This window comes from Nelumbo lutea, chromosome 1 (assembly GCF_056320005.1).
Source record: "Nelumbo lutea isolate HS-2025 chromosome 1, American lotus-T2T, whole genome shotgun sequence".
NCBI classification, from domain to species: Eukaryota; Viridiplantae; Streptophyta; class Magnoliopsida; order Proteales; family Nelumbonaceae; genus Nelumbo; species Nelumbo lutea.
The window spans coordinates 125,309,804-125,453,982 of NC_142684.1; the positions used below are offsets into that span (position 1 = coordinate 125,309,804).

At 37.5% G+C, this 144,179-nt stretch overlaps 5 protein-coding genes and 1 long non-coding RNA gene across 12 annotated transcripts; 3 read left to right on the forward strand and 3 right to left on the reverse strand.

The window, feature by feature from the left end:
- Window positions 1-2,283: 2,283 nt before the first annotated feature.
- On the reverse strand, window positions 2,284-3,818 carry LOC148877361 (LOB domain-containing protein 38-like). The gene is made up of 2 exons (XM_088985597.1): window positions 3,313-3,818; window positions 2,284-3,126 (listed from the first exon to the last, which is right to left on the reverse strand). The coding sequence occupies exons 1-2, from the start codon at window positions 3,494-3,496 to the stop codon at window positions 2,594-2,596; spliced, it is 717 nt and encodes a 238-aa protein (XP_088841723.1). The 5' UTR covers window positions 3,497-3,818; the 3' UTR covers window positions 2,284-2,593.
- A 17,784-nt stretch (window positions 3,819-21,602) lies between these two features.
- Window positions 21,603-29,845, forward strand: LOC148877362 (uncharacterized). 5 transcript variants are annotated; one of them, XM_088985628.1, is made up of 8 exons: window positions 21,717-22,003; window positions 23,540-23,595; window positions 24,324-24,561; window positions 24,737-24,927; window positions 25,158-25,393; window positions 27,443-27,686; window positions 27,867-27,974; window positions 29,610-29,845. In XM_088985628.1, the coding sequence occupies exons 1-8, from the start codon at window positions 21,823-21,825 to the stop codon at window positions 29,730-29,732; spliced, it is 1,377 nt and encodes a 458-aa protein (XP_088841754.1). In that variant the 5' UTR covers window positions 21,717-21,822; the 3' UTR covers window positions 29,733-29,845. The 5 variants fall into 5 exon arrangements, 3 of the variants coding, with proteins under 3 accessions (XP_088841742.1, XP_088841754.1, XP_088841733.1); XR_016113157.1 differs by having other exon boundaries at window positions 21,789-22,059; window positions 23,364-23,595; window positions 27,901-27,974; XM_088985607.1 differs by having other exon boundaries at window positions 21,789-22,059; window positions 23,364-23,595.
- Window positions 29,846-32,084: 2,239 nt separating this feature from the next.
- LOC148877363 (uncharacterized) lies at window positions 32,085-48,188 on the reverse strand. Of its 2 annotated transcripts, none has more exons than XM_088985662.1 (7): window positions 47,840-48,188; window positions 47,565-47,708; window positions 44,977-45,075; window positions 44,766-44,842; window positions 41,885-41,993; window positions 40,795-41,123; window positions 32,085-32,374 (listed from the first exon to the last, which is right to left on the reverse strand). In XM_088985662.1, the coding sequence occupies exons 1-7, from the start codon at window positions 47,907-47,909 to the stop codon at window positions 32,282-32,284; spliced, it is 921 nt and encodes a 306-aa protein (XP_088841788.1). In that variant the 5' UTR covers window positions 47,910-48,188; the 3' UTR covers window positions 32,085-32,281. The 2 variants fall into 2 exon arrangements, with proteins under 2 accessions (XP_088841788.1, XP_088841798.1); XM_088985672.1 differs by having other exon boundaries at window positions 40,795-40,964; window positions 47,840-48,127.
- Window positions 48,189-61,784: 13,596 nt separating this feature from the next.
- LOC148877364 (uncharacterized) lies at window positions 61,785-62,620 on the reverse strand. Its single transcript, XR_016105317.1, has 3 exons — window positions 62,273-62,620; window positions 62,100-62,132; window positions 61,785-62,009 (listed from the first exon to the last, which is right to left on the reverse strand). It is a non-coding gene; the product is annotated as an uncharacterized LOC148877364 (long non-coding RNA).
- A 17,793-nt stretch (window positions 62,621-80,413) lies between these two features.
- Window positions 80,414-115,071, forward strand: LOC148877365 (casein kinase II subunit alpha-like). Of its 2 annotated transcripts, XM_088985692.1 has the most exons (10): window positions 80,414-81,101; window positions 81,200-81,329; window positions 93,055-93,249; window positions 96,330-96,487; window positions 103,918-104,008; window positions 104,860-104,925; window positions 113,859-113,941; window positions 114,045-114,108; window positions 114,207-114,275; window positions 114,585-115,071. In XM_088985692.1, exons 1-10 carry the CDS (start codon window positions 80,752-80,754, stop codon window positions 114,642-114,644), a joined length of 1,266 nt encoding a protein of 421 aa, XP_088841818.1. In that variant the 5' UTR covers window positions 80,414-80,751; the 3' UTR covers window positions 114,645-115,071. The 2 variants fall into 2 exon arrangements, with proteins under 2 accessions (XP_088841818.1, XP_088841823.1); XM_088985697.1 differs by lacking the exon at window positions 104,860-104,925 and having other exon boundaries at window positions 80,481-81,101.
- A 14,338-nt stretch (window positions 115,072-129,409) lies between these two features.
- Window positions 129,410-131,552, forward strand: LOC148877366 (putative N-acetyltransferase HLS1). Its single transcript, XM_088964862.1, has 3 exons — window positions 129,410-129,816; window positions 130,013-130,197; window positions 130,423-131,552. Exons 1-3 carry the CDS (start codon window positions 129,643-129,645, stop codon window positions 131,273-131,275), a joined length of 1,212 nt encoding a protein of 403 aa, XP_088820988.1. The 5' UTR covers window positions 129,410-129,642; the 3' UTR covers window positions 131,276-131,552.
- The last annotated feature ends 12,627 nt before the right edge of the window (window positions 131,553-144,179 follow it).

Below are 144,179 nucleotides of genomic sequence, written 5' to 3' on the forward strand. Positions count from 1 at the left end.
TGTCGTTGTTACCTAAATTCAATGCAACTAGTTTACACTAATAAGAAAAAAAAAAGAAAGAGAGCGGTGGTGGAATCCGCGTCGAGATCGAGAGAGAGAGAGCTGAACATCAATTATATATTTTTACAATTAAATTGAAAATTAGTATTTTTTTTTTATTTTTACTATATATTGGTTTGTTTTTTTATATAATACGCACATCAATTATTCCCATTTGTTGTTAGTTACATTAATCTCATTTTTATGTTAAAATCAAATTAAATATACACATACTGACGACATACATGAATTTAAAAAAAGGGGGGGACGGACGACAAAAGACAAGGAGATCCTAATTTCACGTAAACTTTTGGCTTTGTTGCCTTCCCTCTCTCGGCCGGTCAAATATCTTGGACCCCCTTAATCCTTGGGTATACAACTTTGTAAGTATGATGTATTTCGCTCCCTGTCCCTATCTCACTATCGCCATCTTTATCTACGCACGCAAGGGTAAATATATCTTCTTATGAATCTTGATGATGAGCCCACTGTATCTGCGATAAGTTTAGTTGATCCCTTCAAGCTAGAAGCAACAAAAGTCCAACTGATGCCCCCCCCAACCCAACCCTAAAATGTACAATGATCAGTTCTTCGCTTAAACTGCATCAAAGAAAAGTAAAACCATCAGACGGCTTGTGTTGTGTGTGTAGCGTGTACGTGTGAGCCGGGCATTGAATAAGAATTTTTTTTTTGTGTACATTGTACAAGCACAGCACAAAACGGAAGAGGGTTGTTTAGGATTTTAAGCTCAGTTCAGAAGGAGTACAAATGTAAATACTTAGGATGCAAAACCTTTTCAAACTGAGCTTAGGTGATAAACCATGAAAGCCCTCGATAGTCTATACTCATATCATGTCTGTATTTGTATGTACGATAGATACAAGATATACAGTTGCTCTCCTCCTCTTTTTCGATAAAATAATAAATAAAACAGATAAGATAAAAGAGAAAGGGGAAGAAACAAAAGAGAGGTGAGATGCGGGGTGGTGGGATGGGATGGGCAGAGAGCAAGTGGGAGAAGGTTCCGTGGGGCCCACGCCAAATGCGGCGAGGCGAGGCGAGGCGCGGCGCAATGGAAAGAACCAACCGATGGATTGGGTTGAGGGATGGATGAGGCCATGACCATGAGTCCATGAGGGTTGCCTTTTATTTTATTTTTCTTGCTTTATTATATTTATATTATTCTATACATACATATAAATATAATAACCTTTTTAACCGTACTTGTTTGTTTAATAACAATTAAAAGATAGGAATATTTTAATTTTACCTCATTTATTGCTGTTCCCAAGTCATCTTCTTCCTACTGCTTTTGAATTCCAATTCCATTCAGGGGGAGGAGTTGGTGGTTTTCATTGTTTTTACATTAAAATAACAGAAACAAGAGGTGGTGACGTGGATCGTACCCCATACTCCATCCATCCCAAACGGAGAAGAGAGAGATGCGCAACTCCATTTCATCATCAAGTGATTGAAAAACAGAAATAAACGTAGAAAGTCTCTCTCGAACTTGAGAAGGAAAAATAAAAGATGCGAAAACGCCGAAATCCACGCTGACATGCGCCGCACTCCGACGATTCTCTCTTCTGTTAAAAGTATATATAAAGGAGAATGAGAACGGGGGTTTGGATTTTGCATTACTGTGGGTTCCACCCACTACCCATCAATCCACCATCCACCACCACCACTTCCTCGTCAGTCGTCCCCGTTCTCCATCCGCACCAGGCACCAGGCTGTAGATTGTGTCATTTGTATCCTTACGATTATGCATCTTCAATTCTTCATGTATGAAGTATGATCGATGAAGCCCCCCTAGTCAACTCATACTTTCCTCTCTAAGTCTCTACTCTCTGCCCAGCAACTATCAATGAGCTTAGCTTATTATCATGTGACAAAATTTCCTCCGGCACCACAGTTCAGAAATTCATCTTTATCATTTTTAGGCTCCATTTTAAGGAATACAAATATAAATATGTAGAACATAAATCTTTATGTTTTATATTTGTATTTATATTCTCAACTTAATTTAGAAAGAGTATAAATGCAAATATATAAATATATATTAAAACCACGGTAACAAGTTTGGCCACGCTTAACGTGTTTCCGTCCCTTTTTCTTCTCCCACCACTTTGAAAATTCCGTTTAGTTGCAGAGAGAGAGAGAGAGAGCATGGCCTCGAAATAAAAATGGACCTAGTACATTTTCTTTTTTCTTTATATAATTTAAAGAGAGCAGAAAAAAGAATTATCATCATCGTCTGATCATCATCATCATGATCATCGTTATTATTACTATTATTATTTATTAACGCCACATCTCACCACAAGAAAGGATAATAGAAGAGGGATGACCGGCAGACTCATCTTTCCCTCCGTCACAAGAGAAATCCTTTGCCGGATAATTACAAAACCTCGCCGGATTTCAAAACCGGGACTTCAAAATTAAAAGAAAAAAAGGAAAACAAAAAAGTTACATCGAACATCGACGAGTTCAAAGTAGGTAAGTTTCGACGAGACTCCCCCCGCAAATTTGACAATTTTCCGTCTCTCTCTCCTCAAAGGAACAAATTCAGAAGCTTTGGCTCGCCGCTTCTCATCTGATCCCCGGCAGCAGCTCCGCTGTCGAAGCTCGTCGTTACCGATTCTTCCGAATTCATGGATGGACTCCCTGGACGACGCTTCTCCACCATCTCCATCACCATCCCTCCCACTCCTCGTCCTCCGGCTGCCACTCTCTTCGGGAATCCCGGCACCAAAGACAGATCGAGATTGCCAGGTTGTAGGTTGAGCCCCGCCACCTCATCGAAGCCCCTCCGCTTCGATGACGTCCTCGATCGGGAATACAGATCTTGCCGCTGCTGCTTCTTGATGTTGGTACACGCAACTTCCACCTCAGAAGTTTCGTCGGAGTCGTGGGATAGGATTCCGGCCACAACATCCGTCATGGGACGCAAAGTGCCGCCTCGAAGGACAGTCTCAACCGCCGTCTGGCAGACGTGCCAGTTCCCAGTCCAAAGAAGCCCCACGGCTCCGTTTACGGGATTGACAGTACGGCCGCATGCCTCGTATAGGAGTGACTGGAAGAGAGCTGGAATTTCAAACATGCATTTAACGATTCATCAGATAAAACCATAAAGGGTAAGGCAGAATAAAACCAAACTCAAGCCCGATCTAGAAAAGAAGAGAAGTTGTAGGGAACGAAAATTTGAACAAAACTTTCCTAAATGATAATTCTACGCTTCTTTTTGCATAATCCTATTTTCTTAACTATTACCAGGTCGCTGGTTTTCCGGGACAGCGGTTATGAAGGACATGAGACCGGCACGGCCAAAAAACTTGGCAACAAAAACAGTAGCATGACCCTGTGCCTCAGGACTCTCAATCCATTGAAGGCAGGGACGGAGAATGCAAGACTCGCTGCATCCCTTTCGAAGAACTCGACAGCCATTGCAACTCATCTCTTCTTGATGTCAGGATCATGAACCAAAGCGACAACCTCGGATTTTGGTTGGCAAGGAGAGAGATGAGGTTTAAGAGGTTTCTTGGTAACCAGGCAAAGAAGAAGGATGGAGTAGGAGGAGGGGATGAGAAAGAAGAAATTAAGGGGAGATGAAAAAGGAAGGATTGAAAGTTAGAAGGCGGTGGGAGGGAGTTGGGGGAGGTGGATTTATATGTATCCGGACTCGAGGTGGAGCCTCGTCTTTTCAAGTTAAAGACTAACCATAGTGGTTGGTTAGCTTTGCTCTTGGGTCGTCTTGGCCCTGCCTCTTTTGGGAATGGGAGGGATTAGGGAGAGTGTGGGTATATATACTTGGTATTTTCATTACCAAAGTTTTATTTTATTACTTTCCTCCTATTTTTTATTAAATATTAAAATAAGAGAAAAAGAAAGAAACGAGAGTTGTATGTGTGTGCGTGCGTGGAGAAGTGCGGACTGCGGAGTTAGGTTCCAAACTCCTTGGCGCGAGCGGCTCCGTGTTTCCGCGAATGCTTGTCCTCCGCCGTTGGATTCCTTCCTCCTGAAAATATGAATGCGTGGATATTATCAATAGGCTGCAGCTTTCTTACTCCTCTCCCACTTAACTTTATAAAGTTGTCCCTTTTTTTAATACCCTTCTTCTTTTTCCTACATCCTCAACACAACACAACCCCCGCACATGACATGGCCTGATCGCATCCATTCTTTCTCGTATTTGAGATGCCGTGGTAGTGTTAGTCTTTCCCTCTTCTTGCTAAGCTAAGGGCTCCCCACTTCCCCAGTCCCGTCCGTATATTTTCTTTTTATCGGCTAAATATTATAAAAAGCTAAAGCAAAAAAGTTTGCCCATCGCCCATTACATCCCAATCCCATCTGTCAAGATATAGGGATGTCCTATTCTTAATTATCACCGTAACACGCCCATATTTTTGGATATTTTCGTCGGTCGGATGTGTATGAGTGATTATTTGTAACTGTATGTATGATAGATACTATGACTGAACTTTTTTGCATATCTATACTTTTTTTTTGTCTTTTTCTTGGACTATACAACGGGGTAGTCCATCCCCCATCCTAAATCTCCCTCAGTAGGAGAGTTTGGCATATGATGCATATTTATATCTAACCATTTATTCCAAAGCTATAATACATGAATTGGGATTTATTCCTCACAATGACGAACATCTCACATTAATAAATATATATGAAAAATGTTTCCAAATGTACCTCTGAGATGTGTGTCAGCGAGACGCCATGCGTGAGGAGACATTACGTAAACGTGGCAAATATATGTTCATATTAACCATCCCTTAAATATTACGGATACGGAGTGGATTGAATTGGGTATCCGTACAACATGGATGAGGATTGAGGGGGTTGTTGAAGTTGAACCGGTGACTCAGTGAGAGAGAGAGAGAGAGATTTATGCATTATGCTCAACCGCGACGGGTGAAGTTAAGGAAATGAAGCATCCATACCCATGAGCCATGACATATCCGGATGGTGGAATTCCTCATTTAAATTTCAAAGTGTTAGTGGTTGGCCGATGGCTCTACTACATATGTAGTTCCCCCACACAAAGTCCTTTTCCCTTACAATTTACTTGTCTTTTGTATGCAAGTGGATATTCCCCAGAGCAGCAGGGGGGATGTGGTACAATGTGCGTGTGACGAGCACATCCGTGCATAATGCATCCCCGCGACTAAAACAAATCAACAGAATAGGGTCACATTGGATAAATATTTAAACAATAGGTTTATCCACGATTTGAAATGGTGGATAAATATGGATCCACATCCACCCCCAATCTCATCCAATATCATCTTCATCCGATTTGATTTGATTTAAACAATAGATTGATACATACTTATTGCATTCTTAAGGGTATCAGTAAAAACAATATAATTTTACTGATGTAGAGATTGCTTTTATTTCAAAAACAAATTGATATTGCAAAATAATACTCCGTAAAATCAGTTTGAATGTTGTGCTTTTGTTGGTGTCAGAAAAGATTCAAATTTTACACAAGTTGTTTTAGGGGTTGTTTGGCATCATTGTTGTTTCCTGGAGCAACGGTGTCACATCAGCGCCACACTAGAAAAAGAGATGCTCCACGAAATAAGCATTTGTGAGAAACTGTACAGTGCTTCAAGCCATGTCTCAAAAATCGGGAAGCTACGAGTTGGAGCAATGTCAAAGTTGGTGTTTCTTAGAGCTGCAGCTTGTTTCTGCCAATAAGGCAGTGATGCGGTACCAATGCTGAAAAAGTTTCCTAGAATAATTATACCAAACAGAAAAAGTTTTTGTTGCTCCAGGAAGTGTCTCACCTAGCAGCAATGATTCCAAATAAAAATAAAGGCACGGTGCCTCTGATGTGTGGCTTGGAGCACCGTTTTCTCATAAAACGGTGCGTTGCTGCCAGGTAGGATGTTTCCTAGAACAACAACTTTTTCTATTTGATACCATTGCTCCATGAAACATTTTCATCACTGATACCCATTATCCAGTGTCACATCAATGTCACATCATTGCCATATTGGCAGCAACGAGTTGAAACTCTAGGAAACGCCAAAATTGATGTTGCTCCAAGCCATGGCTTGAAACATTATTTTTTATGAAAAAACAATTCCAAACAAATGTCCATTTCCCGAAGTACCATTTTTCCCGATGTGACACCATTGCTCCAAGAAACGGTAACAATGCCAAACAGCCCTTTAATTTATTTTATTTCATGATGTATAATTATCATAATCATTTTTAATTTATTTTATTAATAAATATATAATACTTTAATGTTTTTAACTTAATTTTTTATAAATATTGTCGAAGAGAAAACATGGACAGTACGAGTACATTCTTACGTGATGGTGGTGGTGGTGGTATTAATCAGATAAGCGTCAGGTCAAGTTATGGTCGTTCTTCAGAGACTCCAACATCTATCACATTAATTTGTATTAATAGTTACTAAGTGATTAAAACAAATGGAAATATACTGTAGCACCTTATCCAATAGAATAAGCGACAAAATAACAGCAAGGAGAAGATTGCTCTTATCTTGAATTCTAAATAATCCCGCAACTTCTAGATGGTAGAGGCCCTAGTCCAATGGTCCCAGTTTGAGACAAGTTATATGTTGCTGGGAAATGATTATTTTTATGCAATACTTTTATACATAATCATTTATTTTTTTATTTTTTTTTTATAAAAAAAAAGTTACTTAATTATTTATTTGAAAATATTTTTATGCATGAAGATATCAATATTGTTGGATTATTCTGGATCCTAGTTCCAGCTCTTATTAGATCAGTGAAATCTACATTGGAATACCAAGTAGTTAGATCTTTGGTCAAACCAACCATTGTCTAAAGTCCTTAATTCTAACTAATTTTTGCTTTTGTTGAATAACATACTGTTTTTGAGGGAGAGGCATTAGTCTGAAGTTGCCCTATTTCTAGGATTAATAATCTCAAAAATTGGAATTACGCATATAAGACCTCTCTCAATTCTCAACATAAGAGTTCAAAGATTCTCTCCAAGTCTTCCATGGGATGGGATACTTAGACCCTCCTCCACCTTTGAGACTAATTAAGGAATAGGGCAACTCCATTTCTTTTCTTTCATAAGAGTTCAAAGATTCTCACCCTTATAATTAACTCCATTTCTTTTCTTTCATGATTTGTTTTTTTTGTCTTCGTATCACTGATTTTCTCTTTGACATCGAGTCAAATGTGGTTAGACGGTGTTTGGCATAATGCCGTTGTCTCGGAAAACGACTCTACATTGGGGTTACGTTGGAAAAAACGGTGCATCAAGAAACCCTAACGCCATATTTCATTTCGTTATTTGTATGGTCCCTATCCTTTCTCAGCCATCGGGGTGGTCTTGCTGTGTTCCCGCAACATGGCTCAGGCCTGCTCCTCCATCAATGACAACATGAGTGTCTCTTTCATAGTGATGGAGCTGCTCCTCCATCAAAGATGGACGACGTCTGATGCGTGAGCTTACTGGAAAGGATCTCCAGCAGTGTCAAACTTGCCAGCACCGTGCGTTCGGACCGGCTAGAATTTCCCACTGCTCAGGCCGTCGAGTTAAAGAATTTCCCAATTTCTACAACTCTTTTACAGATTTGTTTTTTCTTGAACTTTTATCCACTTTCTGTATTTTTTGTTTTCTAAATTCTTCATGGTAGTTTGCATCTTTTTGCTATTATTCTGTGATTTTTTGTAATTTTTTTTATAATTTTCTTCCAATTTGTTGTTGCTTTCTTGCCATTTTCACCCATAATGTAGGCGATTTTGAACCCTTGGATGCAAGAGAATATAAAGCGATGTGAAGTATTGGATAATGGGGACTAATGCTGAAAAACGGTTATAAAGCATTAGTACCAAACAAATAGTAATGCCATTTTCAGAGAAAACTTCTTATGTGGCAGCATCGATGTCAAACAGAAAAAATATAGTTTTTTTTTCAAAAAACGGCACAACAGATCCTCATCCATACACCACTATTTTCTTATTTTCTTAGAGAACTGCTCTGAGGAAATGGCATGGATGCCAAACACCAAACTACTTCTGTTGCTATTGATAGCGGCAACATCCATTTGTAATTTAACTAAAATTACAATGTTTTTTTTTTTTTTCTTTTCTTTTCTTTTGAAAGCCAAAATTGCAATATATTCACGACAAGAAATTAAAGAACTCCTTTTCCATATTGCCACCAGTTTTTCCATCACAAGATTCACAACCAAACAGCTGCTTCAGTGAGAAAGCGATATTGTTGTATAATCAGGTACATTTATCAAAGATATATTCACATGCGAGGACCACATCCGGCTCCGCTCCAATGGATACGCATTGACAAGTCAAAATACAATAAAGGAGCTCCGTTGTTGTTTGGTCTTCCTTACCAAACTATAATAATCAGATGTGGGGTCTTTGTAATACGCATATTTTATGCATGCATAGCATTCTAAATAGACGTTGCCAATTTAGTTTTGCAAATTTGTAGAAAAATATCGTTTTCAATGCTAGGAGTGATCATCAATAAAATCAATCGAATTGAAAATTTTAGTTAACTAAATCGATCAATTTGATAATTTTGAAAGATTAAATGTATCAGTTCGATTTTGATTAACCAATATATAAAAGAAAGAAAAAATAGCATTAACCAAATCGACTAGTGTATATATAATGCATTATAAATAATATATAATATATTATTCATTATTTAGTGTAGTTTACCTTCTGATGGTTTGTTATTTTATAGTTGTGTTGTTGTTGGCCGTTTGTATTTGGGGGGTATTCTTTTTTTGGATTTTGGGAGGGGGGAAAGTTGGTCAATGGGATTTTGGTTCCTATTGGCCAAGAATCTTATGTTCATTCTTCAGATTTATGTAGAGACTAGAGAAAATTTATTTTCTTGGGTATCATTTACCCGAGTAAGAGATACCCATCTCCTAGGTGGGTAAATAACTTTCCCACCTAGGTGGAAAGTTGCCAATACTTGAATTAGACAAAAATGCACCTTTCAATAATAGATTTTTATGGTTAAAATGGTCATTATCTTGTTTGCCTACGAAATAAAAGAACATGGTAAAATACACTTACCCAAATAATTGTATTTACCCCGGATAAATAACTTACAAAAAAACAAACAGGGCCTTGCTATTTTAGTGTTTTGTTGCGTTTAATGAAATCACCTTCTCTACTCCAAGCAAAAACACGAAAATAGTCAACTTCATACATAGCATAGGTTAGATTTGCTTTGGCTTTTGGTAAATTAAAATAGGTTAGGTTAGGTTAGATGGAATATCGAAAGAGACGGCAACTTACGCCATTCTCCAACATTCAGAACGAAAGTGACCGTCTTTCCTTAGTTACACTTCTGTGGGCCATGGCATCTCTCCTCTCTAAGGGAGGATTGTAGGAGTTTTAATAATCCCGTTCTTTGCTCAATGCTCCTTCCTTCACACTAGCAGAGTAGCATGATTTGCTTGTACAATTCAGTGCATCTACACTTCTTTTGAACCTGATTTTGTACATGACTCTATTTTGTAAAAGACCTCCCAAATTAAATAGATGCTTTGTTCAGAATATATATATATATATATATATATCGAAACGAGCCCAAAAAAGGGGAATTGTTACAGTAGCGTGACGGAAGGGAGGCACGATGTTGTCGTGTGTGGAGAGGGAAGTCAGCTCCATTATGCTGAGTTGGGAACCGCTGCAATTCCATCGGTCTGTGGGAGCCTCACATACCACCTGTATAACACATACGAGACACACTCGTATAATCGGAAACCTGTTAGAATGTACAGCGCATTTAACTTATCATGCACTTGCATTTGGTGTGTGACAGATAGGGGTGGATTCAACCCGAGTCAAGTCGAATAGTATGACGCTTGACCTTGCCTCGCCTAGGAAGTATAAGGCTTTAGTTCGGTTCGAGCTAAAATCTTGAGCTCGAGCTTGGTTTGAGTCATAACCTTGTAAGTTTGAGTTCGATTTGAGAAAAATATTTTATAAAAATTAAAAATTATATATAAAAAATATTATTTGATATTTAAAAAAATAAGAATTACATGATTTTTATTATATATATTATATTTGATATATATATATTCAAGTCGGTTCACGAGTCTCACGAACCGAGTTCTTTTAGGCTTGAGCTCGGCTCGCTTTTAATCGAGCCTGTAATCTCGGTTGAAACCGAGCTGAGCCGAGCCCAAGTAGCTCGTGAAGAGCTGGGCTCGTGGCGACCCCTAGTGACAGATCACAGATGCCTCTCTTTATTCTTTTAAATATGGTGGATGGATGGCAAATTCCTTAATTTTTAAAGCAAATGGCCATGGTTTAGGCCTCTTAATTTACATTTCTAGAAAACACGTGTAATAAAGTAATATATACAATAACGAACCTTTAATTAATATAAATAAAGAAATGGATTGATGGTAACTAAGCAATATATGTAAATAAAAGGTTATAGATTCAAGTCTTATCATAAGCATATTGAAATTTCGATTATTTAATGATGCAAGTGGTTTTATGAAACTAAAACCGGTTTATTGGTTTTCCAAATAAACCATTTAGTCAACTGATTTTAACTTGCTTTTTAGAAAGGGAAAATTCCCGATTAGTACCCTGTACTTTAGGCCTATTGCCACTTTTGTCCCCAAACTTTAAAATGCGATAATTCAGTACCCAAACTTTTAAAAAATGACAATCCAATATCTACCGTTAACTAGTTGTTAACCAGTCGTTAAGTGATATTTGAAAAAGACACAAACACCCTTCAAGTGTTATTTAATTTATCAACCATCTAAACATTGACAAAAAGTTAACGGTCTCAAATCTTTGCCTTTTTCCATTCAAGAAAGTTGGGGTCACGTTTGAATGGGCATTCTGGTGACCCCAACTTTTCTGAATAGAAAAAGCAAGAATTTGAGACTATTAATTTCTTGTCAATGTTTGGATGGTTGATAAACAAAATTAGATAATACTCGAAGGGCATTTATATCTTTTTCAAATGCTACTTAATAACTAGTTAACAACAGGTACTGGATTGTCATATTTTGAAAGTTTGGATATTGAATTATCGCATTTTAAAGTTTGGAGACCAAAATAGCACTAGGCCCAAAATACAGAGTACTAACTAATCACTTCAAAGATTAATGGGGGCATTGGGTCTTCCTCTTATCTCTTAATTAAGAATCTTGGTGGATATTAACTCTACCGGTCAAACTTCTAAAAGCACCGGTGCTAATTCATGTTCACGAAACAAGGAGGAGAATTAGATGGATAGCTTGGAAATTTGTTACTAATGTCATTTTAAATTGAATTTTGACGTGCCACTCCCTGGGGCTAGTGGTGGACGTGATGTTATAAGAAATGCTCGTGAAGTTCTTTGTTATGCTTCATATGTGCATCTGATTATTAATAAATTAATCACTTAGGTTGTGTTTGGTTGCAATGCAAATAAATTTGCATTGATGCAAAATCATAGTAGTGAAATGATTTAAGTGTAAAATTTGGCTTATTTCTATATTTTTTAAAACTGGACTGAACCGGAAAAATTAGGAACCGGTCACCTGACCGGTTTCGTTCCCCTAAAATCGCTTTTTTCCTCAAAACCGTTGATTTTGGTTAGTAAACCGCTGAACTGGCCGGTTAATCGTTCAAACGATTTTGACCATTTTTCAATTTTTTTAATTTTTTATTTTTTTGTCAGAACGGGTCGGACCGTTCGAACCAGTAACCGGACCCCTGACCGATTCAGCTTTAAAAACCATGCCTATTTTTGTTTAAAATTTTAACTTATTTTGTTTGGCTGCATTATAAAGGAAGTAAATCAAGACATAAAGTAGAATTAAGTAAAATCCAAAATAAAATTAAACAAAAAATTATGCATTTTTTTATATTTGCACTCCTATGCATTTATACTAATGCAAATAAATTTGCATCGCAACCGAACAGAGAGGATTTGATCCCATTCCTTTTTGGAGGGGTTCTAAGTGACCATCTCGACAACTAGATCTTCAGCACAAATGGGTGGTCTAATCCAATGCATTTCTTTTTATTGGAGTTTAAGCCTTTTGTGCCAAACGAGGTCAAGCCATTTTTGGAGGCAATTTCGAGTCATCATCTGAACTATTAATTTATAGCCAAAAACAATTAGGGAAAATTTCGCATCCTGTACTTTGCATCTAATGCCACTTTGGTTCCTAAACTTTAAAATGTCACAATTCACTACCCAAACTTTCAAAATGTGTCAATTTAGTATCTATCATTAACTAGCCCATTAACTAGTCGTTAAGTGCATGCAAATGCCATTCATGTATTAACTAATTTTCTTTATCAATTATCCAAACGTTGATAAAAAAATGAACAGTCTCAAATCTTTGCCTTTTCTATTCAAGAAAGTTGGGGTTACCAAAATGCCCACTAAGACATGACCCCAACTTTCTTGAATAAAAGAGACAAGGATTTGGAACTGTTCATTTTTTGTCAGTATTTGGATGATTGATAAAAAGAATTAGACGATACTCAAAAGACATTTGTGTCTTTTCAAATACCACTTAATGGTTGATTAATGATAGATACTGGATTGACACGTTTTAAAAGTTCAGGTATTAAATTGTCACGTTTTAAAGTTTAGGAAATGAGTGGCACTAGGCCCAAAATCAAGAATTTTTCCAAACAATTAAGACAAACTAAAAGGGAATTAATATAATTGTTAAAGCGATTGTTATTTTGCCAGCTTTCATTAATATGTTTGTTTAGGTTAGGGGTTCAAGAGTGTGCCAAACAATTACATTTCGACAAAGACGCAACAGAGTGTGCCCCCATCACTTCAACCAGAAGGAAACTCCATCGTTTAGAAGATTGCTCGAGGTGACCCCCTCCCCCCCCCCCCTTTCTCTCTCTGATTTCAGAGATTTTACTCTCGAGATCTCTCAAGGTTGTTTTTATTTCCGTTTGTTTTTTATTTTTCTTCCCTATTCTGTATTTTTCCCCTCTCTGTTTTTCCCTCCTTGTGTTTTCTCCCTTTCCTCTCTCTCTCCTGTGATCTATGCTTCCCCTCGTCTGTGTCCTTCCCCTCTCTCTCTCTTGAGATCTTTGTTTCTCTTGAGATTTCTCTAGATCTCTCGAGGATCACCCCCTTCTTTCTCTGATTCTCCCATCTTCTTTGTGTTTCTTTATTTGCTTTCTTTCTGCGGGCTTTCTGACATCCTAGATGACCAAGCTAGTACTAGATGGCTGAGTTCGTGCTCCGACATCCTAGATATCGAAGATAGTGCTGGATGGCTAAGTTCATGCTCCGACATCCTGGATGGCCGAGATGGTGCTCTAAAATAGTTTTCTCTCTACTTTTGTGTTTCTCTGGCGTCCTAGATGGCTGAGTTCGTACTCCAATGCCCTAGATGGCATCGGATTTTTAGATGACTGTTACAGTTTTCTAACATTGTGAATAGATTGTCCGTTCCTTGGCATTGTGGATGGACATTATAGTTTGTACCAAAGCAAAACAACAAGAAGAAGAAAGAAGAAAAGGCAAGAAGGAAGGAAGAAGAAAGTGGAGAGAAAACTTTTCTTTCTCGCAGTCCAAAGGGTTACAATAATAGAGTTTATATACAGAGCATCGGCCAATAACAGAATGCCAGCTTAAATAGTGAAAGACAAAAGAAAGAAAAAGAATAAACGAATGACTTAAGAGTAAGTAACTCTACATCCCCTTCTCAAGTTGGAGTTTGGTGGATATCAAGCAAACCCAACTTGGACATGAAGTTGCTGAGTTTAGGACCAGAAAGTGGCTTTGCAAAAACATCAGCTACTTGGTGATGAGTGGAGATGTGTTGAGGATTGATAAAGCCTTGCTTAAACTCCTCTCTAACTAAGTGGCAATCAATGTCCAGGTGTTTTGTTCTTTCATGAAACACTGGATTGGCAGTGATGTGTAGAGTAGTTTGATTGTCACACCAAAGAGGAATTTGAAGTTTTAATTGGATGCCAAAATCCTTGAGAACATAGGAGATCCATTGAAGTTCACAAACTGTTGCTACTAAATTCCTATATTCTGCTTCTACTGATGATCTTGAGACTGTTGTTTGCTTCTTTGTCTTCCAAGAAATGAGAGCTAACCCCAAAGAAATGCAAAACCCTATTAAGGATTTTCTGGTTTCAGAACAGGAGGCCCAGTCTACATCACTGAAAGCTTCCAAGTGAAGAGAATTGTCTACTAGATAAAAAAGGCCTTTTGAAGGACAACTTTTTAGATATCTAAGCAAGTGTATTGCAGCTTCCCAGTGTGACTGACATGGAGAGTTTGCGAACTGACTTAGCTGTTGTACAGAGTAGCTAATGTCTGGCTTGCTGATATTCAAATACAATAAACGTCCAACAAGCCTTCTATATCTTTCTGGTTCTGATAGTGGGGTGCCTTTGTTTGCACACAGCTTTTGACCTTTGGGGAAAGGTGTTTTAGTTGGCTTAGCACCAAGGAGTCCAGCATTTGTTAGAATGTCAAGAATGTACTTCCTTTGGTTAAGAACAGTACCTGAAGAACTCCTAGCAATCTCCAAACCCAAAAAATACTTGGCGTAGCCAAGATCTTTGATAGTGAATAGCTTATCCAAGTACTGTTTGACTGAAATGATATCTACTTCTGAGGTACCTGTTAAAAGCACATCATCTACATACACTAACAATGCAATGAAGGAATCAAATGAGTGCCTAACAAATAAATAGTGATCATGAGCTGATTGATGGAAACAAAAAGTCTTAATTTTGTAACTAAATTCAGCATTCCATTGTCTTGAGACTTGTTTAAGCCCATAGAGTGATCTCTTCAGTTTGCAGACTTGACCCTTGGCAGTCTTATAATACCCTTCTGAAGGTTGCATGTAGACTTCCTCATCCAAATACCCATGCGAAAATGCATTATTGATATCCAATTGATGGATAGGCCATGATTTAGATGTTGCAATTGCAAGAAAAAATCTTGCAGTTACTATTTTGGCCACAGGAGAGAAGCTATCAAAATAGTCAATCCCTTCCACCTGGTGAAAGCCTTTGGCTACCAGCCTGCCTTTGTATCTATCCACACTGCCATCCAGATTCAACTTCAATTTATATACCCATTTGGAACCAATGGCCCCTTTTCCTTCTGGTAAATTAGTGAGTTCCCAAGTTTCATTCTTCTCTAATGCTTCTAATTCCGCATTCATTGCTTTAGTCCATTCAGCATTAGTACTGGCTTGATTATAAGAAATTGGTTCTTGAATATTTGACACATTAGCTAAAAGGGATAAATATGATGCAGAAAATGAAGGTGATTGAACAAAGGGATATGTTGGAGGTGTGTGAGGTGATGATGCATGAACCTGTGACTGATTGAGGATTCTGTCAGTAGTTCTAACACTGCTACAAGCCAAGTTAGTAACATAGTCTGTAAGCCAAGCTGGTTTCATTTTGACTCTAGTACTCTGTCTGATAGGGGGTAGGTTGTTTGCAATAACTGGGACTGTAGTTTCAGGAAGTAAATCACAAAGTGGACCAGTGGTTTCTATTGTCGGTTCAGAGGTTGGTGAATCCAAAAAATCAGGTGTTTCATTGGGCTCCCCTATTGATGGTATGGGTGATGATGCATCTGGTGTAGGGGTTGGTAAAAAATCTGAAATATCATCTGGAGAAGGTAGTGGTAAAACAAATGATGGATTTTTATCACCATAAACTGAATTGGTTCTGAAAGGGAAGATTTGCTAATAGAATTTTATGTCTCTTGACACATAAACTTCATGTTTTTCCAAATCATAGGCCTTATAGGCCTTATAGGCCTTTTGGCCAGGACTATACCCAATGAATATACACTTAAATGCTCTATGATCAACTTTGTTTTTATGAGGTAATGTATTTGTCACATAGCATAAGCAACCAAAGCATCTTAAATTGGTATAATCCGGTGGTTTATGAAATAGGACTTCAAATGGAGATTTTCAGGCTAACACTGATGAGGGTAGTCTGTTTATAATATGAATAGCCATAAGGATGGAATGTCCCCAGAATTTTTTTGACAAGCAAGATTGGAACATAAGATCTATTGCCACTTGCAAGAGATGCTTGTGTTTCCTTTCAACAATTACATTCTGTTGAAGTGTATAAGGACATGTCTTTTGATGTAACACTCCTTTGCTAGAAAGAAAGGATTGAAAGTCATGGTTTGTAAACTCTATTCCATTGTTAGACCTTATGGTTTTGATAGTTTTATCAAATTGGGCCTTAACCATGTTAAAAAATTGAGTTAAAATGGCAAGTGTTTGGGTTTTGTGTGACATCAGAAATGTCGAAGTTGCTCTGGAACAGTCATCCACAATTGTTAAAACATATGTGGCTCCAGTAATTGAAGGCTCTTTGTATGGTCCCCAAGTGTCCAAATGGATTAATTCAAAGGGTTGTTGGGTAGTGATACTGCTGGTTGGAAAAGGTAGCCTTTGTTGCTTAGACAAGTGACAAATTTCACACTCAACCTCATTTTGTAAATTCAAGCATTTAAGAAAATCAATATGCTTTAAAACATTCATTGAAGCATGTCCCAAACGACCATGCCAAAGAGAGATTTTTGAAGTAACCATACTTTCATTTCTAGAAACGGCAGCATTACAAGGTAAAAAGGTATCATTGAAATTCAAAAACTTGTCACTGTTTGGCTCTGTATTACATTTGAATTTTCTAAAACAAGAGTTGTCCAGGATGTATAAGCTTCCTAGTAATTTCCCTACTGCCAGAATCCTTTTAGTCTGCATGTCCTGTAGCAGACAATGGCTAGGTAAGAATGTGAACTTTATTTGGGCAAACTCAGCAAGTTTATTTATTGATAAGAGATTGGATTTAAAACTAGAATGTGTAATGCATCTTTCAAACAAATATCAGTTGACAAATGAATATTTCCAATGCTATGAACAAATTTAATGGATCTGTCTGGTAGGCAAACAGGTAGTGGATGTTTAGTGGGTCTACGCTTATCAAAAAGGGATTTATTTCCACACATGTGGTTTGAAGCCCCTGTGTCAATTATCCAAGTAATCGCCTTCAGTAAGTCAATAGTACTCAATGCAAAACTTAAAGCACATTCAGTATTGAAGGAATTACCTACATAGTTGTCCAGGTTAGCAAAGTTGACATGGTTGCCTTCCATAGTCATCTTCCCCTTCATCAGCTTCAAGATTTCTTGTTGCACCATATTTGCCAAATCCATTTTCTTATCAGTTTTCCCATCAACCTTCTCTTCAATTCCAAAATCAAAAAGAGTTTCCACCATGTTGGCCATTGTTTTGTTTCCTGTTTTTTTTTTTTTTTTTTTTTGCTGCTCCTTGAACTCCTTATACCATTCTAGGTATCCATGGAGCCTGAAGCAAGTCTCCTTCACATTGCAATGATCACAATACTTGTTGTCCTTATCCTTCCTTCCCATGTCTGTCTTCTTATTATTTCCCCTATTAGTTACATCCCTTTTGTAGGACTGATTGGTGTTTTGGGTTTTGGCAAATAACCCAATAGAGTCTATGTTTTCATTAAAAGTTATGTGTACTTCTCTCTGTTTTTCAACTCTGAGAATCAAGGAATAAGCATGGTTCACAGAGGGTAAGGATTCCATTACAAGGATTTGACTCCTTATATTATCATAACAGTCACTTAAACCCATCAGAAATTGCATTAATCTATTGAATGAATGCAAATCGGCAACTGCTTTAGCAAAACCGCAGGTACAAGGTGGAATAGGCATTAAACAGGTTAGCTCATCCCACAGCCTTTTAAGCCTAGTGTAATACTTAGCTACTGATTCATTCCCTTGAGATATTGAACTTATATCTCTTTGGATTTAATACAACAAAGGCCCATTGCTTTCACCAAATCTTTCAACAATTTCATCCCAGAGTTCCTTCGTTGTAGTAATATAAAGAAAGGCATCTACTATTTCTTTTGAGATTGAGTTAAGGATCCAGGAAGTTACCATGTAGTTCACCCTTGTCCATAGCTCAAACTCTGTTGTTCCTTCATATGGCTGAGCAATCCTCCCATCCATTAAACCCAGCTTCAGTTTCGCACCTAGAGCTATCTTCATAGATCTGCTCCAAGTGAGGTAGTTGTTCCAGTTAATGGTGTTATAACTAGCATCATTCCAGGATGATCCGAACTGTGCAAGAAGAAAGGGTCTCCGTTCGAGTTGTAGGCTAACTCTCTTGTAATCTATGCAACAGCTCCAGGGCCAGTCGTATTTCGACCATTACGAGTAACAGAGGTATCAACTTCTTCTTCCATAGTGTTGATAGGAAAACACTCAAAAAGAAAGAGTAGGCACCAGATCTCGTCGCTTTAATACCATGTACCAAAGCAAAACAACAAGAAGAAGAAAGTAAGAAGAAAAGGCAAGAAGGAAGGAAGAAGAAAGTGGAGAGAAAACTATTCTTTCTCGCAGTCCAAAGGGTTACAGTAACAGAATTTATATACAGAGCATCGACCAATAACAGAAGGCCAGCTTAAATAGTAAAAGACAAAAGAAAAAAAAAAAAGAATTAACGAATGACTTAAGAGTAAGTAACTCTACATAGTTCTCCGGCGTTATTTGGAATACATCTTGTAGTCGGTGGTTCTTCGATGTGTTCTGTGGCAGTTACGGATGATGCTGTCTTTTGCAGTTTTTGGCGTGATTGGAAATTACATTTCATAGCTCGTGGCTTTGTAACCTCCTCTTGGTCAATTTTCAGTTTGATCGGTAACTCTTCTTGTCAGTTTGCTCGTCAGTTTTTGAAAATTTCTTGTGAAGTTTTGACTCTGTTGGAAGTTGGCCCTCTTTTATTCGTATTTCTTCTTATGTAGTGCTTACAAGAATTTCTCATGATGTTTAGGATTTGTTACAATCCGTTTGGGTTTTTTTCTTTTTTTTTTTTGTGTTTGCTGCTCATGGATTATTGTATTTGAATTTTTGAGAAAAAAAAATATGCCAAACTGCCAACGAACTTCACTTCCTGTTCATGGGCCCACACATGCATTTTCTGAAACAACGTAGTTATAGTCTATAGTCTACACTGTGCCTGAAAACGGAACATGCCCTTATGGGCCTATGTAGCTGAATGGGCTCAATGGCCAAGTCTGCCATGGGCTTTGAGCCCTTGAGCCTTCAGCTAAAAGAGCGCATTCTCCAACAGCCAAAGGGATGGGCCCAGTCTGTTATACTGTTACACGTCAACTCCAACTCCATGATTAAGTGGGTATTGGCTTAGGGTTGTACCAACGAGTATTGTTGATTGGAATCTAAATCCACCGGTGAGAAGAGCCCTCGCATATCACCACCATCTTCCTAAAGCCTTAATGAATCATAAACCATAATTTAAATATAATAATCCAATTGGGATATGCTCTTCACAGAGTGCATCCCACAGCCACTTTACAGAAAAACGGAATCTGTTCCTCACATACATATTCATTGTGCACTGATAACATTGTCCATGAATAATAACTTATAAGTATGGAAGATGTTCTCAATGTATAGTAGGATGTGCGTGTAAAATTGGTGTAAGACGCCCTGTGTGGAGCAGATCTGATCTCTTTGCAGTCACATCCCATCTAATATTAGGAGAATGATAATACAAAAGTAGGAGAGATATTCTGAATATATTATGGGAGGTGCATGAGGAGCAGATCCAAATTCATAATAATCATGATCAATTTTATATCCAAAAAATGTGATGATGATGATGACAACAACCATGTTGATGATAAAGAAAATATTGTTAATAAAGATATATTAATATATTAATTAGATCGCTGTCATTGTTTAATAAATATATAAATAAATAAATAATTTTTTTATAAGATGCTAAATAACTACGCTATTATTTAAAAAAATTCCTTGCAACTAATTAAAATTGACTTTGTCACAATTCACAAAGTGAATTAATTCTGCTGGCAATCACTATTTGTGGAGTTCTTCAAACATATTAATTTCTAAATAAATTAACATTTAAGTGTAGTTAATTGTGGATTGTCAATATAGACGTGGCAATTGGGTTGGGTGGGTCGGGTTTGGGTTGAGTCAAGATCCTTCGGGTTGATTTAGGGTCGGGTTGTTTTTGGGTTGGATTGTCAAATAGTAGACCCGTGGGTCAATTTGGTTTATCCCAAAAAATAACTGAAATTTAAAAAAATAAAGAAAGACTACATAAAATTTGTCAAAATTAAAAGAAGTAACCTTAAAATTCCAAATATAAAACAAAAAACTTGAACATTTAACAATTTAAAGAGTAAAGATTAAATAGAAAAAATTAAAGAGCGGAAACTTCTAACAATGAATAAATAATCCCAATTAAACTTGACAATCAGGTCAAGGGGTTGACCCATGACCCAATCCAGTTTTTTCCAGGTTGGGTCGGGTCGGGTCATTCTCACATTCAAGTAGTTAAATATGAGACCCTAACCCTGTTTTTTTGGATTGAGTTGGATCAACTTTTTACCAGGTCTAACTGTCAACCAAATGAGTTTCATCAGAAATTAAAATTATCAGTTATATTAAGATTCTAAACAATGATTCATGCTTCTACTAAGACTACAACAATAAATCATACTGCATAATTTTTTCCTTATACTGATTAATTCAACCTAAAGTGTGGACAAGCATATACTGAAATTTAATTAATTATAATGAGAGCGATGGGAATCAAACACTAGATCATCACTTGATCAAACGGGTCTCTCAATAAGCTTATAGTCTCTAAGGCTAATAATAAAGATGATAGGCAGTATTTGTAAGCATCAAAATCATCACCAAAACTGGTCCCCTAACCTTGAGCTTGAGCTTTGCGGACAATTGCATCACTTAGGCGTGGCAGACAGGAATTCCTGCTTTCCCTGGGCCTAACCATCCATCCTCCTGAAATAAGGCTAACAAGAATAATGTTGAATTTTCAAAGCAGGCAACTTTGGACCAAACTGAATATTCACCCTCCCGCATAAAACAAACACTCAAATCGTGGTCACCATGCAGAAGCCTGCAAAGTCTTCAAGATTCCCATTGGTGGGCCTTCACTTACAAACTATGTTCCGAAAATGAAGAAAAAAAACACAACAGATCCATCGAGATTAATTATATTAAAGCATTCTTGTTTTTTCTCTCCCCCTAGCTATTTCACATTTTCTTGGAGATAGAAACATCTCACATCTGAGCGTAGCTCACAAGCAAACAACTTAATTGGTCCAGCCCCCCCAACCCCTTCAACTTTTTTCTCTGCAGGTGCTCTCAGTAATCATTTTAATTGGTCCATCTTCTCATGAAATCAATTTCATTTTGTATGATGATCAACATACGTATATATAATATATATATATATATATAATATGGGTTTCTATTAATTAATTCCATGATGAATCATTTTCATTTATATAAAGCTTATCAGCCTAAAAATAATTAGCTAGTTCAACTTAGAGATCATGATTTGGAATTTGGAAATTGGAAATGCATGCGTGTAATTAATTTTTTTTATTTTTTTAAAGAGAATCTCTTTTTATCAGGGCAAAGACAAGGGATAAAAACGTACAGGAGGAATGAAAGAGAAGGAACGAAAGGTCCCTTCTTTTGGGTGTCAATAATATATGGCTTGGGGGCCTTGGGTTGTCAACAAACTTCATTAATCTGAAAGTGACTGGACTGTGGAGTCCCCTAAAGCCTTAAGAGGAATCTCTTCATTTAATTCCATTACATATATCCAGTTTTAATTTCTCTGCTTGCCAGTTGCCGCGCTTCCCAGAGCTGTGCATGCTTTTAGTAAATAAAATGGCTCAACACGGCCCAAGACTTGTAGTGCCCATAGACCTGAAGAAGAAGCCCTGGGAACAGAAACTGCCCCTTCATAATCGATGGCACCCTGATATACCAGCAGTTGCCGATGTGAAGGCTGGAGAGCTGTTTCGAGTTGAAATGGTAGATTTCAGTGGAGGTGGCATCACTCATTCATTTTCTGCCCATGACATTAAACATGCTGATCTTTCAATTGTAAGCAGCTTTCTTTTCGTTTTCTATATATATTATTTGCATGCTTCAACATTAATTACTTCTTAATTGAATCCATACATACATAGATCGATAGATATAGCCATGTTTGTCATCTTCATCCAGGCATTTCATGATGAATTGCGCCAATGCAAGAGAAAATCATCTGCCACTTTGGATTATCTCATGGATGAACCAGATTTGGGCAATTCTAGATACAAAATATATTTTGTATTTATACCCCTTCCAAACTGAACCAAATTAGGACAATTCTAGATACAAAATATGTTTTTCAGTACTGCTACTTTGAAATGTAGCTTAACATGTTGCAAAATCTTTATAGCTCGATGAGAATTTCACAGTTAATAGAGAACTTCACAATGACATAATCCCTTTTTAAATATAAATCTTCATTTTGTCCCACTTTATAAATTTTTAATGGTCTTTCTGGTTATATTTATTATACTCAAGTACTCAACCCCCTCCCATATACAAACCAATAAAAATTTATGAGAAGTTCAAATCCAAAAATCCAAAAATGATTATATCATAATAATCGAATAAAGACGTCCATAAGTAATTCTTAAGAGAAGCCCCGCTGTACTCCCTCTACTATTTTCCTTTCCAACTTTGCAGTGATTTTCATATCTTTCTAGTGGGGGGATTAGGATCAGGAAAGACTTTCTAATTTTTTTTCCCAAATCCCATGTTGGGATTTTTTTTTTCTTGAAACAAAACTATTATGATATTATCCAATGCTAGTCCCATCGCTCTGGGAACTTGGGAGAGAACCGGATCACGGATAACCTCCACCTCCAGCAATTTACAAATTACAACAAACTGGTTGCTCTCAGACCCGAACCCAAGTACCCATGGGTTTTTCCATTTGATGATAAATAACTAAATATAGCCTATTATCCTTTTTCTCCAGATATTTTGTTCTCCGTTCTTCCAAATTCATGAATACCCGATTGCTGCTTTCCCCATGAAATTAACCCAATTTAGTTCAATAGCATTCAGCTATGACACAATGCAGAAAGAAATTTTTTTTTCATTTTAGTGCAACTGTGGAAGGCGAAAGATGCTGCTACTAGTACTAGGGGGGACCACGTTGACAAAAATGTACCTCCACATTTGTGGGCTACTTTTTTTGCATGCATTTGTCAAACTACTTGTATGGAAGCTATTCCTCCATCATCTTTCAGTAAAGTAATCGATGGGGGTACGCTTGATTAGACTGTATCTACGTAGACATTTACCATATGCTCTCCCAAAAATAAATTGACTACTTTATGATCTCCCTCCAGTACTGGTTCAGCAATGCCTCCTCCCACTCCAAGAATACTAGTCCCCATAGACCTCAGGAAGAAGCCATGGGAGCAGAAGCTACCACTCCATAACCGTTGGCACCCACTGATACCCGCAGTTGCTGATGTTAGGGTAGGTGATATCTTCAGAATTGAGACGCTAGACTGGACTGGAGGTGCCATCACAGATAATGCATCCGCAATAGATGTGAAAACCATTGACCTCTCAATTGTAAGTACTGTTCTTCTTAGAATCCTACTCCTGAGTTTGAAATTAGATGCTAGAAACCACAGTTAAAACCCGCCAAGTTGCATGAGGTTCATCTTGCTGTGGGGCCTGAGGAGGGACAGATATATACACATACAGAGAAGCTATTTCCAAGACTTAAACCCTAGTCGCCTAAGTACGATCAATGGAGCAACCCAATCTTTACGCCAAGGCCCACCCTCTAACGTTATGGCATCGTACAGCTATAAAAATTACTTGGCATCAGGAGATCACGATCACCAACTCCTGAGATTCCTTATTATTCTGGAGAATCTTGGCAAGTTAAATAACCAACAAGAGTGGGATAGACCCTCTTTTCTTTATCTTCTTTAAGCAGAGCATTGCTATCATAGGAAAACCACAAATTTGAAGTTTTGCATGAACTTCGCCCTCGAGTATGATCAAATGCAAAGGCATTAAGATAACCACTTAGTCAGCACAAACTGCCATAACAATGATTAGAGAGATATGGTCGGCTAAGAAAAGGTCACAGCTGGTAACAGGTACAAATTATACAAGCATGTACCCAACAAGAAATAAACAAAAATTTTAGTTTTGATGTCAGTTCAGGAAAAACATCTTTAGTGAACCATTCCCATATATGGTTTTCTTCAAAAAAGCTTCAGATGAGGAAAAACATCTTTTCTACGGTCGACATACTAGTGATTACAATCCATTTCAATGTTTCCTAGGTGCATTATCTCAGCGGTCCCATAAAAGTTTCAGATAAAGATGGCATTCCAGCCAAGCCAGGTGATCTTCTTGCGGTTGAAATCTGTAATTTGGGCCCTCTTACTGGAGATGAATGGGGTTATACAGCAACATTTGACAGAGAAAATGGAGGTGGTTTTCTGACAGATCATTTCCCTTGTGCAACCAAAGCAATTTGGTATTTTGAGGGAATATATGCTTATTCTCCTCAGATACCAGGTAACTCTACTTATTTCCATTTCCTTCTTTTACTAGCTTCTTTCCAGTTTGCCACATAGAGAACAAATGTAAGAAGTTTTCAAACTATTTCTATAACCCAATAAAATAGACAGAATCTCCAGCATATAGGATTATTACCATGTTTCATATTTCACCCAACATGCATACTTGGCAGGTGTACGATTTCCAGGTTTAACTCACCCTGGAATAATTGGAACTGCTCCATCAATGGAACTCCTAAGCATATGGAATGAAAGAGAGAAACAACTAGAAGAAAATGGTCCCCAATCTCTGAAGTTGTGTGAGGTCCTGCACTCACGACCACTGGCAAACCTACCAACATCCAAAGGTTGTCTTCTTGGAAAGGTATAATGCACTGATCCAACTGATAATTTATATGCTATTAAGAGAAAAGGAATTTGTCACTTCCTATCTAGTTATCTTCTTCAATAACTTATTCCTCCACTTCCACTTGCAAATTAGGCACTCCACAGATGGGCTTACAGATCCACAAAATGCATGCATATTGGTTGAAAAATAAAAGAAGAGAAACAAAACAAGAAAAAAGTATTCTGACTAGTCATAGCTATTTGTAGATCCAAGAAGGAACTCCAGAATGGGAAAAGATTGCAAGAGAGGGTGCACGGACAATCCCAGGAAGAGAAAATGGAGGAAATTGTGACATCAAGAATCTCAGTAAGGGTTCAAAGATATATCTTCCAGTATTTGTAGATGGAGCAAATTTCAGTACGGGTGACATGCACTTCTCCCAGGGCGATGGAGAAGTCTCCTTCTGTGGAGCAATAGAGATGAGTGGATTTCTAGAGCTCAAGTACTTTAACATCTTTGTGCCATATTCTAAACTAAGTGCTTGGAAGTTCTGCCCTTTGAAAACTCTTGAAATGTTTCAAAAAGTTTTATTGGTAAGTTGTTTCAAAGGATTGTTACCACATATGGAAAGCATAAATGAAACTCAGATAAGTTTTCAACTTTTAACAGGTATCTACCTAGATACTATGAAATGGGATGCTAGCAAAGATTCACTCTTAAAACACACACACACACGCACACACACCTTATCTGACATTCTGACTCATATCTTAAGTCTTAACCATATCTAGGCTTTTACCAAAAAGAAAAACATATCTAGGTAACATATCTTAACCTGAACCAAGCAAATTTGTACACCGTAACCTCACATCTCAAAGAGACATGGAGTGTGACAACCATAAAAAAATTGCACAATTTTCTATAAATGGCAGGGGATGAAATGGAGGTAAACCGGATCAGGCACTAAAACAAAGGATAGAGCCTTTAATGCAGAAATAAAGCATAGACTTCAAAGACAGCATAGAGAAGTGGCAGATCAGAAATCAGCACCATGCTCATCATTAAAGGTTTTGGTTGGGACACCATGATTTAGAAAATGAAGACATATGAGTTGTATAGCAGAAATGAAAGTCACAGCTTCCATGGGCATGCCTCTTCTCCAATTTACTACTCAATCACCATAAACCTTGTACTCATTCCAACTGATGGATCAAATCATGCATTAGGCTTTGATTTTGAAAATTTTCAAGAAAAAAGTAACAGAATCAACCTTAAAGACAAGGGAACGAATCAAGGAGATGGATCAGTAGACAGTGAGTTTCTAATATGTTTATTATGTTAATTATTTTGTAACAACAAGGAAGCTATATGCCTTATACCTGGATACACCTTTTATATACAGAGCCTAAAGGAAAAGGACTAACATACCCCAACCAATAACCATAAAGAACAGAGAGATATGACTCTGATGATCAGCTATGATACCGAGGTACCTATACAAGGGTGCTGGATTGTATTGAACACTTCAATTTTTAATGTAAATTTTGTATCTGATTCTGTGTCCTTACTGTATCTGGGTACCATAGACTATATAAGTTGGAATATTAGCACCAAGGCGCATTGACAAGCATATCTTATTTTTCATAGAGGATGCAGATTGAAGTTTATCACCCTCGTTCAGTCTATTGGACCTTAAAGAAAAAGCAGGTTTCATGAAGTTTAAGTGACTCTTAACCCTACATGGGGTGTGTGTGGATGTGTGTGTGTGTGTGTGTGTGTGTTTGAGAGAGAGAGTATTATGTAAATAAAACCTAAGATGCATGTCCAATACATTTCCAGCTATGCCCAACAAAATCCATACTACATAAACCATAGAAAGGATTGCATTAGAAATAGAAATACCTTATCATCAAAAGGTGCCAAGTACAATTATCAAGCATATTTTCCACACAAACCAAATAGAAGACTCCAAAAAGAAACCCCCCCCCCTAAATATATTTGTATGAGATCTTCTAAGAGTTCTCTCCCTTCCAAAATACTCAGAATTCATTCACTTAAAGAATATGCTTCTACACTTGTGAGATGTACAAATCATATATGAAATATTGATATGAAGATAGTGGGTGACACTTATTCTTTCATTAATTTCTTTCAAGAATCTGTTCTGCACAAATTAGATTTTAACAATTCTTGTTCTTCATGTTTCTTCATTTGCAAGCTGAATGAATCAATAATCATATGCCAAATATTAATATGAAGACATTAAGGTGATTCTTGCTGTTTCATTATTTGAAGTTATTGGGTCATTTCAAGAATTTTTTGTGCTCAATAAAACTTCTAAGAATGTCTTTTTGGGGTACTTATGTCTATCATTCAACAGATAAATAGGTTATCTTAAATTGTTTTTTCGCAATGAGGATATGTTTTATCTTTCATTTTGATGAATATGATCAATAAATGGGGCTCCTGGTTACTATAAATACAAATTTCCATCTACATATTCTTTATTCTGCTTTCAAAGCCAATTCAAAGTAAATTTTCTTATTATCAGGTGTGAAATCATAAGGGGAGGGATGAAAGAGTACCTAACACCAATGGGTCCCACTCCTCTTCATGTGAACCCAATCTTTGAAATAGGCCCAGTCGAGCCAAGGTTCTCAGAATGGCTGGTTTTTGAAGGCATCAGTGTTGATGAGAGTGGGAGGCAACATTACCTTGACGCAAGTGTTGCATACAAGCGTGCAGTGCTCAATGCCATTGACTATCTCAACAAATTTGGATACTCCAAAGAGCAGGTCTAAATCCCCCCTCAAGATCAAAATTATTAAATAAAAGATAAAATAGGACGATAACACACAAAGAAATTACAGGAAAAAATAATTAACTCTTATGGGAACTTTGATAAATAACTCTTATTGGTGGCCACCAACACACACAAGTACAGAATGACTTGCTAATATGTTGATGAGTATCAGGTCTATCTTTTGCTATCGTGTTGTCCTTGTGAAGGAAGGATATCAGGAATAGTTGATTCTCCAAACGCTGTTGCAACTCTTGCAATTCCAACTGCTATATTTGACCAGGTAGCCAAACTATTGCCACCATTTAAAATTGTTAAATATTTATGGATGGAAAGTTTCTGTGTTTAACCGATAAGATATCCATTCACAGTAATGATTTAAATGCAGTGTATGTATCTCTGCCTGACATTTAAAAGTGATTTTCCATACTCCATGGGCATTTTCTTTATAAGTAACCATTGTCATGGATAAATTCTTTCTCCAGTAATCAAGTATTATAGCATTTAGCAAGGAACTTTCTTTGGTGGGTAATGAGTAAATTTCATTAATAATTTTAAAAATCCAGTAGTACAACAAAGAGTTGAAAAGAAGATCAACCCTCTAAATACCACAGGTCCGACAAAAGAAGGATTTAGGAAAGACATTAATGCCTCACAATCTCTTCTAACTCCGTCTTGGTATCATGTCTTTGCATCTTATTAGGTTCTTTCGATACAAAAACCCAATCCATGATAAAAGAGAAAATGACCCCACACATCCTTGGGACCAGCCTCAACTTGTCTTGTAATTTTGCCAAGAATCTAAGCAATCAAGACTGATTTATGAAGTGTTGGTCTGGTTTTAGAAGCCTTCAAAGAGTTGTACAGGATAAGCTGCCACTTTTCCTTCGAGATTCCAACACTTTTTTTCTTCATTTTCTCTCTTAATTCCACATCCTTTTACTCCCTCCGATCCTAGTAGGGAGTATTTAACAGGAAAGAACTGTCTTCAAACCTCATCAATAGTTTTTTTTTAATAGTGGGGGTTATGAGTCCTACCTATAGACAAGAGAGTAGCCACCTAAAATCTCATGCTTCTAGGTGTAGGTTACTGGGATAGGACCATTAGGTTATATGCTAGATCTAGGAAATGCAATAGCCTGTCAAACCCCAAAAGTATCATCTTATTATGGCGTAGGATATGTCTAATCTCAACAATTAAATTGCTTTCACTAAAAGATATTGCAGTCTAGTTGAATCTGGGTGTTCAAAACAGAATATTTCCCATTGACAGCCCGATGATGGCTTGGTATGAATTGGAACCATTAAAACTGGACTTGGGCCCTTTATAGGGGAAGTACTTTTGGCTGATTTGGTTGTTGTCAAATGGTTGAACAAAAGGGGTGAAGTGGTGTCACTTTATCAACATAAGATCAGTTAGAGTCCATATTGCCTGATTCTGCTTTACCAATTATAGTACCTTCTTGCATCAAAATCAGTTTATTGTTGATGATCTGTAGAACCACCAAAATCCTCTCTCAGATGCATCTTCACGACATCTATACATAGCCAAACCATCAAATTGGCACTGAGAAGTGAAAATGAATTTCATAGACCTGGATATATGGCAACAATCACTGTCTGTCGTGTGTATACGGTATCTTGGTGCAAAAGGAAGAGTCAAGCTACTGCAAGACCTGTCCAAGAAGTTCAAGCACTAAGACAGTCTGGAATGTAAGCAAATATGTTGCACGTACAGCATGTCTTTTTTATTTTTTTTTTTTGGGGGGGGGGGGGGAGCACATATGACAAACAGGCAATAAAACTTCTCAAAGATGTATGTTTTCTTGTTATTATGCCAACAGTTTATCTTCATTAAGATTTAGTAAGGAAATGTTGTTATTTCTTTCTTTGATATTAACTGCTCATGCCCCTGCAGGATGTTCGCCCCAAGACCAACAAAGTACCAGTTGGGCCCCGTCTACTCAGGAAACCAGATGTTCTAAAATGCACTTACGATGGCAACTTACCCACTACAACGAACCCTGCTGGTAAAACATAGTTATTATCAAAGGGCTCATGAAGCCTAGAAGTGGCACAGACCTTTGGTTGCTTACTTGATGTAATAGTTCTTCAGACAAATGTGGAATTAAAGATAGAAACTTTGAACTTAAATCTTGAAGCAAGTAGACCCATTTCCCAATTTCTTACCGAATGCATGGCATGAAGCTGAAGAAGACTGAACCTTATTTGTTAATTATTCTCTTGTTCACTTTTTAAAATAGAAATTAATCCCGGTATGGTCATCAAATATTGTACAGATTGTGCAGCCCTACCCCATTCCTTTACCAGTCCAAGTGAGGTCCATCAAAATGGAACATTGTCCAATAAATCATATGTTTTCCAACTGGAACCTCAAGGAAAATTTCCTCAGGCTCAACCTTGAGGCTCATGCCTAAAAAGTACAAGGAAAGTACCACAAATTTTGAGATGCCATTGGTCAAAATATGCATTTCACACATAGAAGTAGAGTTTGCAGCACAAGAGTAATTGAAAGATCGTTTTTTATTGGTAATATTCATCAAAGATTTTATTATTTTGTGGTAAAAGAATGGATGAGATGTACATGGAAAAGAGTGGGTCAAGCATCCCTTAAAAGTCTAGGCTACCCCCCCCCCCCGCTAATTCCCCAGTTTTTTTGCTCACGTATAACATTCGATCCCCTTGGTGTCCCACCCCCCAATATAAATGGTTTTTTTGTAATTATCAAGGTTTTTAAAACCAGACCGGACAGGGAACCATTCTGGGTCTGGTTCCTGGGTCGAACAGTCCAACTGTCCAGTCCAAACATACGGCCCCGCTCAGACAAAAAAAAAAAGTAAAAACACAAAAAACAGCCAAAAGCCATTCCCAGGTTGAACATTCAATGATTCAACCACCTGGGTCAACAATTCACTGACCAAATCAACGGTTTTGGCCAAAAATTGGTCCGGTCCAATTTTGAAAACATTGGTAATTATCATAATCTTTAAGGTTTTCAACACTGGTTGTGGTCTTTTTCTGGTAATGCAACACTTTTGAGGTTTTATTTTACATTAGAGCTTTCTAATTATCTTGACAAATTTGTAAGAATGCATTTAGTTTTCGTTTGAGTTTTGTTAGTCTTTATGCCCCTTGTTTACATGACCATTTAGTTTATATACACGTTCTTCTATAGTCTCTTTTTGTCATGGTTTTCAAAACTGGACCAGACCAGACGGTTGGACCAGAAAAACCAGGAACCGATCACCTGACCAGTTCCGTTTTTCCCAAAAATTGGATTTTGCCCCAAAACCGTTGATTTTGATCGGCAAATCGCTAAACCAGGCAGTTAACCGTTCAAACCGTTCGAACAGTTTTGACCTTTTCTTTTATTTTTCTGTTAGAACGGGCCAAGCATTCAGTTCAAATGGTGGACCATTCGACCTGGTAACCAGACCCACCGGGTCAGTTCTAAAAACCATGCTTTTTGTTGATGGTTTTTCTTAAATGAATGAAGTTTCATGAGGCATAAGCATCACACCTTCACCTAGGGGTGTTCACGGGGTTGGGTCGGTTTCAGGGATTTTGTTCAACTGACCCGATGCTTATTCAGCAAACCAAAACCAACCAACACTAAAATAAAATCAACCCAAGCATAAAGGGCCGGTTTGGGGAATATACCTAAGAGATTTCAAGTGTGGATCTTATTTCAATTAAACTTTGAAACTAAATCAAACTATGACACAAAAATCAGCTTTTCCCATATCCAATGTTTTCTTTTCTATGTAAACTTTCCAACTCAAAAAACTAAGTAAAAAATAGGGATGAAAAATATATTAGAACAAAAGAAATAGCAATCCCAAGACTCAAGACAAAAATAATTCCCCATTTGACTATTACTAAGGACTAAATGGAGCAATAGTCAAGGATGAAAAGGTGGAAAAAGACTTTACATGTTCGGTTGGGTTCGAGTTGATTGTGTGAAAATTGAAACCAACCCGATATACCGGTTTATTTACTTACAAAAACCGACCATCGATTTTGAAAAACCGATTAAATCAGGTTGGGTTGGGCCGGCTTTGATTCACATTATGAACACCCCTACCTTCACCTTGAAGTCAAGACATTGACAATGCTAATGCATCACCTCACACTAAAGGTATTTCGAAGCTTCGTAACTTTTTTTTAGTTTGTTTTTTCTCTCAAAATTAGTCAGAGGATTGACCACTGCGGCTGGACTACACCCCGAAAATAATCTAAACCCCAAAAGCTTGCATTTCTCTTATCGGGGGGTTCATGCATGTCGAGATTTTGAACCTTGCCTCACACCTTCCCCAGCTTTTAAAAAATTGGTTCCTTATACGTCATGCTACAATAAAACACCCAAACATCATTTGCTCCCACTTTTTAAACATTAATTTAATAAGCAAAGAGCTATCGTTCCTTAAAATCTCAAAGGGTTAGTCAGCCCTTCATAAATTAAGGGACAGTTTATAGTAACTGCCTTGTCAAAAGAAAACACCTCAAGCTTTAAAACCATGGATGTCCTCTTTCTCCTTTAAGAAAGCAAGAGGATCAACATAGACCTGTTCAGTAGTATATTGAGAGTGTTCGGTGGTGCTGCAGAGATGGACATTTGATGCCAAAAGACCATAGCCAAAGATCCAATTCCACACTTAGTACCTGATAATTAAACCCTAAAGTTTCAGAACAAGTAAAGAAAAACAACAAAAAAGAATAGAATAGGGAAAAAGAGAGACACATGGAAATACAAAGAAAAGAATGGAGTGATGAAAATGGAAAATGAAATTATATAATGCCAAAAAAAAGGTGCCACTCTACAGGTTTTGACAATATAAAGGTGTAGTGTGACAATGAAGAATGATGATATGAAGAGGTGTAGGATCACATTATCAGCAGAGGATGTATTCAAAATGTATATAAACAAGGATGTTCAGGGTACAGGTGTGAGATAGAAATAGAATAGAGGACAAACCTACAATAATCAAACTCGGTGGAAAGCTAGTAATCACCAAGTAGTGCTATTTAAAATGTTAACACCTTCAATGGAGTTTAGCAACAGTACCAACCCAAAACTGTAATAAAGCTGCAACTCAAATCCCATTTAAAAAAAACTTCAAATTCCATTTTTAATCACAAAAGAGTATATGGAGTATTAATGGTTACAAATGATATCTCTTTCAAGATACCGCCAAATGTGCATTTTTCCAATGCTGCCAAATATCTACTTCCCTTAATATTTCAACTAAGGCACTGATGGGGATTGGTCCATGCATTATAAGACCTATTCTCATAAGAAGAAGGCCAACAAACAGGTTCTGATTTGGCATGGAGAAGACTCTTGGAACTTGGATTGATCTGGTCAGGGGTATTTTCGTCATTTTGACCAGCCCAATATGAACTTGGGCTATAGCATCTTGTTCCTCTAGCTTAGTAGTGCTTGTCTTTCAATTTTCAGTTTATTTGCACTAGTAGATAGAAAGTTATTGTGTTTCTTGATGCATAAGACAAAGAGTGGCACTTTTTGTAATTATGGTGAACAGTGTTCCGGGCCACACAAGTCACTCTATAAATAGATGTATTGTCTTCCTTTTGAAGCTAATGAATGAATGAAGATTTCTTAAGAGCTCTCTTGCTGTATGGAGTGATTCCTACAAACCCTAGAGTGATTCTAGGACCCCAAGGAGTGATTCCTTGGGATTTCTCTTTCTCTACCCTTTCTACAAACCCTAGAGTGATTCAGGTTTCAAATGGCTCATTACCATGGTAGAAACATGAGAGGAAGATTAAGTGAACAAGCTAAAGAAGAGTTGTTGCTTGCACTTATTAATCAAGTGGACACCCTAGAAGCTCAAGTCAAAGTGTTGATAGAAGAACAAGAAGAGAAAAACAGCACCGGTGTTCCACATGGAGGAGCTGAAGCAAAGGGTTCTAACACCAATAATCCTACCGGTCCACATGTGAACCACCCACTAAGGACTGCCATCAAGCCGCTAAGGTCTCAAACTCTACATATTCAAGGTACTTTAAATGATTTATATGATGAGTTGGTGGAGCATTCTAAGACTAAATATGGATGACTATCGGGATGATATTACTAGTAAAGTGAAGATAGAAGTTACTAGTTTTAGAGGTGATATCAATCCACGAGTTTTCTCCAATTGGTTGGAAGAACCAGAGGAATACTTTGATTGGTTCGATATGTCAGATGAAAGACAGGTTAGATTTGCTAAACTTAAACTTGTAGAACATGCAAAAGTATAGTGGAGTATGGAGAATAGATTACAGAATATGGGTAGGCGTCCTATCACCCGATGGGAAGATATGAAGCATTACTTGGAGGAGAAATATTTGCCTAATGACCATGGTTCAAAGTATTGATACGATACGCCCGATTCGGGGCATATCGTATCGTATCTTTTGAAAAAGATACGGTTCGAAACACCTAACAGGTGTTTCGGACCCCCAATTTTTTTTAATAATAAAAAGCATGCTAAAAGCTTCCCAAAAAAACCAAAATGTGAAAAAAAAAACTAAAAAAAAATAACGTTTCGGTCGTTTCTAAGTACCGATACGATACGACCAAAACTCGTAACGTATCAATACTTTGAACCTTGCTAATGACTTCCAAGATGTTCTTCATGATGAGATGATGACATTGAGGCAAAGCAGCTTATCTATGTCTAAGTACATGCAGACGTTTGATGAGCCTACCATTAGACGTCAGTCTACAGAAAGTGAGAAGCAAAAATTAGCCCGATTTCAAAATGGTTTAAGGGCTGATATTCAAAGGGAAATGATGACTGCACGAGTTTATGATGTATATGATGCATTTCAGATGGCTCTTAAAATAGAGAAGAGCCTGAAGCAAGTGAATAGTAGGAGGTTTGGTATTCAAGCAAGGGAGGCAGCAGCACATAAGAGTTTAGATGAGGGTAAAGTCACTAGACCTACATCTCATAATGCGGTTCCAATAAGGTCTAATGGTTCCAAGTATCAGGGAGCTGATAAGAAGGGGAAGAACATCATTATTGATGCTACTAAAAGGAGAACAACAGAAAATACTTGTTTCAAGTGTGGTGGGAAGGGCCACCATGCATTTCAATGCCCTAATAAAAATCTACACATAGGGTGTGAGAAGGACGGGCAAGTGGAAGATGATGAAGGAGGCCTTGGTGAAGAGGAGTACACTAGGTCTGAACATGAAGAAGAAGATGACAGCAATCTTGTTGGAGTTGTTAGACGCATTTTAGCATCCTATAAAGAAGAAAAGAAAGAATATTGGCTTCGCACAACAATCTTCCTCACCTTTGTCAAGAGCGGAGACAAGCTTTGCAAGCTAATAATTGATGGTGATAGCAGCATGAATATGGTTTCTACAACAACTATTGAAAGGCTCAATCTAGTTGCACAACCTCATCCTCAACCATACAAGATTGCTTGGTTAAACAAGATGACACTTCGAGTAGAACAAAGAGCTCTTGCTTCTATTTCCCATGGGCCTTATGTTAATAATATTTGGTGTGATGTTGTTCCTATGAATGTTACACGTATTTTATTAGGTCGACCATGGCTTTACGACAGGGATGTATACCATTGTGGAAAAGAGAATACATATTACTTTCTATTTAATGGAAAGAGAATTGTTATGAAACCTATGTCACCTAATAAAATCAAGAAGCGAACTAAGACCCCTCAAAAGGCAGCTCCAAGCCATAAACAAGTAGTTGAACAAAAAAAGCAAACTCTCTTGCTGTCTAAGAGAAAATTTGAGGAGGAAAGCAAAGAATCGGGCCTTGTTTATGCCCTAATAGTAAAAGAAGTGAATAAACCAACACACGCCCCTATTTCAAAGTGCTAAAAGAGGTTGAAGACTTGCTAGCTAAGTTTTCACATTTGATCCCAGAAGAGTTGCTTGATAAATTACCACCTCTACGTAATCTCCAACATGCAATAGACTTGATTCCCAAGTCTCAACTACCTAATTTGCTTGCACAGCAGATGAATCCCATAGAGCATAGTAGTTGAAGAGGGAAGTGGATGATCTATTGAAGAAGGGCTTCATTAGAGAGAGTTCCACCCATGTGTTGTATCGGCTCTACTCACTCCCAAGAAGGATGGCTCATGGAGGATGTGCATTGATAGCAAAACAAACAACAAGATTACAATCAAGTACCAGTTCCCTATTCCACACATAGATGACATGCTGGATATGATGAGCGGAGATATAATTTTCTCTAAGATTGATCTTAGAAGTGAATATCACAAATTAGGATTCGACTTGGAGATGAATGGAAAACCGCTTTGAAGACAAAGGATGGCCTCTATGAGTGACTAGTTATGCCTTTTGGCTTAACTAATTCTCCTAGCACTTTCATGAAGAGTTATGACTCAAGCACTTCGTCATTTTATTGGTCGTTTCTTGGTTGTTTATTTTGATGACATTCTTATATGCAGTCATACTCCTGATGATCATCTTGACCATTTACATCAAGTGATGAGTTTTACGCCAAGAAAAACTCTACATCAACTTTAAGAAGTGCTCTTTTATGACACCTACTGTTATCTTTTTAGGATTTGTTATATCCTCTGAAAGTGTCAAGGCTGATCCTGACAAGGTGAAAGCTATACTTGATTGGCCCACCCCCACTAGCATCCATGAAGTGAAAAGCTTTCATGGATTGGCTACTTTTTATAGGCATTTCATAAGGAATTGCAACACTATTATGGCACCAATTATAGAAGCTATGAAAAAGGAGGAATTTGTCTGGTCTAAGACTGCAACTAAAGCCTTTGAGACTATCAAGCAAAGGATGACTGAGACCCCAGTGTTACATTTGCCCAACTTTTCAAAAAACTTTGAGGTATTTTGTGATGCTTCCCAAGTTGGAATAGGTGGTGTGCTTATGCAAGAAGGACATCCTATAGTTTTTCACAATGAAAAACTTAATGAAGCTAGACAAAAGTATCCACATATGACAAAGAATTCTATGTTGTCGTGCAATGTCTTTGACATTGGTGTCATTATTTAATTTCCCAAGAGTTTGCTTTGTATTCAGATCATGGTTTCAACCGTCACGACATTTCGCTAATGTCGCCCGACATATGTTAATGCCGAGGCTCACCGACAAGGAAATGGATGATAATATAAAAATTACATTATTTCGGTTGACATTTCGGAAATGTCAACCAAATTGGTCCAAATAACCAAAAAAATAGACAATTTTTCCTATTATGTCAACAGGATGTTGACTAATGTACATTAATAATATAATATATTAGTATATTATATTAATATAATACAGTATATTAATATAAATTATTCCATTAATAATTTCTATTTAATATTTTAAATAAAATATTTATAAAAAATAATTAACAAAAAATAAAAACAAAAGAATAAATTAATTACTTTATAATATAAAAACATAAAATATTTTTCAAGTAATAAAATATTAACTAGTTACTAGTTTTTAAATATCTATTAAAATCAGAAAATGTTTGTTAAATTTTATAATAAATCATATTCTAAATTTAATATAAAAAATTAGAATAAATTTATTAAATTTTATATTAAATCATAATTTATTATAAATTTAGTATTAAAAATCATAATAAATTCATTAAGTTTTATAAGAAATCATAATTTATCATAATCTTAATACTACAAAAATGAAAATCAGTTTATTAAATTTATAATAAAACATAATGAATTATAACTTTAATATTTAAAAAAACACAATAAATGTATTTCTATTTACTAGTGTGAAATAAATATATTAGAATTTATAATAAATCAAAATTAAAAATAAGAAAAGAAAATATCGGATAACCTTGTAAAAACATCAAAATGCATAATAAATCAGTAAACCGCCATTTACTAATTTGTTATTGATCTTAGTTTCTTAGCTTTATATAATGGTTGGGAATAAGATAATAGTCTAAAAGTATGTATTAATGCTTCTTTTATCATTTTACAAAATACCATTGCATATTTCCACATATTTCATAATATTTCCACAATTCTCTAGTTTTTACAATATTTCCCTCGACATTTCCGACATATGTCATATATTTTGGTAAACGACATTTCCATCGACATCAACATTTTAAACCTTGATTCAGATCATGAGGCACTCAAATATCTCAAATCTCAGAAGCATCTTAGTAGTCGGCATCAGAAATGGGCTGAATTTTTAGCAGAATATAACTTTGTAATTAAGCATACAGCTGATGCCAAGAACCGAGTAGCTGATACATTGAGCCGAGTGTGTGTATATACTCCATTCTATGTCTGTACAGGTTGTGAGGTTCAATCATTTGAAGCAAGATTATGATGGTTGCAAGAATTTCAGCATCATTTATGGTTCTTTACAAGCTGGACAGCAATCTGAATATCCTGCCTTTTCCATCCAGGATGGTTGCTTGTGTGTTCCTAAAACCTCACTACGTGATTATGTTATATAGGAGTTACATGCAGGTAGAATTGCTGGGCATTTTGGTCGGGACAAGACCATTGTTATGGTAGGTCGCTTTTATTGGCCTAGCCTTAAGGTTGAAGTTGATCATGTGATCAAACAGTGCAGAATTTGTCAATTGGCAAAAGAGAGAAAGAAAAATACAGGGCTGTACACCCCTTTACCAATTCCACATGAGCCTTGGCAAGATCTCTCTATGGATTTTATCCTAAGTCTGCCCAAGACAATAAGGGGTCATGATTCAATTTATGTTATGATAGATAGGTTCTCAAAAGTGGTCCACTTTATTCCTTGCAATAAGACATCAGATGCCTCACATGTGGCATGCCTATTCTTTAAGGAAATTGTTCGTTTACATGGTGTTCCTATTACTATTGTTTCTGATCATGATGCTAAGTTTATGAGTTACTTTTGGAAGACACTTTGGAAACTCCTCAATACAAAGCTTAAGTTATCATCTTCTTTCTATTAGGGGTGAGCAAAATCGGTTAACTGAACTGATCGGTTTGGTTTCAGTTCGGTATTTTTAAAAACCAAAGGTACCAGTTCAGTTTCAGTTAACCAATATAGAAAACTGGTGGTTAACCGAACCGACCAGTATACATATATCTATATATTTTATATATATTTATGTACATTACATATATTTTATATATATTATAAATTAATAAATATGCATTATATAAATATATATATATTTATTTATTTATAATATAATATATAATATATTATTTATTAATTAAAATATAATATTTTATTTATTTTATAATTTTTTATTATATATTTATATCTTTTTATATATATATATTATAAAAAATGAAAAACCGAAAAACCAACGAACCGAACCGACGGTTAACCAAACCGGTCAACTGGTTAACCGATTGGTTTCAATTCGGCTTAGGAGCCTCAGTGATTTGCTATGTTGCTTAGTTGGTGGCCATACTTCCAGGTGGGATCTCATCCTACCTATGCCTGAATTTGCTTACAACAATTCAGTTAACAGGTCAACTGAAAAAAGTCCCTTTGAGATAGTTACTAGAATTCGGCCTAAGAGGCCTATTGATTTAGTTCCTTTGCCACAAGAAGCCAGGACTAGCATAGAGGCTGGAGGCTTTGCTCGCCATATGAGAGAAATCCATGATGAAGTTAGGCGCAAGATTGCTCTTAGCAATGATACATACAAAGCCAAAGCTGATTTACATAGGTGCCTAGCTGATTTCCAGGAGGGTGATATGGTTATGGTGCGTATATGTCCTGAACGCTTTCCTAAGAGCTTTTATAAGAAGCTTCACTCCAAGAGTGCAAGTCCGTATAAGATCACTAAGAAAATCAGTTCTAATGCTTATGACCTAGAGCTACCAAGCGAAATGGGAATTAGCCCAATCTTCAATGTTGAAGACCTAAGTGCATATCATGGCCATAGTGAGTGTCCCATAGTCCCGTTGCCTAAGCTTCCTTTGGTTCCACCTACTAATGTGCCTAAAGACATGCTTGATGAGAAGTTGATTTCTACAGCGAGTGGGGGTTATCAAATTTCTTGTAAAATGAATGTTCATGGATTACAGTTAAAGATTTGTATCATCTTAATCCAGAACTTTATGAGCAATATCATGCCTTCAACTCGCCAAGGTCAAGTTCTTTCAAGCCGAGGAGAGGTGATGGGGATTGGTCCATGTATTATAAGACCTATTCTCGTAAGAAGAAGGCCAACAAACAGGTTCTGATTTGGCATGGAGAAATTGGACTGATCTGGTCAGGGGTATTTTCGTCACTTTGACCAGCCCAATATGGACTTGGGCTATAGTATCTTGTTCCTCTAGCTTAGTAGTGCTTGTCTTTCAATTTTCAATTTATTTGCATTAGTAGATAGAAAGTTATTGTGTTTCTTGATGCACAAGACAAAGAGTGGCATTTTTTGTAATTATGGTGAACAGTGTTGCGGGCCACACAAGTCACTCTATTAATAGATATATTCTCTTCCTTTTGAAGCTAATGAATGAATGAAGATTTCTTAAGAGCTCTCTTGCTGTATGGAGTGATTCCTACAAACCCTAGAGTGATTCTAGGACCCCTTGAAGTGATTCCTTGGGATTTTTCTCTCTTTTCTCTTTCTCTACCCTTTCTACTCTCTCTTCCTCTCTCTTTCTGTCTTGTGTTAGTTTGTTCCAGCCCTACTGCATCAAGCACATTCTCGAAACTATAATATCTTGAAAGAACAAATCCCAGTAACCTAGCAAAATTAAATCTTCAAGACCTAGTAAATATTTCGTATTAGAATGATGATAATCCTTATACATATGCTTGTCCATACAGAAATGCATGCATACATTCCAAACATCCAAAACGTGGAAGCAAAAGATACAATGGAAGAAAAAATAGCACAAGCTACCTAACCAATTAGATCTTTACAGAAAGCACAGCATATACAAATGTGCGTATTTGAGTGTATGTAGTTTTGTCTGCACTTCTGCTTCCTACATTTGTTTGTATGTCTAATACACCTAAATAAGCATTCCTTGATATGGTTCAGCTTCAATACAAGTTTAGGCAAAGGAAGGTGACAAAATTGCAAAATGCTAAAGAAAAGGAAAAAGATAGAAATACCTGCTTCCCATATTTTATCTTTAACAACTCCCTCATTTTCTCTACAGCATATACGGTACAAGCTCGCAGTTCAACTTCCTCTTCACTACCAGAAACTATTTCCCTGTTGGCATCAATAATGCTAGCCAGAGCCGAACTATATCTCAACACACCAAGATACCTAAGAACAGCTGGAACAATATAATCAGCAAATATAGTAATTGCACCTATGTCATTAAATTCACCATAACTTTGACCCTTGAAAGCACTCCATAGATCGGATGCAAATATCTGTGCTCTCTTGTACAAGAAAACTTGGTGACCTTTGTATACTGAATGGTCACGGAAACCTACAAGAATGGAATTAGTGGAGTTGAAACACAGATTTAGCTACTGTATGAACTAGATCAAAAATATCCACATATCATGAAGTATATATTTTTAGGGAAAGCTGAGCAAAGGTTAGCCAGACCCCAACCAGCAAAAGAAAATTTACAACCCATAGCAGGTAAGCCCATTGCATCATTCTTTTTTGTTTTTTGATACATAAAAAGTAAGCCCGCAGCATCATTAAAAATAAAGTTAATTATTTTTATACTAATTAGCTAAGGCAAAGTTCTCTAATGACTCTTACCTATCAGAAGAAAAGTTTTCTAATGACTCTCTTATGTTGAGAATCTTGAGATTAGGAATTTTTTTCTTAATTTCTTCCCAAAAAAATTCATTTGCACTATAATGCAAATATACATGCATAAATATGCACATGCATCAAGCATACAATTACAAAACTCATATGCATCTGTGTCAACTTTTAAAGGACTCTCCACCTTCTCCAAGCAAAACCAGAAGTAAGAAAAAAGTAAATACTTTTCAGCAATGGACCAACTGGATTTTATTAATGCACATGAAGAAAAACAAGTGCAAACCCCTTAAATTCATGAGGTTGGACTAAGGATATCACACAGTCTGTGACTGCCAATATATACCCAATACAATGAACTACAAAAACAAATAATAAAGCATCAAAACAAAGAAGTAAACAAAACAGAAGAAATATCTTAGGAAACAATTGTAACTAAAAATATACTGAAATACATAGACAATGGCATACCAGGAAAATGACGTGTTACAAGGGCAACAAGCGCTACAGCAGATTTCCCACAAGAGCTCACAAGATTTACTGCTTTTCCCCCAAAATTCTTCTCCAGCTCCTTTCCAACCTAAATGGAGTGAAACTATAAACATCAACACCATAGAAGTAAAATGACTAATATGCCTATGTTACCCAGACATAAGGGTGTCAATGGACCGGTTTTTGATTGGACCCCGTCCAGTCCAAAATCAATTTGGACGGATTGAACAGACCAACAAGATATATTGGATTGGACCAACCCGGTCCAAAATATTTATTAGATTGGATTGGATCTGGTCTGTCCATAACAAATTTATATTGGATTGGGTTGGATTAAGCCAATATCTGGTCCATTGATATAAGATAAGAATATATATGTGTCAATGAACCAGGTATGGGTTGAAACCAATCTAAATCAAAATAAATTTGAACAGGTTGGACAGTCCATACGTTGAATTGGACCGGTCCAAATTGGTCCAGAACATTCATTGGAATGGATTGGGCCTGGTCCATTTATAATGGACTCACATTGGACTGGATTGGATTGGACCAAATCCAGTCCAATTGACACCCCTACCCAGACATGACAAGGACATGGTTGGACAAAGCGTGAGATATGAAACTTACACTAAAAATTTAAGTACCAACACAATAAGCTACCCTTGTGCAGGTATCCAGGTATCATAGTCATATGCTAGTTAGTAGCAAATCATGGAAACAAATCTAATTATAGGTGACTGTCAAGTGCTAATTTCCTGGTTGTCGTCTACGACTTCAGGCCATTGGACTCTTAGACATATAAGAGATCAAAGGCATTGGCAACAAATACAAATTGCTCATTCAACTGGACCCCTAAGACAGCCAACAACCAAGCTAACCTATTGGGAAGAGTAGGAGTTGCAAAATATGAGATGGTTGGGGGCCTCCAGGCCCAGGGTTAACTTTTAACAAAAGTGGAAACACATATATAGCAAATGAAGGCAGCCATGGGAATGGGAAATGAGTTTTTACCTTGATATTAATAAAATTTCAAGCATCATTACTGATAAAAAAATGGAAACAAATCCAAGCAAAAAAGGAATGAAAAATAGATACACAAAACACTAAGAAAATCAAAAGGAACCCTCACAAAGAAAAGGCTTGGAAGAACATAAAGTATAAGAAGAGTGTCCTAGAAATTAGGTTCATGATTAGCTGAAATTAGGAATTGAAGGAACTGGACACTGGTACTGAAACAAGAAGAGATCAGATTTTGCAAGAAGTGAAAGGAAAACAGTGGGCTGTTGAGATAGATATTATAGATAGAAAAAAAAAAAAGAAAAACAAAACATAGCGGTATGCAACAGAAAAAGGTTTCAATAAGGAAGTGAGAGTAATAGAAGAAAGAAGAGGGGAGAGTTCACATAACCAAATTAGTGGTCCATTGAAATCTATCTCACTGATTACAATATTGGACCTTATATAATTAATGATGGGTCAGCTATCCTAAACACGTTCTTTTGAAACCAATAGAATAAAGAAAAATCAACTTAGTTAAGACTGAAGACAACTTTATGGAGTTTACATGACAAATCATTGAACATAGTTATCTGGGAGAAGATATGGTTCTGCCACTGAGATCATAATAACACAGAGAAGTTAATTATTCCTCAAACTGATGATTCCCTCTTGAGATCAAAGCCACCACTCCATATATGTTTGAATATCCAAAGATTTCACAGTTCAGCAGAGGTATAAATTATAAAACTGGGGGTGAAAGGAAGTTGAAGTTCTGATTAGATCCATGGTCTGGAAGATAGAGCACTAAAGGACATTATATTCAGCCCTTGACAATGTGGCAGAAAACAAGATGGCCCTAGTTTCTGAGTAATATGTGTTGGATGGCAACAGAATTATTCAGAGGTATTCCTTCACAAGGAGCTACAATGACTGGGAACTCGAAAATGGTAGCTGATCTCCTGGTTATGCTTCAGAATCAACAATTAAATTTGCAGTCTCAGGATGCAAGTTGCTGGAAGTGGAATCACTCAGGTAACTTTACTGTCAAATCTTTATTTCAGTGCAGCTGTTTGGAATCACCTCATGAAGGCATTAAATCTAAACTTGTGCCTTCCAGGTTCCGTTAAAACACTCTTGGAAGAGTGGCAGATCTCAGGAATGACTGAGGGAAAGTACACTGGTCAACCATCTCTTTGGCAATTCTGTGGGCTGTATGGTATGAGAGAAACAATAGAATTTTTTTATGGCAGCAGTGTGGGTAATCTGGGTCCCTCAGGAATTGGAGGGGACCGAGGGGTGCTTAGAGATGGTGGTGGTGCTATATGTGCTTTGTTTTCAGGCCCAATTGAGCAAGGTGATTCTGTAATAGCAGAATTCCTAGCAGCAGTCTCTGGGGTTGAGAAAGCCAAGAAATTGGGAGTAGCCGAGTGGGTGGGCTGATCATTGAAGGTGATTCGAAGATAATGGTGGGATGGCTGAAAACTAGTGATTGGAAATATTACTTTTTAGCAGAAATCTACACTTGAAGCAGAGGTGATCAATCTAATGATTGGAAAACTTAGAAATTGGCTGTCTATTCATAATATGTTTAAAAGATTATACTTTTTCTGTTTCCTTTTTGTGGGTGGACTTTCTTGAGGTACATAGCTTATACATGTACAGATTCTCATTGTACAGAGGACCACATACTTTTTTTAATTAATATTATATATTTTATTTGAATATTCTCTAGGGAGTGGCTGGGTTAGTGGGTCCCATGGGCAAATATCCCTAGTTTCCAGGTTTCTCTCTAAAATGCAACATAAGAAAAATTATAAAAGAGTAGGGGTTAAACATGTCTAGAAAGTTAAGATAGAAGTACTTCATGTAGTAAGCGAATACGTTCATCCTCCAATGGAAGTGGCCGAGGCCATTTCAATAGTTCACGTAGTTGAGGGCCTGACAAATTTTGATTAGAAAAGAAATTGTTAGACATGCCTCATGTAAAACCAATTTCTGATCAGACAAAAAACATGAAAACATGTTTGTAGCATTGCAATAGGAAATTAAGGTTCAAGTAGAGACCAAAATACCATTGTACTTCTGAAGACGATCAGCATCAAACACAGATTTATCATTTTGTATAGCTTCCCTTAGCCCCAAGGCCAAATCGTCATAACTCAGATCTTTGTCTGTTAAGTATTAAACAACAGGAAATTAGAAATGCCTGTTGTCAAAAAGCACAAAGTGGATAGGAGTGACAACTGACAACTAGCTCCTTCTTCCAACAAAACCATCATTATGAACCTCCAATCAATGTGTAATTCTAACAATTCCTGAAGCTTATTATACTCCGTCAAATAGCAAAGCTATATAATCCTTTTGATCATTTTACATCAAGCTGAGACATTCAATAATGCACAGAAAGCAGAGAGACTATCAATAACGACTTTCTTATTTGCAATCTTGCAACAAAGATTTAGAACCACTTTGTACCCTTTTGGCCCCCCTGTTGGCAACTCCATGGTGAGGTTATTGAGCTCTTTCATCCTAGTTTTTGTCTCCTCCCAACTAAGAGAATGAAGGTTATGTGGCACTGCACCCATGCTTCTATTATGTAGAGCATGGGAATAAAAAGAATACCAAAATCTTCAACTGAGAGCTTTCGACTAATCTGTTGCCCATTGAATCTTAACCAAAAGGATTTTCAAGGCAACCACAAGCTCAGGCTTCAAATATCTCTTTTCTAAATTCACATTGTGGCATCTTGAAAATCAATGCAAAAAAATGCATATTCACATGGTCTCTTATCTTTATTGCCATCATGACATCTTGAAAATCAATAGAAAGGATACAAAGAAGAATGCAGACTCTAAAGCTTCCAGTTTTCGGTGATTGAATTAATGCAATCAGATGGGCTTAAATAGAGAAGCCCAAGCCCAAAGAAATCAGCACACTTCCTTAATGAGATTAAGCTCCTTCCTCTTGCCTTTAATGTGGATTGCAAGACAACCAAATGTCGTGAGTAATGATCTAGCCATGAGGAGTGTTGGACGGGTACTACTCTGCAGAGACAGTTATGTCCTTCCCCAATTTTTGTCTGAGAATAGGGCTCCATTAGTATATTTTGTACAACGTGTACCTCATGTAAATCTTTTTGCTATCTCCTTAACAAATTACCAATTATTTTCTTCAAAAAAGAGTAACAGAAAGCTTTCAAGGGATAAATTCTTAAGTGCACAAAAGCATGTCAATCCAATGGTGAAGTCGTGAAGAACATATCAAGGCAGTCCTGATGTACAGGAATCAATCCAGGCACAAATAGTTTGAAACCCCAAATTAAAAATAATGAGGTTCTATTGATCAAAAAAAAAATAATGAGGTTCCAAAGATGATGAAAAATCAATTACTTTCCTTGATTGTGATTTTAATCTACCCCTATCTTAAATACATAAAAATTCATGACTATGCAAGATTGATGAATAGCCAAATATTGATGACATTGACAGCATTTTGACAAAGTATAGATCCTAGTGATTCTTGCTTCTTCCCCTTCCCTTTTTAACATTTCTTTTGCCTTTCCTTTTTTTCGGTGGAAATAAGCAGAGTAAGAAACTCAGTCCTGAGTTCTGGTCCATAGATTAGAGAAGAGATTAGAAGATCTTCAGGAGGAGGAAGTGGATGAGCGAGAGAAAGATTAAACATCAGAAGATAATTAATACCTCTCAGTCCAATAATAAAAATTTTTAGAGCCATGCATGTGTAAATAAGGAATGACAAATAGAGATGGTATTTCAACACAACCCAGATGAAAAAAAAAAAAAAAAAGAGAAGGCAATTAGACATCCCTTCACCAGACCAAATTCAATTATAATAGCATAGCAAAGCACCTTCATGATACATATTAATGATATACCTGGGAACATTGATTTGCAACAGACCATTTACATGTATGAGCGTATGTACTTATCCATAACTCTCTTATTAGGAAGAGGGGGAGGAGGGGTGAAGTATCTGGACATGCCCTTGAAAGAGTGGAATAATGAAGATCCATCTGACCAATTCCAACTGGTTGGAATATAGGTTTTGTTAAGTTCAGATGTCTGTCAAGAAAAGCATGTATATATGGCTCTTAATAACTTTTTTATAGTATTATAGAATATGAGGTCTTTTAATAATTTTCTATGCTATAAATTTATTGTCATGAAACTATACTGTGTCAGAACAAATAACAAACTCACTGTCCATCAAATTGATGCTCTACCTTGCAAATTCAACTTAATCTTCAAACACGCTTTTTTTTTGTTGGACAAATAGAGATAATAGAGTGGCCAAAATATACATATATGCATTAAATTAAACCAATCCATAGATAACCAGCAAGCATGGAACTGTGATTCTAATACTTAGCTTGTTCGCAGTGCAATTTCATTAGAACTGCAAAATCTGGTTTACTTTTGTTTTGTTTGTTTGCAATGTAGATGAAGTAAAGCAAAACGTGAAGCAAGGTAAAGCAAAAGTAAAACAGAATCTGCACGCTTCCATGCATTTGTACTTGTGCAAATGAAATTGGAGTGCAAACGAACGGAACCTAAAGACAAAAGCATTTAAGTCACACCATGCAATGGTTATGGCATTATCAATCTTACTCTGACAATCTAAAGTAAGAAACAACACAAACCCGGCCAAAAACAAAAGTTGAGTGCATCCAGAACAAATAGGTATTGAACAGTGAGCGGGCCATTATCAAAATAGTGAATCCCCTCGAAATCCCATTCAACCTTGGGAACCGAACCTTCAATTGTGTCGACTGCTTTCTCGAGTCCTGCTTAAATGACAGGAGATGCCAAGTGCAAAAGCAGTTAGATTGGTTAATAAAAAGCATTAACAAATGCAGCAGACGCCCATGCAAAATACTTGAACAACACTTGGTCGAAAGATAGGGAGAAAGAGAACCTGATGAATCGACAACTACATGAAAGGAATGACTAGCGACCCACGCCGTGCTGGACCTGACCTCTTCCATGGCGTTTCTCGAAACTACGGTTTTCTCTACTTTTTTATAAATGAAGGGATTAACTAGTTAATGCAGCTCTTTAAACCCTAATAGAAAAATAGTCTGAACGCCTGCTGAGTGCAGACTGCCAATAAGCGAAGCAGCAACGAAGTTGCAAGAACACTGGATTTATCACATCCCAACTCCAACTCCCAAGTCTCCCGCTTTTTATTCAATCGGTTGTTCCCTCCTCTAATCACATTCGGCGCGTTTTCAGTTTTTACCATTAAAACGAAACGGCCATATTCCTCAACTTCGTTTTGACACAAAATAATAACAGAAGTGGAACGGGACCTGCTCCTCACACATGGGCGCCATCCACCGTGCATTTGGAACATCGACCGTAAATTAAAACTTATAAGTACGGTAAACATTCCTAGTGCATGGTACATTGTGCGTGTGAGGTCGGTGTGAGGAACAGATCCGGTCTCGACAGAAGTTTCATCGTTTACGAAGAGAAGAGTTGTCGTTTTGAGTTTTGACTTTTCTTTTGTTGGCCAATTCCAGAGCCAGACCCTCGAATGTCCCATTCCCACGTCTGACGTCTGTGGCTCATTAGTCATTACCCATTAGCCCCATTTGCTCAAACACAGAAAACGACGGCTGGAGACTGGAGTAGTCCCGCTCCTGCAGCGCCCAGACTCCCTCCAAACAGAAAAAAGGCGCCTCCGCGAATCAGTCCTAACTAGTTCGGCTTGATCAACGGTCAACAACTCGAGTCTTTTCAAGTCATCTATAATTCTACTCGTAATGATGGACCGATCACAACAGGTTAATAACCACGTCAACTCATCATCAACGTAGGATACACCTAACATGGAGAATCGATCGGTCCAGTTTCCTTGGTTCGCGTGGGGGGTAGGGGATTTATTTTGCCACATGATACATCATATACTGATCTGGATCTGGGTGTGATACTAATGGCCAGGCTGGGCCTTGTTTAGGGCCAAACGGACAACCCCAATAGTTTGTCCCTGACGGAGTCATAGCCCGGTCAATAATGGAGAACTCGAGCTAACCCCTGATTCCAATCGGGTTAGCTGGGCTTGAGCCTTGGTGGGTTATCAACCCAACCGGATACAATAAAGCCTTATCCCAACCTCATGTAGTGGGTTAAACCTACTGAGGGTTGGTTTGTTGATGTGTTAGCTGGTTTGTTTCAACTTTTACGTGGAATTAAAACCTGAAACCAGCACTTTGGCTCAGTATGAAAATATGTACAGTGTAAATACATACAAAATATAAGGTTTTGCACTCTACATATTTGCATTTGTATTTCTTCCAAACTAAGCATTTGGGGAAAAGAGGGGGTCAAGGGAAAGTTATCACCAAATATCAAAAAAAAAAAAAAATCCATGTGGGTTACACAAATCCTTGTCTACCATCCTGCTCCATGTAATGTCATGCCCATTTTTCAATTTTGAGCCTCCACCATCCTAGGTTAGGTATCCTGGTATAAATCAAATATAAAGTTCTCTCTCTTAATTAATTCTTTTGTCCCGTCCACTCTAACTTCTTCAATGGCGTTGTCTTCTAACTTAAGTTCATAAGTTTTTTCATCTTTCAATTACAATTTTAAACTAAATTGGTTTATAAGTTCAAGTAGTATAGATAGCACAAAGTTTAAGTGTTGAGATTGGCATGAACCTCATTATTCCAATCAAGTTTGTTGTTTAATTTTAAGGGCAGTGGCAAACTAGCTTGGCATCAGTTGGCAAAAACACTTATTGCCTCTCTATATATCCAATCATAGCAAATATCATGTCGATTGTGCCAGGGGTGGAGCCAAGAAGTGGATATGAATCATTAACTTAGACCAATCTGACTTGCACCTGTAAGTGGGGGAGGGGGAAATATACATGGAATAATATAATGTAAGTGGGAATTTCTCAGCCATAGGGGGAGGGGGCCATGGATCCCTTGGGTCTCCCTTAGCTCCACCCCTCGATAGCGCAAGCTTTCTTCTGTATTTTTTTTGTCTAAGCTCCTCCAATCCTCGTTCAACAAATAAGGTCAACTATTGAGTTGCATTTGGTTTGAATGAAAAATTAGGTAAAGGAAGGGAAAGATAAGGAATCCTTTACATATATTGTATAGCCTTATATTGAAACAAAACCATTTTGGCCCTTCGATAGGTAGCTCAATGAGGGGTCTCCCCAATGGTTGTTAGATGTTGGTAGGGCTGACAAGAAGGACTCCATATGGATCATCTATCTGGTTGCTTGAGATTTTCTTCTAGCTTATGATACAAGTTATTTTACCAACAAACATTAAGGATTGTTCGATTGTAAATCAATTTTGTGATACATTCAATTTTGGAATTTAAAACCATGTGATAATATTTGGCATAAGGTGTAATTAGGATTAGTTGATAAGGTACCTAGCTAGTTGTAGTAGAGACTTGATATTGAATCCCACCTTCACCCGGATTAGGAGTATGGATTGCAAGGTGCCAACTGACTGGTTGTATCTCATCCTACTAGTTGTAGCAAAAACTTGGAATCAAATCTCACCTGCACCAAGGTTAAGGGGTTATGAGTTTGGGGATGGATTACCTCTTTTTTGTTGTAGCCCCATATAGCCTAAAAAAATGAGGAAGAAGAAAGAAAGAAAGAAAGAAAGAGGAAGGGTGAGGGTATGACAGTATGAGCTTAAGGAATGGGTTATACCTCATTGTGTAATCCCATTAGTTGGGGGGGAGGGGGCGGGGGGTATTGCATAGTACACATTACATTGTTCATTGTGGTTCCAAGGGTTTGATCTTGTGCCAGGTCATCAATGATGCCAATTGGTTGTGCTTAGAATGATATGCCTTGACACAAATCCAATTCCAAAACCCAACATAACATTGATCAATTATGCACAAACCCAACCTCACGAGGTATATGAACTTAGCTAGCTCCCCTTCTTAAGCAAGGGATGAGATTACTTGAAAACCAGAATTTTCTCTTCACTCAAGTCATGAAGGTCAAGTATTTCTTGACTAGTCTTTCCTTGACTCCAGGTGTCCTCATGATGCCTCATGGGGATGGAGAAGCCTTCCAAAAGGCAAGAAATTATTGCAAAAAATGTGTCTTTTGGAAAATAGGGAAGGGTAAATCAATATTTGGAGGCATTTTTCGATACCATCTATCACAAACTCCAGAATTTCCATGGAGAAATCCCAATCGTGTGATTGGGTTTTGGTTCAAGATCTTATTAATCCATCTAGATTGGACATGACCAAATTAAAATTGTAGGTCTAGAGCTCTCAAGTGCCTCAAGACCCAAAGGGCACTACAGCAAACGGGGTAGTGCGTCCCCAGAAGTCAACTAAACAAATAGAAAAAATGGAAGGGAGAAGGGAAGAAAAGTTAAAAGATACAAACTCCAAAGTAGTTATCTAGGCTTCGCGCGCCATCCAATCTATAGCCTAGTTCACTTATCTGTAGACATGCCAGAAGAAAAGTCTTCTAGAAAATGTATTCTTCATCCTCAAGTAGCTCCCAATAATGTTCATCATCTTCTAAGGGGGTTTTGTTTTTTAGACATGAAATCACCAACTTTGTGTCACCTTCGATAATGATCGGAAATTGATGGAAATTTGAGGCCATCATAATGGCCTCCCAATCAGCCCACACTTCAGCTTGATTAATTGTACAAAAACCAATCTTAATAGCTTTGGCATCCAAGACACGACTAAGATGATTATGGGCAATACATGCAGCACTACAAGGACCATCTAAGTAATGAGACACATCAAAATTGATTCTAATGCAATCATGAGAGAAAGCAGACCACATGATGAGCTTCCAAGTCTTATGAAGAGAATTTAAGTCTGCACCCTTCTCTAATTCCAGGTATTCCACACAAGAATGAAGGGCTCGGTCAAGGATTACTTGGGGGGGTCTCACATAGTTATTAAAAACTTTCTAACTTCGATTTTTCCAAATAGCCCACAAAATAAAAGTTATTTTTCTTTAATAAGTAGTTTTTTATTATTTTTTGCCAGTCTGCTCCACCAGTCAATAAATGATTGGTCACTATTCGACGGACCCACTAAAGAGTCATATAGAATATACCAAATTTGGTAGGACAAAGGGCAGAACTTAAAAATATAATCCAAGTCTTCATCCTCATCACAAAAGCTACAAGATCCATTAATATCAAAACCTCTTTTCCTCAAAAGCATCTTAGTAGGAAGCTTGTTTTGAAAGAGAAGGAAAAGAAAAGTTGTTATCTTTGGAGGGCAATTGATGTTTCAAATGATGTTGAGCCAATTTGTAGTGTTATTTCCCCCAAAGAATGGAGAACATTTCAACAAATAGACCGATTTAATAGTGAACATTCCAGAAGAGTTCCCCTCTCAAATCATTCTATCTTCCAATTGTCTAGGAGAGATAAAATAGGATTTGATTTTTTCTCATAAATCATTAGGAACAATTGCTCGAATTGTGGGTTCATCCCATCACTCACCATCAAAGTTAATTAAATCTGATACCATAATATTTTCATTCCCCTCACTTTCAAAAGAAAAAACTCCTAATAAAGGTTTTGATGATGCACATTTTGGTAGCTCCCGGCTGGCTAGTGACTCAGATGCTTGGCTGAATAATCCCTACCTGGAAGGTGGCTTGGACACCTAGCTGAATGGATTCCTACCTAGAAGGTGGCTTGGATGCCTAGCTGAATGGTGACGAGCTGGAGAAGTGGCTCTGATGCCTAGTTGAATGGTGACGAGCTGGAAATGTGGCTTTGATGCCTAACTGAGTGGTGACGAGTTGGAGAGGTGGCTTTGATGCCCAATTGAGTGGTAATGAGCTAGAAAGGTGGCTCTGATGCCTAGCTAAATGATGATAAGCTGGAAAGGTGGCTCAGATGCCTAGCTGAATGGTCACGCTGGAGAGGTGGCTTTGATGCCTAACTGAGTGGTAACGAGCTGGAGAAGTGGCTCTGATGCCTAGCTGAATGGTGACGAGCTGGAGAAGTGGCTTTGATGCCTAACTGAATGGTGATGAGCTAGAGACGTGGCTCTAATGTGACATACAAAGAAACAGTGTCAGAGTGACCGGGTTGCTTTACCCAAGGTGGGCACTCCGATGCTTAAGTTAGCGAATCAGAGATTTTAAGATAGAAAAATGTGAGAAAGCTAGAGAGCTACGAGAACTAAAAATTGTGCATCTTCCTAGGTCTCAAGGGCTGATGCCCTTAGAAAGTTGGATTGTCATGTGTCTCATGAAACGTTCTCGAAATCCTCGGCCCACAACATAGAGGTTTGTTCTGCTTTGGAAGGAAGATAGTGTGCCAGTTAATAAGGCCTACTGCTTCCCTCCGATTTGGGCGGGATAAGGATAATGCCTACGGTTATGTAGTGTGATCCCAAAAGGTTCAGAGACAACTGGCAAGCTTCTAGAAAGGTAGGTCGCCAGGTTGGTGACAGAGGTAGATTGCTAGGTCGCCAAGTCGGGGACAGAGGCAGGTCGCCAGGTTGGCGGCAGAGGTAGGTTGCCAGGTCGACGATAGAAGTAGATCGACAAGTCGATGGTAGAGGTAGGTCTCTAGGTCGGTAGCAAAAGTAGGTCGCCAGGTCGACAGTAGAGGCAGGTCGCCAAGTTGGCAGTAGAAGTTGGTTACCAGGTTGACGACAGAGGCAGGTCGCCATCTGGGACCCCATTTTGGCTAAGGCAAGTTGTCGCCTAGGTGATGTTGGGATGTAGTCCAATGGTTCTGATATGCCATGTGTCATGATGTCAGTGGAGGGCCAAATCTACTCTCGTTAATTGCCCTCCACTCCCGAGTAGACCTGTTCATGGGCCGAGTGGCCCGACGGGCTGGCCTGACCCCCGGACGGGCTTGAACATGTTTATAGGCCCGTGGGCTTAAAGTTGGGCCAAAAAGACTGGCTCGCAATAAATTTGAGCCAGACTCGGGTTTTGTCAAAATAGCTCAGCCCGAGCCCAGCCCGGCCCGACCTGACCCGACCTAAAATTAGAATTAAAATGGGTTACATGATTATGTCCATTTGAATAATTTTTTTTATTTAAGAATGTAAAATTGTGTTTTAAAACGCAAAAGAAAAGGAAAAAAAACCATCTTATAGGCCCATTGTTCATTTAAATAGGAAAAAAACCATCTAAATTTTTAATTCTAATTTGAATAGGGAAATTTGTAATTTTTTTTATTAGGTCAGGCTTCAGGCTCAGGCTCGGGCTTCGGGTTTTTTATCAGGGCCGGGCTTGGGCCCAAGTTATAGGCTCATTGGTCGGGCCAGGCTTGGGCTCGGCCCTAGCATATTTCCATTAATGATGAATAAAAGCCTAGCTCGATCCCGTCCGAGCCGACCCATGAATAGGTCTACTCCCGAGTTGAGATCAACTCAGCGAAGGGAGTAGATTTGGGCTTCATCATAGGTCCTTTGGTCTATTACCAACATATTTCGATGTCGACTTAGGGGTCCTTGATGTTGAAAGCGGTTTGGCTTCCCCTTGCGATATGTTCGTCAATGTTGGAATTTAAATAGTGGTTTGGTGTCATGGCTGCACTGTGTCAGTCCTCTAATGTGCTGGTCATCTACTCCTACGACAAGCCACAAGGAGTTCAACCTGTGGGGGCGTCTTTACTAACCGTAGGTTGTCGTCTCACATGGAAACCTTGAAAGGCTCAACCCGCAAGGGCGACTACAATCTGTTGGCCACCGACTCGCGCGGGAGCCATAAAGGGCTAGACCTGTAGGAGCGACCTCGTGAATAGGGCTGACAAGGTTCGTCCGGGCTGATTATGTGTGTCACCAAGTCGGCGGAGGTAGGTCACCTTCTCAATGGTAAAGGCATATCGCTAGGTTGGTGGAAGTAGGTTGCTAGGTCGGTGGAAGCAGGTCGCCAGTTCGGAGGTAGGTCTCCAGGTCACCAAGTCATCGAAATTTTGATAGTCTAGTTTTGCTCTCAGCACCTCGGCCTACATACACCTTGTCACCTCGGTAAGACTGACCTACGAGGGCAACTCCACAATTAGTTGGCCATCAACTCCCACGTAAAGCATGGAGAGCTCGATTTGTGGTACAACCTCACAGTTTGTTGGCTATCAACTCCCACGTAAACCACGAAGGGCTCGACCTGTGGGATGGCCTCACATTCTGTTGGCCGCCAACTCTCGCAGAGAGTATGTAGAGCTCAGCATATGGGGGTGGCCTCACAGTTAGGGAGATTCTGTATGGACAAGACTGCGAGAACTCATTTGGGCTAATTATTTTGTTTCTACCCCCTTAGGGGGTTATTTTGATCAAGCACTATTGTTGTTGCTTAGAGATGTTATTACTTGAGGGTCAGAGAATCAGGTGAGAACAAAGCCTTTTGTAGGACTTTCCACAGATGACGCCAATTGATGATGTGCATTTTGGCAGCTCCCAGCTGGCTAGTGACTCAAATGCTTGGCTGAATATTCCCTACTTGGAAGGTGGCTTAGACACTTAGCTAAATGGTTCCTACTTTGAAAGTGGCTTGGACGCCTAGCTGAATGGTGACAAGTTGGAGAGGTGGCTCTGATGCCTAGCTGAATGGTGACAAATTGGAAATGTGGCTTTGATGCCTAGTTGAGTGGTGACGAGCTGGATAAGTGGCTTTGATGCCTAATTGAGTGGTAACAAGCTAGAAAGGTGGCTCTGATCCCTTGCTAAATGGTGACATGCTGGAGAGGTGGCTCTGATGCCTAGCTGAATGGTGACGAGCTGGAGAGGTGGCTCTGATGCCTAGCTGAATGGTGACGACCTGGAGAGGTGGCTTTGATGCCTAACTGAGTGGTGACGAGCTGGAGAGGTGGCTCTAATGCCTAACTGAATGGTGACGAGCTGGAGAAGTGGCTCTGATGCCTAACTAATGGTGACAAGCTGGAGAGGTGGCTCTGATGCCTAACTGAGTGGTGACGAGCTGGAGATGTGGCTTTAATGCTTAACTAAATGGCGACGAGCTGGAGAAGTGGCTTTGATGCCTAACTAAATGGTGACAAGGTGGAGAGGTGGCTCTAATGCCTAACTGAGTGGTGAAGAGCTGAATAGGTGGCTTTGATGCCTAGTTGAATGGTGACGAGATGGAGAAGTGGCTTTGATGCCTAACTAAATGGTGACGAGCTAGAGAGGTGGCTCTGATGCCTAATTGAGTGGTGACGAGCTAGAGAGGTAACTCTGATGTCTAGCTTAATGGTAACGAGTTGGAGAAGTGGCTTTGATGCCTAACTGAGTGGTGATGAGCTGGAGAGGTGGCTTTGATGCCTAACTGAATGGTGACAAGCTGGAGAGGTGGGTCTGATGCATAGATGAATGGTGACGAGCTGGAGAGGTGGGTCTGATGCCTAGCTGAATGGTGACGAGCTGGAGAGTTGGCTCTGATGCGACCTACAAGGAAACAGTGTCAGAGTGCCCGAGTTGCTTTACCCGGGGTGGGCACTCTGATTATTAAGTTAGCGAATAAGAGATCTTAAGATAGCAAAGTGTGAGAGAACTGGAGATCTATGAGAACTAAAAATTGCGCATCTACCTGGGTCTCAGGGGCTGATGCCCTTATATAGTTGGGTTGTTGTGAATCTCGTGAAACGCTCCCGGAATCCTCAACCCACAACATAGAGCTCCATTCCACTTTGGAAGGAGGATAGCGTGCCAATTAATAAGGCTTACCGTTTCCCTCCGGTTCGGGCAAGATGAGGATAAGGCCTATGGTTACGTAGTGTGATCCCAAAAGGTTTGGAGACAATTAGCAAGATTATAGAAAGGTAGGTCGCCAGGTTGGCGATAGAGGCAGATTGCCAAGTCACTAGGCTGGTGAGCGACAGAGGCAGGTCGCTAGGTCGACAGCATAGGTAGGTCGCCTGGTCAGCGATAGAAGTAGATCGCCAGGTCGACGACAGAAGCAGGTCTCTAGGTTGGCGGCAAAAGTAGGTCGCCAGGTCGGTAGTAGAGGCAGGTCGCCAGGTTGGCAGCAAAAGTAGGTCACCAGGTTGGCGGCAGAGGCAGGTCGCCAGCTGGGACACCATTTTGGCTAAGGCAAGTTGTCGCCTAGGTGATTTTGGGATATAGTTCAACTGTTCTGATATGCCATGTGTCATGATGTCAGTGGAGGGTCAAATCTGCCCTCATTAGGTTTGTTGGTAACCCATTTGTCATGCCAAAAACTAATTGTTCTACCATTCCCAACTTGGTATCTAATACCTTTTTCCAGTAGATCTTTGGAATGGAGAATGCCTTTCCAAGCCCATGATGAATCATTTTTTGGGCTCATATCCCAAAAAGAATTACCTTTCATATATTTGTTTTTAATAAGTTTAGCCCAAAGATTATTTTCTTCATTTAAAATTTTCCATCCTAATTTTGCAAGGTTTGCTTCATTTACCCACCAGAGATTTCTAACTCCTAGACCTTCCCATCTTTTGGGAGTACAAATACAACTCTAATTCATTAAGTGCAAGGGCTTCTTCCCTTCAGTCCTTTTTTCATAAAAAATTCTCTTTGAATTGTTTCCAACTTCTCTAAAGCATTATTTGGAATTTTAAATGACCTCATGATATATTGGGGCATCATGTTTTTAGTGGAGTTTATAAGTTTAAGTCTTCACACTAATGAAAGAGATTTTTTTTCCAATTTGCTAGTTTTTGGAGCATTTTCTCCTTGACAACGGAAAATGTATTATTTATCACTTTTTTGCTAATTAGAGGGACACATAAATAGTTCTTTGGATTCAATTCCTTTGGAATTCCAAGCAGCCTTGAAATCACTTTTTGAAGCTTTGGGTGAACATTCCTTGATATAAAAAAATTGATGATTTATTGAAATTTGGAGTTGTCTCGATGCTTTCTCATAATTTGAAAGGATTTCCTTAATTTTCATGCACATAGGGACTGTAGTATTTGCAAATATAATACAATCATCTGCAAATTGCAAAATGGGGATCTTTGGACCCCCTGTAGAAATTCTACATCCAATTTTATTGGCACCAAAATTTGCTTATTTTTCTAGATTCTTAGTAAGAGCCTCAACACATAGAGAACAAAAATGTAGGGAGATAGGGGATCCCCTTGTCTAATGCCCCTACTTGGAATCAATTCAGCTGAAGGGGTCCCATTAATTAATATTCTGTAAGAGACCGATTTGATACATTCCATAACCCATGCAATCCACTTTTCATGGGAACCAAACTTTTGCATAACCTTTACAATGAAATCCCATTCCAACTAGCCATATGCTTTCTCCATGTCAAATTTGCATGCCATAATTCCCATCTTACCCTTCTTCTTTTTTTCATAGAATGAACATCTCATGAGTAATAAAAACATTATCACTAATCTGTCTATTAAGAATAAAAGCTCTTTAATACAGGGAGATAACGCTATCAAGAAAAGGTTTTATTCTATTAACCAAAATTTTCACAATAATTTTGTAGATGGCATTACTAAGGCTGATTGGCTTATAGTCATTTGTATTGATTGGGTTGTTTTTTTTTTTTTTCTTTGGAATCAAAGAAATAATAGGTTTGGTTCAAAATTCTACACATTTTTCCATTATGGAAGAAAGCTTTAATAACACCACATACACTTTCTCCAATGGTATTCCAATATTTTTTAAAAAATAGGGCATTTAGTCAATTTGGACCAGGAGCCTTAAGATCTCCCATAGTTTCCAGAGCATCACGAAATTCTTATTAGAGACATTCTTAGTAATTAAATTATTTGCTCCTCCGTGGTGCAATTATTTAAGACATTTAATAAATAATCTGCTCCACTACTTCCTTCATACTTGAATCTTCTTCAATTGAAATTCTCCATTAAATTTCTTTCTAACATTTTCTTGGCTATAGACCCACACACCTTCTTCATTCTTAAATCTTTACTATTCTGCTTTTGTTCTTTATAATGGTCGCCATAGTGTGGAAGAATCTATTGTTTTTGTTCCGCAGTTTAATCCAATCGATCCTAACACGTTGGGCCCAGAAGATCTCTTCACGTTCCAGGATTTTATTCATTTGCTTTTGAAGGGCGTTTTCCAAATTAATGAGGCTAGTGTTATTCAAATCTTCACTAATATCCTTTTGGACATTCTTTAACCTTTCTAGAAAGATTTTTTCTTGCTCCACTCCCATGGGTCCTTAACAAGGTTATTTCTTTTTTTAATGAATTGGATTGCTTTTGGAGCCATTAGCTTCGATACTTCAACCCTTGTGAATAATATGAGTGATACTGGCATCATTACACCACATTGATTCGAACCCGAAACTGAAAGGTTTCGGCCCCCTATGGCTTTGAACATCGGTTTGAAGCAAGGGTGGGGAATGGTCCGAAGCCATAAATGGGAGGTTGGAGAGAATAACATTTGGAAATTGGAGCCTCCAAACCTCATTACCAAATACCCAGTCAACTCTTTCCATAATATTTTTATTTTTCCACGTAAACTGTAAACCTTTCATTTCAATTTCCATTAGGTTACAATCATTGATAAAGTTGTTAAAATTTCTCATTTGGCTAGGCTGAGGGTCCCTACCCCCTCTTTTATCTTCAACTACCAAATAATTGTTAAAATCCCCTAAAAGACACTAAGGGCCATTGATGTTGTCAGCAATGTCTCTAATCCACTTCCAAATGGTCATTTGTTTTGTTTTGTTTTGTTTTATTTGGAGGAACATAAACAAAAGTGCACCACCAACTTTTGTTCGAGTCGTTTTCATTTATAATAAAATGGGCGAGTCTATCATTAGAGCAAATAATTTGTAGAGAGATTTGACTACGATCCCATAAGATCCAAAGACCCCCGAAAAGCCTATTGGATCAATCAAAACATAATCCTCATACTGAAGTTTTCTAACAAATTTCATTGTGTGAGAAGCATTAACCCTTGTTTCCATAAAGGAACATACAACTGGCCTATGAGTACTAATAAGATTTAAAATTTGGCGTTGTAGCCTGGGTCTACCAGCGCCTCTTACATTCCAACAAGGTAAATTCATTTGTAAACAGTAGAGCTTGAAGGACCCATATTGTCATTTTCTTCAAATGGAGCTTTCTTGATGGATTTCGCTATTTCACCGCCTCCGTTGTTCTCTTCCATTTTTTGAATTTCGGTAACCAACTGGTCGTTTTGATCACCCCATAAGGTCATCCTCTTCAACGTTTAAACCTTGGCTGTCCTCATTTTCTAAGTCATCTCCCCCCATATGCCCACATTTCCGGCTCATAGGAGCTGCGCTCATAGTGGCCTTAGGATTCCCTCTTGGACTCCACCTCTTGTTTTGTTGAGATTTACCTTGTGGTTCGATCAAAGCCACACCGGAGTTGAAAAATCTGGGTTTTGTAGGTCCATGAAAATATCCAGATCTTTACTTTTTGTTCAAGGTCCAGGCATTCTGATTTTCCGAAATAGAAAGAGGCTTGACTCTATTATATCCATTGGATCTATTCAGCTTCATGTTTAGATTCGGCCCTCTAGTCGGAACCAGATTCTTGCACCGATTAACTATAGTCCATCCCTCATCCTGGTTGGAAGAGACAAGGTTTGGACACGCAAAAGCCTTGTTGCCTCTCCACCCATAGTCAAGGCACAAATAAAAAATATCATCTCATAGTATTTTTTTTCTCCCTCTCCCAGCAAAGGAATTTCCAATACAAAAGGGTGTGTTTGGGTTTACCCGGACACAACCCCTAGGGAACTCTTTTTACGAGAGATGGAACTGTTTAATGTTAGGTATCCATGCATGGGCTGCATGTGGGAGACGTTCTCGTGAGAATCCTGCCCGTTGCATCAGTTAAACAAAACTGGTTGGGCTCCTAATTGCGCCTGCATACCGTTATCGTTTGTTTCATTAAATGTCAAGATTTCTCTTGACGACACATGACATGCATGGGATAGCTCCCATGCAAAGTAATTGTAGAGGAGACTTATCGCCTTCCAATCCAATCCCACTCTCTTCGTTTCGTAACTCCGGATTCATCTGAACTAAATGCTCTTTGCATTTAGTTAGCTCTGAGGTTACCATGGGCAAGAGATCGGAGAAGATTTTAAATTGTTATTTGTTTCCTTTGAAAAAAATTGAAATTTGCAAATATCCCCGTTTTTGTCTTGAATGTTCCATTTATTGGAGTGACGAGCAGTGTCTTGCCATTCTCCCCATTTTTCAAAAACCATCGGTTGGTTTGGTTCCTTTTTTCCTCCAGATAGCTCCCGCTCCAAATTGCCATTTTCATAAAGTTGGTCAGTTATCTTTTCTACTTTATCCTTATTTTCTTCTTTCCCCGTGAAATTTCTTACAGAGGAGCAGTTATCTCCTTTGTTTGGAGCCGGGCAAATTTCTTTTACCTTTTTCCAAAATAAACCTATCTAAAGAATGACGATGAGCATGACCTCTAGTGGATTGTTTCATATAGTTTCTACAAACTGATGGAATTTTCGAAGCCAAATGAAGTCCTTTTTTTTTGGTTTTACAAGATTTGTTCTCAGACTTTTCTCTAATGTTAGCATGGGTACCTCCACCCCACAACACAGCGGGGCAGAGGACCTCACGAGCTATATTCCCGTAGTAAACATTGTTCAACTTCTGATTCATCTTAGCCCATTCTGTACCAGAGTCCTTAGCAAACCCCAAGTAACTTTTATTCTTAATCCTTTCTTTCCTGATTCCCTTAATTCCCATGATATGGTTGGAAACCAAAAAATCGTCTGGAATTAAGCTGGAAGCTGGAAACTGGAAAGGAAATTTAGCCGCAAGCCACTTAGTTAATACCCAACAAAGAAAAAATAAAAGCAGCCACATAAACGAGAAAAGGAAAAGAGCAAAAAAATTGGCAGAGAAGTCACCTACTGGAAAGGAGGAAAACTACTAATTAAGGAGAATAAAGTAACGACAAATATCATAGCTTTGTTAATGAAGATATCACATATTCAAACGAAAATATCATACATATACCTTCAAACGAAAATATCACATATTCAAAAAGATATCTTTATCAAACAAGAGTAATAACATAAAAAACATTAATTAGGAAGCAGAGTAATAAAAAATTTCACCATGCACGTACTTGGTTGTTGAAGACAAAACGGAAGATGTGTAAATTTTGCTAGGTCTAAGAAAGAATCAATAAAAAATGATGAAAACCTTTATTAGTCGAAGCAAAATACCGGATCTATGAAGCTCAAGACAAATCTAACATTACCTTGTGTAGATCAAAGCGAAGATCTTCAACCTCCTATCAAATCGGCAGGAACCCCGCAACCAAATGACATGAACACATGAAAATAGCAAAACACAAGTCAGAAAAAAACAGAAGATATTGATTGTCGACCACCGACGACCATGCCTTGGTCGGAGATGGAGGTGAGAAAGTACCGTTAGAAGGCGGCAATGGGGGGCGGTGGTGCAGCAAATCTCCTCTCACCCAAAACGGCTATTTTTTTCATATAGTCGAAAGAAAATGCATACCCTAATTACATCGTTGAGTGAAGAGAGCAAGATTGCATAAAAAAAATCGATGCAATAATGCACTCTTCGATCAATACATTCATGTCAGAAAATACAATTTTGCAGTCATTTTCAATACATATATGTATCACAAAAAAGCGTTTGCAAATGCGAACCGGAGTACATAAATACCCCATTTCGACGTTTGTATCGCAAATAAATGCAGCCATATAGGCTATTCAAGTTTGGAGTGGTGATTTGAATCCATCTTATTTCACTATTTTTTCCTCATTTCGTCTATTTTAAATTGGAAATTCGACAATATTAGGAATTCTTTCCAAAGCCTACACAAATCATTAGGTTGCAAATGGTGGGATCTTATTGGCCCAACACCTCTACTATGTGTTTTTTTAGTTGACCCTCTGTTGTGTTTGCTATATTAAGCAAAATGCAACAACATATTAATGGGTTAAGAACATGACATAAACGGTTCGGATCCTTTTCCACAAAATGACCAAAAACTCGACCCATTAAATTCCTTGCATTGTCTCAATCCGGTTAAGCTACACGAGCCAGTCTGATCATAACAAACCAAATTGGTTCACATCAGTCCGGCTGCACGAACCAATTAAAGTTGGTTTGTTTCCAATAACAAGATTTCAAAGAGTTTACTGTTACTAATTAACAGAAATGATTGCAATTTTCAATTAACTTACTGCTAAATACTATAAGTTTACTGATTATTTTAAAAGAAATAACAGTATATAAATTATTTTTATTAACACTAATCAACCAAAATAATTAAAGTAATTATTTTTTATAATTAGCTACACTAATAGTAAATTTTGGCCTAAAAAAACAATAAATTCTTCACACTAATTTAATGCTGATCTTTATGAATTATTGAATATTGGCTTGATTCAACTAAAATACCGTTAGGCTTGAGCTTGAGTTCGAGTTCGAGTTCAATTCAAACTTTATTTCTCGGTTCCAGTTCGATTTGATTAAATATTAAATATTCGATGAGCTCAAGTTCAGCTTGAAAACGAATATATTTTTTTTTATTTTATAAAGATATGATATATTTTTAAAATATATAGTATAAAAATATAATTTATAATATATTATAAATTATAAATTATATTTTTATACTATAATATATGTATGTATTTATATATAATGTTAATCAAGCTAGTTTCACAGGCTTTTGAGCCAAACTTTTTATAGGTTGAGTTTGAATTTGAATAACTAATCGATCTTACATTGAGATTTGAACTAGATTCAAACTCAAGCCGAACTATTCAATTAGAGCTCGGTTTGATTGCAACCATATTCATCTGTGTGTTCAATTTAATTAACCTTAATAAGCCTAATTGACCTGATTGACCTAAATAATCATAATTAAACTAATTATTTTTTGTTAAATTAATATCCATCTAATTTTCATTTAAAAATAATTAAAATTATAATTTGATACTTAAATTATTACACATTTAGCCTAAATAGCATAGTTAACCATAACAACCTAATAAACCTAATTAATTTGAAAACCCTAATGACCCTAAGAATCTTAAAAAACTAACGAACCTAATTAAATTGAAAACCTGATTACCCTAATAATGGTAAAAGCCTAATGAATTAATTAGCCATAACTAACTTGACTCAATTAGAAATGTTATAGGGTTGTGTTTACTTAAATTTTGGTTAACAAGATCCATGCATCGCACGGGGGCTGACTAGGTAGTCATTTTATTGACCAATTCACCCAATATATTGTATTAACCTGGTTCAATTAATACAATTGTACTTACAATGTAAAAGACCCAAGAGCGATCAAAATGAAAATGAATTGCTTTATTGGGTCGGGTCATTTTATTGACGAGTTTAGTTATTCAAATCCATCTATACTAAAATTAATATATAGAAAAATGAGTTCACAACAACATTCCTCTCATTCTCCCATTCCCCCTTCTCTCAATTCTCCTTGACTCTCTCTCTCTCTCTCTCTCTCTCTCTCTCATGTTCCTGCTCACTTACCCTACCCCCTCCTAAAATTTCTTCTAAATTATCTATCTAAAAACCAAAGATGTGATCAAATTAATTTGGGAAATGCTTTTGATATTTTAAACAATTATTGATATTATTGAATATTATTCAGTAAATATCAACACATAACCTATAATTTTTCATAATTTTCGTAAATTGAAAATTTTAATTACTAAAAATTACTTGTTGAGAATTATTGATATTGGTAACTTAACTTCATAAATTTTTGAAAATTAATTATTGAAATCAATAGCTACTGGAAATTAATGAGTAATTAAAATATTAATAAATACAAATTTAATAATCGAAAAGAATCAATAGTTTTTAGCAACGAGTAGTTATTGATATTTTCAGTAATTTTGGTCAAATTATTAATATTTAATGATATTGTCAAACTATAATGAAAATTTTCCACTAATTTTGATATTTACTATAATTTTTGAAAAATAATTAGTGATTTTGTTAATTTAGTGTAACTTAAGTTATAAAACTTCCATTTTTTCAAATAAATAATTGGAAAACTTTAATAATTTCCATAAGTATTGGATACTACATTTAAAATTACCATAATTAATGAAACTATATTTATGGGGTTGGGGGGTGTTATAGGTTTAGGGGATGACCCCCAGGGGTAGGAATGACATTGGGTCGGGATCATACTCCCCATCCCCGGTCCTCGACAAAGAGGGCTTCCCTATTGGGGACCTGAATCCCTGAATTTTTTTAATTAAAATTTTGTTTTAAGAAATATATTTATTGAAAATAAAGGAAAAATTAAAATGCAAATAATATAATATATATATATATATATAATCTTTTTAATTCTATCCCCACCCTATCCCCGCTAAGGCAATCTCCATACCATCTCTGCCTAATCAGGGACGTCGGGTACTTGACGGGGATAGAAAAAATTGCCATACCTACCCTTTAGTTGTGTAGCTCCATACAACAATAAGTTTTAAGTCCACTTCTATGCATTGCATAGGGGCCCGCTAGTACTATATTATATAGCAAATAAAGGCTATATCACCATCCCTCTCCTTCTTTCATTCCCCCCTTATCTCAATTCTCCTTAATCTCATCTCTCCTTAATGTTTTCTCCTTTTTCCCTTACCCCTTTCCAACCCTTCCATGTACATGGCAGCCATTTCTTCTTCAGTAGAGTCCCACTCCAATCTCTCTCTCTCTCTCTCTCTCTCTCTCGTTCCTAATCACTTATTCAACCCCCTCCTAAAATTTATCCTAAACTATATCTCCCACCTAAAATTCCTCTTAATCTATATTACATGCCCAATAAACTATATAAAAACCCAAAATGTGGTTAAATTATTTTTGGAAATACTTTTGATATTTTCACTATTATTGACATTATTGAATATTATTCAGTAAATATCAACACCTAAACTATAATTTTTCATAATTTTGGTAAATTAAAAATTTTAATTTCTAAAAATTACTTGTTAAAATTAATGATTTTGGTAATTTAATTTTAGAAAACTTTGAAAATTAATTATTGAAATCAATAACTACTTAAAATTAATAATTAATTAAAATATTAATGAATACAAATTTAATAATTGAAAATTCTTGGTAATTTTTATTAGAACTTTTATTTCAATAAATATATATTATTTTTTATATTTTCAGTAATTTTGATATTTACTATGATTTTTTAGCAATAATTAGTGGTTTTGGTAATTTAATTACCAAAAATTACTCATTTAGTGAAAGTTAAATTATGAAACTTCCAATTATTCAAATAAATAGTTAGAAAATCTTAATAATTTATGTAGGTATTGGATACTACATTTATGATTACCATAATTATTGGAACTATATTTATGAGTTTGGGGGATGACCCCCAAGTAGGAATGGCAATGAGCAGGTTTAGGGTAGGGACCATACTCCATGTCCTAACCTTGAGTTTTAAATTAATTATTCTTAGAAAAAATTGGCATGCACCCCCGGTCCCCGATGGAGATGGGTTCCCCATCTAGGACCTGAATCCCAAATTTTTTAATTAAAAGTTTGTTTTCAAAAAGGTATTTATTTAAAATAAAGGAAAAATTAGAATGCAGATAATATTTTAAATATATTTTGACATATATATATATAATGTAAATAATAATATATATTTAATATAATATAATACACACATATATTTAATATTTAATATAATACACAATTATATAATTACACACACACACACACACATATATATACTCCCCATCCCTGTCCTCGTTCCAAATGGGGAAAATTGCCATCCCTACCCTTGGGTTGTGTAGGCCATAGAGCAATAAGTTTTAAACCCAATTATGAACCCCACCCTTCCAAGCTCCAAATAGATAAACAAATAAAATAAGGGGAGGAAAAAAAGTGACAATGTTGCAAAGGAGAAAGAGCCTGTGATGACTTGTTTTGGATCGGAGCTCAGTCATGGACTAGTTTGTGCTAGTGATGACTTGTTTTCAGGGAGTTCATTCTTCTTCTTTCTTTGATTTTCTAGTTTTAGTCCTGTTCTGGACATCTCTTTAGAGAATTTTCTCTTGTTTCTCTAGTCTAATTGTAGCTTACTGGTCTGTTTAGGTCTATTTGGTTAGGCTTGTTTGTTTAGTTAGTGTATTAGGTTTTTTCTCTTTAAATTTTACTTGGATCTAGAGTGTAGATATCAATTTGTTTACCAAGTGCTTGGCATCCTTTCAGATAGCAAGCTGGCTGAAGTATGGAAGTGAAAGAACTAAGGAAGAAATGACAAAGAAAAGTACAAAAAATCATAGAAATTTTTGTTGAACTCGATAAGCTCAAAGCCTCTAATGGGTTTGAAATTGCAAAAAACATGAAAAACTAGGAGACTGTTCAACCTTTACGTGATGATGGAGTGTGTCTTCATCCTCATGTATGCATGTTGGAAGATAAAAAGAATAAAGGTTCGATGAGGGGCCCGAAGTGTCTCCTTCCTATTGTAAAGAGAAATTATAACAAACGATACAGAGCAAGCCACTAATTTGAAGGAAAATTCATAGATAAATCCATTGATATGAATGAAAAAATAGCTAAAAAAATTGATGATCTTATCCTCGGTGACCTTGTCAACTCGAGTGTTGATACTATTTACCATATTGATAGAACTATTATCAATAAGACTCTTCATGGTTTGCATGATCCCTCCATAGTGTTGGTGCCAGCTTGTAACTTGGTTTGCACCTTTCGGTACTGGAATTGGAAAGAGAAGGAAAGCCTAAAAGTTTCAAATGGATGGTTGGCCACTGGATAATGCGCCTTAAGATTGATGAATAGTGTTGCAAAGATGATGGAGACCAAACTTTGAATTTGAACGGTCTGGGTTATGATTGTTCTTTGCACAAGGATGTTGTTTTTTCATAGGAGAGAGAAAATGCAGACATTAATGTTTTCGATAACCCACTTGTTATTAATGGTAGACTCAATAATCTTAAAAACCATCTCGAGAAGTGCAATGCTCCTGGGATGGTTGCATAGTATCTTACCATGCATGATGATATTTTGGGAAGTGTAAACGTCGTTACTTTGTCCTGTGCTACTAGTAGGAAGCTTCCGCATGATGATAACAAGCCATGCATACCAAAGAAAAGTTTCAAAGAATCTCTCCTTACTAGTATTCTCGAGAAGTCGAAGAGGTGTTATGGGAAGTTGGCATTAGCCTCAAGTTTAAATAGTGACCACGGTTCCTCTGGGGCCATTCTTCCCTCCTAGAACTATCCATTTTTTCTCATCAATTTCAGATGGCTTCCTCTATAGGGTCCTTCCATCCGGCTGGTGACTCGAGCAATGTGAGGAGATCTCTATCTAAAACTTTCCTTTCGGAAGCTATGAAAGGTGCTCCTTCAAACAAGGACACCAAAGATTCTTGTGTAGCCCACCTGATTAATCTTGAAAAGCTCAAAGGGAAGAAGATAATGGAGAGCAAGGGTGTTTTTTGTCTGTTCGCTAAGTTCTAGGTGATAAAATCAAAGAATGGAAGATTACCAGTAAACTGGACATTCAAATCCTTGGCAACAATTCTATCTTTTCTCTCTCTCATCTGAGGATAACCTTAACCAAATTCTCAAGGAGGGTCCATGGGTCATCAATAGGAAGTATATTGCTTTCATGAAATGGAGATCTAGTTTTAATCCACTTAAAGCTAAACTAGAAGAGGCGGATGTTTGGGTCAGGATTCCAAGGCTGCCCTTGGAATTTTTGTCCAGAGAAGATCTTGAAATCATTCTCAGGGATGTGGGAGCCATCATTAAACTTGATAGGGATATGGAGAGGGCTTCACATTCTCTATTTCCTCGTGTTTACATTCATGTTAACACCACCAAATAGTTCATTTTGGATATTCCAATCATCGATAATGGTAACCATGACAAACTTAGAGTTTTTAATGAAAATGTACATGACCTTTGCATCGCTTGTGGTTGGCGTGGTCACAAGTATTACCAGTGTGTTGTGGGTAATACTAAAAAAGATGTGGGTGGATGGATTGTTGTGAATAGGAAACATAATTATAGTTTTGTCAAAGGTGAATGGCTAAGGCAGAATGCTCAGGTTTCGAGAACAAGACAAACTCATGTTTCCATTAATACCCCGGCCGCTCACACCTGAAACAACAAAGCATTGGTCGAACAAAGGGTTATACTGCTCGCTTCATTAATCTAATGTTTGCTTCAATACTTCCAGATAAAATGACAAATGAAAAGGCTCACTGGGTTCAAAAGAAGAAAAGCTTACATAATGAACCCCTATCAAATGATAATCCGCCAATTGTGTTTCATCCCACTAGATGCGGGAATGAGGACAAATTTTCTAGACATGTTAACAGTTATAGCACAAATGAGAAGGGAGAGGATGATAATGTACGAACGAATCTTGTAGGTGATGAGGGTGTCAATGAAGAAGACATGGAAGAAGAGTGGGAAGGTCAAGAGAATAATAGCTGGATGACACATGAAAATTTTGACCCCGAGACTTCAAATTTCAGTGCTGATTTTTCCATTGCTCAATTGGGTCTAGATGAGCAGGGTCCTAAGGATACGAAGGGTTCTAAATGAAGATCCTAGTTTGGATTGTAAGAGAGGCTGGTATAGTCCATATTAGACGTCAAGTTACTGAGTTATGTAGGCAATTTAAGCCTAGTATTTGTTGTTTAATGGAAACAAGGGTTAATCCTATTAGAGCAAAATAAATTGTGTCTTCTTTTAAATTTGATAAATGTCATCTTGTTGATCCTATTGGATTTGCTGGTGGCCTATGGCTATTATGGAATTCTTCCTCTTGTTCTATTGATATTATTTTAACAAATGAAAGGCTTATCCATGCTTACATTATTGATTTAGAATCTAACAAAAATCGGTTTAATACATTGGTTTATGCTCCTCCTTGTAAACTGATTAAGCTAAGGTGTGGGATTAGATTAGAAACATTGCAGATAATACTCCTAGGGTGTGGTGTGTTATGGGGGATTTTAGTTCTCTCAAAAGGAGATAAAATAAAAAAAGGGGGAGTGGATGTAAGCCCCTCTCATACAAGGAATTTTAATAAACTTATTAACTATTGCAATCTTATTGAGTTAGATATGGAAGGAGGTTAGTTCACTTAGAAGAAGAATACTACTAAAGAAAGGATTGACTGGGTCCTTTCAAATGCTGAATGGAGGTGTGAATTTAATGATTGTATGCTCATGAATTTACCTTTTTTGGCGTCCGACCATACACCTCTGATGCTTGATACTAATTCTCATGCTTTTTTTGGTCCTAAACCTTTTAGATTTGAAGCCGTGTGGTGTCTTTATCCTAGTCTTGATAATGTGATTAAAAGGGCCTGGGTATCAACATTAGTGGATCTAGAGCCACACAATTTTGTAAGAAATAAAATAACCTTGTTAAGGAACTAAAATATTGGAATAAACATCATTTTGGGAATATCAGAAAAAGAAAAGAAGATTTATTGTTGAAACTCCAAGAAATCCAAGAGATCTTAGAAGGGGATCCAAATAACAAAAGTCTCATCAATCAAGAGAAAGATCTCCAGAAACTTCTCAACAACACTCTTGCTAGAGAAGAAATTTATTGGGCTCAAAGTTCCAGAGTTGATTGGCTTAAACTTTGGGATAAAAATAATAAATTCTTTCATACTACTGCAACAATTAGGAGAAATAAGAACAAAATTAGGAAAGTCAGAAATGAGGATGGAGTCTGAGTTGAAGATGCTGAGGCGATCAAGGAACTATTTTGTAGTAGTTTTGAAAAGAGATTTAATTTTGAGGGCACTTCAGAAGTTGATAGTTTAATTTCAAATATAAAATGTTGTGCTTCTCAAATACTTAACAATAATCTCTGTAGAGAGGTTATAAACGAAGAAATCCATAATACCTTGCTTTTGATAAAGGATATAAAGGCCTTGAAACCTGATGGTCTTAATGTATTTTTCTTCAAAAAGTACCGGAATATTATTGGGGATGTTGTATGTAGAACTGTCAAAGTGTTTCTTCACTCTGGGAAAATGAATGTTGATTTAAATAGGACTTTTGTTACGCTTATCCCAAAGCGTAAAAACCCAAAGGGGGTTAATGATTTTAGACCTACTACCTTTTGTAATGTCATTTATAAAACTATCTCTAAAATCCTTGTGAATAGAATCAAACCGTTCCTGCATGACATTATTTCCCCCTTCCAGAGTGCTTTCATACCCAATAGACAAATTATAGACAACATTCTCATTGCCCATGAAATGCTACACTATGAAAAAGAAAAAAGGCAAACAGAGGATGATCGCTTGCAAGGTTGACATGGAGAAGGCCTATGCTAGGCTAGAATGAGATTTTATCAGGAAAGTTCTAGTTAAATTTGGTTTCCATGACAAATGGATTAATTGGATAATAGAAAGCATTAGTTTAGTTTCCTTCCAAATTCTCATAAATGGCTCTCCCACCCGAGTCACCAAAGCTAGTAGGGGGATTTGGCAAGGTGACCCCTTGTCCATAGTTGTCAAGGCTAGGCGGTTTTTCATGGTTGCCTCACCTAAACGCCATATGTTTTGTGCATTAGGTGCCCACCCAGAGACTTAAGCAGGCGCCTGGGCGGGTGCCTACATGCATCTAAAAAGATTCTTTTTTAATTCATTAGTTGTTGTATTCTTTTAAAATAAACCTATTGCATTGTATCATTTTAGTATTAAGACAACTATAGTATACAACTAAACTAAGTAATCTCTATTTTCTTTTCAATCACAAGGATTTTGGTTCGACTAGAGAGGGAGGAGAACCAAACAGGTGAACTCTGCGAGCTCGAGCAGCCCAGCCCCATCACACCTTAGTTCGAGCAGGTAAGTTGATAACTTCAGTTCTTCTTCTTTTCCAGATTTCAGAGTTTCAAACTTTTTCCCTTTTTTTATTTTGAAAAACGGAGGCTCCTTCACTCCTCCCTTTCTTCTTCTTCTACTTTCTCTTCTCAGATATCAGTCGAAAAAACAGGGGCTCGTTCGTCCTCCTTTTCTTTTCTTTTCTTTTCTTTTTCAAAAAAATAGGGGATCCGCCCCTATACTCCTCAGTCCTCCCTTTCTCTACTTCTTCTTCTTCTTCTTCCACCTACCCCATTAGTCTAACTGTTCTTAGTCAGTCACTCGAACTCTCTTAGTCGTCAGTCTGCCCAATGAATCCTTTGTTTTTTGAAAAAAATAAGGCTCCGCCCTACTCTTCTCCTCCCTTCACTCAATTAGTATTTAAGTCATGATTCACACTTGAATTATCTCGGTTTTTAACAATCGAAGCTACCAAACCTACTCTTCTTCTCTTCTTCAATTATTTTCTATTCTCTTCTTTAATTCTTCTTCTTCTTCTTCTCATTCAAATATTTTTTATATCGTTAATATATATGAATATATGGCTGATTTTTTTTTATATGGATGAACTAACTACATGGCTGAAACTTGATTCAGTGATTGTATGGCTGAATTGAATTCTCTTCTTCATTTTTTTATGGCTGAATTATATATTTGAAACTTGATTTAGTGATTAATTGATTATGTATATGATACATGATATATGAATAATATATATGATTGTATGGCTAAATTCTCTTCTTCTCTTCTTCTCTTTTTCATTAATGTTTTTTATTTTTACATGGCTGAACTACTCTTTAATTTTTTTAATTTTTATTTCTATATTACAACATTGATTGCTTTTGCTGATTTACAATATTGCAATATTGCATTTGATGTATATTGTAATTTGATATTTGATTATATAATTGAACTGAATTTTGCTTGCTTTAGCCTTTAAGTTTTTACTTAATTTCTATTTCTAAGTTCTAACTGAATAACTGAATTATTGTTTGGCTGAAATTTGCTTGCCTTTTGTTTTTATTAATTTATTAATTAATGTCATTGCTGATTTGCCCTTGATCTTAGACTCTTAGTCTTTTTATTGGTGATTTGTCATTGTCATTGATAATTATATCATTGATTCATTACTGATTTGTCATTGCTAAATGCTGATTTGTTTTTATTCTCATTAAATAATGGCAAACGAGGCACATCAAAACACTTATGGCACTAAGGACAAGGCCCAATCAAAAGATCCAGCATGGAAGTGTGCATATTGGCATGATTTAGAGGACAAAAATGCTATTACATGTTCGTGTAGAAAGATTGTCCAATGAGGAATTAATAGAGCAAAACAACATTTAATTGGAGGATTTGGGAATGTTACCAAGTGTCCAAAAATTACGAGTATTGCAAAAGAGATGCAAAAATACATGTGCAAAAATAAGAGGAAGAAACTATTAAGTGATTTTGCAGTGGAAGACAGTTATGGGCCATGGGAGCAAATGGTCTGTGAGAGAGAATCTCACCATGAAAACAACCAACCTACGAAACTAGGTGGCTCCATTTCAACTAGTAGGAGTGCCCAACTATTAAGCCCCATGTTTTCACAAAAAAAAAATGTTAGAGGACCCATGGATGCTTTTGTGAGGCCAAGTCCAGAAGAAGTGGTAGAGGCAAGGCACAAGGGACAATTGGTGCAAACAAGCATAGAAATTCAGTTAAAAAAAGGAAGGAAGAAAAAATGTGAATGAATATGTTGCAAAATGGTTTTATCAAGCCGGAATACCCTTTAACACAGTAAAGTTGAAGAGTTTTGAGATTATGGTAGAAGCAATTGCACAATTTGGGTCTGGGTACAAACCTCCAACCTACCATGAGTTGAGAGAGCCACTCTTGAAAGAGGAGATTGAGAAAATAAAATTTCTTTACAAGGACTATGAGGCCTCTTGGAAAACTTATGGTTGCACTATTATGTCTGATGGATGGACAGATAAGAGGCAAAGAAGTTTAATAAACTTTTTGGTGAATTCTTGATGAGAATAAAAATTATCATATTTTTATCCCTCAATGTTCTATCTTTTATACTTAATTAGTACCTAACTGGACTCACTATTCTTGTATTTCGATTTAGGGCAAACAAGAAGGCGACATGAGGAAAACAAGGCTAATCGGACGATTTTGCACAATTTCAGCACTGTTCAGTAATCTGGGCATAACTCTCACATCCGGACTCTGACAGGGATGATTCAAGATGCATTGGAAAGCTAAGGAAGAAATCTAAAACTTTTGTGCTTTAGGTTTTGATAGATTTGGTTTGCATCAAGGTCAAAATCAAGCCTGAAGTTGAAGAAAATTCGTAGAGAAGCCCAAAGCCCAATTCATAGAAAAGCCTTATAGCGGCCCAAATTATTAAAAAAGCCCAACTTGAATTCAAGAATAAAGAGTCCTATCAGATTTAAATTTTAATTGTAATCCTAGAAAGATAAGGAAGATTGAGATTACTAGATAAGAGATAGGATAGGATTATATCAAAACTGATTAGGACTTTATATTTTTGAGGATAATCTCCTAAGAGGAGTTGGAGAGAGCCCCTCCTCCTAAAGCTATATAAAGGGGGGGGGGGGGATCAGCTTTAGGCATCAATCAAGTAATCCATATTGGAAGCAAAGCAAGAAGGAGAAAAAGAGGAAGGTGGCGGCAAGGAGATGGCAACCATGAGTGTCTCAGCTTCTCTTTTCTGATTCAAGGGGAATTTTTGGTTCAATTGTGTCACTGTGAGGTTATGTGCTTAATTTAATTTCTTGCTTTTAATTCAAGTATTCGTTTATTTTTGTGCATATTTTTATGGAAGTTGATGTTGATTAATTTGACAAATTAATTAGTATTGATTTTCCTACGACTATCCATGATTCGGTGATCCGTAATTGTCATGAATAGTGGTACAAGTAGCAATTAGGTCAATATCTTTGTGGGTCAATTGTTCGTGACAGCCTTTGACCAATGTGTTGGCATGTTTTGACCTAAAGGGAATCAACATAACAAAATTTAATAATTGCAGCTATCTCAATTACTTTTATTTTGGTTTAACTACTTTCATAAAATTTATTGCTATCATTAATTGATATGGAACGCTATCGTGCCCAGTCGGTTAATGATAAGTGTTGATTGAATGTTGGGTTTGGTCAACTAAACTAGGAAGATATAATGTTTATTATGACTATCCTAATAAATCTAAAAGTTAAATGCTTGAATTGCAAGATTGCTATTTTTAGCTTAGGATCAGTAATCAATTGACTTAAATTGAACCCTTGGATCAGAGTTTGGTAAGACTGAAAATTTCCTTGTTATTTGCTATTTTGTGTTAATTGTTAGAAACTTAATTATTTGAAATTCCCACTCTTTAAATTGCGCATTTGGCTAAGAAATTTATTACTGGCTCCCTGTGGGATTCGAATTGGTACGACTATTACTACAATTTTATTGTAAGGTGGGATTAGCATTAATTTTGAAGGCTTCGACAACCCGTCAATTCTCCTTAAGGTACTTTCTTCCTGAAATTAGTTGATGCCTCAAATGAAATCCTCAATATAGCTTATTTGTATAAATTGATTGATATGGTTGTTGAGGAAATAGGAGAATAACATGTAGTGCAAGTGGTTACTAATAACCACTCTGCTTATATTGTTGCAAGAGACATTTTGAAGATAAAATAAATAATTTATTTTGGACCTCTTGCACGGCTCATTGTTTGGACCTCATGTTGGAGGATATTAGAGGACTGAAATCTATCAAGAATTGCATTGCCAAGGCAAGACATGTGACGGCCTTTATCTATAAACATCCTCTTCTCCTTACTTATATGAGGGAGAAAACACATGGGAGGGGATCTTGTTACAAGGTTTGCCACATCATTTTTTACTTTGTAAAGCTTGTTCACATTCAAATATCCATTGCATTCTTTATTTGTCAGTAATGTGTGGAATAGAAGTAAATGGGTAGATAAACCAGAGGGTTTAAAAGTCTCAAGCACTATTCTTTCAGTTACATTTTGGAAAAATGTAAGGATTGCCCTCTTAGCTTCCCAACTAATTGTGGAGGTCTTACGGTTGGTTAATGGTGATGAAAAACCTACAATGGGGTACTTCCACTTTGCAATGGAATGGGCAAGGGAAAAGATCAAAACAAACTTTGGTGGGAAAGAAATAAAATATCAGCCCATTCTGGAAATTTTTGACAGGCATTGGAATAATATGATGCAACATCCTTCGCATCTTGCCAGTTTTTTTCTCAATGTAGCCCTCTTTTATAAAGCAAAAGCTGATGATAAAGCATTAATTGGGAAATTTGAAATAGGCTTTGTAGATTGTATTGAGAGGATGGTGAGTGACATTGAAATTCAAGATAAGATCTCCCATCAAATGGAAAAATATAAGCATGCCCGTGGTGCATTTTCTAAGGAAATGACAATTAGACAACGAGAAGCAAAACAACCAAGTAAGATATGCCTCATTGCCTCTAGAATCTTTTTTTTTTTTGTATTGCCATCTTTGAATTTGTATTATCTAATTTAATTCTTTTATTTGTAATTTGTACTTTGTAGTTGATTGGTGGCATACTTATGAACATTGCACACCAGACCTTAGGCATATTGCATTATGCATATTAGGTCTTGCGTGCACGTCTTCTGCCAGTGAGCATAATTGCAGCACTTTTGAGAATGTAAATAATTTTATTATTTATTAATTGATTTATGAATTTTGATTATAAAAGTTAAAATATTTTATTTTTATACTCTTATTTTTGTTTGTTATGAATGTCGATTCATACCAAGAAGTGGAACAAACTTTATCAAAAGAGGCTTAATGATATTGTCTTTGTTCATTCAATATAATCAATGTCTTCATGAGAGGTTCTTGATAAGACATGCAAACCCATGACAAATTGATCCCATTTGCTTCGATGATGCTGATGAGAGTAGTAAATGGTTGATTGGAAGAGACCCATCAAATGAACTCGTTCATGAAGGTGGTGATCTCACATAAAATGAAGTGGATGAAGCATTAGGAGCAACTGAAGCCGCTGAGGGTGCAAATAGGCTGAGGAGAAGTGCATATACGGTTTATACACGTGCAAGTAAAAGCGGAGGTAGAGGTGGTCGTGGAAGAGGTGATGGTAAGGGATAAGACAAAGGAAAGAGTGTTGTGCAAGAAGAAGAGGATGATGACTCAATGTGGGGTGGAAACATTGAGGATAACGAAGATGAAGATGAAGTTGGAGAACTTGATGGGAAAGATGAAGATGATCGGGATGCAGATGATGTTGATTATGCTATTGATGATGTTGGTGGATTTAATGAAGGGGTTGCGGGCTCTTATTACCTAGATACTGAAATTAACTAGATATTTTTCTTTATTGATCATCTATAAACTTCATATTTTGTTATCCTTAATCCTTTTGTGGAGATTTTGGAGAATTGGGTAAGTGCCGTATTTATTTTTTGTTATGGTTTTATTCATTGTTTGATTTGGTTTCTACTTCCTATTTACTTCCTTTAAATGCCTAAAATAGATAAATTTCAATCTAGGTATGTCATATGTGTGATTTGATTCCTAGCTTTTTACATGATTGATAATTCCTTTTATTATTTGTTCATTTATTGTAAATTCACAATTCTTTTTATTTAATTTATTAATGATTTTTTTTTGTGTGTGTTGAAGGAAAAGTGAGAAAAGATAGCACTCAAGAAGGACAATGCTCAACATTCACTTCAAAGTCAAAGATATGTCTTTGACTCTTTGTGAATTTAATTTTTTCAATATTTATTACTTTATTATTTTAGTTTAGTTTTTTAGTGTAGCTGCCTTGCCTAGTTGTTTTAGACTCCTTTTTATTGATAATATTTTATATTTTTAGTTTTTTATATGAATTTTGTACTCATTTGAATGATTTGTAGTGTTAATAGTTAGTGTACTTGATTGAAAGTTAGAACACAAAACCAATAAAATGACTTAGAAAAGCATATATAAAGTAAAAACTCAATAAAACAAAAATATTTAAATTCCAATGCCTAAGTCCCCCTACATCTTTGTCCTTTGTGCTGAGGCCCTTTCTAGCAACCTTAATATGGAGGCTGAATGTGGTGCTAATGATGTGGGTTGTAAAGCTTCTAGGGGAGGTTCGACCATTCCAATTCTTCAGTTTGTAGATGATTGCATTATCTTTGCAAAGGCCCAATCAATGATTGTCACAAAATCAAGGAGATTTTGGATAACTTTGCTAAAGCTTCAGGCCAGCTTCCTAATTATCTTAAGTCGGCCATTACCTTTTCCAAAATCCTCCCCTTTAGACTCCATAAAGTGATGGCTTGAATTCTTAAAATTCCCATTGGAAATAGGAATAAGACTTATCTTGGAGCCTCTATTATTGAGGGGATGGTTTCAAAGGATGATTTCTAATTTTTGAAAGAGAAAATGGCCAACAAGCTTGCAGGTTGGAAAAAGCATTCTCTCTCACTTGCAGGGAGAATAATGCTAATTAATTCTTCTCCATCTGTAGTCCCTTAATTTGTAATACAATCTTTTAGAAAAAGTCATAAGGGATTTTCTTTGGGCAAAAGAGAGGAGCCAAAACCCCATTCATCTTGTTAAGTGGAGTAGAGTTTGTACTCACAAAATGTGAGGTGGGTTGGGTGTGAAGAACTTCAAATGGCTAAATAAAGCTCTTCTTGCTAAATTAGGGTGAAAATTTTTAAATTTTCATGATAATCTATGGGTCAAGGTTGTGAGTAATAAATATCCTAGGAATAGTAATTTATGGGATGCAAATAAAAAGAAAAGCTGGTCTTGGGCCTGGAAAGGTATAATGGATTCAAGAGATTTTATTAAAAGGGGTGTTATGTGGAGGATTGGCAATGGTAGAAGTGTGAATTTTTGGTTGGATTCATGGGCTGGGGAAGGCCTGTTGATTGAATTAAGAGACAATAGTGATCTTACTAATGTGGATATGACGGTTAGTAGAGTAATTGATTTTGAAAGAAAAATATGGGAAGAGGATTTCATTATTTTGATTGCCAATCATTAAGCTTGGCAACTTATAAAGCCTATCTTAATTCCCCATGGGGATCTTGAAGATAAAAGAGTTTGGAAGTTCACTCCTAATGGGAACTTCTCTGTTAAATCGACCTATGAGGAGGAGTGTCATTTTAATGGTAGTGCGGATCTTGCTTCTAACTTTCAAAATAATTATTGGAAGCTCATGCTTCCCCCCAAAATTGAAAATTTTCTATTCTTTATGCTAAATAATAGACTTCCTACAAAAAAAAACCTCATTTCTAGGGGTTTTGGGATAGATCCTGCATGTGCCTTTTGTGGGGAATTAGAAAATATTGACCACCTTTTTATTGACTGTAATGTGGCTAAGCAAGTTTAGAGTCACCTTTATGGGGGATTGTGATTCCGGTGGGCGGTGGTGGGCTAGTCTTAGCAAACCTATTGGTAACTTCAATGACAACTACATTAGAGAAAAAATTGCTTGTGTCTATTGGTTCATTTGGAAAGAGATTAAAGAGGTATTCTCTTGTATGGTTAACAATAACAAAAAACTCTTAACTCACATTGAGTGGTTCAGACCCAAACATAACTTCATCAAGACTAACCTTGATGCTTCTTGCTTGAATTTTGGTAACTGTGCCATTGGGTTTATAGCTCAGAACCATTAGGGCAAAGTCCTAGAGTTTAAAGCTATAGAAATTGGAATGTCAACTATCAACTAGGGGTGTCAACGGTATTCATCCAATTTCGAATTCGACATTTGACAATCAAATCGTATTCGGATAATTCGAATATCTAACTGGTCGTATTTGGATATCCTATTCTTACTGAATAGTCAATTGGATTTGAATTCGGATATGACCTGATTCGATTTGACAAATATTCGAATTCGATCAATTATTTAATTCTTATATATAATATATAAAATATTTTATATAATAATTAAGTCATATAAATAATTTATATATTTATATACTTTATATCAACAAAATATTTATTTTATACATTTATTAGTTATCGAAAATAAATAATTAATTAAATTCAAATCAAATCGAATATTTGAATATTTAATTGGATTCAAATTCGAATATTAATTTTCAATATTTGTCAGATATCGAATCGAATTCGGATATTTGATTTTCTAATCGGATTTAAATTCGGACATTGCCTAATCCAATTCGAATTCGATCCATTTACACTCCTACTATCAACCTTGGAGAAGCTTGGGAAGCCATTAATATTGTTATTAATTACATATAGAAGACTATGGCCTTCATGGAGAATGATCAAATTCAAGTACCGGAAAGCAAATCAAGCGACAAACTGGTTAACTCGTAAAGCTCTTAATAGCCAGGAGTGTAATAGAGGCTTTAGGTATTGTGATTTTCTTTTTATTTGTAATGTTGATGTAAGGGGAAGAGTTACCCCGGGTTTGTGTAGCTCATCTTTTGCCATAAAAACCCCAATTATGAATTATCCCTAACATTTTTTCCGTACATCGCACGGGGCACTAGTTCATACTTTTAAACCCTAGGCATGGTAGGGGTGATCATTTTTAGTCGAGGTTGACCCCAAATTTTTTGGGTTTGGGCCAAGGTTTTCTATCAACCCTTGGTTTAAGCCTAAACCTGAAAATTTGTGTAATACATACATGGGTACACTGGTACAGTATATATTTAAGGTGCAGGCCCGGCTAAAAAACAAAGAGTTGCAGGTCCAAAAGCCCGGTCCAGCCTGGGCTCGCGCCGGTGCTAAGCCCGGCAGGCGGCATATGATTACCCGCGGGCATCTCTTCTCCCTCAATCAAAGCTATACAAAGGGAAAGGGGAAAGCAAAAGAGGAGGAAGAAGGAAGAAGGAGGAAGGAAGAAGGAAGAAGGAAGCGCCAGAGGACGGGGGCCGGCTCCTCGTTTTTTTAGATGCAATTGTTGTTCCAAGAATCAAAAGAAGTGGGTATTCCCCCCATTTCATGGCCGCAAGGCCTCTGCGTTTAATTCCGGAGCATCGACTATTCTTCATCTCTCGTTCGGCGCCTCTATCTTCACGTGCTCCTTCTCCAGCGTTTACAAAAAAAGAAACTGCGGCAACACCTTTTCTGTGCCTTCGTAGGATCGCCTGCGGGGCTCCACTCACCAATCCAGAGCAACAACACCCGTCATATCACCACCGTCTATCGACTCTACAGGAAAACCTGGCGCAGAAGATCGGCAAGTCCATCCGTAGGCCTGGTGCAAGCTCTAAGGCTAGGGTTTATGCCGACGTTAACGTTATGCGTCCCAAAGAATTCTGGGACTATGAGTCCCTTACAGTTCAATGGGGGTACATACTAACACCCAATAAAAGAAAGAGGAACCCATTATCACGCTTGTTTATTTCGTGCTTAATTTTCTTTTGCTATTTTTCTTTTTCTTTATCAGGGAGCAGGACCATTATGAGGTGGTGAGAAAGGTGGGAAGAGGGAAATACAGTGAAGTTTTCGAGGGTGTTCATTGTACCAACAACGAATGCTGTATCATTAAAATTCTCAAACCCGTAAAAAAGAAGAAGGTGAGCTACAGCTTACTGCATAGCTGGTCTCTCTTAAAAATGCAATTTCCCCTTTACGGTTTAATTGTTTAGAGGTTGCTTAACAAGGAACTCTTTTCTTTGTTATTTCATTGATACAATGCTATTGCTCCCAAAATTATATAAAATGAAACCCTTTCTAGCAGGCCTGCCGTAGTTTGGACTTGGAGTTGGCGTGGTTGAAGAGTTGGAGTAGATCTGTAAAGTGTAAACGAGTTTAAATGAGCTGCATTTCTGTCCATTTGGAATGTTTGGGCGTCAGCAATCGCATTAGAAATTGAAAAGGAAAGATGGGAAGTCTAATGAAGGGAAATTGCGTTCATCTGAAAAATGAGAAAAATGTGGGCTCTTACCTCAGACCAACCCCCAATCGCAGGGGTGGGGTGGGGAGCAAGTATACTGAATGCTAACAATGCCATTAGATTACCAGAGTTCTTAAGAGAAGCTCTTGATGAATGCCAAAAAAAAAAAAAAAACTGCTAGAGTTCTAAGCCCTGAATTGTTTTTAATCAGTAATAGATCAAAAAGTTCTCTGATTATAGAGAAAATAAGAGAAAGTATCCATAAAAAAGCAAGAAATTAGTATAAAAGAAAATACCAAACCCCTAAAAAAACGGAATTAGCCTGGATATGCCAATCTTCTCCATTTTCTGTAATACCCAAAAACTCGAAGCACAAGGAATAATTCTTTTACCCTGGGGGGGTTAGGTTCCCAATACATGCCAGTATAACTGCCCTTCCCCTTGCTAGTGAATCATCCAAGGAATTAGCTGATCTTGTTACCTATATGAATGAGATGTTCATTTGGTTAGTTTTTCTCCTTTTCCCCTAGCTTCTTGAATCAGGGGAGATAGTTGCTAAGGACCTAGATTATTTGTCTCCATTTGGTTCGCTACCATGTCAAAAGTCAGAACCATCGTCAATGACTAGTTTGTGATATCATGGTGTCCTGCCCATGCATAGCCCCTGCAGAAAAAAAAAGGAGAAAATAAAATAATGCAGCTTTGATAGAGTTTAGAGTTTCCAATGCCTATTGGTCTCGGATAGATTTTCAAAATCTCTCCATGGTGATTCCTAAAGGTGCCATCCACTCCTGAAGCTTCTGGATAATACTATCTACTACTTACTACGTCCATCAAAATTAAACTTGATGAAGTTTAGAGGTGGTTGCATTCCTGTTATGTTGGATGATTAGAAGTCTTCTAGTGGAAGACAATCAACATTTTGTCACTCCCTATGATGTCATTAGTGCTGAAAGGATGACACTCATCCAAAGTTTTAACCTAATGCATCACACCAAATGAAACCAGCTCATTCAAGGCTTCCATCAAGTGGGGGGCCCTTTGGATCAGCTCCATGCTCACTCCCCTGATTCTATAAATCTTTCTCAACTAATGATGGCTATTCAAAATTTTGTTTATTAATTTAATTAAAAGATGGTTAATCTTAGTGGGGGAAATATATCCTTTTTTTCTTGAAGATTACAGTAACAGATTTTATTAATATGAACAGGAGATAATGTACACAAATAGCAACCCGCAGGGAAATATGTTATTACTTCAGCAAGATGTTTAATCTTAGTTGTTGCTACCCGGGTTACTTGGAGAATCATCTGAAGGCATGGAGAATCAAATCAGGGGCCTCAGCAGAAAAGGGAGATTGCTGTGGAGTGTGGAGTACTATTCTGGTAGCTATATTGTGGTGCATCCGGATAGAAAGAAATCAGAGGATATTTGAGACAAAATTTCAATCGGTAGAAGTCATTAGAAAAGTGATAGGGACTGTTCATTCATGGGTGGCTTGCAACAGATTATTTTGTAATGCACCCTAAAATAGCTTGCCTAACCTTTTGTATGGTGACTCACTGTACAGAGATGTACTTGTACATGATTAAAGTCAATGAGTACAATACCTTACCTTCCTCTCAAAAGAAAATTATATTATTAATTTTAAAGATGCCTAGAAAGAAGGATTTATATTAAATAAATGGTAAGCCATTCTTAGCTGAAATATTTTCATCCAAATTTTTCTTGTAAATGGATGTTTCAGTTGTGTTGTTTAGATTAGTTTAGGTGGCATGGAGATCTTCCATGCATGATTCTCAATATCATTGATATTTGGGAGAATCTCCCCATTTCCCCAGGGGCAATACAAAGTATTCTAAGAATCTTTTCCCCTCAGATCTTTTATATGTTGCCAATATATTGGAGATATTTTGAATTTCATTGATAATTAAGTATCTAAGTGTCAAAATTTTAGAATTAGAATATCATAAAATCTTTTTGACATTTTGTTAAAATCATTGAAAATTTTTTAATATCTTCTCCCTAAAGAATAAATGGGATACTATGTTCGGATTGACTTACTATTTTAATTGTGACTGAACTAAGTCACTACAATTCCAAAAACAGAAAGAAAGAAGACACACAACTAGAAACAAGGATTCTCAATCTAATCAAAACATATATCAACTAAAAAGGCAAATCATAATGGAAAGTAGACGAAAGGATGGATAAAAGATTGAAAAGGAGATAGAGGGATACTTTATTAACAAATTCCATATTTTTACTAATTTCCCCTGATTTCATTAGATTTTCCAAATATCTTAGCAGAATTAGTGAAATACTCTGAAATTTCTCCATTTCTACATGGCTTTGAATGTGCATCACTATCTAAATTGCAAGCCATTCTTCCGTGGTAATGTATTTGTCACATCCCAATCCTAATGAAATCCTTTACTCATTTGGCAAGTTTCAATCCAATAGTCTTCACAATCAATACCCTTTTTGGACATTTTTGAATTAAAAAGTTGAAGATCTTTTCTTTATTTTTTATTTTAATTTTGATCTATTAGTAAAGGCAAGCTTCAATACAAAGTGAAATATATGGCTGATGTCAACAGGGACTCAGGGATAGTGAATGCATGTGAATGTTGTGTGTTGGGGGGATGCATTTGTCTTTCCACCTTCTAGATTGGGAGGGTGTAGGATCATGAAACAAGTGATATTATCTCACTGTTAGACTTGTTATTTGCTGTTCATTCATCTTGACCTAATCATTGAGGGTGGCCAAATACGGTTTCCTGAACCTCAAGTTACCTTCTCTTGTTCTTTCCCTTTTGAATCTTGTTGCTGGTCCTCCACAGAACCGGAATTTCTAAGTGAAACAGTATGGTTCACCCCATTTTTTCCAAGATTGAGGACATTTTGCTAAGAAAGATGTTCCAGATGAATGCTTGTACCTGTTAAAAATCTAGATGCAAGTGGCTGTTGGAGGGGGATGGAAATACAAAATTTTTTCACTCCTTAACAAATTGGAGAAGAAGGAAAAATCAAATTGTCGGGCTAGAAGTGGATGGACAAGAGGTAACTAGGGAGGTGATTATCAAGGTTTTTGTGGATCATTTTAAGAAAATTTTCTAGAGTCAAGGTGGGAGGAGTTTTTCTCCCCCAGATTTTCAATGGTTTCGAGTGCCTGAAGATATGGTTGCAGCCTTAGAAAGGGAGTTTTCGCTAGAAGAAATAACAGAGGTAGTATTCTTTGTGGAAAGGTCTAAATCTCCTGGTTCGGATGGTTTCTCTTTAGCATTTTATCAGGAGTGTTGGGAACTTATCAAAAGAGATTTGATGGAAGTTTTCAATGAGTTTTACATAGAAGGGGAAATCTCTCAAGGTATAAATTCAACTTTCATTGTCCTCATCCCCAAAAAGAAGGAAGCAAAACCTCCAAAGGATTTCAGACCAATAAGCTTAGTGGGGAGCCTCTATAAGATTATAGCAAAGGTTCTTGCTGGGAGACTTAAAAAGGTACTACCTTTGGTGATCTCACAACAACAAGGTGCCTGCGTTGAAGGAAGGTAAATTATTGAGAAGGTGTTAGTAGCAAATGAATGTGTAATTAGAGAAGAGGACGAGGAAAGGGAGGGGTGTGGTATGCAAGTTGGATTTAGAGAAGGCTTATGAGTTATGACTTTGTGGGCTGGTCTTTTCTTCTAGAAATTATGGGGAGAATAGGGCTAGGGGAGTGGTGGAGGATGTGGATGATGGGATGCCTTAGTTTAGTGCAATATTCAATCATGATCAATAGTGTGGCTAGAGACTATTTTCCAGCAAAAAGAGGATTGAGGCAAGGGGATCCCCTTTCACCCTTTCTGTTCACTTTAATTGCTGATGTCCTAAGTAGGATGATTATGGAGGCTGATCAGAGAAATCTTTTTAGAGGATGGAGAGTAGGAAGGCTTGAGGTGGCAGTTACACGTTTACAATTTGTAGATGACACCATTCTATCATGTGAGGGAGGAAATCAAGAGAGCATAAGAAATCTACGTGAGCTCATCACTTCCTTTGAATCGCTCTCTAGATTGAAGGTAAATTGGGGGAAAGTTGTATAATAGGGATTAACTTAGAAGATGAAAGTTTGAGAGAACTAGTGGAGATTCTAGGGTGTGAAGTAAAAAAATGGCCATTAGAGTACTTAGGATTACCGTTGGGAGGGAATCCAAGATCAGAAGACTTCTGGAAGCCATTAGTGGAGAGGTTTACAGGGAAGTTGGCACTTTGGAAGAGAAATTATTTATCCATAGGTGGGAGAATAACCCTAATTAGAGCAACTCTAGCAAACTGCAAACCTACTAGTATATTTCCTTTCAACTTTTAGAATCCCAGCTAGAGTGGCAGGACATTTAGAAAAACTTATGGGGGATTTTCTTTGGGAACTTGGGGAGGAAAAGGGGGATCATCTAGTGGAGTGGGAAAAAGTCTGCAAAACAAAGGAAAAGGGAGTCTTAGGACTAGGGAACTTAGTTCACAGGAATACTTACCTGTTAGGAAAATGGCTTTGGAGGTTCCCATTGGAAAGAGAAAGGCTGTGACATAAGGTGATAGAAGGCATTCATGGGCTGATGAACAATGGATGGGATTTAAAGTTAGCCCCCACATCTTCCTCGAGCTCTCTATGGAAAGCAATACAAGAGGTATATCCTATCTTTCTTAATCTCATTAGATTTGATGTGGGTTGTGGCTCTAGGGTGCTTTCTTGGGAATAACTTTGGCTGGGTGATACCCCTTTCTGCTTCATGTTCATTGATCTATATTCAATCTATAACTACAAGTTAAAATCCATCTTAATTTTTGTCACTTTTTCTCACTCTGGATTGAGTTGGGATTTTGGTTTCAGAAGAGGTTTGAGGGACAATGAGTGTGAGTCTCTTATATGCTTGCTTGATGCTCTCAAGTCATTTTTCTTCATTCAATCCTTGGAGGACACGAGAGTATGGTCTTCTTTGATGGCACCTTTACTTGTAGTTCTTTTTCTTTAGTACCCTTGTTCAAACTCTTGTTGGGGGTGATTTCCCAGCGAAAGAGATTTGGAGCAAGCCCATTCCACCAAAAATTCAAGCTCTATGGGGAGGCGTTTCTAGGGAAGGTAAATACTTGCGGCATGCTTCAAAAAAGGAGGCCAAATAAATGCCTCTCCCTTCATATGTGCTCTCTTTGCTTTGCAGATGGTGAATCCCTACCTCATTTATTGATCCATTGCTCTTTTGTATTGTTTGTATGGGAATCTCTTTGCTCTCTCTTTGGTTGCAAGTGGAATGCTCCCTAGGATGTAATAAGCCTCTTTGATCCAAACTTTCTAAGGTGGCCAACAAAAAGAGGGAGGGTGATGTGGAAATCAGCAAGGGCAGTTAGACAATATGGGAGGAAAGGAATGCAAGAATATTCAATGAAAAGCATAGGCCAAAAAAGGCTATTGTGTTGGCCATAAAGATAAGAGTTGCACATTGGGTAAAATCACACTAGCTCTTCCAAAATATCTCAATTACAGATATTGTAAGAGTGTGGAATGAAGTGGCGCACACTGCAGAGATGAAGGAAAGAAAAGTGATAGAGTGGAAGCCGCTAGGCCCCAATAAGTTAAAGCTGAACTTTAATGGGACCTCTATAGGAAATCCGAGTATTGCATGCATTGGTGGTGTGGTCAGAGACTCCTCAAACAAAGTGTTGGCTATGTACTCGGGACCTTTAGGGGAAGGTGACTCTTTAAAAGCTGTAACTGTTATCTCTACTTCAAGGGCTAAAGATTGCCAAGCAAGCCTATTTTAAGAACTTGGAGATAGAAGGGGACTCAAAAGCAGTGATATCTTGGACCAATTCAAGCAGTAATGTTCCTTGGTACTACAAGCATTAGTTAAGGGAGATAGTCACCATAACAAGGGAACTTAGTGCCTCATTTACATGGGTTAGGAGAACTGCAAATGGAATGGTCGATTCTCTAGCTAAACAGGGAGTTCATAGGAAACACAACTTTTTTGGGCTTTATTGTAAATTTTTCTGTTGAAATGTCTGCGTTCTTTCTACTATAACTCTGTATTGATTCTCTTCAAAGTCTTAATTGAATAAAATTCTCATTTTTGCTGATAAAAAAAGCTCCAACACTAATGCAAAATTGGGTTTTATCTTGTTTGTTCTTTGTGTAATTGCTAGTGGGGAGACACCCTTGTGTATTCATCACTTGCAAGTTTGTTTCTTAAGTGTTGAAACCTATGTTTTAAAAACTGGCCCAGGGGCCAAACTGTTTTGCCTTCGGGTCACGGTTCATTGGTTCGACAATTGGGTCGAACAGGTCAGATTGTGCCATTGTCAACATTTTATATATTTAAGGATATGTATGTATAAACACATATTTTATCAATAAATAATGTACACTTTACCTTTTCTCAAAAAAGTATAATTATAATCTACATGTAATATATGCATTATTTTATATTTAATTTATATCTTTAATTTTTTATTTGTACAAAATATTGAAAATAATGATTTGAGGCAAAAATTTTTCCTCGTGAAAATAGCGGGGAAAGGCACCTAGATGCCTTGGGATGCATAGATCTCATAAAGATCACCCCAATTGGACATCGGAGTACAAAGTTATGGCCTCCGAAAGTTTGTATACATGTTTAGTGTGCAACCTGGTCACCGGGTTGAACGGGTCATCGATCCAACCAGCCGGGTCAGATGGTTTGACCTGGTCAATGGTTTTTTGACAAAATTCTGGGTTTTACTAGAACTAGACTTGGAATCATGGTTGGGTGATGGTTTGAACGGTTCAACTGGCTGGGTCAACAGCGGGTTGAAAACACTAGTTGAAACCAATGTTCAAAGTAATCAATACACCCTGATACAACGGAAGGGGTGTATTGGTACTTTGAAGTTAGAACCCCATGCTTATTTCAAAACCTTTTTAGAGATGGTGCATTTTGTGTATTGATAGGCCACTAATATGATATGCCTGAAATTCCTCTAGGAGCCAACCCTAAGGAGAGCACCTTTTGGGCCCCGGTTCTAGAAAAGTTTGAGAAAAGGTTAGCCTCGTGGAAAAGGAATTATATTTCTTTACAGGGTAGAGTTACTTTACTGAGAGCTTCCTTAGCAAATCTGTCGATTTACTACTTCTTTGTGTTTAGGATTCCTGTTAGGGAGGCCAGGAAATTAGAGAAATTAATTAGAAATTTTCTTTGGGATCTAGGGGAGGAAAAAAGGATCACTTAATAAATTGGGGAATAGTGCGTAAGAGGAAAGAGGAAGGTGGGTTGGGACTGGGGAACTTAGTTTTGAAGAATAAAGCACTCCTGGGAAGGGCTGTTCACAGGTCGGGTTGTGGAGATGGCCCTTAGAATAGGAGAGATTTTGGCATGAGGTGATAGATAGTATACATGGTAGTTCGGGATAGGGCTGTTCACAGGTCGGGTTGGGTTGGTTTACTGGCGTTTTTTCAACCGACCCGACCTAGCTTGGTTCCCTAAAGGTGAAACCGAAACTGATCCTATACTAAGCAAAACTGACCTGGTCAGTTCGAGTCGGTTTGTAGCTGGTTCCTTCCTAGTCGCTGATTGCTGAACTAGTACTCAACATCTCTCTAAACAAACAAAAAAACCAGTACTCAATATTGCTGAAAGGGAGATTTGGGGTCGGGGTTTATGCTGATTGCTAGTTGCTTGAGTCTTGAGTCTTGAATGATTGAATGTGATGCTTGTTGCTTGAGTCTTGAGAAGTTGAGAGTTGAGACTTGAGCTTGAGTTGAGAGAATGAGAAGATGGGAGAGCCAAGTTGAGATTCGAGTGATGTTGAAGTTGAGAGAATGAGAGATTGAGAATGCTTGAGTTGAGGGCAGACCAAGTTACCAAGAAAAAAGCCAAAAATTGGAAGAAAACTTCTAATCTAAGAAGAAAAGGACACCTATATTTGTCATTTCCTATTGGGTGTAAAGGACCTTAGAGAGTAGGAATCTTTTCTTTAAACCTTTCCAAAAAATGCAAGAAGGCTAGGAAGTAGGACTAGGGATTCCTTGCCTTGCAATGCTTGCCATTAATGGCAATCCTAAAGAGAAGACTAGAAACTAAGTTAGTTTGTAACTAGGATAGAGACAACCTAGTTAAGTAATAACTAATAAGTAGTTATATAATTCGGTTCAGTTCGGTTTCGGTTTCGATTTCGATTTTCACACATGAAAACCGGAACTGAACTGAACCGTCGGTTTAGCTATCTTTGCAATCGAAAACCGACCGGAGGTGAAGAAAAACTGGCTGACTCAGGTTGGGTCGGTTTGGTTGGTTTGAACTTCGTTATGAACAGCCCTAGTTCGGGAAATGGATGGGATGCTGGTGTATCGCGTCGAGCCACTTTGGCAACTCCTTGGAAAGCAATTCAGAGTATTCTTCCTTTTTTCCTCAACTGTATCAGGTATGATGTCAATTCTGGTACTTCTGTTTTGTTCTAGGAAAACATCTGGGTGGGCAATTCTGCCCTTAAGGACAGTTTTCCTTCTCTCTATTCCATTTCTTTCTACAAGGGTAAAACAATCTCACACTTTCTTCCAACATCCGCTTCTCCATCTTCTCTGAATTGGGACTTTGGGTTTCGTAGGGGCTTGAGGGATCATGAACTCTCCTGTGTCTCAGACCTTTTGTCACTACTTGAAAGTGTTTTTCTGGACCCTTTAAGATCTGATGTGAGACTTTGGTCTCGTAACCCAAAAGGCTTACTTCACGTGTGCTTTCTTCTTTAAGTCCCTTTGCTATCCCTCGGGACAAGTGGGTTTCCCAGCTAAGGAGATTTGGTCTAAACCTGTACCTCCTAAAATTATTATTTTCTGTTGGGAGGTGTTTTATAGGAAAATCAACACTTTAGACTTATTGCAGAAGAGAAGGCCTTCTATGTGTTTGTCTCCTAATTGGTGTGTACTTTGCAGGGCTAATGGTGAGGATTTCTCTCACTTACTTTTAACCTGTTCTTTTTCTGTTGCTATTTGGGGTTGGATCTTTGCTTTGTTTGGTTGCAGATGGAATTTGACCACAGCCATATATCAGATCTTTGACCCTTCCTTATTTGTGTGGCCCACAAAAATTGGTAAAACAATGTGGAGGTGCATTAGAGCTGCTGCTTTGTGGACAATTTGGGAAGAAAGAAATGTGTGGATCTTCCAAGAGGAGAGAAATATTCAGAATGTAAAGGATTGCATTTTGACCAATGCAATCTATTGGCTGAGATCATTAGACTCCTTTAAAATATATTCCTTTGATGACATGTGGAGGAACTGGATTGCTGTTGCTAGTAGCAGTAACAGGAAGAACAGGGTACCAGCTGTGTGGGTGCCTCCTTCAGAAGACTGGACAAAGCTGAATTTTGATGGTAGCAGCCAAGGAAATCCGGGTCCATCAGGGATAGGTGGGGTGCTGAGAGATAAAGATAGTAATATATTAGCTTTATTCTCAGGTTCCGTTGGTATAGGAGACTCTATTAGAGCTGAGCTTCTAGCGGCAGTGCAAGGTATTCAGATTGCAAACCAGTTAGGAGTTCAGAATTTGCTTATTGAAGGAGACTCCAAAGTCGTTGTGGGTTGGTTAAAAAATCCAGCTTCAGTGATTTTGTGCTACAGGGATATTATGAGGAAAGCTAATTGGTTTTCAAGGAACATGACTGTTAATTATCAGTGGGTGGGTAGAACAGCTAATAACATAGCGGATGGGTTAGCTAAACAAGGGGTATCAAGGGAACATTTATTCTGGGCAGCTCTGGAAACATTCTTTTACTAGTCTGAGGTAGTACGTTGTTGCTGTTGTGGAGAGGTACCAGCTTGTGCCTCTTCTTTGGGCAGGCTGTATTGTAATATCATTCTGAATATCATGAATGAAATTTCAATCATTTATCAAAAAAAAAAATTTTTGAACTTTGGTTGAGACACTTTATGCCATTCTTTAAAATTGGATAGAACCCTCCCAATTCAAGCAAATTTCAAGCTTAACTTGGATAGCTGTTTGACCTTTGTCCATCAGACACTGGAGGGGCATTCAGAGGCTTCAGGGAAGATACTATTGTTGATTATTCAGAACCAGCTGGATCAGGGACATATGGTCAATGAAGATCTTTGTCTTTACTGCAGGGCCTTAGGCTGATGCTTTCACTGGGTTCTGAATCTTGTAATGGAGTGGATGTCAAGGGTAACTTGCATATCACTATTGGTCAGATGCTCAGCAAACACCTAGGCCATGCCCGCTTTGCCACTTAGAGGTTAGAATGTCGGCCATCTAGAGTGAATATCTGTTCAGATTGATCTCATGGTCAGCTTATTCTTTGGCAGATTATATGGCTAGAGGGGTAGTGAGTGCGTCATATTGGGTGTCCCTATTTTTTTATTAACACACAGGCTTTTATATTTATATATATATATAGTCCATGTTATTGTGCTCTCTCTAGAATTTTATACTGTCAACTTTCTTCATTATGGATAGCTGACACTTGTGCTTCCACTCATCTTTCTAGTCTCAATGTTTTTTTTTCTTGGTAATCATTATTGTATCAAGATAACTATAAAAAAGGAAGGGGCAGATTAAACAAAAAGAACAATGGATGATGCAATATGCCACACATACGACCGTTCAATCCTCAAGGGATCACAAATAGTTCTGTCAAGTTGGTAAAAAAGATGGTTGAACTTGGTAGCCTTGTAACCAGACTCCTTTTTTGGTCAAACTATCTTTTGTAATACCTGCTCTAAATATATAAGCAAACTGGGAAAGTATGTGGTTCCACAAGACTACCTCTCTTCCTGAGACCCCTAGAAGGCCTTGTGCTAATATGAGACTGAGAAGAACCAGGAATAACCTGTTGCCGTCCAAATAGCATTATGAAATGCTACCAAAAATCTCACAAGAAAAAGGGCAATGAATTGGGTATGAATCACATTTTCTTAAGGGTATTATTGACATATTCAATGAAAAAAAGATGTTGCATGTGTGTTTTGTCAGATAACTAGGAAGGAGGCTATTGAATTTCTTGTGAAGGTCAGACAATTATGACATAATTGATTTTTTCTTTCCCCATTGAATTGTGAACTTTCATTGTGTTGTTGAAAAGAGGGACTGTAATATGTTCTCAGAATTTCATTTTCTAATGGTTCTTAATTTAGTAGCTGCTTTATCTTTTGTTCCTTTTATATATATATATATATATATATATATATTGCCAATTCTTTGGGGTTTATGAAAATTTACTGTTTTAGCCTTTGGCTTATGCACTTCTGCTTTTGATGACATATATTACATAATTACTATATTTGCAGGTCCCTTGTCTTATTTTTGTTTTATACTACACTAAACTGGTCTTAATTCATGATCGCAAAGGTTTATTATAATTTTTATGTGTTTATGCAGATTAGGAGGGAAATAAAGGTACTGCAGAACCTTTGCGGTGGTCCAAATATTATTAAATTGTTGGATATCGTCAGAGACCAACAATCAAAGACACCCAGCCTTATATTTGAATATGTGAATAATACTGATTTTAAAGTGCTTTATCCAACATTATCAGACTATGATATTCGATATTACATCCATGAATTGCTGAAGGTAAGCTAATTATGGTCCTTATTTATTTCATTTTAGGGAAGAATCAATAATGAACATAAACCCCATATGTTCATGCTATATATAGTATATCAGTTGCATTGTTCCCATTGCAGAACTTTGCCATTTGATGAATCTTACCCATCTAGATCTAATGTTTGATTACCTTGTTGAATTGTCATTTTCACAAATTAGTAATCCTCATGGCTGAAAACACTTTCAAGTTTCAGGATGAAGTATGTTTGGTTCTGCTCATTGGGTTCAGTGAAAATTTAGTAAGATCTAGTTTTCAATGTACTGGGCCATTTTTCTTTCTTAATAATTGATTCAATTACATAATAAACAAAAATTGAGGGTGTGGTTCACGTTTGGTTCTTGATCCTTTATCAGAGTAAGGTTTTCAATAGGGACGTTCTATAGGTTCTTTGTGCAACCTATTCGACCCCTAAAATGACAGTAATGCCAATCCGTGTTTAATGGCAAGGCCATTCCATCATTCTAGAGCCTTGATGAAGCTAAAATGCTTGACTTGGATTATAGTTCCACCAACATTGATAGGGCGAACCAAGTGGGAGAGCTCCCCCTTTTATGTAGTCATTGAAAAGTAAAGTGGATCGAGCAAGGATGTTTCTGGAGTCTGTGGTTTTCACCCATGTTATAGTCAATTGAGCATCTAAGATGGTTGAAACCCTAACTGCTTCTGGGGAGCATGGTATAGGGCCTCTTGCTTGGCTGGTGCGCTTGTCCTTTTTCCCTGTGATGTCCCAGTGCCAGGGTCAAGGATAGGATCAATGAGGTTTGGGTCAGATTAAACCCATTTTGCACCTAATTCAATCTGTTATCGCTACACCCTACTTTGTAGTATTTAAGGTTACTATGTGGAGTAAGGGCAGGAGGTCAATTGGAACATTTCCTATTTAATAAAGGATGCAAATATATCCAAGTTTACTTGTTTTTTTACAAGCAAAATTAAGTATAAATAGATATAAAGTTAAATGGGTAAAAACTAAATGGTTTTTTATTATTTTCAGGCAAACTAGAAAGTTTCGTCTGACATTTTTTGATTGGTACAAATTTCATCTGGCATTAGAACTTTACATCTTCATTTATCTTTCTTTTTGCAAGTATTGTGTAGCATTAGTCTTATTCTTTGTTTCCGCCTTGTCTAAGATTATGTCTTCTATTAAAAATGGTCTATCAAAATTACTTCACTACTTTTTTCTTTAACCACAAGAAAAAGATGACTGAAATACATCTTTAAGTATAGAAGAACCTGTAAATGAGATGTAGAATGATGTTGAATTTTTTAAAAATAGCAGTACAAATCTTTATAGAAAACTTAATAGTGTCTAGATGGTTGTAGGGAGTTCAGTGTTGATTGGTTTTCTATCACGGTGATATCTTATCACCTAGATTGTATCTTATCCTTCTTTTCCTTTTTAATACATTTTTACTAATTATAAAAAGGAGAGCAAACACAGCTGATTGCTTTGCTGAAGACTCGTAAGGTTCTGCCATACAATTGAGGAAGAACCACTAGTCTCTAGGGGCCTAGAATTATAAAGAAGATTTCCACTAGAATAAAGCTTAAGCTTTTGAAAATTAGGTGAAGGGTTACACCATAATGATTGGAGTATTCGATGAGGATTTACGTCTTTAAAAAGCATACACCGAAAACTCAGAAGAAATCTTCCCCGAGGCTATAATTATTGGCATAACATTTTGTGGGATAATAATTTTGTAGTATATTACTTTTTTGTATGGCTCTATACAACCCATACAGGTGTATACAATTTGTAATTATCTTTTGCTTTGAGGGAAGTTCTCCCTCTTTTAACACAATTTCATCTACTTTTCGGGAAAACACATCTAACATGAAATAAAAAACATACATTATTTGTTTTGACCTCTTTGTTTCACATGGATGCCCACATGGTATTATCACATAGACGTATTTTTGGAGTTTGCTGTCTTCTTAACTATTTAGATGCTCTATGTTTCTTCTATTATTATGCTGCCACGGTTGTCCTTAAAACAGGATTCATGTAGCTGGTCCCGTTGGGATATGGCTTACATGATGATGGTTGTCCTTGAAATAAAATTATTGTCTCCTCTTGGTTTTGAGGTGCAACTTGTTCGCATTATTGCTTATTATATCTAACCACTAGCATCCTCTCCACTAAGGCATCAATAAAGAAAGCAAAGTACTAGGGAAATTATGGGTGTTCATTATACAGTCCAGATCACCAAACTGAACCAAACCAAACCATTTGGTCTGGACATAAAACTGTTTGTTTTTGTTAAAAAAAATTGTTTGGTTTGGTTTGGGATTCTTTAAAATTTCAGTTTACGGTGTCAGTTCCTTTTCCTGAATTTCAGAAACCAAACTAAACCATAAACCGTAAACTGAAATACATATATAATATGATATATAATATATAATAAAATAAACTCTCAAAACTATATGTGATGATTAATGCAATTGACCTTAGGGTCTTAAAAATATATCATTGTAACCAAATTTGATGCTTACATAGCATACGAGTTACAATGACTAAATGATTTTATGGTGACTAAAAGACTATATTTGTTATTTATACAGGCATATATGTTGTTTGAGCTTTCTAATTGGGTTAAGCCCAATAGAATGACTCAAACCGTAATGAAGCAGTTTGGTTTGATCTGAGAAAATCTCAGATCGTATTTTACTGGTTTGGTCTGAGATCTCCAAACCGCACTGAACTGGACTATGAATACCCCAAGGGAAAACTATCAAATATTTCTCTCTTAACTGCTGGTGATCTCCCAAATCTATATGGTTGCCCATTTATACAACATTTGTTTTCTTGTGCATTTGTTCACTTTTGGATCTTTGCAGTATTTATTGATTGCTAAGCTTGTTCACTTTTGGATCATGGTATTAAACATCTCTATGGTTGCAAATATGCACTGAATTTCCTCTTTTCTATACTTTGTTTTCAAACTTAAGATGCAGATCTGAGCAGTTAGCCAATTACCAATCAAAATATAGATCTGAATACTTCTTTTAGTTTATATTAAGTTTTTTAGCTGTTCATGTATAGGCATTAGAGTATTGCCACTCACAAGGTATTATGCACCGAGATGTGAAGCCACACAATGTCATGATTGATCATGAGCAGCGTAAGCTCCGCCTTATAGATTGGGGGCTTGCAGAATTCTATCATCCAGGGAAAGAATACAATGTTCGTGTTGCTTCAAGGTGTGTTGGCGTTCTATATCTTGCTTCATAGTTTCATAATTATGGATTCAATGTTCCTGGTTAAATTTTCTCTTGGCACAACTGTCGATATATTTGATTACATTTTAATTGTATTAGTTATTTCTTGTGAATTTCAGGTTTGTATCTTGCATAATGGGACTTTATTGTTTGACTTGTAGATGCATCTGATTCTGTTGGATTGTAACAATTAAGGGTACTGGAAATAAAATTGTGCTCGATAATATGGGTGAATGGATGATAGGTTAGGAGGTTCACCTTTGATTACTTTGAAGTTCAGGGCTTAGCAAACTTCAGTGACTAAATGCTCAAGTTTCCTACAATGCTTAACCAATTGTAAATTTCACTCATGATATATTCTAAATAGGGCGATGATAAAAAAAAATATAATTAGGGCTGTCAATGTACCTGAGTATGTGACCCTGAATTTGAAATTTGATTTGATTAAACCAGATTTGGATTTCACAAAAAAAATCCATTTATATTTGGATCGTATCCATGTTTATATAAAATTAATATATGTTTATTAATAAAGTTGGTTTAAATGTTATATTTTCATCAAAGGCATGTGCATGAACGTTATTATTAATTCATTTCATTGGTAATATATAATATGTAATTCATTTTATTTGTAAAATATAATATTTTGGTAATTTTCAGTTTAGTATACTAATGATAATTAATATCTGAATCCAGTAAAATCCCATCAGTAAGATTTGATTATTCATGTACCCGGATTCAAATCTTGGTGGACTCGATCCATATCCGACCTGTTTACAGCTCTAATTCTGGTTCACTTATCCTTTGTCTTGTATTATTTCAAGGAATGTGAATCATTTTCACAGATACGTTACTTGCTGGTTAGGCTCTAAAACGAATCCATATGTGTGGGATTGGGAATATGTAATATGAATTGTTTTTATTTATTTATTTATTTTGATCCCTCTATAAAATTAAAATGATAATATTTCTCCTGAAATGTAGTGATTGATTCCAGTCAAATATCTATTCTGATCAAATGACTTCTGCTGACAATTTTATATTTTTTACTATTCGAATGTCTCGTTCTGATGAAGTGTAGACTGATGCTTCTAATTTTCAACCCTCTAAAGTCCAATGTGTAAAGTAAGATGAGCTACTGACACCAATCTTTTGTCTGCTCTCTCTCTCTCTCTCTCAATTGTAATAATAATTTACATCTTATTAATATAAATGGCATATGAACTGTAATATAAATAATAATTTACATTTTCCTATATGCAAGAACTCTTTACAATAAAATACTTATGAAAAAAGCTCTTTACAATAAAATTCTATCAATTAACTTAATTTAAAAATCATTGGCTTTGAAAGGTTTATTAAATAAAATGTTACTTCTTTTTTTTTTATTTGTTGAAGTGATAGCAACACTTACATTTATAAAAAAAAAAGTGATAGCAACACTCCATCACTAATTATCATTATTATAATGCCATGCCAAGAAAATACTAGAATTATTTTCTTCTTTTATTTTGGTTGTATTTTTTTTCCAAAAATAAAATAAAGTATTATTACACTTATAAATGGTAGCCTTGTTTTTGTTTTGAACTGTGATTAGTTTGAGACAAAACAAAAAAAAAATCGTAAAAGTTTTGTATGTGTGTAGATCCCAGTCATGATTCTGGTTTGAGTTAACCTAAAACCTACATTTTATTTGAAAATCCTTGATTTGGTCAATGACCCATTGGCACTGGTGGTTGAGCCATTGACCTTCTTTGACCTGTTGTGTAGTTACAAATTACAGGAAAACTTCTAGATTGGTGGTGGGTTGGTTGAAGGATCCGGAATCTGTGATATGGTGCTACGGGGATGAATTAAAAGGGTTTTTATGGATCACCGAGAATATGAATTTGAGGATACAATGGGTGAGGAGATCGGCAAACAGACTAGTTGATACTCTAGCCAAGCAAGGGGTGAATAGACAATCTTTGTTTTGGGCTCACTTGTAATTTTTCTGTTTTGTTTATAGAGAGGTAGCATCTCATGCCTCTCTGAGGGATGCTTGTAATGATTATAGTTTCAGAATTAATAAAATCTAACTTCACTTATTAAAAAAAAATACAGGAAAACTTCTATGAGCATAACTTTGTGCTTGGTGGTTAGATTGGGGTGATACTTTTTTTTTCTTTTTTTTTAAAATTTGGGCATGCCTTTGATATTTTAAAATCATCATATTAAGAAGAACCAATCAAGATGTGGGTCAATGGTTCAATTGTACAGCTTAAACTGATCAACCCATGAAATCATTAATAAAGTAAAGATTATATAAAAATAGACAAAATATAAAAATTACAAAAAATGTAAAAAAATTGACATGTCGCTAATATTACTTGTTCATCATATTAAGAAGAAACAAATGAATTGCATATCAATGGTTCAACTATTTGGGTGAAATGGATCAACTCATGATGTCATAAACAAAATGGTTTTATATAAAAATAGATAATATTAGATAATATTTATAATTACAAAAAGCATGTAAACGATTTGGGCAGATCTCTAATATTACATTATTCATAATTCATTATATTAAACAAAAATGAATGTAATAATAGTTGAACTTATGCTATTTTCTTTATTGGATTATGAATGAGACATTGGTGGAGTATGATTTCAATTCCACTGAACTGGAGTGGGAATGGAATTTGAGTCCAGATCCACTCCTGTGACCCAGTCTTAAAGGGACCCTCCATTGTAAATGAGGAGATGAATCTGTTGAACAAAGTAGGAATAGTGGACTGCCAATGTTGGTATTCATATGCTTTCTCTCTCACAATCACTCTGATGTTATTTTTTGTTTTCTGTTATTTTTTCTTCTCATACTAGCATGCAACTAATTTTGTTTTCAATATTCAGGCATGCCTACCTGAGGCCAGTTTTCTCTTTTAGTTCCCTATGGTCCTTTTCTTCTCCAAAGAGACTCATTCTTTCTATATTTGATCATTAGCAGAGATTTTATCGGACCGAACAAAACATAAAAAAAAGATTAGAAACTACAGAAAAATACAAGAAATAAAGAGATAATAGAAGAGGCCATACCAAGGGTTAGATGCAAGGATAAAAATTTCGCAACCCCTGAACAGGTTTGAAAAAAATCGAAAAAAAATATAAAGTGCCTATCTATTCGGTGCATCGGTCTGTATCAATACTTAGAAACTTGGTTAGATGCCAGCTGACATCAGGGCCAAACCAAGCAATGAAAATAGAAAACCTTGGAAGTAGGCCAACAATTCCCTCACCCAATAAAGGATGGTGACTTCTGAATAAGCTTCAGCTCTATCAAACCCGAATATAGGGATTTTGTCTGCGAAGGAGTTTGTTGATCTTTGCCAACCAACTGAATGAGATGTTCACTTAAGCTGCCAAAGACCTAGCTTCTCTAATATGATGTTGCAACCACAGACCTTCCTTGCAACCCCAACCATATGCCCTGATAATTATGAATAGGGTAAATGCAGAGAACTACCCTGTACTTTGGGATAGTGACACTCAGGTCCCCGAACTTTCATTTGTGACAGAGAGCTACCTTGTACTTTCAGATTTCAACAATCTTTTCTTGCTGTTAGTATTTTGTCAGTTTTTAACTTCTATGAGACCACTTTGCCCTCTCCTTTATTGTTGGTTAGAACCAACAATTGCAGATGTTCTACCATTTTTAACTCTTCCTCTCTCTTAAACAAATGAAAGAAAAAAAAATAGGAAAAGTTCAAAACTTGATTGGAGATGCAATAAGGAGAGGGCAAAATGGTCTCATGAAAGTTCAAATCTGATGGAATGCCAATGGGGGGCGGGGTGCAGATTGTTGGAATTTGGAAGTATAGGGTAGCTCTGAAGGGATGAGAGATCCATCATATGGATAGCCGAACCCTACAGGTAGGTAGGGCGAAATTTCAAAAATCTCTCTCTCCCATATGGGAATCACATTCCCTGTTTTAGAAAACTGCATTTTCAAGGATCAATCTTGAACCCTAAACCAGATCAGATCTGAAACCAAAAGGTAGGAGAGGGATGTACCTGATACGAAGTAGCAGTAACTCCCAACGAAGGTGTTCACGCCCAAGGAAAACGCCAAAGACTGCTCCCACTGAAGAAGACACAACGTAGGGTGGAGCAGAATCAACAGGATGGTTCTTCAGCAAGAACCGAATTCTTCAACAAGAACTCGATGGAGGGTAGGTGAGCACGACTTTTGATTATCTTTTCTCCCAAAAGATAATATCAAGAACTCTTCTTGATCACTCCTACAGGTGGAGATCGAACTGGTAATGGCGGCAATAGCAGGAGAAGGCAAGAATAGAAGATGGCGTCAGTCCAACTATATGCTGTCTTCTCTCTTGAATCAGTCAAACTGAAGGATGATTTGGAGGTTCGCCCTGCTCCTCTATTTATAGCCTTAAAGAGAGCATCTCCTAATCCCATTAGGAGTTTCCTAATCCAAATCTTGCATTTGGATCTAGACTCTCTTTAAGAGATAAGGATAATCCCTTATCTTATCTACAGATAAAGATCAGCCCTCCTAATCTAATTAGGAGTTTCCTGATCCAAATCTTTATTTGGATCTGGACTCTCTGAGTGGATAGGGACAATCATTTATCCTATCTGTTGATCTAAATCCCAGAACCACCCCTCTTTAATTAATCTAATTAAGCCAGTTCGAATTGGGCTTTAGGCCCATTAAGTCCATGTGCTCACTTATCCTCCAAACTGCTGCCCAGTTGGATATCCTTGTAGTGTGGATATCCTCCAAACTACACATCAGCCACATGGGTTCAACCCAGCCTCTGTTACAAGGCCTGGCCGAATTCACTGTAGGAGACAGTGAACCCCTGAGTCCATCACCATGGGCTCTTAATGGGCCCAACATTTACACTAAATGGTCATTGGGTCAAGCCACCTTATAAAAACCCAAGGACTGTGGGCAAATGCAAGATTAGCCCATCAGGTATTACCCTCAATGGTCATACACTTAACCTCTAAGCCCATAATGATCAAACACTGCCCGACAAGAGAGGACCTCTCTCTCGGTTGCAAGGAACAGTGTCGCACTCTTTACTCACATGGATCCTGGGAATTAAAACCTTTTGCAAACATTTTGAAACCGTAATATATATATATATATATATATATATATATATATATATATATATATATATATATATATATATATATATATATATATATATATATATATATATGTGTGTGTGTGTGTGTGTGTGTGTGTGTGTGTGTGTGTGTGTGTGTGTGTGTGTGTGTGTGTGTGTGTGTGTGTGCATATCTCTATATAAATATATTTTGTAAAAACAAATTTCAACGATTGAAATCGGTTGTTGGCAGCTTTGGTTTTCATCAGAGAGAGTGCATCCCCGATCATTCACTTTGTTCGACAAAGGGGCTGATCCTGTCACTATGATCACCCATTCAGATGAATTCTCGGACTGTCCCAACATGCCCAGGTTTTGACCCCCTTTAAGGATCTCACTAATTGGCATTATCAAAGACAACCCAATCCGACACCTAGTGCAGTATCATAATCGAGTCTAGGGGTCAGGTGTAACATTCCAGTTTTGCCCATCAATCTCTGAGGTCCAGGGCAATACTGGAATTCTGGTCCGGTTCAGGGTTTCAAGAAAACCCACACTGCATGTACCTCAGGTCTCACCCTGGCAGCTGAGACAAGCCACCCCAACCAACCTGGCGGCACATTAGTGTCAGCCTTGGCAGGATAAATCTCCCCAGATCTATCCAACGGCTATGAAGATTTTAAACTAACACGAGTCTCATATGTGTCTAGTTTAAGGGTATTACACAGAAACACACCATAATAACATGAATCAAATTTGTACTTTATTCATTTACATTAAATGTCATAAGGTACATCATTCTGATTGGTGCTAAGGGCATACACTGTCTAACAAGCTCTTTGTTGCAAATGAAAGTTTAGGGACCCAAGTGTCACTACCCTCGAAGTACAACCCTTGTGAATAGTTTCAGCATTGATAGTCAGAGAAAGAGAGGAACCAGAACATGTTTGAGAAGACTTTTCTAGTATTGTACACATACAGTAGAATTTAATTTCATTTTGCAGGTCCATTAATAGCATCAATTTTTTTTTTATCAAATTTTGTTTTTTTTTTCTTTAGGGGGGGTCTTGCTCCACTTCAGTGACTTCTTAATATAAAAGATTTTTTATTAAAAATAAGAAAAAATGAGATCCCCCCTTCCTTTTCATCCTCCTCATAACCCCCATCCTCTTAAGGAGGCTTATGCCTCCTTGTGTTTGGGAGGCTTACGCCTCACGCCTCCACGTTTTAAAACACAGGACCAGGTCTAATCCAATCCTATGAATACTTTGGACCATCCTGGAATGGTCCACTTCATTGTTTGGACCATCCAATCTGTTCAAATTGTTTTAATTAGATTGGGTCCAACCCAAACCGGGTCCATTGACACCCGTACCCATTTCTTTTGTAATTTGACTGATATTGATTCAGTCCGACTCAGTCCAATATAATCCGTTACTGATGGATCACTCCAATCCAATCCAATCCAATAAAGACTTTGGACCATTAAGTCCGGACTTGTCCAATTTAATATGTCCTATTGGTTTGCCCATCCCGTTTAAATTGATTTTGATTCGGACGGGTCCAACCCAAACCTGGTCCATTGACACCCCTAGGGATTGCTTTGGAAGTGAAATGCATGTGCATCTTTAAGCGAATTGTATGCCAGCCTTGAGGCTGGTTGTGTTGTCCCCCTCCTTCAAATGTCTTTTGAAGGTGTGGAGTTTGCTTCATCATCACTTTAACAATTTACTGTAGCTTACAGAAAAAAGGGACCTAAGAATAATCTCTTCTGAAGCATCTTCTAGACTGATATGTTCCCTCAACACAGGCATATGCTCTTCCTTTTATTTGCTAGGGAGTAGGGAAACTTGGTGGTGGGTGGGGGGGGGGGGTTGAGTCCAGATCTTGTTCCAGGTAGGTGGGAACCACATCCACTGACTTTACAAACTGAGCCAGCTAGCACCTTCAACATAGGCATATGTTCTAATGTCACCTTATTAATGTTTTGTTAGTGGCATGTATTTAGTTTAATATTGAAGCATTGATGCCATTCTAATTGAGAGCATTCAAGTTTATATTCTCCAATTGCTCTACTTGATTCAAGTGGCTGGTTTAACCTATACACGTACAAAAATTTTCAGGCCTGGTTTTCTAGTTTCCATTACTAATCTGAGATAATGGTCATTCACATGAAACTAATTTAATAGTCAAGAGTATTATCTTATATCCTTTCAGTGGTGTTGATTGACTTAGCTTTGGTGGCCTTGCATTTACTCATCTCTCTATCATGCCTTTCCATCTCTGTTACAGGTATTTTAAAGGCCCAGAGCTTCTTGTTGATTTACAAGACTATGATTACTCTTTGGACTTGTGGAGCCTTGGTTGTATGTTTGCTGGAATGGTGAGCCTTCTTCATACTCTTGTCCTTGGTGGAAGTTGTACATCATGATGTGGTATCATTATAAAAATTTCAATTTCTCCAGTTCCCACCTGTCAAATTTCTATAGGCTCTCCAAATCTCTAGGTCATCTTTATCTTTTGTCACCATAGCCATAAAATCAGCCTGGTGGAATGTTCTTTACCATCCTACGCATGAATTCTCTTTAGTGGACTATCCAAAAAGCTTATTTATTCAATTCTTTCAACCTTGGCTGATCTTTGGGTGGAGGATCTCTATAGTGACACTGATTATTTGGAGGTTTGCCTAGAAGCAGCCACCCTTGAAAGAGTCCATGGTAACCTACCGATCAAGAGCTCTTGCACTGAGGATGAATGGGGTTGAGGGATCTCTGAAGCTGTGGGATGTAAAATTGCATTGGTAGGGGAGCATTCTGCCTTAGAGGGAAGCACCTATTGAGTAGGTGTGGACAAAGCAGAAGTGAGAATGTTGATTTGAGTAGTGCAAACATTTTAAGAAGGGTTCCTCCACAATGTCCATAGAGGGTGGAGATCAGGCTGAAAGATGTATTCGATGGACAGCATGGGAATATTTCTATACTGCCCTCTTTTTGGTCTCGAAGTGACAGAGTTTGGGCTATCTAGAAGAAGTTTATTAATTCAATTCTTTCAACCTTGGCTGATTTATGGGGTGGTTGATCTCCTTGATGACACTGATAGTGGATCTTGATAAGCTTCCATGTTCACCAATGGTGGGAGGATGGGCTAAGGTGGTTTTGATTTTTATGTTGGGCTGATTTATGCGTACTGTTTCTTCAATATTCATTCCAATTCCTATGCTTTTATTCGATGCAGATATTCCGTAAAGAGCCATTTTTCTATGGACATGATAATTATGACCAACTGGTCAAAATAGCTAAGGTATGTGTTCACTCTGAATTTGGAATTCTTGTTGCTTTGCTTAATGAGGTGGAATAAGTGCTCATCTTTATTTGGTATCTAAATGATTTGGATAAAAATCGATTCCATCTTCCATCAACACATATCGAGTCAATTGATGAAAGCATTCACATCTTGTGCAAGTTTTGGACGTCTGATTTCTGTTCAATTAATTAGAGTTGTTCCTTTCAGAGAAGCTTTATTACACTGCAAAGTCGGGAAAATATCCAAAACTGTTGACTTCATGCCATTACCATAAATATTAATTGGAGAAACTTCTTGATCATGTTTCTTGGTTGTGGCTGGAGAGGTGGCAAATATCCTTTTTTAGATCAGTTAAAATAACCATTTCAAAATCCAATCTTTTTTCTGGGCCAAGAGTTAAACGAAAAAAATTCAAATATACCAAATTATGGGTATGGGAATTTATTTTTGCCAAAACATATGTATGAAGCTAACCATGTTATCTTTTTTTTTTTTTTTTTTCGAAAAAGGTTAAGTAAATTTTATTGATGGAGACAATAGTTATACAAAGCGGTAGGAGACATAAAGTCAGCACCCCCACATAAAGAGATCAGAGATGACATACACTGACTGACTTAAGAATCAGCAATGTATTCTGATTACAAAACTCAGGAAGGACTGATAGCGAGGATACTAATCTAGCCACTATACCCTGGATCAACACCTCTGGGCTCTTATTCTCTTTTCTGAAAATTCTGTTATTCCTCTCTGACCGTATAGTGCTGATAACTGCTGCAGGGATAGATCTCCAGATGAGCTTGCCTTTCTTTGATAACCCCAGAAGGTTCCAGCCTTTTACCAGCTCCTTTGCATTGTTCAGCATAACCCAGCATACCCCCACAGCAGAGAAGAAGTGGGACCAAATTCTCCAAGTCAAATCGCAATGAATGCAGAGATGGTCCACAGTTTCCTCGACCCGACCACAATTTTCACAACCTAAGTCCTCTAAGCTGAATCCCCTCTTAGTCCTAGCGCAGAGGTCCAGACTAGGAAATTGACTTTTGAAGGGGCGGATGGGATCCGTATTTGTCTAGAGGGGAAGTCTGCATTCCTACAACCAGTTAAATCATCAGCAAAGGATCTAACCGAGAAGTTTCCATCAACAGTCCAGGTCCATGTCCATTGGTCTCTTGATTGAGGTTGAAAAGAGAAACCGTTTAGGTTATTTGGCAGGTTCACCACCTCAGCCACTTCCCAGTCTTGAAAATCCCTTCGGAACTTGGGCTTCCACACCACTTCACCTCGGACTAACTTGAAGGAATCAGCCACAGTTGCCTCTTTGTTTTCAGCCATTGAGAACAGAAGGGGAAAAATCTCTTCCAAAGGAATCTCGTTCAACCATTTGTCCTTCCAAAACCGAACTCTATTCCCATCACCTAACTTGAAACCCATTCCTTTTAGGAAAGACAGGATAATTTTCATGATACATTTCCATAAAGAGCACCCATAGGGGAAGTCTGCATTGCAACAACCCACCCATATTGACCCACTTGACCCATCCATATTGATCCTTAACCACCCTCACCCATACTACACCCACCTACCCTCACTTATAAATACAAAAATTGGTCGGGATGGCCCGTGTACCCAAAATAATAAATTTTGAGAGAATATTCTCTCCTAAGACTGCCACGCGACAAAAACAAGTCAGTTCAACCCATATATCTGAAAATGCAAAAATTGTAGATAAATGCAGAAAATAGTAGAAAAATTGCAGAAATGCAAAAAATACCAAAAAATACTAAAAAGTTATAGAAAATTCAGAACTTTTGCAGAAAAAAATCAGAATATGCAAAAAACCAGAAAATTGTAGGAAATGCATGAAAAACACCAAAAAAAATAAAAAATTATGCAGAAAAGCACAAAAAATTGTAGAAAATGCAGAAAACAACAGAAAAGTTGCAGAAAATGTAAAAAATGCATAACTTTTATACAAGTGCTTTCGCAAAAGTACTTTTATGAAAGTACTTCTGTAAAAGTGCTTTCATAAAGTACTTTTATGCAGTGATTTAAAAGGCGTGCCTAGGCACACAGGCAAGGCACATTTCGGGGTATGCGCCTTGCCTAGGTCCTAGGCGCAGCCCTTTCAAAAGGCGCATGCCTAGTGCGCCTAGGCGTGCACCTGATGCGCCTTGTGCCTCAGCCTAGGTGTGTGCCTTTTGAAAATTTGGCGCTTTTTTCCTTTTTTTTTGAACATAATGGCTGGGCTGGGGGCTTCGCCCCCAGACCCCCATGCCACACCCCTCGAGGCAAGCCCAAACAAGTCCACATTAGGTCTTAAATTCTTAGTTTTCACACAAAAAATAATGATTTTATAGTTTTAATTGCTTTTTAAGAAGACATTTTATTAGGATGAATGAATGAATCACATTACCAAATTGCTTCGACCCCCAACTTGGTAATGTAGTTCATTCATTCATCCTAATAAAATGTCTTCTTAAAAAGCAATTAAAACTATAAAATTATTATTATTTGTGTGAAAACTAAGAATTTAAGACCTAATGTGGACTTGTTTGGGCTTGCCTCGAGGGGCGTGGCACAAAGGCGGCTCGCAGAATCAGGAATGTAATATGTTTTACATTACATTAGCTATGTGAAGTATTGCAATTGAGTGAAAAAAGAGTTAGTGGTTTTACATGCTTAAAAATGTTTTATATGTTTGATTTTATTTTTAAATTCTCATTTGAATATGCTTTACATCTTATGTTTATGTAATTTAATTTTAGATAATAGGTTTCTTAAAAGATTATTTTAAAATTTAACTTTATATTTTTTAGATAATAGGTTTTTTGAATTTTTTGACATTTTTTTTTATTTTTTAGCATTTCTTTTTTATTTTTGTGCCTTGCTTCAATAAAGGCGCGCACCTCGCCTTGTGCCTTGCACCTCAGGCGCAAATTGACCCTTGCGCCTTTTTTGCGCCTTGCGCTTTTAAAACACTGCTTTTATGCTTTCATAACAATACTTTCATAAAAGTACTTCTACAAAAGTGCTTTTGTGTAAAAGTACTTTTATAAAAGTGCTTTTCATAAAGGTACTTAAATAGAAGTGCTTTCTTAAAAGTACTTCTATATAAGTGCTTTTATGCTTTCATAAAAGTGTTTTCGTAAAAGTACTTTCATAAAGTGCTTTTGTAAAAGTACTTTTGTAAAAGTGCTTCGTCTAAAAGTACTTTTGTAAAAGTGCTTTCGTAAAAGTCCTTTTCATAAAATTACTTTATAAAATTGCTTTTGTAAAATTGCTTTTTGCATAAAATTGTGTGTAAACACGAAAGTTAAAAAAATCTATTTTATTTTACTTTTAATTTCAAAATGAAATGTGGCATGGTGGTTTGGAAGTGTAATGAGATGTGGGCACGCTAGGAGGCTTGAGTTTGTATCACTACAACATTTTTTTTGAGATTTGGTGAGTATAGATAGAGTTGACTTTGACCCAAAACATCTTGACCCTAATGGGTACCCTCGACGCAACCCACCCTGACCCTTTTCCACTGACCCTAATGGGTTACTCGACCCATATTGACCACCAATAAATTGGGTGGGTTCCAAGGTGGGTGGGTCAAATGGGTTGGGGTCAAGATTGCCAGCCCTATCCACCAGCATTGATCTTCCACTCCAAACCACCAAATCCATTTTCCTAATAAGGCTGTGTTAAATTTCTTGATTCTTCTTAGACCTAGACCTCCTGAATTCCGTGGAGAGCAAATTTGTTTCCAAGCTACCTCATGGACTTTCTTCTCATCATTCCAACCTTTCCAGAGAATGTCTCTTTGTAAATTTTCTATTCTTTTTGCTATTGAGCTTGGGATAGGACCGGGGGAAAGATAATAAGTCGGCAGATTTGCAAGAGTACTTTTGATCAAAGTTACTCTTCCCCCTTTTGACAAATATTTTGCCTTCCAAGGTGCAAGTTTTTTCTCTAGTCTTTCCAGCACCGGCTCCCAAATTGTTGCAGAAGAACGTTTTGCACCTAAAGGCAAACCAAGATTAGTGGTGGGAAAGTTATTCACTTTACATCCAAGGATTTCTGCCCATAGCTCAATCTCTTCAACCCTCTCCACCGGAATGAGAGAAGATTTCCCCAAATTCAACTTCAGCCCAATAACCACTTCAACCCTCTCCACTCCTTGAATAATTTCAAAACATTCCCATAGGCCCGCCTGCCCTGCATTATTGATGAATTGAGTGAGGACTTCCATAACACACAAAAAGTGGAGAGGGGACAAGGGATCACCTTGTCGAATGCCTATTGAGATTTTAAAGAAACCTGAGGGTTTCCCATTTATTACAACCAAAAGTTTTGGTGAAGAAACACATACCTCCATCCAATTTCTCCACTTTTGGCTAAAGTTCATTTTTTGAAGAATGAAATCTAGGCAGCGCCAATTGCCATGGTCGTATGCTTTCTCCAGATCTTGTTAGATAGTGTATGCCCTTAGCTCCAATCAGAATGATGTACATTATGACATTTAATGTAAATGAATAAAGTATATATTTGATTCATGTTATTATGGTGTGTTTATGTGTAATACCCTTAAACTGGACACATATAAGACCCGTGTTAGTTTAGAATCTTCACAGTTGTTGGATAGATTTGGGGAGATTTATCCTACCAAGGCTGACACTGATGTGCCGCCAAGTTGGTTGGGGTTGCTTGTCTCAATTGCCAGGGTGAGACCTGAGGTACATGCAGTGTGGGTTTTCTTGAAACCCTGAATTGGACCAGAATTCCAGTATTGCCCTGGACCTTGGAGATTGATGGGCAAAACTGGAATGTTACACCTGACCCCTAGACTCGATTATGATACTGCACTAGGTGTCAGATTGGGCTATCTTTGATATACCAATCAGTGAGATCCTTAGAGGGGGTCAAAACCTGGATATGTTGGGACAGTCCGAGAATTCATCTGAGTGGGTGATCATAGTGACAGGATCAGCCCCTTTGTCGGACAAAGTGAATGATCGGGGATGCACTCTCTGATGGAAACCAAAGCTACCGGTAATCGATTTCAATCGTTGAAATTTGTTTTTACAAAATATATTTATATAGAGATATACATATATATATATATATATATATATATATATATATATATATATATATATATTACGGTTTTAAAATGTTTGCAAAAGGTTTTAATTCCTGGGATCCATGTGAATAAAGAGTGTAACACTGTTCCTTGCAGCCGGGGGAGAGGTCCCCTGAGGGAGAGGTCCTCTATTGTCGGGCAGTGTTTGATCATTATGGGCTGAGAGGTTAAGTGTAAGACCATTGAAGGTAATACCTGATGGGCTAATCTTGCATTTGCCCACAGTCCTTGGATTTTTATAAGGTGGCTTGACCCAATGACCATTTAGTGTAAATGTTGGGCCCATTAAGAGCCCATGGTGATGGACTCAGGGATTCACTGTCTCCTACAATGAATTCGGCCAGGCCTTGTAGCAGAGGTTGGGCTGAACCCATGTGGCTGATGTGTAGATCAATGTTTGGGTCTCACGTCATATAAGGATATCCAACTGGGCAGCAGTTTGGAGGATAAGTGAGCACACGGACTTAATGGGCTTAAAGCCCAATTCGAACTGGCTTAATTAGATTAATTAAAGAGGGGCGGTTCTGGGATTTAGATCAACAGATAGGATAAATGATTGTCCCTATCCACTCAGAGAGTCCAGATCCAAATAAAGATTTGGATCAGGAAACTCCTAATTAGATTAGGAGGGCTGATCTTTATCTGTAGATAAGATAAGGGATTATCCTTATCTCTTAAAGAGAGTCTAGATCCAAATGCAAGATTTGGATTAGGAAACTTCTAATGGGGTTAGGAGATGCTCTCTTTAAGGCTATAAATAGAGGAGCAGGGCGAACCTCCAGATCATCCTTCAGTTTGACTGATTCAAGAGAGAAGACAGCATACAGTTGGACTGATGCCATCTTTTGTTCTTGCCTTCTCCTGCTATTGCCGCCATTACCAGTTCGATCTCCACCTGTAGGAGTGATCAAGAAGAGTTCTTGATATTATCTTTTGGGAGAAAAGATAATCAGAAGTCGTGCTCACCTGCCCTCCATCGAGTTCTTGTTGAAGAATTCGGTTCTTGCTGAAGAACCATCCTGCTGATTGTGCTCCACCCTACACTGTGTCTTCTTTACTGGGAGCAGTCTTTGGCGTTTTCCTTGGGCGTGAACACCTTTGTTGGGAGTTACTGCTACTTTGTATCAGGTACATCCCTCTCCTACCTCTTGGTTTCAGATCTGGTTCGGTTTGGGTTCAAGATTGGTCATTGAAAATGCAGTTTTCTAAAATAGGGAATGTGATTCCCACATGGGAGAGAGAGAATTTTGAAATTTCGCCCAACCTACCTGCAAGGTTTGGCCATCCATATGATGGATCTCTCATCCCTTCAGATCCACCTTGCACAAAACACCTGGCTTTCCTTCCCTTCTAGAATCAATAACTTCATTAGCAATTAAAACACTATCAAGAATCTGTCTTCTCCCAACAAAAGCACATTGATTTTCTGATATTACACTTTCTAAGATCTTCAATCTTTCGGCCAGCACCTTTGCAAGAAGCTTGTAGAAACTATTCAGCAAGCTTATAGGCCTGAAATCTTTAAGATTCACTGCCCCTTCCACTTTAAGGATTAGTGATAAAAGTGGCATTCAGGCTTCTCACCAGCGATGCTGAATTGTGAAATTCCTGAAAAGCCTTTAGGACATCTTTTCTGATAACAGTCCAGCATTTCTTGTAAAACAAGTTTGTCAGCCCATTAGGCCCCGGAGATTTATCTATGTCCATTTTCTTGATAGCTTCCAGTATTTCATCCTCTGAAAAAGGATTTTCCAACTCCTCTTTTTGGGCTTCATTTAAGGTTTTGAATTGAATCCCTTCGGGTAGTGGCCGAAGCTTCCAAGGTTCCAAAAACAAGGATTTGTAAAAATTAGTGGCAATGCTTTGGATTTCACCTGGCTGCTCCCCACTGTAGCGTCCAAACTCCAGTCTGGTTATGCTGTTGACTCTATGGCGTGCATTTGCCATTCTATGAAAAAATTTTGAGTTTCTATCTCCCGCTTAAGCCATTCACTTTAGCTTTCTGACGCCTGCTTATCTCATCTTTATAGGCTAGCCTGCCAAAAGTAACCTTTGCTTCATCTCTTTTCCTTCTCTCCTCTTCCGAAAGTATTCTTTCTTCTCATCTTTTATCCATTTCCTTTATCAGCTCTAGACACTTCATCATCTTTTGCTCAGTTTAAAGGGATTTTTCCGATCTCCATTTTTTATGACGACCTTAATTGCCCCCAATTTCTTTGCCAGCACAAATGAACCCGTTCCCTCTACCTTAACATCATCCCATTTTTCTGCTATTACATTCCTCAGCTCCTCCTCCTCAAGCCAGCTGTTGTCAAGCCTGAAAGGAGTATGCTTTTGAATCTGGTCTGTTTGTAGTTGGATAGGGAAATGATCTGAGAGGGGGCGCAGTAAGGCTTCTTGCTTTGTGCCAGGAAAACTCTCCTCCCAGTTAGCCGAAATTAAAAATCTATCCAGCTTCACCAGCACTGGATTAACCTGATTATTTGACTAGGTAAATGTCGCACCTGAGAGAGGCAAATCAACTAACTCAAACTTGTTTATAAATTCTGAAAAGTCCTGCATTGCTCTTGTTCTTCGTTGGCCACCTTACTTTTCTTCAGTAAATCTGGTAACATTGAAGTCACCACAATCAGCCAGGGTACTGATGGCGATGAGTCACCTATAATCTCTGCAAGCTCCTCCCAGAAGGCTTGCCTTTCCTTATCCGAATTCGGACCATAAACATTTGTAACTTGGCAGCGTAAACCCCCTTGTAACTCAAAGACCATTGTTACTGAAAATCGCTCACTTTTTGGAAAATCTTCTTGAACTGAAGAGGATCCCACATAGTTAGGATTGCCCCTGCACTTCCTACTGCTGGCTTCCCTACCCATTTCACCTGCCCTTCCCTCCAAACACTTGTAATTAGCCTAGCATCCAAATTTTAAATTTTTGATTCTTGGATGAGCACCACCCCTGCCTTCCACCTTTTCAACACCTCACTCGCCACCACTCTCCTTCTTCCCGATCCTAAAACCCCTTACATTCCACAAAAGAAAATTCAAATTCATCATGAAACTGATAAAAACCCCCTGTTACTTCCTTCCCTCCTTCCCGAGCTGCTCTCTCTGTGTCGATCTCTCTTTCTCCTCAGACTGATCTCCTATTGTCCCCCCCTACATCTACATTCGAAGTTTCTTCTTGAGGCTGTACACTCCTCTTTGCTGACGTTTTCCTGCTGATTTCTTGGATCCATTCTTGATATTTGAGGAACCTGTCTCTCCCCATCGAGGTTTGGAGGTAATTATTTGAGAAACCTCGATCTGATAGACCCTTTTCGGCATTTTCCATGGTGGATTTCCTTGGGGGTGGTGTGCTCAGGACACCTAGCTCCTTGTCTAGTCCCACACCCATCTCTTTAAGGCAATCTTTAATAAGAATTTTCAGGCCTCGAATTACTTTCGTCAGCCCCCAGATTTAAAAGTTCGCAGAATTGCTTTTTTCGAGGATCATACTAACCGTCGGATGAAGTTATAGGCTGTTGAGATTTCTGTCCTTGATTAGCGTGCACAACTTGTTGAGGCTTTTGGCCTTCTCTCTGAGCCGTACAGTTTCTGGCATCGCCTTCTTCCTCACTTCCGGCGACGATTGGGCTTCGGCAGTTCTGGTTTCAGATTTGTTGATTTCACCTTCTTCCTCACGATATCTTAACTAATTCGGCAATGGGTTTATTGTTTTTCTTATGTATGAATGTGCAACCCTAATTTCCAATGCTCCAGAAAATAGAAAAGGAGAATGATTTTCTGGATTTTTGATTTGACAGGTACTTGGAACAGATGAATTAAATGCATACTTGGGAAAATACCGTCTGGAGCTGGACCCACACCTTGAGGCCCTTGTTGGAAGGTTTTTTATAGAGCCCCATTTTTTATTTATTTCATGGTTTTGCTTGGAAATTAAAAGTGTTAATGTTGACTGAATTTTTGTTATTTGTTATTTGTTTTTGTAGACATGGTCGGAAGCCATGGACTAAGTTCATTAATGCCGATAATCAACATTTGGCAGTGCCTGAGGTCTGATATAATACTTAAATATTTGTACCAAGAGTAATGTTGCATAACCTTCTTATCATAGTCCAATAACATGCTGCCTTGATGTTTTTTTACTGTAGGCAATCGACTTTCTTGACAAGTTGCTACGGTATGACCACCAAGAGAGGCCGACTGCAAAAGAAGCAATGGTAGTACCTGTTATTGTTAATTTGTTATGTTCTTGTTAGGATATAGTTTACTGATACATTTGACTGGACTGTTAAATTGGGGCCCTTTTGAATGGACATAACCAGAAAATCAGATGAATTGGAAACTTGTAATCCGCACACACAGAAACAAGCACATCCATTCAAATGCACTTTTGGGTTCTACTTTGGTGGACTTTATGCTAGGTTCTCTTCCCTCGATAAAGCAGTCCAGGTTGATTAACAGGGCGTTTCCTGTATATTCTTTATCTTTTTTCAAGTTTTATAAGCAACCATCTGATGCCATTGCAGGCTCATCCTTACTTTTATCCCGTGAGAAGTGCAGAAAGCAGCGGGACTCGTACCCAATAGCTCGAGTTACAGTGGCCAATAAAGAATGCCATCTTTTCTCTTTGGCTTTGTGTGATCTTGCTGTAATTTGTTTGGAGAACCATGTTTATGTAGGTTTGCTTTTAAACCATATGATTTGACACTCCTCTTTTCCTCATTTTGGGGTCGCGAAAATTGCAATATTTAGTTTGCAACAAAGGGGCTATTTACCCCGTGTATTTTTTACCTGCGGCCTAGTTGATTTGCAACACAATTTCATTTGCACTGGTTCCTAAGTATGGGAGTGGAAATGAATTGTATGCAGATTCTGCTTTATTTTGTCTTAAATTTTACTTTATTGTTTATTTATGGCATAAACGAAGTAAAACAAAGTAAAACTTTCTTACAGCCTTTTAATTTGTACTCGTACATTTGTATTAATGCAAATGAAATCATATTTGCAAACAAATAGAGCATATGGTTTTGGATATTTGAAGTTGAATTTATTTTATTTTATTTGTTTTGCTCCAAGGGCCTATACTGAGTCTGGACCTAGTAGGCACAGCATTATAAGCACAGTGAATGAGTACACAGTAAATATTCTACACCTCTATCGAAAGTTGATTTTAATCTTTCTATAAGGGTAGGCTGGGGGTATTTTAAGAGGTGCAAAAAATAAAAAAATAAAAAAATAAAAAAATCCAATTTGTTACTCAATGTGCTTATAGTGTGTGCCTGCCTGATTGGGGCTGGCTATACAACAGAGTAGCCTTTCCCTCTCTTAAACCCCTAAACCCCCAAACCCAGGTGCAGGCAGGATTCGATCTGATCCCGGGAGATTTTATCAACCAGCCAAATTGGCACCAGCAGGTGAAGGCGATTCTTTTATATTTCACGAAACCTTAATGCATGAGAAATTGAGAGGTGGGGACTGGGGATCGTGGGCTGCTGCTTCACTTTCCACCTCTTTTTGGAACATTTATTGTATGGGGTATATATGTATATATATAAGCAGGCAGGTTTTGGGTATAATCGGCATTCGATTACACGGGCACAGTATGTGGCAGTAAGCTGGGATTAGCTGAACTTGGTAAGAGCTGTGTAACCAGTAATAACGCTCCACATCAGCTGTCTATGGCAAGTAAGGGATTGGATGATTGTGGGGCATGTACTACACTCGCCACTCGGTGGTAGACGGTGGTCTTGTTGATTGCATACAATACAAACGCAGCCATCATCAAGTGTGTCAAATTGGTCCCACATGGAGGGGTGAAGGTTACAGTTCACCAGGCCAATCCAAGGTCTGAATTTTTAGACCTTTAGAACGCAAGCAAGTTGTGTAACTGCTAACTGATGATGTATCTGATTCACTTTCCCATAGGCCATTGCTCTCGTGATTTTATTGGTCTTCAGACGATACGAGATGCGAGAACTGTGCGTTTAACATGTTTTTTCCCCAGCAAATATACGAACGTCCCAAGTTCCCAGCTGGATATATACTTATTAGGCATATAGTCCGTCTAAGGAGGAGAAGTCCACTCCGCTGTGGCTCCACTTCCACGGTCTTTTGATGTATTGCTATGGCCGGTGGCCCCATTTTAACGGCACTTCATCCAGTTTCATCATGACCTAGGGTTTGATACAGGGTCAAAAGTCAGTTTCACTATGTTGCATCTGGGCTGTGGAGAGGCTAAAAAGCATGGGTTCAAGTCGGACTTGGGCCTCCCTAGAGTTAATTATTATTATTACAAACTTGCAAAGAAGTTCTCCATTGTTTTACTCTTTGGGCCCAAGAATTAAGCCTACATACTAATCCCTGTTTAACTGCTTACGTTAAGCCTAGATACAAGGACTTTAACTTTATGTTTCTGTTATATTCTCTAAACTTAATTTTGAATTTAAATATATCAAACATCAACAAAGAGTATGACTAGTGATATTTCAGAGAGCTTTCTGACCTGACAATCTATCCTAAGATTAAGGGAATAAGAATCTCAAAGATTTTCTTTCAAATAAGTCCCTACTCCCTGAGAGAGAGAGAGAGAGAGAGAGAGAGAGAGAGAGAGTGAAAATAAAAATGAAAATTAATAAGTCATACAGAAGGTGATATTTCAGAAACCTCAAGGGATAAGTGATATGAATGTGCATAGCGGTTTAACATCAAGATGGGCCTGTAAACTAGAGTTCTGTGGTGCCATGGTGGTGGTCTATCTAATCAGATGCAACCCAAGTTAATAGTACGCTACTGCCCTTGGTGGAATTCACAGCTCATCAACAAAGCCTTATGTCCTTGGGCCTTATCCCAGATATAGGGGGTTGGTTACCTTTATCCTCTTCTGCCACTCCACCTTGTCAACGTTTATATTCCACTCTCTTTTGTATGCTTAAGAACGGTTCAGGATTGAGCTAACTAACTTACAACAATTAGCATGGGATAATCAATATTCAGATTATAATGATAGAGGCTATTTTCAACCAAGTTTGAAGCCTTTTTCATTTTAATTATACACTTGATTTGGTTCTTGTAGGTAGGGGGGAAAATCTTGCAAATGCTCAGTTTTTTTTTTTTTTTTTTACATGTTATTAGTTTTTTGGCCACTCAAAGGATGAATGTTTGTGTTTCAGACATTGAACTCTGAATGCGAAATGGAAGGTATGTCCCACTTACATGGTTAAGAATTTTAACTTTAGGATCCTTGCAGTACAAATGAAATTTGGGCAGTGAAAATTCGTGGGAGTGCAAATGGGTTGAGTGTGAATTCTGTTTTACTTTTTATTCAGGTTTCACTTTGTTTTAATTTGTTTTTAAGTATAATGAACTAATGAAGTGGTCCCTATGTTATGTGAAGAGAAAGAAGCATGAACTTGTTTGTTTTCCAGGTGTAAAGTACGAAGTAAAATGAAGTGGTCCCCACTTTATATGAGAGGAAATTAAGGTAGGAAGCAGTTGGTGAAAAATTCATGTCAGTCAGAAGCAATATTTGTACCATCTATAAGTAAAATAGGAAGATGTTGTGATCCCCATTTTATATGGAAGGAAACTAAGGTACGAAGTTGGTAGCAGCTCACATCAGTTTTTGAGATGCAATATTTGTACCATTAATGAGTGCATAGTGCAAAATGAGGCAAATGGTGCAAATTTTGCATTAGGAAAGAATGAAAATGATAGTTACAAAACAAATGTTTGAAAATTTGAACTGAGTACAAGTTCTGCATCAAGATCAGATTTGTATTGCAACCAAACAAAGCCTTAGTTCTTGGCATGCACAAAAGAAACGGAAAGACTATAATACCCTAGGCTCAGTTTGTTTGCAGTGTGAATTGTACTTGCACTGGTGTAAATGCATAAGAGTGCAAATAGGCTGACTGTAAATTCTTGTTTACCATTGCTTTAGATGTTTCTTGTAAGAAGTAAAATGTAGTTCCTGCTTTATAGGAGAGAGAATGGAGGTGGGGGGGTTATTTGTTTGGGAGCGAGGTATAGAAAGAAAGATGATGTGGTCTCCATTTTATATGAGAGAAATTAGGTGAGAGGAAGATGGTGCAAACGTTTAGGGATATAAAATTTGCATTACCAGTCAGTGTAAATGTGACAAAAAAAGTACAAAATTTGTATAAGATAGGAGAGAAATTCTTAATCTCCGTTTGTTTGCACTGCTGTAAAGACATAGGAGTGCAAATAGATTGAGTGTGAATCCACTTGGGATCTGCTACCGACAAGTTGTTCCCACATACCTAGCCACAAAATACCACGACCATGTATTGGGAACATTTCCCATGAATGATAATGGAGATATCCCCAATGCGCAGCTGTAATGTCACATGGGTAGAGATATGGGAACAACTCATGGGTAGCAAATCCAAGCCCATGTAAATACTGGTTTCAGAATTGGCTTTATTTTGTTTGTTTTAAGAAGTAAAATATGAAGTAAGATGATATGGTCCCCACATATGACAGAGAATGGAGGCTGGCAGAATGCTATTTGTTTGGGAGGAATAAGATAGGAAGCAAATTGATGTGGTCCCTATGGGGGAGAACTAAGGTAGAATTAGGTGGTGCAAATTTTGCATCAGTTTTTTAGATGCAAAATCAGAGAAAAGTGCAAAATTTGAATCAGATAAGAGTACAAGTTATAATTACAAACAAATGTATGCAAAATTCATATCTGGTTTACATTTGCATTGCAAATAAATGGAGCCTCAATTGTTCAATGCAAAATTTGTATCTAGTTTAGATTTGCATTGCAACCAAATAAAACCTTGACCCCCCCCCCCCAAAAATCAAAATTTCCTTTCTTTGGAACATACATACTGTCCCAAACTCACGTTAGCAGAAATACCATGATATGCAAACTCACGTTTTCAGAAACATCCTCAAGAAATGCAAAATTTCCAGATAAGCTTTACTTCCTAGGGTTTCTTAATTTTTTTGTCATTTTAAGAACAGTAAGGCCAATGTGTATTACATCCAAATCCAATCTAATTTCAGAGAATTTGGCTAAGGTAACATAGGGTGATGACAAATAGGTACTCTGAACTTTCAATTGCAACACTTGAGTACTCTGAAATCTTAAAAATAAACACTTAGGTCCATCCATTAGTGTTCCGTCAATTAAACATTACATAATGCCAAAAATATTCTTCTCATGTATTTTTGAGATTATTTTTAGGTAATCGAACATCTCACTACAATGACATTTTCACATGGACAACAAATAACATATTCAAATTTTTTGATGATGGCATTCTCTAATAATGATTTTACTCCATAGAATGATATAAAGAATACGCGAGAAAGATATTATTGACATTATATAATATTTAACGGATGGACCCAAGTGTCTGTTTTTAAAAGTTCATGGTATTCAAGTGTGGCAATTGAAAATTGAGGATATTGTTGCAATTGAAACTTAAGAGTACCTAGACATACCCTGTGAGTTGACTCCATTGAACTTAACCATACCCTCTCTCAAGAAAACGTCAATATCAATCCAAGTCAAGATACTCCCTTATCTTGGATATTCATGAATTTAGATAGCTGGATGTATTTCAGGGCTGCAATCTGCAATGTGTCACTCCAAACTACCGTACTAAGCACCATTGGGTTACAATCATGTTTTGGAATCTGTTGGAGCCTTTTGAGTGCTAATCTAATCTTGTTTCTGGATCCCCACCCATTTGGTATGACCCACATGTTCCTCCACTTGTCATAATTCAGAGATCCATATTTAAATTTAGAGCCAGCACACAGCTGAGTTTTGTGTCTTTTGGTAAGCATTATGTGTCGTTTGTCAGCTTCATATTTCTTGATCCTCAGAAAAAAGTTTTTTCTTATGAGCTCGACTTCTGCTTCGGAGCACCCATCAAGAAAAGTCCCAAAGTCTTGTTTCTGGATCCCCACCCATTTGGTATGACCCACATGTTCTTCCACTTGTCCTAATTCAGAGATCCATATTTGAAATTATAGCCAACACACCGCTGAGTTCTGTCTTTTGGTATGTATTATGTGCCATTTGTCAGCTTCATATTTCTTGATCCTCAGAAAGAAATTTCTTCTTATGAGGTCCACTTCTGCTTTCGAGCACCCATCAAGAAAAGCCCCAAAGTCTTATGAGGTCCACCCATTAAGAGATTGAACAGTCAATAGAAGTTTGTTTTTTGATTGGTTATTTTTGAAACTTTGAAACAAAATGGAGGACAAGGTAATAACCTGTTGTTGGGTAAACTTGGTTAATGGTTTGGGTTATTAGACAATCATACCACATGATTTGAACCATTAAAAATTTAAAACAACAATCAAGCCATGCATTTTGAAGTAAAGGTATCTATGTACTGGTTTTGGATTAGACCACTTCTAATCTAAAATTAAGTTAGATGGACCAATAAGACATATTGAATTGGTTGAATCTAGCTTTAATGGCCCAAAATATTTATTGGATTAATAAATTTATAGTGAATTGAGTTGAATTAATCTAACGTCAATAAATCATGTTTGAGTTGAGTTAGACTAATCTAAATTAAAATAAATCTGAACAAAACAGATTGAACAAACAATCCAAACATTAAATTGAACCGAATGAAAATAATCCCAAAATATTTATTGTATTTGGTGGGATAAGATTACGCGCACATGTAGTGTGGTACAAATGTAACAGGGGACTGACAGGCAGAGAAGGTGGAGGGGGAGGAGGTGTTGTGATGGATATGTCGTTGGCAGTGAAGTGAAGGGGGTTATGCAGGTGGGGCAGATGTTTTAGCATTAGTCAATTATGGAGGACAGGACCTGCAAATTGTCGTTATTTGATGAAGGTGAACTTGGTTCCAATTACATATCACAACTTACAATAATGTTATTGGGTGGTCAATAATATGAATATCTTACTTAGACTAGGACCAAATGACTAATACTGTCGAGATCCAACGTTGTTACGACTCTTAACTCGTTTAAGTAACAGATCATGTTATCAGCTGACGACACCTACCTGATGGCATCTTTCAAAAACTGTTATGATCCCATTTCTTTGTTTTTTCCTTTTTTATGTGCGTGTGTGTGAATCAGCTTAATCACCCCCTTCTCGATTTTGAGGCCCAAAAATAAACTTTCGTTCAATTAACAGCATGTACAGATACAAAAGTGAAATGAGATGACAAGTCAGATAAAAGAATACATCCGGCAATAGTGGAGATAAAGCAAACAAGCCCGCTCAACGGTGGTGTCTGGCTATTTATTACTGCCTGCAAATTAAGGGTGGGCAAAATCGATATCATTTCGTTTTTTCGGTTTTTGAAAATTCTGTGTGTGTGTTTTTTGTCAATAGCTTCTAAAACCAGTCAAGGAATAGAAGTTTTCTGAAACTTGAAAATCAAAATCAAAATTGGAGAATGAATTTTTAAAATTCATTGCTATCAAAAGGGGTGTCAATTGAACTGAATCTGGTCCAATCTTATCCGGTCAAATATGAGTTCGTTCGTTACAGTTTAATTTGGAATACTTTGAATATGGCTAATCATGTTTGGACCAGTCCAGTTCAATGTCTGCACTGTCTAATTTATACAAATTAGTTTTAATTTAGATTGGATCCAACTCAAACCTGGTCCATTGCCACCTATACTTGAATCTAACCGAATTCAATATAAATCCATTATAAATGGTCTAGGTCCAATTCAATATATCTTATTGATCTGTATAATCCATCCAATTTAATTTTGATTTGGAGACGATCCAACCTAAAATTGGTTCATTGACACCCGCCCCTAGCTATCAATGCTCAAACACACAAAACAGAAGATAGATATTTCCTAAAATCTACTCTAAATTTTCATTTTAACCATAAATGCTATAGAAATTAGAGTAGGCTGTGTGAACTTAGCTCATCAATATATATTCAACTTGCTAGGTGTGTCAGATTGAATGTCAACCCAGGCCCATTTATAGAAGTCATAGGCCCAGAATCCGGCCCGGATCATGATCACCTCTAGTTTTGATAGCATAAGAAGCGGGGAGTTCATGGTTGACCTTTTAACAGATAATAATTGATAAAGATCCCTCAACAATCGACATTCCATTTTTATTATTGGGGAGGAGAGGGGTAGTTGATCCCCGCAAAAGCAAAACATGAAGAGTGAGAGAATATAAAAAAAAAAAAAAAAAAGTTGGTAGCCAAATTTAGTTAAAGGCAAGTGGCCAAAACCGTGTGAAACCGAAGGGGGATCCCTTGGACTTTAATTTGCCTAGAATTGCCGAAAAAGAAATAAAGAGGAAGGTAGCTCCATCTTCTGTGTAACTGTTTTTAGAAGAGTGTGAGTGGAGTGTGAGGCAAAATGCAAGCCAGCCTTGCCAGTTGCCAATCCACAAGCACAAGGGCAGATGTCCCAAGGCAAAAGGCAACAGCGGCCTCCTCCTCTTTTCTAAACGCTATTATTACAGTTGTATCTACTTAAACAAATTCATACAACAAAGCTCTACTGGAATTTGCTATTCTCTAATTAGCATTAAGCACGCATAACATGGTCTGCTGTCCCAACTCTTTCTTGCTTACCAGACATTTCGCATCACATCCAATGTATTTTATATTATAATAACATCTATCTATCTATATATATAGAGAGAGAGAGGAGCAGCACCAGCAGCCCACAAATTTCCCTACAATTTTGTTAAACTGCGCACCAATAGACAATAGTAATAGTGTTACGATGGCGATTAACATTATATGGTTGTTGTACCGAGGAGGATGACTAATATCAAGGACGAAATTGGATGTATGTAAATCTCTTACATGATGGACAGACGAGGATGATGATAATGATTATCTTCTCATCATTGATCATCCCCTTTACCTTTCCCATTGCACTACTTATCAGCCATGTAACTGAAATCCCACAATATATTAGTTACTATCCATATCCTTTCAAAGGTCTCAGTATCACTAGTCGTCGGTTGGTTGTACTCACTAGTCGCTCGAGTGGTGACTGCTGCTTTTGGATATGGATATCCACTAGACTAGACCCGCTCCAAGAAGATTCGGGAATCCCCTCTCCTCAATGTGAGGTGATGACTGATGAGGTCCTTTTTTTATTCTCAAGGGACAAGGAGGGGGAGGCGTCAGTTACTTCTGGCTTATTATAAGATATATCTACTAATGGTTAAAAAAAAGAACCCTAATAATGGACCGACCGGCCCAAATAGTGAAACAGGAGTTTGTGGAACCTAGGTGGATCTTTCCGCTTTTCATGAAGGCTCATAAGAATCGTCTGTCAATCAAATTGGATTGGCTCTGAAATGAAATCATAAGAAACGTCGTTATGATTAGACATTTTACAATTAAAAAAAATAAAACAGAAAATAGTATTTTGAATGTATAGGATTACGAGGGAACCCTACAACCACCAAAAAATATATAATAAAAAAAAAAGGAACAAAGACGATTTATTGACTTCTTCTGATTTGGCAATGGCAGTGCAGCCTATTTTAATTTTAGAGATGTAAATAAAAAGTCTGAAGCATATAAGCAAACAATCAAACCACGAAAAGAAAGAGAAAGAATAAGTTAGGGTTTATTGAGGTTTTATTTTATTTTTATCCATCAATTTAGACCCAAAAGAGCAATTAAATAATCAAAGCAAATGTGGAAAGGTCAATTGAAGGTCTCGATGACTGGAGCCCTGCTGGGTGCATGTCAAAGTCATGAATACCTTTGTTTCGAATTCGACAATTAATCAACTCTATATATAAAACAAATTAAACATCAACGCTACAAGTTTATATAAACTAATTAAACACACAAGAATTCAAGATGAGGTCTCCTAACTAATCCTTCTCTCCTTGCTATATATGTAAACCTCGAGCTACACCACCCACTCCATGTAATTTTGCCATTCCTACTCTTTGTCTAGCTCTGGACTGGATCGCAGGATTGATGGAATTAAGGTGTGGGTGGTGGGGTTCAATTCAACTACGTACCTACTTCAAAACTTAAAAGCATATCATCAAACCCCACTTCTTGATTAATAAGAAATTAATTTTAGGGAAGCGCTTATTTGTTATATAATGGTGGGACAGTAGGACCAGACAATATGCGGGATAATTGTGAATATGTTGGTGAATGTCATTGTTGGCCACACATAACGAGGATTTGATTAATTTCACAATTGGGAATTGGCACCCCCTGTTTCTGTTACTCTAACCTTGTCATGTTAGCGCTACCAAAAGAACAAAAAAAAAAAAAAAGGAGAGGAGATAAATCGCTCCATCTCAGGACCTCTTGTTTCGCATTGGCCCTACATCGTGGGTTGGGTTGGGTTGTGTTTCCCATCCATTCGTCACAAACCCTAATATATTACTACCACAGTTTGGTAATGGAGTGCGTACAAAGCGTCAGCTAGATCTCGACGGAGGGAGCAAGATCCCTCTCCCATTATCACACCGAGACGATTGTCTTGCCTTTTTGTCTCTAATTGTTTCTTCTCTCCTTTCCTTAACCCTGCTTTGCTATCTCTCTCTCTCTCTTTCTCTCCGGGTCGGATGTATATATAGAGTATAGACATGGTACTTGTGCAGGACCCATATATGTTCTATCTCTCTATTTCTCTCCGGGTCGGATGTATAAGCCGGCCGGCCGGCTCTAATTTCTTAATTAAATATGGTGCCGGTGGTCCTGTTTAATTTCTAATACTTGCATTTCTTTTAACTCTTGATTTTCGTCTACCATTCTTAATTTACGTAAATTTGAGTTGATTGGGTGGTTGGTTTTTATATATTTACCTACACAGATTGATAACTGATAATGAAATTAAGATTTAAAGAGACAAGAGCACTTCTCAATCAATTCAATTCACGCTCCACGGTAACCGGCTGGAGTTTTTATTTGTATATTATACTACAAGTGATTAAGTAAAAAGCCATAAACCGCGCGCAAATCATGTGGGTAATTATAATCATGGGTTTTCGTGGACCCTCTTTGTCAATTGTGATCATCATTTAATTTGTTTCATTTAGATTAGAACCCGTCGGCAATCAGTTAGCGATAATTGATATAAAAAAAAAAAAATAGAGACTACAAAGACTCCAGTTCCCGATTCATGTAATTGTGACTTGTGAGGAGACATTATGGAGTGTGGGTTCCCCGAGATTTATATATATTTAATACGACTTTAGCATGGAATTAATCAAGGTGTACAATATTTTTATGTATATACTTTCCTTAACATAATCGGCCGGGAAGAATATACCTCATTTCTTTTAAAACATAAGGAGTTTAATTAATTCCACAATTTTCTACTAGCAGAAGATTGCATGTGAATCTTCGAGGGGTAGTTTTATTTTAAATTTTAAATGGAAAGAAGAAAATGTTTTACCATGCACGAAGCATGATGCATAATCGTCTCTACAAAAAAACACAAAACAGAATCGAGTAGTGGTAGAATAGGAAGGTTGGTAATGTTTAAGGGCAATTTGGTATTAGGATGGACCATTACAATTATGAGGCCATTTTAACAAGGGTATATGCCTGTCTCATATATATATATATATATATATATATTCATTATTAAATTATGGGCCTCAAATCAAATTCTTACTAGTTGAAGTCATGCCATGTCTTTATTAAGAAAACAAAACATTTCTGATCAGATTATAAAAAATAATTACTTGACCCTACTTTTACCTCATACCAAAAAATTTCCTGGATGATCAAAAAGCACTCTCTGAATATAAAAATTTCAGTATATTAATTACTATGTTGAGACGTAATAGTGCCCCATTAGATGTACATATGAACTAAAGTCTTGTATTAACAAGTTGACACAGAGAATAATAGAGCTACTAGGGGCGCAACTGCTAACCCGCCCCATATTGATATTGTGTAAGAGTTGGTGGCGTGGGTTTTGCTTATAATTAATTTTAATCTGATCATCAATGAAAGAGGGAGCTCCATTGAAATAAGCACTGAGCTTGAAGCCTTGAACCAGTCCATGAATCTCTCTCGATCTCTCATAGCTTTGGATGAAGACACCCGATCTAGTATGAACTAGGAACGCCAAGCCCCACATGCAGTCGGTTAAATTCAAATATAGAGGTCGATCGCTCGAGGCATCGCTAGCAATATATTCCTCATGGTCATGGAAGGGACAAGACTGAAGAGAGCAGCACAACGTGAAAAAGAAAAGGAAAGGAGATGACGGCCAGCTCTTAGCTTCTAACAACTCAAAACATCGATGTTACTGATACATGAATCGTGAGAACATGGAATCTGCAAATCCAATCACGGGTGAAGGTCACATGCAGCACCAAATGAAGGGTCCGTTGTGTGTGGAAGACAACGGACCTCACCAGTCACCTCCCATTACGTGGCACAGAATTATATGGTCCACATGTTCAATTACGACTCTCTCTTTCTCTCACGTCAAAACCAAACACCATAACGCTTCTTTACTTCAACATCATCATCATCATCATCATCATCATCTCCCCCCACTTTTCTCCTATGGTTGCTACTGATCGATCATGCTTACCTTTCGGAATATGGACGGTCCAATAGATGAAAATGCATCGCATCTACTCCCTCTCTTCTCTCTCAGTCACACCCAGATAGGATTTTCATTTAGCTACTCTCCACTCGCCACTCTCCACTCTATTACGTGATACCATTGTTTCATGTGGGCTTTTCATTTAACCAGCCCAGCTGGCAGCTGGAGATAAATATATATTAAAAAATATTGGCAATTTAAAGGATTTTCCTTTATTGTATCGTATGTGTGTGGAGACTGGAGAGGTGGAAAGACAATTCAATAGAGGTGGAATTGGGAACTTCGTGGTACAATTCAATCGATCAAAGAGGTGAAGTGAGATGTTTTGTGGTTGCCATGTCATATATGTTTTGTCTGAAATGTCAATAAATAAATAGTGTAGGTCACGGGTTACCAATAAATCCTTGGCTGCTGGTGGCGATGGGTTGATTTTGTGGGGTCTTGCTGTCTTCAAGAATTATGCACATAATCATCAATGAAATCTGCAGTGTCAGTTACGTTTCTCAAACATTATAGGGATGTTTGGAACGTGGGCGTTTATTCAATAAACGCTGCTACATAGATGCCACTTCAGCTTTTTTCTTATTATGCGAATCCGCCTTGTATATAGAGACTGGGGAAGCCAATCATTGATTTATGTGTATATGGAAAATTTTATTTTAGGACTTGTTAAATAGATATTTATTCACTATTTTGCTGATATAGTATCTAGTAATGTGTAAGTATCAATAAACGAATGTATTATTGTTTTTCTTGATTTTACAAATAAATTAAATACAAAAATTGGGCGAATGTATTATTATATTAACTATCCTATTATTTATCCAACTAGTTACGATTTACATCCACAATCCCTCTCAAACCCCAAACAACAATACCCCAATTTTTGAGAGTGATACTGGCACATTTTATTAATTTTCAATAAAGACATACGACAACCCATTCCTAATAAATGGTATATACTAAAAAACAAAAAGCATCCTATATTTTCAATTAACAATAATTGTGTGTGCATTATTTTCTTTTTTTGGTTTTGTCCTTTCATGACCGATACGTACGATTTATCAAAACTCAAAAGTGGGATGTGCCCCTATTAACTCCTCCATATTTATTCTTTATCTAAAATCTCTTTTACAGTGATGAGTGATGAGTTTTATTTTTTAAACAGTAGCGGCTTCAAAGATCCTATTCCACTTCTAAGTTGAAGTTGTGACCCTACCCTAGATAAAGGCAGGGAGGGAGCAGTTGGGCCAAAGCCCCAGTCACGCTTTCAGCTTTGTTTACTCTAACGACCTAAGTTAGACTCTTCATATTTATATATTTATACTTGTCCGTAACGGGTCGGGTGTGCATCAGAATTCACGGGGTGTTCTGATTGGTCAAAGTTTCATGCCATTGCGGCCTCAAAGATATTGGCTTTTGGTTTTTAGCGATTGTCGGTAACGGAATGCATTAGTAGACACCAAACGACTGTTGGAGTGGAGTGGTGATATCAGATAAAAACCAAGAAAACGTAGCCGCTGTCCGCTGATCCAGAAGGGCAGCAGCAACAGTAAACTGGCAACCGTTAATTGGATAAGACTAGAGGATAACGGAAAGTGGGGATTGGTGGCAGGCATTTCGTGTTCATATACAATAGGGGAAGGGGCAAAAGAAGACGATGAGACCAGATAAGAAGAAGAAAGGAACCACGATGTGGGAGTGGGCGAGTGGGAAATATCGGTGCCTGTAATCAACGCGGCTGATTGTGGGCATTGTGGGCCACGCGTCCATTAAGGACATGGGGGTTTGCGATTCTTCCGAACAAATGGTGCATCTTACGCCACGTTGAGAGTCCCCGGCGGCGGATGAAGAGCAAGTGGAAGCGTGGGACTAATATCCAGTATATATATGGAGGGCATGCGGTGTAATTATGGTGACGAGTCCGTTAGTGAGTGGTGGCACGGTACATATTTACGCTATACGTGACATGTGTTATTAGAGATAGAGAGCAAGGACAAGCACGGGACATGTGGATGCATGGGTAAGGGTGATGGCATGCATGGATGTAGATTAGATGAGGTGGTGGATGGTGTAATCATTATAAAAGTGGGGTCATGATGATTCATGACTCAGAACAAAGAAAATAAGAATAAATAGAATTAAATATAGGGGATGATTAAATAGAATTAAAATTAAAAACCGCAAGACTGCGCGCAGCCACAGCCGCCATTTTCAAAAGTAAAGGCGAAGCTATCTATTGGTATTAGCTACATACACAACGCCAAATCCTCTCTCCTCCCTTCCCCGTCCCATCGAAGCAGAACAAAGAAAATAAGAATAATTGACAAAAATATATTTTATTTATTAGGTTTTTTTGGTTTAGAAGAAGAGAGACCTATTGGAGAGAGAAATAGGTAGAGTAGAAACTGGAAAGATATATGTCTTACAATTATTTTATTCGATTTTCATGCTAAATAATTGAATGATAGCCATTTAAAGCCCCATACATATTCAATACAATGATAATCTACTCACTGCTCGAGAGAGAGGAAAAAGCAGCTGTCCTCCTATTAGAGATTTGAGAGCCCATCAGCTTTACCACTTTTCCTGACGGTTCGCAGTATAGTGTAATCCTCCGTCTGTTTACCCCAAAAATTAAAAAACAGCTTTATAAGCTTCTTATTAAATTCCGCCACGTCCATTTATTTTTCTCCTTTTGCTTGCTGGACACGTGATTCAGGCGATATTGCGGTCTTGAAAAAGCTGCGATTTAACAACTGATGATTGCAGCCCTTTCTCTCTCTCTCTCTCTCTCTCTCTCTCCTTGCTCTATAAAGCCTCGCTGAATCGTATTACCTGTTTCTCATCCCACTCATTCATGATACTCTGAAGATACTTTTCCTCTTCACTCTGCTCTTTATGTTCTCTTCTGCATTTCTATATATCTGACCGTGTTCTTCCATTTAGAAGTGTTCAAGTGTCGTTGGTTAGGATTAGGCATTTAGGTGATATAGGGAGAGAGGGAGCGAGAGAAATGGGACAAGAGGTAATAGTGGTGAGAGAGTTCGATGCAGAGAAGGATTGTTTGGGTGTGGAAGAGATGGAACGACGCTGTGAGGTCGGTCCTAGCGACAAGTTTTCTCTCTTTACCGACTTGTATGGTGACCCCATTTGTAGGGTCCGCCATTCTCCTGCTTTCCTCATGTTGGTACGTTCCCGTCTTCCTACCACTACTACCCATTGCTTTCCTCCATCACCCCTTCTCTTCTTTCACTGTAACTGCTCATTCTCTTTCCCCCTTGTTTTTTTTCTAATTGTCTTGTTTTCTTACTGTTATTAGTTTCTTTGTGTTATTTTGCTTACGTGGGGTGTTAACAAATGTTGAATGGGACTTATCTAATCAGGTAGCTGAGACTAGTGAGGAGAAAGAGATCGTTGGGGTTATCAGAGGTTGCATCAAGACTGTTACATGCGGTAAGAAGCTCTCTAGAAATGGAAAAAATGGCGGCAACGACAATACTCTTAAACCCCTCCCCGTCTATACCAAGCTCGCCTACATCTTAGGCCTCCGCGTCTCTCCTTCTCACAGGTGCTATTCTTTTTGTTGTATCAGTATACTCTACCATTATTTTATTCTTTCTTCCCTTTTATTTTGCTTTTCATGGAGACCCATTCAGGATAAAGCATACTGATTCTTCAGTAAATTGGCCTGTAATTATTGGGACAAAAATGCTTAAAAATGATTGGAAAAAATGTTTTAAAGTAGAAAGAATTTCTCATTTTTTTCTCTCCTGTTTTTTTTTAACTGTTACAGGCGTATGGGTATTGGGTTGAAGCTGGTTTCTCGAATGGAGCACTGGTTTAGAGAAAATGGCGCCGAGTACGCATACATGGCGACGGAAAAAGACAACGAAGCATCAGTTAAGCTCTTTACTGACCGATGCGGCTACGCCAAGTTTCGTACTCCTTCTATTCTGGTCCACCCCGTCTTTGCCCACCGACTCAGAATCCCCAGGCGGGTCCACGTCTTTCGGCTCGATCCATCCGAAGCTGAAACGCTTTACCGCCGCCGGTTCTCCACCACCGAGTTCTTCCCCCGCGACATCGACTCAATCCTCAACAACAAACTCAACCTCGGAACCTTTGTCGCTACTTACGACCAAGAGTCGTGGCCGGGGGCTGAGCGTTTCCTCGCCGACCCGCCGGAGTCATGGGCGGTGTTAAGCGTCTGGAATAGTAAAGACGTTTTCGCATTGGAAGTCCGAGGCGTATCGCGAGTCAAACGCGGATTGGCCAAGACGAGTCGGATTGTGGACAAGGCATTTCCCTGGCTTTGTATACCTTCGGTCCCAGAGGTGTTCCGGCCCTTCGGGGGTCACTTCTTGTACGGGTTGGGCGGAGATGGGCCCCACGCGGTGAAGCTCATGAAGTCTTTATGCAGCTTCGCACATAACTTGGCCAAGGATCGTGGGTGCCGCGTGGTGATGACCGAGGTATCGAGCCGCGAACCGCTCAAGTTAGGGATCCCCCATTGGAAGTGGTTTGGGTGCGCCGAGGACCTTTGGTGTATGAAGCGACTCGGGGAGGACTACAGTGATGGCTCCATCGGCGACTGGACTAAATCTCCACCTGGTCTCTCCATCTTTGTTGACCCCAGAGAAGTTTAGTGTTATTATCGCCACCCCCCCGACTCCGATGGGACACCCATCCCCTCCTCCAGTCCTCCCTCAACTCAAAACCGAAGAGTCAAGAGGAAATTCAGAAATGGAGTGGAGTAAAAAAACACGAGATATAATCATATAAATATATAAATATATATTTCTGTTTTTTTGGTTATCTTAAGTTCAGATCAGGAGATATGTATCTAGATAAATGGGAATATCCCCCTGTTTTGTAAATGGATTCGACTTTTTGAGTTATATTTCTTGGGTAGCATTTTCTCCATTGCTTTTTTGTTGTGTTGTTTACTTGGTAATCTTTTGGACTTTATTGTTTCTGTTTTTGCTAACTAATTGGTAACGCTCGGGCATTGTTTTCTGTGGAAATATGTGAATGAGCTGAAAATATTTATCGGACTGAAAGTTGTGGCCTACAGGACAACTTTTTGGTCTCCCTTTCTTCTTGCTTTGCCTTTGTGTGTTTGATGTTGAAAATTTCCTTCATTTGGTTTATTTTCCTGTTTCTACTGGATTTTGTTTGTAGTTGGGACCTTTTTTGTTGCTTTTAGAGAAGTGATGGCGCGGGTCCTTTTAATGGGATTTGGGATGTATTATTGGCTTTTTCACTTTGTGGATTTGCACTCGAGTTGATGACCCCTGACGGACGATATACAAGTGTAATGGGTTGGCTATTGAGGGGGTAACGGTTGTTCTCTTTTCGTTGGTGGCCACTGATTAAAGTTTAAGAGGAGGGGTATTCCTGCCTTCCTGGGTTTAAACTCCATGTAGAAATCCAAATATTCCTTCCATATTAACTCGGGCTGTGAAATTGGATGGTGGCCTTGGCTCATAAGGGTTAAGATATGTCGGTCCAAATCCAGTCCCGGCATGGGTCCATAACTTGGCCCATGATGGAACAGTAAATTAAGAGGTGAAGCCAAGGCGCCAGGTGGAGGTGGGCATGGGAATTGGGACAGATGTTTCTCAGCAGGACCTGGAGTTGGTTTGTTTTCAGTGAACCCAGTGGTGAAGAGTGAAGACTGAATACTGGAGTCTGGAGAGGATACATAGTAACATAGATGATGGCCCCTTTACCCTTTAGGCTTTAGTAATTCAAGGGTCATAATAGGCCAATTGCAACTATCCCAGAAATTCCGGACCCACCTACTTCAGGGTCAGGGCCCAGCGAAGCGAGCACTGGATGTGGATGGGCCCGATCTTTTGCCGGGTTTGGAAGTTGGAAATTGGGCAGTTGGAGTCACGAAACAGAAGGGACCCACATTAGAAATATATCCCCTAATGCCATGTGGCAGTGCTTTAAGATAACAAGATATTGGTGGGTTCAACGGATCATTGCACTGTATACTACCCATGCCCCCAAAGCCCATCATCCATCATTCCATCATTCCATCATTCCATCCCATCCAGGGGGTGTACCACTACCACTACCAGTAATGAGGTGTTGTGTACCTTCTCTGTAGTACAATGTACCCGCAGAAAGCACACAAGAAATAGTGATGGTTACTGGTAGTTTGGGGAGTAGTAGCATATTTGATCCACAGATGCTCGTGCATTCCAGCGTGGATTTATTTTTGGCTTCTTCAACTTCAAGTTTACCACATGTTTCTTCCCTCTTGACCTTCTTTCATTCTCCCATCAATCTTCTTTTTCGGTTTTTTGATCAGTAAGAAATAAACCCACAGATGCTCGTGCATTCCAGCGTGGGTTTATTAGTTTGGCTTCTCTTTCTCGGTTTTTTGTCGTATCATTATTGATGAATGATACGCGGGAGTGAGTATAAACGAGGCCATCAACAAAAGAACAAATAGAAACCACAAACCAAACCACACAGATTTGATTAAAACAGTACTTCTTGAGTTTTATTAACAAAGTAAGTTAAGACCATCCCCTAGTTGGGTAATTGGATTGTGTTTGCCAGATGAAATTGATGGTAGGTGTAGATCTTTCTCTCTCTCTGATTTAAGAAAGAAAGAGTAAATTAAAGCTGAAACTCCAACTGAAAAGGAAGATTGAAGCCGAAAAGCAAGCGATGATGTTGAAGCGAGATTCCCTTTTTGCCATTGTTGGCTCATGACATGACATGTAGTACAAAACCACAATGTCACGGGGTAGATTTATAGTGGAAGAAACCTGTGCGGTGTTTGGGCCATGTGCAGTCAAGACAAGCTTAAAGTGTGCTTAAGGGCTATATATCGGCCCGATCATGGCTCCACCAAGATTAGTGGCATTGGATCATGATCTCATGGCTCAAGATTAGGGTTCTTGTCGATTCATGGGAGGCACCTCTTATGTGCCAAAAGGGAAGACCATGATAAGAGGCACATGTTGTGCCGATGATGTGAGGCACCTATGTGTCAATGATGATAGGCAACTATTGGATCGGAGCATACCCGTGCACTATGGGCAATAGGGTAACTCAATTAACTTAGACATGGGACTGGCATGGTAAAGGGTCATACTTGGGCTAGACCCATGTGCCAAGCCTCCCTTTAATGTGTGTGGTACAATGCCGGTCCATGCACTCTCCACATGAGCGTGTATATGCCCATGAGAACCCTGGTAGCCATATTAGTCATTAACCAGGCCGCCCCACAAGGGAGTGCTAGTTTAGGAATAATAAAGTTAGACATCCAAGGAGATTGACCACCCTTCCTCAAAGAGTACATTAAGCTTTTGGTGGTACACCAACAATAAATATCATTTTTTTTAAATTCATATCAATATATTTACACTATTGCCACTGAACGTAATCCCGCCAAACGTATATAAGTTAAGCAACCACGACAACAAGGATTATTCTAAGCTGCTTTTGTCTCCGGTGTGTCGTTTAAAAGGTAGGGGAGTGAGGAATGACCAAGTCTACCCAATTGCCAACTTATCTAACTTTGATCCATGCAGGCAGTGATTGGATTGTCTTGTGAATTTTGCAAAATGGAATGTTCACATGTTAGACGTCGACTGGACTCCACTGGAAACCACCTTCAACTTCAACTCTTGAATCCTAATCCACTACTTCCACTGGCCAACCTCCCTAACTTTTTTTGTTTTAATCTTGAATCACAGACTTTCAATTCCAAACCTACGTTTTCTATATTTAAATTAAATGAAGCGTAGAACTTGGGATTAGGCATGTTTTGACTGAAGTGGGTAAAAATTCCTACTTTGATTATCAATACAAAGTCTAACAACACTGTAATTAGGTAAAAAGTCTGAACTTGAAGTCCCATCTCCCCAGGACAAATAACAAATTAGTTTATACAGTAGCCGATAGTCCTTGTCTCTTTCAAGGAAAAGATTGGAATTTGCAATTTCCTCGTTTCGTTCTTTCTTCTGTTTTCTATCGACTTTGACTATGTGATGGATGGGGTGGTTTAGGTTTTAGTAGGAAGGTGGGAAGAAATTAGCGTCATTATAGTCAAATTTGGTTGGCCCTTACATTCTTATTTGCGGTTGCATTATCTCTTAATCCAATGTCTTTAAAGAATGAATATGGGCTTGTCGGTCAACGAGAATTAAAATTCTATTGACCAACTTTTCTCTCTCAAAATCTAAAAAAAGAACAGTTAAGAGAAAAAAAGAAGAGTGGGCCAAAATGTAAGTTTTTGTCGGAAAGTGCTTGATTTGAGTTGAGAATCTTTTAAAATTTTGACATAGTTTAGTGTCAGAAGAGACTAAAGGTTGCCTTGATGTCAAAGTTTGAAATTGGTATGCTGATTTCCGACTGCTTTTCCTTTCTTCTCTCCCTGCTCGTACAAGTCCATTACTAGGTCTTCGTGGGTCAAGCCTAACCAACAAGCCTCAGGACATAAAGCCCAACAATTTCTGCCCAGAGGCCGAAGCTATTATTCTTGTTAGTACTTTTATTATTGAATGTGAAAGCCCATGAGCTGTAAGGTGGGTTATTGCTTATTCTCGAAATGAAATTAGATGACATGCCTAGTATTGAGGAGAGCTGTAAGCTGTAAAGTGTTCTTGTTAGTACCTTTATTGATAAAGAAATATTACTAATGCACAGTTGCAAATGGATGTGAGGAAAGTGTGAACACGATCTTGTGAGGGCTGATTCCGAATTCATTAATTAGGCTTTTTGATTTAGGATGGGGATCCCCCCAAGTATCGGCTGAAAGGACTAAACCTGCTGGGATAAATAATTAGAGGGATTCATCCATTAGACTGAGCCAAGATTGAAAAATATCTGAATATAAAGAAATATGTAGATGCCAACCAGCTCTTCACAAATCTCGGATATATCCACGTGGAGACACGCTCTCTTCTTATTATAGCAAATTAATGTTCCGAGTTATCATATTTGGCCTCGAAAAAGAAAGTGTACAAGTAGCAATTTTATGCTTATAGGATAGCCCTTGTAGACACAGAAACTGGTTTGGTCAGCATATGGGCCTTGGGTGGATTTTGTTCGGAACTGGGGACTGGGCCCTGGGGCTACAACTAGACAGGCTAGCTATTTTGGTGATGCTGGGCTGACGACCAAGTTTTTGTGTGTAGGACAGAAGAAGATTTTCTAGTCTAAAGTCGAAAAGCTGTGAGTGGATCCCCGTTATACAAGTTGGAGAAAGAGAAACACAAATCGACGGGTGGGTCCTCCAAATTTCTTAAATAACCCGAGTTCAATGGATTCAGAATAAAAAAGCAAGAAAAAGAGACGGGGGCAAACAAAGGTCTGAGACAATTGAGAGTGGAGGTGAGTGAGAAAGAAGTGCATCTGTTCTTTTAACTGTTTGCTGTATGTCTGAGATGTCTTGCGAGCTTGTCTTAACTTGCAACTTGTCTGAAAGTTGTGAGTTGAAAGATCTTTTGATTCGTCTTTTTCTGTACTTCCTTTTTTTTTTTTTTTTGTTTAAAAAGGACAAGGAAAAGATTGAAACAATGTGACTGGAAATTCAAGGAGATAGAAAAGTAATCCATGTTTGTTTTTTGTTTTTAAATAATGCTGAAAGGAATCAGGGATGACAAAGCCCACAGAAGGTCTTAGAAACCGCATTTTAATATGTAATGGATCCTTAGATCATTCTCTTCCTTTTACTTCTATATCTGCCCACTATTATTATTATTATTATTTTTTTTTTTTTTTACGCCTAAAGACAATTCTATTCATAAATGCTCAGGTTATAAGACAGAAAATGTAACAGTAGGAAAGGGAAACCAACAATTGTAAAAGCAATCTAAACAAGATACGACTGGAACAGGTAATCAACAGCACCGGGAAAAAAAAAAACTAGAGAAATCTCTGCAAAATATATTTTACTGCTTAGATGCAAATATCATTAGAGAAAATCTATGGTATCGGAAGAGTTGTGATCAATCAAATCTCACCCGTGAATTTTGATAAATATTATCTGATTGGTTAACAAGTTTATGATACTGGTTGATTGGACATAAATTTTTTAGATATGATTTGCTTTTCCTATTTTTAATTAGTTAAAAGGTTAAAATATAAATATGTAGAGTACAAAACCTTATATTATATATATATATATATTTATAATCCTTCCAAACTGAACCTTAAAAAAAATTACAGTTTCTCAAGCAAAAGCTGAAAAAGACATTTGGTAAGCCTGTTTTCTGAAAGAATAGTAAAAGGTCATTCTTGTTTTGCGTGTTTACTGGCAACTCTGCTTCTAAGATTGAGGAAGATTCTCCATTTTTCGAGTGATTTCTGACGTGACAATAATGCCGCCATACTCTTTAATATTTAGTATTCATGCAAATCTATTATATATACAAAATGTAACAATAGTTTGGTTTTGTTGACATTTGAAAGGAGTGTAGTTGGGTTTTGTTGACATTTGAAAGGAGTGTAGTTTGGTTTTGTTGAGATTTGAAAGGAGTGTAAATGTAAAAGTTTAGATTTAATGACGTTTGGATGGAGTGAAGTTTTATATCATGATCAATATAAAACCTCATTAAGCATAAAGTTTTATAGACTATCGATGTAAATACTATATCGATATTTTATCGATGCAAAACTTTACACTTATTATCACGATTTTCAAAATGTAACAATCACCTATTATACGGTTCAGTGTAAAACGTCATCAGTAATACTTTTACACTGATGATGTTTTACACCGGATCCAAACAAAGCCAAGTAGAATTTAGATGTTGCATCTCTCTGATTCTCATTTGAAGAATTTAAACTACATTGGGCCCGGACCTGTTCAAGTTTTAACAATTGCTCATTCAAGGCCCACCCAGGTACCATCCCTAATTTGTTTCCCCAAATGCCGCAAAATTGATAATTCCTGAGGAAACCACTGATCGGACACCCACAAACCAGTTAATAATCCACCTTAAAAAACACACTAAATAGAACATGTTTAGATAGGCTGCATTTGGAAACGATACAAATAGACTGTAAATCCTAGTTCAAGGTAAATTTAACACTCTGATTCACTTTTGCATGTGTTTGGCAACATTACATTTATGCATTGACAAATGACAGACCAATGCATATTTACATTGATAATAAGATGTAAAAGTACATCACTAAAAAAAATAAATAAATTTGCATTCAAGTAGGCTTTTGATTAAAAAAAGCATATACTTTATTGGAATTCATGTTTGCATCCATTACAATTAAAAGTATGTTTAGTAAGAAAATAAATTTATTAGTGCAAAACTAACCAAATTTTACAATTTATATGAACAGTTTTACACCTATATATTTGCATACACACCCTTTTACACACTTAGCATTTGAAACTTGGAATTTGAATTCAAATTGAACTAAATTATATACTCGTATATATATTATTCATAAAGTTGGCTTAAATTTTATGTTTTTATTAAATTTTCATATGTTTAAGTTTCATACTAAATAATTATCAAATCATTTTGTTCATGAAATATAATATTAAACTCATTATTTATTCATTTTATTAATAATATATAATATTTTAATTATTTATAATTTAATTTTTCTTTTTACTATTCAGTATCTCAATACAGTTTGAATTCGAAAGAATTCGATTATAAATTAATAAAGTCTAGATCCAACCATATCTGATTCGATTTTATCCATTCGCAGCCCTATTAATTCTATCCAACCAAAGTTGTCACATGGAACATTTGGTACTGTCCCACCATATAAGCCCTTTAATCCAATCCATACTATTTTTATTTTTATGGTTCTCAATATAAAAATGATAATTGAATATTATCCATATCAAACCCATTTGGATTGGATTTGTTTCACATATTGAACGAACCTGATTTGATACAATTTTATTTGGATGTATTTTTCATTCTGGCACATCACACAGCGAAAGGACAAAGAGATCATTATGTTTTATCTATTTTAACGCATATAGTTTTTAGCCATCTGGCTCATCATTAGGGAAGTGCAGACTGAGATAGACCTGTATATGAGTCGAAGCCCAGCTTCATCATCGGGCCTACATCATAAACCCAAAATCAGCCCTTCTAAAAGCTCAAAGCCCAACCACGAAAATTGGGTAGAAAGTTTTTTTTTTTTACCTTAATCATACAACTAATTTATGGGTAAATTTCTTAAATTACCCTTAGCTAATTAATTAAGGGGCCATTTGGCAAATCTTTTTGGGAAGATTTTCTGATAGCTTTGATAATCAAAAGACGTATTGAGTTTTTACATTAAGATCTGAGCAGTCTGAAGTTTGTTTGGTTAAGCTGTGTCTTTCCATGCATCTTTCTGTGTGAAGACGAATAAAAAAAGCACAAAAGCTCCATTTGGAGCTTCTTGAAAATTGTCCATTTTGGGCATCTCGTATCTTTTCGGCACATCAGCTTTTGGCGGCTAGATCTACCATGAACCAATCGGAAAAAGATCAAACCGTGGTCTGTCGAGCTTGTAAATAGTTGACAGACTACGCGAAAAGATGCACCAAACGGGGCCTAACTCTACCCTTACTGTTTACACATTATCTTAAACTACCCTTATTGTTTCTGAAAATTAATATTGCCATTAAGTACTAATGGAAAGAAATGAAATGTCGAATTTTCTCTCTACTATTCCTCAAATTTTTAAAATAAAACTCAACTGATAAAAAATTCTATTGTATCTCATAATGTTTATGACAATTGCCTAACTCTATCCTCTAGTTTCTTTTCTAGAAGATGGTGGTAGGATATTGGTAGAAGAGCGTAATCCACCATTTATTAATGGCCTTCAACTGAATAAATATGGTAGTCATATGGTTTTTGAAGATGATGATGTTAGACAGTTTTGTATGCCCTTAGCTTCAATCAAAATTGATGTACTTTATGACTTTATTGTAAATGAATAAAAGTACATATTTGATTCATGTTCCCTTGGTATGTTTCTGTGTATTACCCTTAAACTGGACACTTATTGAGACTCGTGTTAGTTTTGAATGTTCACAGCCAGTGGGTCGGTCTGGGGAGACCTATCCTGACAAGGCTGACACTGTGGTGCCACCAAGTCGGTTGGGGTGGTTTGTCTCAGCTACCGGGGTGAGACCCTAGGCACATACAGTGTGGGATTAATTGAATCTTTGAATTGGACTAGATTTCCAGTATTGCCCTGGATCTTGGAGATTGATGGGAAAAACTGGAAAGTTACACCCGACCCCTGGACTCGATTATGATACTGCACTAGGTGTCGGATCGGGCTGTATTTGATGTACCAATCAGTGAGATCCTTAGTGGGGGTCAAAACCTGGGTATGTTGGGACAATTCGAGAATTCATCTGAGTGGGTGATCATAGTGACAGGATCAGCCCCTTTGTCGGACAAAGGTAATGATCGGGGATGCGCTCTCACTGTTGGAAACCAAGACTGCCGGCAGCCGATTTCAACCATTGAAAATTGTTTTGCAAAGTATATTTTATATGAGATATAAAAGTATATACACTATGGTTTCTAAAATGTTTGCAAAAGGTTTTAATTCCCGGGATCCATATAAGTGGAGAGTGCAACACTGTTCCTTGCAGCCGAGGGAGAGGTCATCTCTTGTCGGGCAGTGTATGATCATTATGGGCTGAGAGGTTAAGTGTAAGACCATTGAGGATAATACCTGATGGGCTAATCTTGCATCTGCCCACAGTCCCTGGGTGTTACAAGGTGGCTTGGCCTAGGGACCACTTAGGGTAAGTGTTGGGCCCATAGAGCCCATTTGATGGGTTTCATGGGGTGCACTGTCTTAACAGTGTATTCGACCAGGCCTTGTAACAAAGGCTGGGCCGAACCCATGTGGTTGATGTGTAGATCAATGCTTGGGTCCCACGCCATATAAGGAAGCCCAACTGGGTAGCAGTTAGGAAGGTTAAGTGAGCACATAAACTTAATGGGCCTAAAGCCCATTTTGAATTGGGCTATTAATTTAGTTAATTAAAGGGGTGAATTCTGAGATGGATTAGAAGTTAGGATAGGGTCTTAATCCTATCCACTCAGAGAGTCCAGATCTGAATGTGATTCAGATCTAAAAACCTCCTAACAAGATTAGGATAAAGCTAATCTAATCTGCAGATAAAATAAGGGTTTATCTTTATCACTAGAAGAGAAGGCTGATCCAAATATGATTTGGATAAGCACCTCCTAATGGGATTAGGAGCTGATCTTTTCAAGTTAACAAAAAGAAGGAGGGGGCGGCAGCCTTGAGAGAGACCAAGAAACACATCAGATCCTCTTTAGTGCTGAAATCAAGAAGAGAGAATTCTGCACCTTGCGAATACTCTCTTGCCGCCTCCCTGCTCTTGCCGCCCTATTTGCTAGTTTGATCTCCAGCTGTGGGAGAAGTCAATATTGGATCTTGACATCAGTTCTTTGATAAAGGACTGAAAAGGGAAGCTGTGCTCACGTTCCATCATACTATTTCTTGTGAAGGACAGAGTTCTTGGGAAGAACACTGCTGATTCTGCTCCATCCTGCACTGTGCCATCTTCAGTGGGAGCAATCTTTGGATCCTTCCTTGGGCGTGAACACATTCGTTGGGAGATATTACTTCTCCGTATCGGGTATTATTCTCTCCCATTTCTTTTGGTTCAGATCTGGTTCAGTTTAAGGTTCAAGATTGATCCTTGAAAATATGATTTTCTAAATAGGGAATGTGATTCCCAGTTGAAGGGAGAGAAAAATTTTTGAAATTCGCCCCCTTATTCCGCAATCTTTGGGCGTCCATGGGATGGATCTCTCATTCCCTTCAAATGATGACGATGACAACAGAAATGATGATGCAGAACCAAGTCATAAAAGTTAGGAATCTGTCTCATAGAAACTATCCAAGCTTTTCAGATCTTTTGAATGACTTGATCACTTATTTGAATTTGATTCACGTGGAATTGAAGGCAGATGCAATAACGTTGATTCATTCAAGCAGTATGTTATTCAAGCTCTACTGTTTCCGTTTTGTCACTTGGGCATCAGGGAGTCTTATTATTGTTGGTCTCTATATCCTCTTGTGCTCCCCCCTCTTCTTCATTTACAAGAATATCCGGGCTTGAGAACTGAGATTAATAGGAGAAACGAGGTGGTTACTCTGGAAAGTTACCGTGTATATGTTTTAAAAGCTAAAAACTACTTTACAATGTTTTAAAATCGTGTTTATCTGTCAAAAAAAAAAAAAAATTACTGCCATCCCTGTTCTAACCATAGTAGCAAAAATAGGGGGTTAAGATCCATGGATTTTTTATGTCAGTAGCCACCCAACTAATCATGTGCATAAAAAGGTATTGAAGGAAGGGGAAATTCATCATATGGATGTCCGAACTCTGCTAAATGGTTGGACGAAATTTCAAAATTTTTTTTTTATTTAGGAATCGTATTCCCAATTTTAGAAAAACTGTTTTTTCTATGATTGTTTTTGCATCGAAATTGGACCAGATTTGGAACCAACAGAAATGGAGAAATATACTTGATACGGAATCCACAAGTGTAGCTCCCAAAGTGGTAGTTCTCGCCCAAAGAGAGTTCCAAAACCAACTTCTATTGAAGATGGCACAGCTTGAATTGAAACCGGTTCAGCAATACAGTTTTCAGCAAAACTGTGATCCAACACCTTGGATCGAACAAGGGAGGTGAACATGAATTTTCTCTGTATTTTTTTTTTACAAAAATCAGAGGTGGAACTAATCAAGATCAATCCAAGAAGCAGAGGTCGAATTAAGGTTTCTGGGGTGGAAAGAACAAAGAGAAAGAGCTGATAACAGAAGTGATCTAGAGCAAATCGAGCTCTCCATTCTTAAACCTTAAGGATCACCACTCTTAATTGAATTAAGAGGTTCCTAATCCAAATCTTTATTTGGATTTGGACTCTTTAAGTGGATAAGACTTATCCTCTTATCCTAATGGCTGATCCAGACCCAAATCCAAACCCATATTCACCCAAGTCACATGACTGCTTAAGCTGTCAAGTGACTACTTGATTAATCCAATTAATCTTGGGCTTTAGGCCCATTAAGCAAGTGGCTCACATCCCTAGGTAGTTGTTGGCCCATTTGGTTCTCTTTGTATGGCATGGGACCCCAACCTCTGTGAAAAGGCCTAGCCGAATTCACTATCAAGTACAGTGAACCCCGAAGTTCATCAGTATGGGCTCTTAATGGGCCCAACATTTACATTAAATAATCCTTGAGTCTAGCCATCATATGAAGGCCCAAGGACAATGGACTTAAGTAGGATATAGCCCATAAGATATTTAGTCCTAAATGGTCTCTTATACTGAACCTCTCAGCCATTAATGATCAAATACTACCCAACAGAGAAGGACATCTCCCCTGAATGCAAGGTGCAACCCCAATCATTCACTTTGTTTAACAAAAGGGCTGATCATGTCACTATTATCACCCACTCGAGTGAATTCTCAGACTGCCCCAACATACCTAGGTTTTGACCCCCAAAGGATCTCACTGATTGGCATGTCAAAGATTGGCCAATTTGACACCCAATATAGTACTATAATCGAGTCTAGGGGTTATGTGTAAGTTTGTAGTTTTTCCCACCTGTTTCCAAGGTCCAAGGCATAACTGAAAATTGGTTCGGGTTTAGTGTTTCGAACAAAAACACACTACATGTGATTCAATCCAACCCTAGTAGCTAAGACAAACTGTCCCAACCTTCTTGGCAGCACATTAGTGTTAGCCTTAGCAACATAAACTTCCCCAAGTCTATCCAATGGTTGAGAACATTCTAAACTAACATGAGTCTCATAAGTGTCAAGTTTAAGGGTAATTATACAAAAACACAACAATTATAACATGAAACAATTATGTACTTTTATTCATTTACAATAAAATGATATGTACATCAATCTGATTGGAGCTAAGGGCATACACTATCTAACAGGTATATCTTCCGATTATTTGTGCTCATCCTATATTTCTCAATTCTTGGTACTCAATGTTGTGTTTGCTTGTAGTGTAAATTCATTTGCATTGATGTAAAACTATGATAGTGCAAATGATTTGGATGCAAGTTTTAATTTATTTTTTGTTTTACATTTTACTTGATAAGACCCAAAGTAGAATAAAGTAAAATCCTAAACAAAATTAAACCAAAATTTGCAGTTTTTTTCGTTTGTACTCCCATACATTTTTACTAGTGGAAATAAAATTGAATTGCAACCAAACACAGCCTAAGGCTCAATTTGGAAGGAGTACAAATACAAATATGTAGGGTGCAAATACGCACAAAATAAAACAAAATATAAGGTTTTGCACTCTACATATTTGCATTTGTACTCCTCCAAACTGAGCCTAAAGCACTAAAGTCGAATCCACATTTCTGAAGCATTTTTTAAAGAATACGGTTAGAAAACAAAGGTACAATTCTCTGTAACGGATACAGTGCAGATGATGACGACGCTGAAGTGATGGCCCAAATTCTTAAGATCTTCTCTCCATTGATGACAAATCGATCAAGTTTCATAGCAGTTTTC

Excerpts from the sequence above, each read along its gene's own strand:
- LOC148877361 (XM_088985597.1), bottom strand. The coding sequence starts at position 3,496 with ATGAGTTGCAATGGCTGTCGAGTTCTTCGAAAGGGATGCAGCGAGTCT. Across the intron at positions 3,127-3,312 it reads CCCGGAAAACCAGCGACCTG|CTCTCTTCCAGTCACTCCTA; the intron begins GTAATAGTTAAG and ends TTGAAATTCCAG.
- LOC148877362 (XM_088985607.1), top strand. The coding sequence starts at position 22,031 with ATGACATTAAACATGCTGATCTTTCAATT. Across the intron at positions 22,060-23,363 it reads AACATGCTGATCTTTCAATT|TACTGGTTCAGCAATGCCTC; the intron begins GTAAGCAGCTTT and ends ATCTCCCTCCAG. Across the intron at positions 24,562-24,736 it reads TTATTCTCCTCAGATACCAG|GTGTACGATTTCCAGGTTTA; the intron begins GTAACTCTACTT and ends CATACTTGGCAG.
- LOC148877363 (XM_088985662.1), bottom strand. The coding sequence starts at position 47,909 with ATGGAAGAGGTCAGGTCCAGCACGGCGTGGGTCGCTAGTCATTCCTTT. Across the intron at positions 47,709-47,839 it reads TGTAGTTGTCGATTCATCAG|GACTCGAGAAAGCAGTCGAC; the intron begins GTTCTCTTTCTC and ends TCATTTAAGCAG. Across the intron at positions 44,843-44,976 it reads TCGTCTTCAGAAGTACAATG|GCCCTCAACTACGTGAACTA; the intron begins GTATTTTGGTCT and ends AAAATTTGTCAG.
- LOC148877365 (XM_088985692.1), top strand. The coding sequence starts at position 80,752 with ATGGCCGCAAGGCCTCTGCGTTTAATTCCGGAGCATCGACTATTCTTC. Across the intron at positions 114,109-114,206 it reads AACATTTGGCAGTGCCTGAG|GCAATCGACTTTCTTGACAA; the intron begins GTCTGATATAAT and ends TTTTTACTGTAG. Across the intron at positions 114,276-114,584 it reads CGACTGCAAAAGAAGCAATG|GCTCATCCTTACTTTTATCC; the intron begins GTAGTACCTGTT and ends ATGCCATTGCAG.
- LOC148877366 (XM_088964862.1), top strand. The coding sequence starts at position 129,643 with ATGGGACAAGAGGTAATAGTGGTGAGAGAGTTCGATGCAGAGAAGGAT. Across the intron at positions 129,817-130,012 it reads CTCCTGCTTTCCTCATGTTG|GTAGCTGAGACTAGTGAGGA; the intron begins GTACGTTCCCGT and ends TTATCTAATCAG. Across the intron at positions 130,198-130,422 it reads CGCGTCTCTCCTTCTCACAG|GCGTATGGGTATTGGGTTGA; the intron begins GTGCTATTCTTT and ends TAACTGTTACAG.